Source organism: Nerophis ophidion, linkage group LG10 (genome assembly GCF_033978795.1).
Source record: "Nerophis ophidion isolate RoL-2023_Sa linkage group LG10, RoL_Noph_v1.0, whole genome shotgun sequence".
NCBI lineage: Eukaryota > Metazoa > Chordata > Actinopteri > Syngnathiformes > Syngnathidae > Nerophis > Nerophis ophidion.
In genome coordinates this window covers 40,528,564-40,672,742 of record NC_084620.1, presented here as the reverse complement: position 1 = coordinate 40,672,742, position 144,179 = coordinate 40,528,564, and the positions used below count along the sequence as shown (strand labels likewise).

The following is a 144,179-nucleotide window of genomic DNA, read 5'->3' as shown; positions in this document are numbered from 1 at the left end:
AATAATTCAATGTATATACTCTGATGATTAACATATGTGATGACAGTATTATGCTGATAGTATATATTTGTACCGTGAATTGATTTACGTGGACCCCGACTTAAACAAGTTGGAAAACTTTTTCGGGTGTTACCATTTAGTGGTCAATTGTACGGAATATGTACTGAACTGTGCAATCTACTAATAAAAGTTTCAATCAATCAATCAATTCTTGTCCCATCTCATTTTCCTCAGGGTTTGGTAGGGGAGAAGTATGGCAGCATCCGAGTGCCTGGTGAGGTGGAATCAGCTGAGTTTGAGATGATCTTGGATGCAGCGGTGGAGGCTGGGCTGGACACACACATCTTGGACGAGTGGTACTGCAGGGATGAAAACTCTGTGCCACCCGCATACTACCTCAAACCTAAAGCCCAAATGCTCAAGAATTACCAGAACTCTGTGAGTGTATCAATGAAAGAACTTGTAGTTTACCCCATATAGCGTTGGTCGACTTGCTTGCCTTTGCGATGTTTTGCTTCTCATTTCTTCGTCTTAAACTTTGTGTTATCTCAGAAAGCGCATAAAAAAGTTAACTTTGAAATTCGAAATTCTAATATTCTTTCAAGCAGTTTTGCATGCATCCCCTTTCTGCATTCATTTCTCAGTGTGATGCAAGTCTGCAGGGTAAATTCAATCTGTCCTTTCCCTGCCTGCCATCCAACTTAGATGGAGTCTAACGGGGCAGCCAAGACCAAGAATGACAAGGCCTGGAGGAAAGTGTCTGAGGAGATCAAGCGGATTTTCCGTACGGCAGTGCTGCAGCTTCAAGAGAAGGGGACAATGCAGGGCACTGAGGCTAAGAAATTCCTTTGCTCTGGTTAGTTTCAGGTCTGCATTTTCCATGTCAGAGCATGCATCTTTTTCTTATTAATTACAGTTTTCTGACAGTAGCTTGCCAAGTACAATGTTTTGTTGCAAAGGGATGAACCCCAGTTAATAATAAATAATAAAAACTTGAATCAGGGGATATTCTTTAATGTAATAAAAATGTAATACTCCTTAATTGAGCTCCTATAAGGACAAAGTTTTGCTTTCACACTTGTGTCTCTGGGATCAAATTAGCTGGCTTATGTGGGAACAAAACTACACAAGAGATGCTGGCAGACTCTTTGCGGGGAGCCTCTTTTACCTTTCAGTCACGCCGTTATCAACTTTGGCTCCAATTAAATGAAGCTCGGGGGAAATCAATGTAATCGCTGGCAAAAGGGTTACTAAAGCTTCTCAGATTATCGCCTGAAAGAAATCTACATCTGTTAGACTTGTATCTAAGGAAGATGTCGAGCATTATACTCAAGCTGCATCTTAATCAGCTTCCTATTGACAGCTTAGGAAAATAGTATCCATTTAGTTTAGGTTTTCACATGCAATTTCTCAGTGTGTACTAAAGTGACAAATAAGATGATGTTATTTTTTTGTTTCTCTCATTTTAGCGTTGGAGGATGAATTAGACTTTGCCCTTGGGAAACAAACTCCTGCCTTTCTCAGGAAATGTGTTTGCTACATACGCAAAATCTCAAACTTTGACCGTTTCGCCAAACTCCCGGAGATGTCCCGCTACATGGACATTGTGGTGAGCGGTGACCGCATCATGCGCAACCAGGAAGCCTACGAGCGCCTGTTGAAGGTGCGGGATGAGTTTATACCAACAGTGGTGGCGGCGTCCAACCTTCGTGTTTACTCCTCTGTCACACATTGCGACATGAAACTAGGCTACTCCCAGGAAGTGGAGAGTCATTATGTTGAGGGTCTGTGCAAACAGTTCTACGAGGACATGGTGGATATCATTCAGGCCACAGTCCAGCAGAACTTTGACACAGAGACTGACCCTCTGTACGATGAGATCCTGCAACATTTGTCCCTTTGCAAAGCCTACGCAGCATTGTATGAATATAAAACTGAGTTCTTAGATTACCTGCAGGAGTACATTTTACCATCTAAGGGGAGTAGGATGAGTCCGCTTGTGGTGCACGGAGGACCCTGCACAGGAAAAACTTTGCTGCTTTCGGAAGTTGCCAAACAGGTAAAATCACTGTCTAGTGTTCGTACCGATTCAACAAAATATGTAGTGTGATGGAACCTTAAACGTCTGTCCACATTGTTGTTTTTTCAGGCCTACATGTGGTTGCAGAAAGAGATGGGCCCTGAAACTGACCCAGTGGTCATTGTCCGTTTCATCGGCTCAAGTCAGCCCTCTACAGACTTGCGCACCCTCCTCCAGAGCATTTGTGAACAGATTGCAATAAATTATCGCTGCTTGATTCACTTTTTGCCTAACAAGATCCAAGAGATGAGGGAGCTCCTGATCAACCTTCTTGGGGAATCCTCCTTCCACAGGCCTTTGGTCATCGTACTGGATGCCTTGGAGCAGCTGTCAGATGCCGACGAAGCCCGGAAGCTCTGGTGGCTCCCCATACACCTCCCTCGGACAGTCCGCATTATCATCTCAACATTGCCCAATAAACATGGCATTCTGCAGAAGCTTCGACATAGCATCCATGATGAGGACTATTATGTAGAATTAACCCAGAGAGACCGCAAGGTTTGCAGCCAGACGTTAAAGCAACAGTTACTTGGTGTGAAGAGAAAGGTCACCTCAGGCCAGCAGATCTATGTCAACGAGGCTCTTGCCAAGTGTACGTTGCCAATGTTTGTCAATTTAATCTACAGAGAGGTTGTCCATTGGAAGTCCCACAAAGATGTTGATGAAAAGTCTCTGTGCTCCACTGTTCATGAAAGCATAGAACAGCTGTTCTATTCTGTAGAGAATAAGCTAGGCCAAAGATTTGTCTTTAGAGCATTAGGATATATCACCATGGCTAAAGCAGGTTTAACTGAAGTTGAGTTAGAGGATATATTATCCCTGGATAACATAGTTCTCGGTGATGTTATAGTTGCATCTTACCTCAAAAATCCCTTGAGGATCTCTTGTGACTTGGTAGCGAGGCTCAAAGAGGAGCTGGAAGGTTATCTAGTGGAACGTCAGGTACACAATGTCACCCTGATGGTCTGGGCTAACAGACATCTTCATCTCATTGCCCAGAAACTGTATCTAAGCAACGAGGAGGATGTCCATCAAATGCACAGCCTACTAGCGGAGTATTTTCTGGGGGCATGGTCAGGGGGTAGAAAGAAGATTTTTACATATGACAACAATCATTTCACTTCCCAAAATATATCACACCACAAAAACCCCCACCATCAACAATCCCATGAGAAAACATCATCTGACAAGTACTCTTATGACAGGCAAACACCTGAGCAACCTTGGGTCTTTCAGTGCAACCTACTGGAGCCTGACATTTTTTTTGTCAACCACAGGAAGATGACAGAGTTGGTGTTCCACCTCACCAGAAGTGGACGCACTGATGATCTCATGTTTGGCGTCATTATGAACTTTAGCTGGCTCTACACAATGATCAAGATTGGCCAATTTGATAAGGCCTTGAATGATATTGACTTGGCATATAGTTACACCCAAGAAAAAGAACTGAAGTTTCTGTCCACCACTCTCAGCAGCATCAAGGTAAAAGTCTTGAAAAACCCAGCATCCCTCTCGGCAGAACTGCAGCAAAGGCTTTTGCCAGTTGTCACCTCCTTGCCCAAACTTCGACACCTCCTTCTGGAGTGCGACAAGGATGGTCCCAAGTACTGCTCAATTGTGCCTCTGCACTCCTCGATGGATGTCACGTACAGTCCGGAAAGACTTCCTTTATGCTCAAGTTACATGCAGATAGTGGAGATCCTGCCCACCCTAGCGCCAAACATTGTTCTTGTAGCGCTTGAAGATGGGTCTGTCAGCACGTGGGATGTCGAGAGCAGACAACTGCTACGACAGATCGACACAGCCAAATCTGTTGTGCTGGGAATCAGACTAACCAGTGATGAAAAATATCTTGTTGTGGCTACCACTAAAAACACACTTCTAATCTATGATAATCATAAATCCTGCCTTTTATCAGAGGTTGAAATCAAGGGGTCTAAACACGGTGGCATCACTGGTGGAGTGGCCTTCATCAATGGCTTCACTTTGTCCACTCACCATGCTTTAGCTTGGCTTGAGGCCAGTAAAGACGTCAACGTCATCGACTTACTTTACGGCTGGCCTCTCTATCAGTTTCATTGCTGGTACGAGGTGACTTGTGTCCAGTGCTCTCCGGATGGAATGTATGCCTTCTGTGGTCAGTACCTCAACACTGCATCCATCTTTCATCTAGGAAATGGGGACAAGTTGGCCACTGTTACATCTGAGTTTTCTGGAGGTTTTGTCAAGTCAATCCTTGTTCTGGACACTCTCAACCAAATGGTGATGATTGACAATGAGGGTAGTCTCTCAGTATGGAACACTAAAGAAATCACCAACCCACGATTGATGGAGGATTATGACTGCAGAGGAGATGATAGTGAAGTGCTGAGCATTGAGCTGTCTGACGACCAGCGCTCAATTCTCTTATGCAAGGCCAGAAGTATTGAGGTTCTAGACACAAAAGTGTGGAAAATGGTGGAGAAGTTTAAAGCCAAACGTAGCGAACGCTTTGTCGCTGCAGTTCTCTCCAAAAACGGACAAAGCATTGTGGCCTCAATGGAGAACACCTCTTCCATCTTCGTGTGGAGAAGGGACAGCGGGCAATGCATGGCCAGTCTGATTGAGATATCAGGGGCCATTGTCAAACTCATCAAATCAGTTCACCACAATCTGCTCCTTTCTGTTGCAAGCAGTGGAGTGCTGTCGGTCTGGGACATTGATATCATCACAGCAATGTCTAATATTGACAAAACAGGAAAGAAGATCCAAACATTGCAGTTGTCTGGCAGAGAGGATTATGTATTTACAATGGATGGCTCAGAAGCAGTCCACAAGTGGAATTTTGGCACTGGATTTATAGAGACTGTCTTCAAGCATGAGGGCATAGTGGAGAATTGTGTGCTAACCTCCTCAGGTGATCTAATGGTAACTTCAGATGATAAGTGCAGTCAGTACATTTGGCAAACCAACTCTGGGGAGAACATTTTTCGTATCAACGGACAGAGAATATCCCAGTTGCTAATCACCCACAACGACCAGTTTGTTGTTTCCCTTTGTGAGCAAAATGCCTCAAGGGTTTGGAGACTTGCCACCGGACACAAGGTGTGCAACATCTTGGTCACCCTCCAGAACGCATTGATCACTACAGCCAACACATTTCTTGTTGGAACCTCCAAAAACAAGCTCCTTGCTGTCAGCTTGTGGTCAGGCAGCGTATCCAAAAAATTTGTTTGTGATGATGGCATCACTATCGTCAGTTTCAAACTTATCCCAGACTGCCCTGACTGCGTCGTGTTCATCACATCCACGGAGACCGTTTTCATCTGGAGCGTGGCGGACGAGGCCGTTTGCAGGCGTGTCCAGTTGCCGGCCAACTTTCTCAAAAATCTCGAGGATTTCCAGATCTCACCCAATGGTAAACAAGGTATTGTGTCCAAAGGTGACGAGAATATTAATGTGCTGGACCTGCACAGCGGGAAACTTAGGCTTGTTCATGCTGCCGGCATTATCTGGCGTCAGAAATTATCACGAGACGGCCGCTATCTCGTATATGTCTGCTTTCGCAACTGTGATGAGGACGACGAAGCCGGCGTTGTTTCCAATTTGATTGTGATGCGCCTTGCTGACGGTAAAAGCATTGGCACATGCTCTTTATATAAGACGCCCACTTTCCTTTCGCTCTCTCAAAGAGCTTTGAACATCATCATTGGCTTTGAGGATGGCAGCATTGGCACATACACTGTGGTGGACCGTGTCGATGCTGCGCTCAAGATCAAAATAGCCACCTCCAACAGCCGGCAGATAGTCAACAATGCTTCACAGAAAGTGCGGCCCAAATGTGGCAATCATTCCTTTAAGAGTGTCGCGGACTGCATTTGGAGGGAATCAACAGAAGTCTTCTCCAGGGACAGCCCAATCAATGTGTCTGACTCCGGTGAAGGTGAGTCTACTACACCAACGAAAAAGGCAGAGTTGCTGCAGTGAGCGGGTGGGAATTAAAAAAAAAAAAATGGAACGGCGGAGCGATGCCGGGAATTTCAGAATCTAGGAGAGGGGGATGCTATGGTGGACTCTTTGTTTACAGCCACGTGATTCAGCTGCAAATTTCAGGCGTTTGTCAAAACTATTTGAACGCTACACTCAACAGATATATTATCTAGCTGTCACGCTGTTTTGGTTGGTTTTACATTCAGATGGTTGGGGAAAATAACACATGAAGGAAAACAAATTCTACGTGATATGAGTTTGCCGTTAATGTGTCCTTTTTGCATTTGAAGAACTAACGTAACTTTCAAATGTATCAGTGACTGAACATTGTCCAAGCCATTCCAGTCACCTTTGCCACTTTCATTGTACAATATGTCAATTTACATCGTAGGCTATAGGGTTACATCATTTAGTATGTACAAAAAATACTGTATGTGCATAGCTCTTTTTGGCTGCTGCAATTTGTGCAACTCCTTAAAATGTTATTGTGCTTAATGCAATCAAAGTGAGTGCCTGGAATTTCTAAATGTCCTTTATGTGCAGACCACAAGATTTATGAAAAAGCAGGGAATTTGTAAACACAGATACATGCACACACACATACACACACACAGTCAAAAAACAAGGAGTGACAGGTTGCTCCTTGTGACAACAGTTGTTTTGCCTGCAGTTCCATCATCGTGTGAGCTGTATGTGTGAAAAGGGGGACACCACTAAGGAGCAAACAGTGTAGCAGAGCACCATGCACAGGCACGCCTTAATCAGTGTACTTGCTTTAGGTCTAGTGGAGTTAGTGTTCACAAGTCGATAAGACAACAGAACAATGTTGTAAGTCCATTTGGCCCTGTGAATATAAGGTATATTTAGAGGTTTAGACACTAGGTGGAAGCACTTTATTGGTGGTTTGTGAGCAATTACTCGATTTATTCCTGTACGGAGTATGATGTTAGTTGTTTTAGCTGATCTGGAGTTGTCTTAACACAGTTTTCAAACAGGATTTGCCTACGGTAACACAAGAGGACGTCCAGGTACTTTGTCCTGCCTTTATTATTAGAAAAGGATATGTTCACAAGATTTGTGGACAAATAATACATTTATTGTAAACTGTACTTTTAACTGTACCTTTGACAAAAATGCCTTTGTTATGCAGTTTGACATACAGTACATCTTGGTCAGGAGTGTCCAAAGTTATTTTTCGTTTTTTTATTGACCGTCGGCAAGTTAAATGAAATATATTAATAAAGATGACAGAAAGCTAATATATGCTAGCATTATCCTGCTCAGTGACTTTGTGGTTAAGCCCATAGACTGGAAGGTCGTGAGTTCAAAGTGAGTCATACCAAAGACTCTAAAAATGGGACCCATTGCCTCCCTGCTTGGCGCTCGGCATCAAGGGTTGGAATTGGGGGTTAAATCACCAAAATGATTCCCTAGCGCGGCCACCGCTGCTGCTCACAGCTCCCATCACCTCACAGGGGGTGGATATGGAGATGGGTCAAAGGCAGAAGATAATTTCACCACCCCTAGGGTGTGTTTGACTATCATCAGGACTTTAACTTTTATCAAATGGATTGATTTATTGGTTGTAGTGTCTTTAATGAACATGTATCAAAGTGGTCCTTGGTGGAAACATTTTGGAAACCCCTGATCTTGGCGGTTAAAGAGAGCCCACCTAACTCAACATTGTTAGGATCAGGTCCAGCTGGGATTAAGTACTGCAACGTCGACCTGAGACTAAGCCACACACACCTTCCTCTCAAAGGGCTAATCCACCTTCTATGTTGACTCAGTTTTTAAGATGATGGCCCTTGGTTCCTTTCAAACAAGGTAGCAGCATCAACTTTAAAATATTCCCTGGATTCTCTCAATAAAGTTTACGATATCATGTAATTGCCAAAGTCCCCATCTAAGTTGTGTTTATTTTGGTTAATGAGGCTTGTGGTGCAACGGTATCGTTACGAAATGGTTTCAATGTTGATCTGTATTTTTTGTTCATGATAGACAAAATGTGTTATTGTTTTAAAAAAAAAACAAGAGAAAAAAAAAGAAGAGTCCTCTGCTAATATATTGGAATGCCAATTTTTAAGCGTTATTTGAATGTGGCCACGTGGAAGCCAGTAAGCGGTATTATTTGTACGTTAAGGTAACCTGAATGACTTTTAACAACTTCTCTGTTTGCAACTCCTTGTTGACAATATGGTGATGAATGTTTATAATGGTATTCTTTGTACTGATTACCTGTTTAGAGATTTATATTTTCATAAATGTTGTACTTATACTTTGTTACAGAGTTGTTTTACTGGGACTCAAGCGGGAAAAGAAGCTTTCGTTTGAAGCAATATGAAACTAGTGTGTATGCATTGTTTGTATGGAACATTTTAATGTAATAAAATGGTTCACTTTTTTTTTTTTTTTGCCTCCACGCCGTCTTCATCTAATGACATCGTGATCGTGTGTCAAAATGTTGTCGGCACAATAACAAACAACGCACACACTTCCCTGTGTGTTACACAGCTGTAAGAGGATCTGATAGGCCAGTAATTGCTCCTCCACGCTTGACGACTAACGCCGGACAAGCGTGGTGAATATGTCTCCAAAGATGGCTGACATCATTGTCATTGTAATTAGGCAATGTATGCAGAGTGCACCTGAGCACACACACACACTGTGGTGCTGTTTTAATTTCCCAGTGGTGTGGGACTGAGTCAATATGTGAGTGTCCTGTCTCCACGGCAACATCAGGTCCACGGCGGTGACAAACTTGGCCACGCCCTTCGTTGTAACGATGGTGAGCTCATGTCTTATCGAACCGCCTGCCGTTTTTATGACAACCGACCACCCCGCACTCATTCTACCTGACGCACGGCAAATACGCTGCCTGTTTATCCGGCGCCATGTCGCCATATAGGTCACACTTTGTGTCCCCACGCCTCGTTATTTACCCTGTGCTAAAATAGCAACATCATTGTCAGTTGTGTTTGCTCAGTAAGCCGATGTCTTGGCGTCTTTTTTTGTTTTTTTTCCATCAGCAGCGACGGGGAAGCCTCTGATTCACCTAATTTCTCCCCTCGTCCCTTCCTCCCGCCTCCACGCTCTGACAGGGGGAGACGAGCCAACACCAAACACTTTAACCTTAGCAGAAGCGCAGATTGAAAGGATTTTGACGCCGACTAAAAACCTTTTTTTGCCAAGACTGCACAGACAATACCATTCATTTTTTTAAGGCTATTTAAAGGCCCACTGAAACCCACTACTACCCACCACGCAGTCTGATAGTTTATATATCAATGATGAAATATTAACATTGCAACACATGCCAATACGGCCTTTTTAGTTTACTAAATTGCAATTTTAAGTTTCCCGGGACTTTTTTCTTGAAAAGGTCGCGTAATGATGACGTGTACGCATGACGTCACGGGCTGTTATGATATGAGCGCTGCACACACACACAGCTAAAAGTCGTCTGCTTTAACGGCATAATTACACAGTATTTTGGACATCTGTGTTGCTGAATCTTTTGCAATTTGTTCAATTAATATTGGAGACGTAAAAGTAGAAAGACGCAGTTGGGAAGCTTTAGCCTTTAGCCACACAAACACATGGTGATTCCTTGTTTAAAATTCACGGAGGTGAAACTTCAGTATGGATCACAGCGAACATGGATCCCAACCGAATGTCAACCAGCAGGTTTCGGTGAAAAAATTGTGGTTAAAAAGTCGCCTCTTACCGAATATCAGCTGAGCTTGTGCGTCAATACAGCTGCCGTCGACTTCCCCGAGACACTGCGCGTCAACACCCGGACGTGGACGTACACTTCCGATTATCAGGTACTGTTAAACTCACTAAAATACTAGCAACACAATAGAAAGATAAGGGATTTCCCAGAATTATCCTAGTAAATGTCTCTAAAAACATATGAATCTGTCTCAGTCGTGTTTTGTTTTTTTTCTAGTCCGTCGCTATCAATATTTTCAAACACGAATCTTTCATCCTCGCTCAAATTAATGGGGAAATTGTCGTTTTCTCGGTCTGAATAGCTGTTTTTGTTGGAGGCTCCCATTAAGATAAAGGTGAATATATGAGGAACCCTCAACATGTGACGTCATCGTCTGCGACTTCTGGTAGAGGCAGGGCTTTTCTCCAGTTGCGAACTTTATCGTGGATGTTCTCTACTAAATCCGTTCAGCAAAAATATGGCAATATCGCGAAATCATCAAGTATGACACATAGAATGGACCTGCTATCCCCATTTAAATAGGAAAATCTAATTTCAGTAGGCCTTTAAAAGACAATGCCTTTGACAATCACTGCATGTTAGAAGATATCGGCCCACCAAAAAAGGGGGGTCACCAGGGGATGGGGTGGTATTGTTTTATGACGAGAAGGAAGTGAGGGGTTTTTATGACCCCCTCCCCAAGAAAGTAGGCATGGCATCCATGGTTCAAATAATCAAGGGGGGATAGCGGAGGATTGATTTATGACCCCTGGAAGTGGGGGTGGCTTAAACCGGAAACAGGAAGTATACGGCCATTTTAATTGTGTAGTTGTTGTTTTTTAAGCTGTACACCATCTTGGTTGTAGTTTCTAATGATTTATGACTCCTACAGACTGATAAGGGTATGACAGTTTGTGGTTTTGGCGTGTAGAAGCCATCGTGGAAGAAGATTTAGGCCCACTAAAAGAGGGGGGGGGGGGGGCCACCAGGGAATGTGGGCGGATTGTTTTATGACCAGAAGTGAGGGGGTTTTATGACTCCCTCCCCAAGAAAGTAGGTGTGTCCTCCATGGACCCACTAATCAAGGGGGGATAGCGGGGGATTGATTTATGAACCCAGGAAGTGGGCATGGCCTAAACCGGAAAGGAAGTATACATCATATCCGGTAGCCATTGTTAATTTTGTATTTTTTTTAAGCTGTCTACCATCTTGGTTGTAGTCCTTAATGATTTATGACTCCTACAGGCTGACAAGGGTATGACAGTTTGTGGTTTTGGTGTGTATTAGCCTTCTTGGAAGAAGATTTTGGACCACCAAAAAAAGGGGGGGCACCGGGGGATGGTCGGATTGTTTAATGACTGAAAGTGAGGGAAGTGGCTATGGGCTCCATGGACCCACTATTTAAGGGGGAATACCGGGTGATTGATTTATGACCCCCGGAAGTGGGCATAGCCTAAACCGGAAACTGGAAGTACACATCATATCCACCGCCATTTTTAATTTTGTAGTTTTTTTTAAGATGTTCACCATCTTGGTTGTAACCCTTAATTCTTTACGACTCCTACAGGCTGACAAGGGTATGACAGTTAGTGGTTTTGGCATGTAGTAGCCATCTTGGAAGAAGATTTAGGCCCACCAAAAAGGTGGGGGGGCCACTGGGGAATTGTGGGAGATTGTTTTATGTGTGTGTGTGTGTGTGTGTGTGTGTATTTCCTGAGGTGGGTGGGAATAGGAGTAGAAAATTAATGATGAAGAGCTTTGACCAATGACCTCTCCTGGGTACAATTAAAATAAGATAGGTTAATTGTATTTGGATTAAAAAAAAGTTATTTAAATAATTATTAATGCTAACATTACATTTGTTGTGACAGACTGATGCTTTGAGCCATAGTTTCATATATTACATTTCACCCTGACCGGAATTCAAGCCCACCAGTCTTCATTTCAAGTCAACAGTCTTAACCAGTGGGCCATCCTTGATCAATTCGATTTTATTCCATGCACAAATTTAATCAAGGATTCATGGTGCAGTAAAGTATGATGGGGATGGGACAAAACAATGCCAATTACAGTGGGAATTGATCAGAGCTCCTTCCAATCTGAGTCAACAGTCTTAACCATTGAGCTATCCTGGGTCTTGAGAGCTTTGGATTTTCTTCCATACATTAATGTAATCGAGGACTTGTGGCTCAGTAAAGTATGATGGAGGTCGAATAAAACACTGCCAACCACAGTGGGATTTGAACCAAGCACTCTTTAACCTGAGTCAACAGGCTTAACCACTGGGCTATTATGGGTCTTTGTGCTCCAAGGATTTTTTTACATACATACATGTAATCGAGGACTCTGTCTCAGTACAGTATGATTTTGGGGGAATAAAACGATATCGACCAGAGTGGGATTCGAAACCTAGCACCCTACTTTCCAGGTCAACAGTCTTAACCCCCGGGATATGCTGGATCTTGTGAAGCCCAGATTGTGTTCCATACTGTTGAAGTGAAGTATGATGGAGGTGGAATAAAATACTAAGAACCAGAGTGGGATTTGAAGCCAGCACCCTACACTTTTCAAGTCAACAGCATTCTTCCACCGTGCTATCCTGGGTCTTGTGAAGGCAAGATTTTGTTACATACTTAAAGGTCATCGAGGACTTCTGTCTCAGTAAAGTATGATGGTGGTGGAATAAAATGTTTTTGACCAGAACAGGATTGGAACCCATTTTGTTCAATACAACATAAATGTAATCGAGGACTCCCGTTTCAATAAGGTATGATGAAGATGGAATAAAATATACTGTCATCCAGAATGGGATTTGAAAACGGCACCCTACTTTCCAAGTCAACAGTCTCCACCACTGGGCTATCCTGGCTCTTGTGAAGAGCAGGATTTTGTTCCATACACAAATGTAAAAGAAGACTTCTGTCTCAGTAAAGTATGAATGAGGTGAAATAAAATACTGTCAACCAGAGTGAGATTCGAACCCAGTACCCTAGTTTTCAAGTGAACAGTCCTAACCACCATGCTATCCTGGATATTGTGAAGAACATTTTTTGTTCCAAACATAAATGCAATCAAATACATCTTGCTCAGTAAAGTATGATGGATGTGGAACAAAACATTGTCATCCAGAGTGGGATTCAAACACAGACCCCTTGATTCCAAGTCAACAGTCTTAACCACTGAGCTATCCTGCGTCTTGTGAAAGATTAGAGTGTTTCAGAGAGTGTGTGAGCTGAGCACTAACAGTAGTAGAAAGTTAATATTTGAGAGCGTTGACCACTGAGTTTTCCTGGGTTAACAAGTAAAATAAGTTAATTGTAATTGGATGATAAAAATGTTAGCTAATATATGCTACACCATCTGAACAAAACATCCCCATTTTAGCTGTGTGTAATAGCTGAAAAATCACTGTTTAATATAATCTAATAATATTTGTCATTATTAATGAGGCAACACGGGGGGGGACACTGGTTGGGATTTGTGTCTCACAGCGAGAAGGTCCTGGGTTTGAATATGTGTGGAGTTTGCGTGTTTCCCCTTTAACTTACCAAAGCTCCAGGGTTTTCTTTCACCCCACCAGCCCAATGTTAGTTAATATGCGAATATTAGCTTGCTAGCATGCTAACTTTTTTAGCTATTTTTGCAACCATTTACCCCAGAGCAATATAACTTGCTAACTGTTAGCATGCAAATGCTAGAATGCTGGCAAGCTTACTTTGGCATGTTAACTTTTTCAGCTAATTTTACACTTTTTTTCTCCACTTCCGCAGCCATACACCTTAGAGTCATATACATTAATTTGGTATGTGAAACATGCTAACTGTTAGCATGCCAACAATAGCTTACATGCTACAACTTGCTAACTGTTAGCATGCAAATATTAGCATGCTAGCAAGCCTACTTTGGCACGTTAATTTTTTCAGTAAATTTTACAATTTTTTTCTCCACTTCCGCAGCCATACACCTTAGAGTCATATACAGGTACTTGGTATGTGAAACATGCTAACTGTTAGCATGCCAACAATAGCTTACAAGCTACAACTTGCTAACTGTTAGCATGCAAATATTAGCATGCTAGCAAGCTTACATTGGCACGTAAATTTTTTCAGAAAATTTTACACTTTTTTCTCCACTTTCGCAGCCATACACCTTAGTCATTACCTTGGTATGTGAAACATGATAACTGTTAGCATGCCAACATTAGCTTACATGCTACAATTGCTAACTGTTAGCATGCAAATGTTAGCATGCTAGCAAGCTTACTTTGGCACGTTAACTTTTTCAGTAAATTTTACACTTTTTTTCTCTACTTCCGCAGCCATACACCTTAGAGTCATATAACTTGGTATGTGAAACATGATAACTGTTAGCATGCTAACATTAGCTTACATGCTACGATTGCTAACTGTTAGCATGCTAGCAAGCTTACTTTGGCATGTTAACTTTTTCAGCAAATTTTACCCCTTTTTCTCCACTTCCGCAGCCATACACCATAGAGTCATATAAATTCGTATGTGAAAGACGCTAACTGTTAGCATGCCAACATTAGCTTACATGCTACAACTTGCTAACTGTTAGCATGCTAGCAAAATTACTTTGGCATGTTAACTGTTTCAGCAAATTTTACACTTTTTTTCTCCACTTCCGCAGCCATACACCTTAGGGTCATACAACTTGGCATTTTAAAACATGGTAACTTAGCAGGCCAAAATTAGCTTACATGCTACGGGTTAGCATTTTAATGTTAGGATGCTAATATTTTAGGTTAGCTCTGTAGCTAATTTTGGAGGGTTATACCTAAGTCAATCGGCACCATCTTAAAAGTAAGAAGACTTCCGGCAACCCCCGGCCAGAGGTCCAGGGCACACAAAGCAGGCCCACATTTCTAGTGACTTATTCTAACTGCCCTTTTTTGCAACATGGTTAGCGAATGAAGAAGGGTTGTATGGTGTACTGGTATTGGTATAGTACAGCGATACTGATGAATCGTATTCGATACTATACCGTCTCTAAAAAGTACCAGGGCCCCACCCCCGACCTCCCCCGTCGTCGTACGTCGTGTCATAGTTGGTCTTACGAGCAGTCGATCACTCATCACAGGGCCAACACAGATAGACAGACAAAATTCACACTCACATTCACACACTAGGGCCAATTTAGTGTTGCCAATCAAACTATCCCCAGATGCATGTCTTTGGAGGTTGAAGGAAGTCGGAGTACCCGGAGGGAACCCACAGTAACGGGGAGAACATGCAAACTCCACACAGAACGACCCAGAGCCGGGGGGTGGAACCCACCACCGGGCTGCATATATATGTATATTAATCAATGTTTATTTCTATAATACTAAATCACAAGTTTCTCAAAGGGCTGCACAAGGCACAACGACATCCTCGGTTCAGAGCCCACATAAGGGCAAGGAAAAACTCACAATCCAGTGGGATGTCAATGTGAATGACTATGAGAAACTTTGGACAGGACCACAAATGTGGGTGACCCCCATCCCCTCTAAGGGAGACCGGATGCAATGGACGTCAAGTGGGTCTAACATCATATTGTGAAAATCCAGTCCATAGTGGAATTAACATAATAGTGAGACTCCAGTCCATGGTGGGGCCAACAGGAGACCCTCCCGAGCGGAGACAGGTCAGCAGCGCAGAGATGTCCATAACCGATGCACAGGCGAGTGGTTCACCCTGCATCCCAACTCTGGACAGCCAGCACTTCATCCATGGCCACCGCCCCCACTCACAAGAGAGAAGGGGGCAGAGGAGAAAAATAAAATAAACGGCAGATCAACTGGTCTAAAAAGGGCGTCTATTTCAAGGCTAGAGTATAAAAATGAGTTTTAAGATGAGACTTAAATGCTTCTCCGGAGGTAGCACCTCTAACTGTTACCGGGAGGGCATTCCAGAGTACTGGAGCCCGAATAGAAAACGCTCTATAGCCCGCAGACTTTTTTTGGGCTCTGGGAATCACTAATAAGCCGCAGTTCTTTTAACGCATATACATTATATACACATATATACATATGATATGTTACTGTCTATTAAGTTGTGCAGATGCTATCTTTCTTTGTCGGGAAATTGTTAATAGTTTATGGACTGATGTGTATCCCTTGTGGACGCTGTCTCTGCTCCACACAGTTAAATGCATTTCCGGGTGTTATATGACATCATTGTGTGAATACCTAATTCAATTAATCTATTTATTATTCTTCTGTAGCGTTTTTTTTTTTGTCCACCTCTAAATCCCAAATCATTCATCCGATTAATCTCATTCAAGTGGGCTCATTGAAACGTTCTCCAACATTACCGGGTATTAAGAGTAAGCGATGGCAGCCACCTTTGTTCTCGCCCGGAAAAGGGTGGAGTGCCATCTCCAGGTTGGGGAGGAGACCCTGCCCTAAGTGGAGGAGTTCAAGTACGTCGCAGTCTTGTTCACGAGTGGGGGAAGAGTGGATCGTGAGATCGACAGGCGGATTCGTGCGGCGTCTTCAGTAATGCGGACGCTGTATCAACCCGTTGTGGTGAAGAAGGAGCTGAGCCGGAAGGCAAAGCTCTCAATTTACCAGTCGATCTATGTTCCCATCCTCACCTATGGTCATGAGCTTTGGGTTAAGACCGAAAGGACAAGATCAGGGGTACAAAATTAGCCGAAATGAGCTTCCTCCGCCGGGTGGTGGGACTCTCCCTTAGAGATAGGGTGAGAAGTTCTGTCATCCGGGAGGAACTCAAAGTAAAGCCGCTGCTCCTCCACATCGAGAGTAGCCAGATGAGGTGGTTCGGGCATCTGGTCAGGGTGCCACCCGAACCCCTCCTTAGGGAGGTGTGTCGGGCACGTCTGACTAGGCTACGGGGAAGACCCAGGACACGTTGGGAGGACTATGTGTCCAAACTGGCCTGGGAACGCCTCGGGATCCCCCGGGAGGAGCTGGACCAAGTGGCTGGGGACAGGGAAGTATGAACTTCCCTGCTTAAGCTGCTGCCCCCGCGACGGCCTCAGATAAGCTGAAGAAGATGGATGGATGGCAATAATTCCTTCTTATATTGACAGTCTTATATACTTGCACTCAAGTGCAATTTCACTTTGGAATAGTCTTCTACTATCAGGAACTTACACATAACTCATTGACAATTCTTCTAACTCAAAAACCAGTTGCCTGCATTGATACTGTGACCTCAATATTTCCCCTATCAATGTAAATAACGGTTTCCAGGTTGTTTATTTTAAATGTTAGCTTGTATGTGAGTTAACATTTCATACAATCAGGTAACATATTTCATTGTGAAAAAAAATGTTGATATATCCCCCAAATTAGCAAAAACGTAGTACTGTGGCAGCAAAGAACTCTGGGTAATTAAATGTCCTTTTCACTGCTGCCTTTAAAATCCCCAGTTGGACATCACTTTTGACAGCTTGAAAGTTTGGCTGAGAGGATTACACACATTCCTTTAATCCCACTGACGTCGGTGCAGAGACCAAAAAATATATAGTTCTTTAAAAACATTTTGCATCGATGAGTCGTATAAATAAATAAGTAAAACATTTTATTGTAAAGAATAAAAGCAAGCTCAGAAGCCTGGCTGTTAAGTACGCTGGTTAGCAGGATCAACAGTCAAGCAGTACAACCCGGTTTAAATCCCCGAAAGCGTGTACCGACCCACGAGGGTTACTTTAGGAAGTTCATTCCGAGATGCATGCTTCCTTGGCTAGATTTGCTGTCAGCCTCGTAGTTTAATTCCAAATATTATAACATACATGTTTATCCTTTCTAAATTCATAGTATGTTGCAGTACAGTTACCTATCTTCAACATTCAAATTGTTCCTACAACCACAATATTTATATTCAAACTATAGATGTCCGATAATGGCTTTTTTTGCTGGTATCCGATATTCCGATACCGATATCAACCAATACCGATATATACAGTCGTGGAATTAACACATTATTATGCCTACCATATTTCTTTGAATTGCCGCCGGTGCGCTAATTAATTTAAAACCTCTTCTCACTCCTGCGCTTACCAAAGGCATGCGGTAAAAGTAAGCATGCGCTAATTATTTTAAAACCTCTTCTCATGTACCAAAGGTATGCAGTAGAAATTTGAGTGTGATGTAAGCTTGGACCTTAAATCCTACTGAATAGCTCTTAATCTTCTTCCCTTTATGCAATTTCAAATTACCGGTTTGAAATCAGCCTCCTCCATTTTGAAAATGATGACAGGGGAAGTGTCACTCGTGACGTCACGAGTTTGACCAGGCGGTAATACTATAACTAAGCATGCGCTAATTATTTTGGGAAACGTGTTTGACCCGGCAGTAATTCAAGTCAGGCGCATACTATATCAAGGAAATACGGTAATTTTGTTGTGATGCCCTGCTGGATGTATTAAACCATGGGTGTCAAACTCTGGCCCGCGGGCCAAATTTGGCCCGCCGTGTAATTTCATTTGGCCCTTGAGGTAATATCAAATTAAGATTAGAGCTGGCCCGCCGGTATTATACAGCGGTGATGCCTCTGTAACACTGCATTCACCGCTGATACTCATACTTGCAAACCCTCACGATTTTTCCGGGAGACTCCCAAAGTTCAGTGCCCCTCCCGAAAATCTCCCGGGGAAACCATTCTTCCGAATTTCTCCCGATTTCCACCCGGACAACAATATTGGGGGCGTGCCTTGAAGGCACTGCCTTTAGCGTCCTCTACAGCCTGTCGTCACGTCCGCTTTTCCGCCATACAAACAACGTGCCGGTCCAGTCACATAATACATGCTGCTTTAAAACACACAAGTGAATGCAAGGCATACTTGATCAACAGCCATAAGGGTCACGCTTAGGGTGGCCGTTTAAACAACTTTAACACTTATACAAATATGCGCCACACTGTGAAGCCACACCAAACCAGAATGACAAATACATTTTGGGAGAACATCCGCACTGTAGCACAACATAAACTCAGCAGAAGAAATACCAGAACCCCTTGCAGCACTAACTCTTCCAGGACGCTACAATATACACCCCCGCTACCACCAAACCCCGCTCCCCCAATTTTTATTTACATTTTATTTGATATGCCATTGATATTTTTTACTCATTATTATAATTTGAAACTCGATTTTGTATGTGACTATAAAGCTACATAAGCCTTGCTTGTTTAATCTTCAATGCAAAACTTGTTTGGGTCCCTATTAAAAGGTAATTTGTTCAACCTTGGCCCGCGGCTTTGTTCAGTTTTAAATTTTGGCCCACTCTGTATTTGAGTTTGACACTCCGGTATTAAACAATGAAACTTTACCTTGACTTGATTAACGTGGACCCCGACTTGAACTTATTCGGGTGTTACTATTTAGTGGTTAATTGTACGGAATATGTACTGTACTGTGCAATCTACTACTACAAGTTTCAAACAATCAAAAACAAAAGTTTTCCAAAATAAGAGAACAACTTCAAATCCAGTAATGGAAAAAAATGCTAACATGGCACTGCCACATTTATTATTGTAGTCACAAAGTGCATTTTTTTTTTTTTAAACATGCCTCAAAACAGCAGCATGGAATTTGGGACATGCTCTCCTTGAGATAATCCTGATACCCACTACAACTATGGGAAGTAATATACTTTGACTTTCACAAAGTACATTATTTAAAAAAAAATTTAAACATGTCTCATAACAACAGCTAGACAAACAATGAAGGCACACAGCTTCAGTCCAGAGTATAACACGGACATAGGGCCTACGTCCGTATTTTTTGACATCTCTAATTAAAACCATTTCACAGTTAAACCGTTTCCACCATTCGTCAATACTTAAACTACTTCTACTGTAAAAAGTCATACGTAGTAAAAAGTCATACGTAAAATTCATACATTTGTAGAATAATTTCAGTTTACGCATTTCAGTTTGGTTAAAGCTTATGTGTCAAAGTCAAGGCCTTATCTATGGCCCCCGGGATTATATTTAATTAGTATTAGGACCGGCCCGGTGCTGTTTTGCACGCACCAATACTCCATCAGTGTCGGCGCCAGGAATTTTCAAAACAGGGTCCTAGGGACCCCATCAAGTCATAAAAACGGGGTCCCACTGTATATTTTTGAGGTACCAATTTTTTGTAACAGTTTTGAAAACAAATGATTTGTCCGATATTCGATATTCCGATATTGTCCAACTCTTAAAGGCCTACTGAAATGAGATTTTCTTATTTAAACGGGGATAGCAGGTCCATTCTATATGTCATATTTGATCATTTCGCGATATTGCCATATTTTTGCTGAAAGGAGTTAGTAGAGAACATCCACGATAAAGTTCGCAACTTTTAGTCGCTAATAAAAAAGCCTTGCCTGTACTGGAAGTAGCAGGCGGTGTGCGTGTGACGTCACGGGTTTTCGGGCTCCTCACATCCTCACATTGTTTATAATCATAGCCACCAGCAGCGAGAGCGATTCGGACCGAGAAAGCGACAATTTCCCCATTAATTTGAGCAAGAATGAAAGATTATTGGATGAGGAAAGTTAGAGTGAAGCATTATGATTTAAAAAAAAAGGCAAAGGCAGTAGGAGCGATTCAGATGTTATTAGACACATTTACTAGGATAATTGTGGAAAATCCCTTATCTGCTTAGTGTGTTACTAGTGTTTTAGTGAGATTATAAAGTCATACCTGAAAGTCGGAAGGCTGCGGTGACCGCCAGTGTCTCTGAGAGAAGCCAATGGAGGAGCCAAGATCACAGCTGCCTTTTTGACGGCTGCTGCAGGATGACTCTAACTCCGCACAAGTCTCCAATAAGAGCCGACTTAATATCACAATTTTCTCATCCAAAAACTTGCTGGTTGACATGTGGTAGAGAAACATGTTCGCTAAAGCGTCACAACAAACAAACACCGGCTGTATTTCGGTCACTAAAGGCAGCTGCAATCCACCGCTTTCCACCAACAGTATTCTTCCTTATAGTCTCTGTTATTAATTGAACAAATTGCAAAAGATTCAGCAACACAGATGTCCAAAATACTGTATAATTATGCGATGAAGAGAGAGTACTTTTAGTCGTAAGTGGTGCTGGGCTAAAATGTCCGCTCAACCAATAACGTCACAAACACGCGTCATTATTCCGCGATGTTTTCAACAAGAAACTCCGCGGGAAATTTAAAATTTTAATTTTTGTTGACTAAACCGGCCGTATTGGCATGTGTTGCAATGTTAATATTTCATCATTGATATATAAACTATCAGACTGTGTGGTCGGTAATAGTGGGTTTCAGTAGGCCTTTAATTACCGATTCCGATATGAACCGATACCGATATATACAGTCGTGGAATTAACACATTATTATGCCTAATTTTGTTGTGATGCCCCGCTGGATGCATTAAACAATTTAACAAGGTTTTCCAAAATAAATCAACTCAAGTCATGGAAAAAAAATGCCAACATGGCACTGCCATATTTATTATTGAAGTCACAAAGTGCTTTTTTTTTAACATGCCTCAAAATAGCAGCTTGGAATTTGGGACATGCTCTCCCCGAGAGAGCATGAGGAGGTTGAAGGGGTGGGCTTTAGGTGGGGAGGGGGTTAGGGGTGTAAGAGTTAGTGCGGCAAGGGGTTCTGGGTATTTGTTCTGTTGTGTTTATGTTGTGTTACGATGCGGATGTTCTCCCGAAATCAGTTTGTCATTCTTGCATGGTGTGGGTTCACAGTGTGGCGCATTTTTGTAAGTGTTAAAGTTGTTTATACGGCCACCCCTCAGTGTGACCTGTATGGCTGATGACCAAGTATGCTTTCATTCACTTGATTATGTGAAAGGCTGTAGATATTATGCGATTGGGCCGGTACGCAAAGGCAGTGCCTTTGAGGTTTATTGACGCTCTGTACTTCTCCCAATGGATGTTTTAAAAAGTTATACATTTTACTTTTTAAAACTGATACCAATAATTTCCGATATTACATTTTAAAGCATTTATCAGCGGATAATATCGGGAGTTCGATATTATCAGACATCTCTAGATAAATGTATTATGTCCAAAAAATCCCTTTGACTTTTAAAAAACAGGGTTCAACTTTTACGAATCCTGACCAAAATGAAAGGTGTAAATCTGGCGCCAGGCCGAACCCGTATCCGCAGCAGGTCTCCGAGGCGAACGGCCTCTGGATCTTCGTACATGTTGACGTACAATTAAAAACATTTCCTCTTTTTTTGTAATCAAACCAAATAAGTGCAATTTTCATTAAAAGTATTACAAGGGGGGTTAAACAGTAAACTTCATATTCTGCCACCAGCTGAAATCGGGCCAAGGCATCTGCTTTGGCTTTATTATCTTGATCTTTTGACACTTAAAGCAGGTTTATTCCTTTTGGAGATATATCTCACATTCTATATTGTCTTTTGGAAAAACATGGCTGGGGAGAGGAAAGGCTGATGATCTTCTCTGCTTAGGCTGCTGCCCCAGCAACCCGATCTTGGATAAGTGGAAAAAGATGGATGGATGGTTGTATGGATGTATAGAGGGATGTTATAAAAATCAAAAATTCTATATTATGTATTCAAAAAATATTTTTTGTTAAAATAAAGGTAAATACTGTACTGAAATATCTGCTTGACTTATGATTTCAAAACAAATAATCAAATTGTAGACAATAAAATTAACAATATATTTTATGGTTAAATTCCGCTGACAAGAATTTTTTTTTTTACCATGTAATCAACTTTGGTACTGTGTTTTATCCATGTACAGTAAAACACTAAAACATTAAAAAACAAAACAAAAAACATTAAAACAAGATTTTAAGATAAAAAACAACAACTGACTTTAATTTTACCACAAAAAACAGTGGTATGGTTTTTCAAATCCATTCAATTATTTAAATTTTTGTACAGTATATACTGTAAAAAAAAAAAAAAAACACTGCTTTTACTGTAACATTCTTGGACAGAGATGCCAGTTTTTACAGTAAAATTTGTATACATTTTTTTGCAGCTTATGTCAAATATATAACATACAGTGGAGGCAAAAAAGTATTTAGTCAGCCACCGATTGTGCAAGTTCTCCCACTTAAAATAATGGCAGAGGTATGTAATTTTCATCATAGGTACACTTCAACTGTGAGAGACAGAATGTGAAGGAAAACGAAAATTTATATTTTGGTTTCATCTGACCACATGACATTCTTCCAATCCTCTGCTGTATCATCCATGTATCCATTTTGGTATAAACTCAACTCGTCGTGTTTGGAGGAAGAAGAATACTGAGTTGCATCCCAAGAACACCACACCTACTGTGAAGCATGGGGGTGGAAACATCATGCTTTGGGGCTGTTTTTTTTGCTAAGGGGACAGGACGATTGATCCGTGTTAAGGAATGAATAAATGGGGCCATGTATCGTGAGATTTTGAGCCAAAACCTCCTTCCATCAATGAAAGCTTTGAATGGTTGACCAAATACTTATTTTCCACCATATTTTACAAATAAATTATTTAAAATTCCTACAATGTGAATTCCTGGATTTTTTTTTCATATTCTGTCTCTCACAGTTGAAGTGTACCTATGTTGAAAATTACAGACCTCTGTCATCATTTTAAGAGGGAGAACTTGCACAATCGTTGGCTGACTAAATACTTTTTTGCCCAACTGTATATATTCACATCCATCCATCCATCCATTTACTACAGCTTTTTTGTCCCTTTTGGGGTCGTGGGGGGTGCTGGAACCTATCTCAGCTTGTATATTTAAATATTACTCATTGTTAAAAACGGCCCCCTGAGGGCAATCATAACTGCGATGTGGCCCTCAATGAAAATTAGTTTGACACCCCTGCTATACTTCACAAATGGCTAATCAGATAAAGGAAGTTAGCTAATAGATAAACATTGTTTGAACTCTTTATGATTTTTGCATTTGGAGCTGTTAGAAGTGGTGCTTTGGTGCCCTCCACTGCTGGACCTTAACACTTATTTTCAGTCATTTTCATTAAGTTCAAATCACATGCCTGTAAGATGCAGATGGACGTCAGGAAGCAGCGTGCAGGTAAGAAAGATGATTTAATCCAACAATCAAGCCAATGTACTGAAAGCCAAAGTACCGAAATACAAAGCGACTTAACAACAAAAAGGAGCAAAAAGAAAGTAAAATCAACGTAACTAAGTATCCCAGGCAGAGTGTAGCGCGAGGCAGGAATAAATCACTCTCTGATTAGTGACAGGGAGCAGGTGAGTGCCCCGATCTCTAACCAGAGGCAGGTGACAATAATCAGCACCCATGGCAACAAAGAAAACAAACGGGGTGCTGAAACAGAAATATCAAATCAAATTAAACATGATCCGGGCAAAGGAGCATGACAGTCTTTCGGCCGGAGGGAATATATCCAATCACAGGGACGGCGCGGTGCAGTGGGAGAGTGGCCGTGCGCAACCCGAGGGTCCCTGATTCAATCCCCACCTAGTACCAACCTTGTCACGTCTGTTGTGTCCTGAGCAAAACACTTCACCCTTGCTCCTGATGGGAGCTGGTTAGCGCCTTGCATGGCAGCTCCCTCCATCAGTGTGGGAATGGGTAAATGTGGAAGTAGTGTCAAAGCGCTTTGAGTACTTTGAAGGTAGAAAAGCGCTATACAAGTACAACCCATTTATCATTTATTATCATTTATTTATCACATGCAAGTGAGGGGCGGGTGGGATGGTAAAGCACGGCGGGGATCCAATAAGAACTACCAGTACCAAGACACGGTGTTTGGATTTTTTACCGGGAAACAAGACTGTGTTATATAGCTTTAACGATAAAGGTAATAATGATTATTCCAGACGGTTATTAATGCCCTTTGAAATTAAAATTACCTATGAAACTGAGCTTAATGACTGCACTATGATTAATCTGGAGCCGGCTCGCTGGCTTAAATGCTAAAATGAAAACAAGAGACATACGACTTTCACCGTTAAAAACAACATACCCCAATAAATATTCTGTTGTGTACATCGAACCTATAAACTGGTGCTCTCAGCACGGAAATAGGATGATCAATCTTTTTTCATGGTGTGTTCAAGTACCGCTGAACAGAGTAGGAACGGACACAACCCCTGCCAGAAGTGATACATAAATCAAATCAACTTTATTTATAAAGCACATTTAAAATTTACCACAGGGGTAGCCAAAGTGCTGTACAACGGACAGGTTAAAGGATAATACGAGAACCGAGCAAACAACAAAACACAAACAGAACAAGATAAAAAATAAATAAATAAAACATTAAAACATAAAAACAGGTTCACAGCAGGTGTATAATGGGGCGCCATTGCAGGGTGGATATCACTCAGTGTTAAAAGCCAAGGAATAAAAGTATGTTTTTAAGAGAGATTTAAAAACAGGAAGAGAGGAGGCTTGTCTAACACTCACATAATTAGAATAGATTTTATTTTCTATGCACTTTTAATTTAAATGAATCTTAAAGTGCAACGGTACAATCCAATATTTACAGTGGGGCAAAAAAGTATTTAGTCAGCCACCGATTGTGCAAGTTCTCCCACTTAAAATGATGACAGAGGTCTGTAATTTTCATCAGAGGTACACTTCAACTGTGAGAGACAGAATGTGAAAAAAAATCCAGGAATTCACATTGTAGGAATTTTAAATAATTTATTTGTAAATTATGGTGGAAAATAAGTATTTGGTCAACCATTCAAAGCTCTCACTGATGGAAGGAGGTTTTGGCTCAAAATCTCACGAGACATGGCCCCAATCATTCTTTCCTTAACACGGATCAATCGTCCTGTCCCCTTAGCAGAAAAACAGCCCCAATGCATGATGTTTCCACCCCCATGCTTCACAGTAGTTATGGTGTTCTTGGGATGCAACTCAGTATTCTTCTTCCTCCAAACACGACAAGTTGAGTTTATACCAAAAAGTTGTATTTTGTTTCATCTGACCACATGACATTCTCCCATGTGCGCTCTGGCAAACTTCAGACGGGCCTGGACATGCACTGGCTTAAGCATGGGGACACGTCTGGCACTGCAGAATTTGATTCCCTGTCGGCGTAGTGTGTTAATGATGGTAACCTTTGTTACTTTGGTCCCAGTTCTCTGCAGGTCATTCACCAGGTTCCCCTGTGTGGTTCTGGGATTTTTGCTCACTGTTCTCATGATCATTTTGACCCCACGGGATGAGATCTTGTGTGGAGCCCCAGATCGAGGGAGATTATCAGTGGTCTTGTATGTCTTCCATTTTCTGATAAGTGCTACCACAGTTGATTTTTTCACACCAAGCTGTTTGCCTATTGTAGATTCACTCTTCCCAGTCTGGTGCAGGTCTACAATTCTTTTCCCGGTGTCCTTCGACAGCTCTTTGGTCTTGACCATAGTGGAGTTTGGAGTCTGACTGTTTGAGGCTGTGGACAGGTGTCTTTTATACAGATAACAAGTTCAAACAGGTTCCATTAATACAGGTAACGAGTGGAGGACAGAAGAGCTTCTTAAAGAAAAAGTTACAGGTCTGTGAGAGCCAGAGATCTTCATTGTTTGAAGTGACCCAATACTTATTTTCCACCATAATTTACAAATAAATTATTTGAAATTCCAACAATGTGAATTCCTGGATTTTTTTTTTCACATTTTGTCTCTCACAGTTGAAGTGTACCTATGATGAAAATTACAGACCTCTGTCATCGTTTTAAGTGGGAGAACTTGCACAATCGGTGGCTGACTAAATACTTTTTTGCCCCACTGTACATATATACATAAATGTAACGATCTGTCACTTACTTTCTGATAGTTTTTCGTGTTTTGTACTTTGTTTCCTGTTCAGTGCTCTTATTTTGTCATACTTCCTGTTTACTCCGCTGAGCACTGTTTTTGTCACACTCGCCGTTGATTGGCAGCGGTCCTCAGCTGCGGTCAATCAACATAGGTCTATTTATGTTTCACTCGAGCACTCCTCAGTGCTCGAAGTTAAAACCATGTTGGGAACATCTCCATGCAAGACTGCTTTCTGTTTATATCTTTTACTTTGATGAAATTAAAAATCATCTTACCGGCTTTCTGCTCTCCTGGATTTTTGCATACTTGAGGTCACACAACTGCAGCCATGCGACATCCCAACAGTAACTTCGAGCCAGAAAATTGTGACCTCGCGAGAATCCCTGTCGGCAATCCTCAGCCGACGTTCTGGACCGCACAATTCCTGGAGGACTTGAAGGCCAGGTTTGTGCGGTCCCAGCCTACAGACGCGGACCCTCTCCCCGCGGCAACGCCACCGGCTTCGGCTCTCCGACCGGCGCGTCCCCCGCCGCCATCTTTCCTCTCGGCTCAACGGCTGGCTACGGCTCTCCGACCAGCACGTCCGCCACTTCCTGCATGCCTCGCGGCTCCCGCGGCAACGCTACCGGCTACGGCTCTCCGACCGGCGCGTCCTCCGCCGCCATCCTTCCTCTCGGCAACGCTGCCGGCTACGGCTCACCGACCGGCGCGCCCGCCTCCTCCTTCACGTCTCGCGGCTCCTGCGGCTCCGTCGCCGACTGCGGCTCTCCGACCGGCACGTCCGCCGCCGCCATCCTTCCCGTCGTCTGCTGAGCTGCTTCTCCCTGCTCCTACGCAGCTTCCAGCGGCTGCTCCCCGGCTGCTCTTTTTGCCAGCTCCCGCTCTCTTTTTTGGTTCGCCGAGAGCTCCAGTGGAGCCCACAGTGAGGTCGCTTTTGTCCTCCTGCTGGGACTTGGCACGGGACGTGTCTTCGTCCCTCCTCCTGGTCCCCTCCCGCCCGTCCCTGGTTTTCGCACCGGGGGACTCCGACGAGCAGGCACGTTTTCCCGCATGTGTGAACGGTGTCTGGCAGCCACCTAGTGGAGGGGGGCCCACTATACACTGCGGTGCAGCCAGGCACACACCGCTGTCATCCCCGCCAGCGTCTCCTTCCACGGAGACATCTACGTCCCTGGCGGGCTTTCGCCTAGCCCCAACGCCGGCTCCACGCCGAGCCCCAACGCCGGCTCCACGCCGAGCCCCAACGCCGGCTCCACGCCGAGCCCCAACGCCGGCTCCACGCCGAGCCCCAACGCCGGCTCCACGCCGAGCCCCAACGCCGCCAAGAGCAGCACCACGCCGGGCTTCGTCACCGCCGGCATCCGCTATTCCTCGGCCAGCATTTGCTGCTCCTCGCCCGGCGTCATCTGCCGCTTCCACGCCGCCGATGACGTCTGCCGCTTTCACGCCGCCGATGACGTCTGCCGCTTTCACGCCGCCGATGACGTCTGCCGCTTTCACGCCGCCGATGACGTCTGCCGCTTTCACGCCGCCGATGACGTCTGCCGCTTTCACGCCGCCGATGACGTCTGCCGCTTTCACGCCGCCGATGACGTCTGCCGCTTTCACGCCGCCGATGACGTCTGCCGCTTTCACGCCGCCGATGACGTCTGCCGCTTTCACGCCGCCGATGACGTCTGCCGCTTTCACGCCGCCGATGACGTCTGCCGCTTCCACGCCGCCGATGACGTCTGCCGCTTCCACGCCGCCGATGACGTCTGCCGCTTCCACGCCGCCGATGACGTCTGCCGCTTCCACGCCGCCGATGACGTCTGCCGCTTCCACGCCGCCGATGACGTCTGCCGCTTCCACGCCGCCGATGACGTCTGCCGCTTCCACGCCGTTGATGACGTCTGCCGTTTCCACGCCGGCACCAACATCGGCTCCTCAGCCGCCTCCTGCAGAGGTATCTGTTTTGGCTGCAGCCCCCGCCGCTTTGTCTGCTGTCTCCGGGCCTGCTTCAGCGCGCCCGCCTCCACGTCAGCCGCGGATGTGGCCGTGCCCTGGGCGTCCTCCTCGCGGGATGCACTCGTCTCTTTTTCGGCCAATGATGTGGCTGTTCCGTGGCCGCCCGCCCCGCCAGTTCCAGCGGCGCTCTACGCGCCGTCGCCACCTGACTTTCCCTCGCTGGCTGCGGGGACACGAGGTTTGGCGACCTTCCACCAAATCCTCCTTCCATCCTCCCTTACTTTGTGGACATTTTTTTCCATTTTTCTTTTCCAGGGAACATCTGGTATCTGTTCCTTGAGGGGGAGGTCCTGTAACGATCTGTCACTTACTTTCTGATAGTTTTTCGTGTTTTGTACTTTGTTTCCTGTTCAGTGCTCTTATTTTGTCATACTTCCTGTTTACTCCGCTGAGCACTGTTTTTGTCACACTCGCCGTTGATTGGCAGCGGTCCTCAGCTGCGGTCAATCAACATAGGTCTATTTATGTTTCACTCGAGCACTCCTCAGTGCTCGAAGTTAAAACCATGTTGGGAACATCTCCATGCAAGACTGCTTTCTGTTTATATCTTTTACTTTGATGAAATTAAAAATCATCTTACCGGCTTTCTGCTCTCCTGGATTTTTGCATACTTGAGGTCACACAACTGCAGCCATGCGACATCCCAACAATAAATATATATACATACAAACCACGTTTTCATATGAGTTGGGAAATTGTGTTAGATGTAAATATAACCGTAATACAATGATTTGCAAATCATTTTCAACCCATATTCAGTTGAATATGCTACAAAGACAACATATTTGATGTTCTAACTGATGATTATTAACATTAGAATTTGATGCCAGCAACACGTGACAAAGAAATTGGTAAAGGTGGCAATAAATACTGATAAAGTTGAGGAATGCTCATCAAACACTTATTTGGAACATCCCACAGGTGTGCAGGCTAATTGGGAACAGGTAGGTGCCATGATTGGGTATAAAAACAGCTTCCATGAAATCCTAAGTAATTCACAAACAAGGATGTGGCGAGGGTCGCCAATTTGTAAGCAATTTGTCGAACAGTTTTAAAACAACATTTCTCAAAGAGCTATTGCAAGGAATTTTGGTATTTTACCATTTACGGTCCGTAAAATCTTCAAAAGGTTCAGAGATCCTGGAGAAATCACTGCACGTAAGCCATGATATTACGGACCTTTGATTCCTCAGGCCTTACCGCATCAAAAACCGACATCAGTGTGTAAAGGATATCACCACAAGGGCTCAGGAACACTACATAAAACCACTGTCAGTAACTACAGTTGGTCGCTACATCTTTAAGTGCAAGTTAAAATTCTACTATGCAAAGCTTAATCAACAACACAAAGAAATGCCCCCGGCTTCGCTGGGCCCGAGCTCACCTAAGATGGACTGATGAAAAAGTGGAAAAGTGTTCTGTGGTCTGATGAGTCCACATTTCAAATTATATTTGGAAACAGAGGACGTGGTGTCCTCCAGAACAAAGAGGAAAATTACCATCCGGATTGTTATAGGCGCAAAGTTCAAAAGCCAGCATCTGTGATGGTATGGGGGTGTATTAGTGCTTAAGGCATGGGTAACTTACACATTTGTGAAGGCACCATTAATGCTGAAAGGTCAATACAGGTTTTGGAACAACATATGTTGTCATCCAAGCAACGTTATCATGGACGCCCCTGCTTATTTCAGCAAGACAATGCCAAGCCACGTTTTACAACAGTGTGGCTTTGTAGTAAAAGAGTACGGGTACTTTCCTGGCCCACCTGCAGTCCAGACCTGTCTCCCATCGAAAATGTGTGGCGCATTATGAAGCGTACAATACGACAACAACTGTTGAACAACTTAAACTGTACATCAAGCAAGAATGGGAAAGAATTCCACTTTCAAAGCTTCAACCAAATAGTTTCCTCATTTTCCAAATGTTTATTGAGTGTTGTTAAAAGAAAAGGTGATGTAACACAGTGGTGAACATGCCCTTTCCCAACTACTTTGGCACGTGTTGCAGCCATGAAATTCCAAGTTAATTATTATTTGCAAAAAAAAATAAAGTTTATGAGTTTGAACATCAAATGTCTTGTCTTTGTAGTGCATTCAACTGAATATGGGTTGAAAAGGATTTGCAAATCATTGTATTCCGTTTATATTTACATCCAACACAACATATGTGGTCTTCTCCAAGGTTCTCATAGTCATCCTTGCCCTTATGTGGGTTCTTCCAATGTTCTTCCGAGGATGTCGTAGTGGTTTGTGCAGCCCTTTGAGACACTTAGGGCCATATAAATAAACATTGATTGATTGATAGATTGATTGATTGGTATGTGTGTGTGTGTGTGTGTGTGTGTGTGTGTGTGTGTGTGTGTGTGTGTGTGTGTGTGTGTGTGTGTGTGTGTGTGTGTGTGTATCTGTATATATGATAGATCGATTGATTGATTGGCTTCACGGTGGCAGAGGGGTTAGTGCGTCTGCCTCACAATACGAAGGTCCTGCAGTCCTGGGTTCAAATCCAGGCTCGGGATCTTTCTGTGTGGAGTTTGCATGTTCTCCCCGTGAATGCGTGGGTTCCCTCCGGGTACTCCGGCTTCCTCCCACTTCCAAAAACATGCACCTGGGGATAGGTTGATTGGCAACACTAAATTGGCCCTAGTGTGTGAATGTGAGTGTGAGTGTTGTCTGTCTATCTGTGTTGGCCCTGCGATGAGGTGGCGACTTGTCCAGGGTGTACCCCGCCTTCCGCCCGATTGTAGCTGAGATAGGCGCCAGCGCCCCCCGCGACCCCGAAAGGGAATAAGCGGTAGAAAATGGATGGATGGATGGATGATTGATTGGTATGTGTGTGTGTATCTATATATATATATATATATGGTATGTGTGTGTGTGTGTGTGTGTGTGTGTATCTATATATATATATACATATAGATACACACATATATGTATGTATATATATATGTATATATATATACACATATATATATATACATGCATATATATATACATGCATATATATATATATATGTATATATATATATATATATGTATATATATATATATATATATATATATATATATATATATATATATATATATATATATATATATATATATATATGCTGTATATGTCAAAGTTAGTTGGTGACGAACCCCAAGATGCAGAGATGGAGGCAGGCATGGAGTGAGAAAACATGATTTAATAACAAAAAGCGTGCACGAGGCGGATAACAAACAAAGGGATCGTAGCATGGAAGCTAGCAAAAACAAAAGGCTTGGCATTGAAGCTATTACAAACAGAACAGGGAACAGAAGTCGTTACGTAACGTGTTGTACAAAAACCAACTTGGAAGCAGGGAACAAAAGACATTAAGCTACAAACCACTATCAAACAGCTTACCGCAACGCTGCATTGACACGATGTGATACGACACGACAGGTAGCAACGACAAGACAAAAATCCAGCACTGACTGTAGGAACAAAGCAGGTAAAATAGGAGCGGGCTGATTGACCCAAGGTGTGGCCAGGTGCCAATCAGACGCAGCTGAGGGGAAACAAAGCACTCAGGGAGACAAACAGGAAGCTGGACCAAAATAAGAGTGTTGACAGGAACTAAGGACAGGAAATACTAAACACTCAGAGGAAAAACTAAAACACAAACAGTCAGTGGCAAGCCTGACAGTAGCCCCCCCTCCCATAAAGGATACCAGACGTTTTACCATGGTGGCGTCTGTTGCAGACCAACTGGGACGCGAAGTAGCTTCGCCTCCCCATTTGCACAGCTACTGATATCCCCCCCCTCAAGGGACGGATCCAAGATGTCCCCAGATAGGCCCACAGACAACAGGGGTAGGTGGGAGAGGGCTTGAAACGCGGCCAAACTCTTCTTTAATTTAGCCATTAGCTCTAGCGCTACATTAAGCTTCTCTGCCATACACAACTCTGCGGGGTTCGAATTTGGCTGGATTATTCTGTCAAAGTTAGTAGTTGGTGACAAACCCCAAGATGCAGAGATGGAGGCAGGCATGGAGTGAGAAAACATGATTTAATTAAAACTAAACACGAACAAACAAAAGGGGTACAACAAAAAGCGCGCACGAGGCGGATAACAAACAAAACGATCTTAGCATGGAAGCTAGCAAAAACAAAAGGCTTAGCATGGAGGTTAGCATAAACAGAACAGGGAACAGAAGTCGTTTTGTGTTGTACAAAAAACAACTTGGAAGCAGGGAACAAAAGACAATAAGCTACAAACCACTATCAAACATAGCTTACCGCAACGCTGCATTGACACGATGTGATACGACACTGCAGGTAGCAACGACCAGCGCAACATTGACAAGACAAAAATCCAGCACTGACTGGAGGAACAAAGCAGGTAAAATAGGAGCGGGCTGATTGACACCAGGTGTGGCCAGGTGCCAATCAGCCGCAGCTGAAGGGAAACAAAGCACCCTGGGAGACAAACAGGAAGCTGAACCAAAATAAGAGTGCTGACAGGAACTAGGACAGGAAATACTAAACACTCAGAGGAAAATCTAAAACACAAACAAACTGTCAGTGGCAAGCCCGACAATATATAAAGGTGCCTGTTAATACATTTTGCATGTACTTGCCGTGTATATAAAACATATTACATATTATCATGAAGGTGTCTGTTACTACATTATATACATATATATACTTGCAGCGTGTATATGAATTCTTGATGGAGGGTTTTGAAGTTGTTTTAGAGGACTTTAAGGGCTACAACGGGGACTCTCGTTAGCAGCATCTTCCAAGCGTTATCTTTTTTTTGTCTTCAGAATCCTAAAAAAACGATGTATTTTCTAGTCTCTTATAAGGGTTGTAAACGATTGGCAACCCCCCCCCCCCCCAAAAATGTGCAGCACTCCTATAAACCCTCAACTGAGATTATATTGAAACTTTTCAAGGAAACACTAAACATACGGACTGAGATAAGATCTATGTTCACGAGGACAACCTCGAGTGCATCTGTAAACAATGAGAACAGGTTTGTCAGTGGCGTTTTCCTCAGGCAAGTCACAGTGGAGCTCTCATCAACTGCATGGTCAGGTAATGATCAAATCTTTTCATCATATCGTACCATTCTTACACTCTCCTGATATTGATATTAGCTACATTTATTAAGGATAAATGCTATTATTGTCTATTGTGAGCGAACTGTGGTGCTGAATTTCCGCCAGGGATCAATAAAATATTTTCTTTTCAATTCTATTCTAAAATGAGTGGAAACAAGTGCAGAAAACACTGAGAAAACACTCACTTTAAGAGTGAGGGGAAATCATATTGTCCTCTTACTAGAAATGGGACATTTTTCCAATTCCCACTGGTTTTTTGATTCTGCTAGACCGGGGGTCGGCAACCCATGGCTCTGGACCTGCATGCGGCTCTTTAGGGCCGCCTTAGTGGCTGTCTGGAGCTTTTTTAAAAATATATGAAAAATGAAAAAAGATGAGGGGAAAAAAACTTTTTTTTTAAAATATGGTTTCTGTAGGAGGACAGACATAACACAAACCTCCCTAATTGTTATAAAGCACACTGTTTATATTAAACATGCTTCACTGATTTGAGTATTTGGCGAGCGCCGTTTTGTCCCACTAATTTTGGCGGTCCTTGAACTCACCGTAGTTTGTTTACATCAGGGGTCACCAACCTTTTTGAAACCAAGAGCTGCTTCTTGGGTACTGATTAATGCGAAGGGCTACCAGTTTGATACACACTTAAATAAATTGCCAGAAATAGCCAATTTGCTCACTTTACCTTTGATAAATAAATCTTTCTCTCTCTCTCTCTCTCTCTCTCTCTCTCTCTCTCTCTCTATATATATATATATATATATATATATATATATAAAAAATGGGTATTTCTGTCTGTCATTCCATCGTACATTTTTTTTCCTTTTACGGAAGGTATTTTGTAGAGAAAAAATGTTGAAAAACACTTAATTGAACGATTTAAAAGAGGAGAAAACACGAAAAAAATAAATTAAATTTTGAAACATAGTTTATCTTCAATTTGGACTCTTTAAAATTCAAAATTCAACCGAAAAATATGAAGAGAAAAACGAGCTAATTCAATTCTTTTTGATAAAATTCCATCCATCCATCTTCTTCCGCTTATCCGAGGTCGGGTCGCGGGGGCAACAGCCTAAGCAGGGAAACCCAGACTTCCCTCTCCCCAGCCACTTCGTCCAGCTCTTCCCGGGGGACCCAGAGGCGTTCCCAGGCCAGCCGGGAGACATAGTCTTCCCAACGTGTCATGGGTCTTCCCCGTGGCCTCCTACCGGTTGGACGTGCCCTAAACACCTCCCTAGGGAGGCGTTCGGGTGGCATCCTGACCAGATGCCCGAACCACTTCATCTGGCTCCTTTCGATGTGGAGGAGCAGCGGCTTTACTTTGAGCTCCTCCGGGATGGCAGAGCTTCTCACCCTATCTTTAAGGGAGAGCCCCGCCACACGGCGGAGGAAACTCATTTCAGCCGCTTGTACCCGTGATCTTATCCTTTCGGTCATGACCCAAAGCTCATGACCATAGGTGAGGATGGGAATGCAGATCGACCGGTAAATTGAGAGCTTTGCCTTCCGGCTCAGCTCCTTCTTCACCACAACGGATCGGTACAACGTCTGCATTACTGAAGACGCCGCACCGATCCGCCTGTCGATCTCACGATCCACTCTTCCCCCACTCGTGAACAAGACTCCTAGGTACTTGAACTCCTCCACTTGGGGCAGGGTCTCCTCCCCAACCCGGAGACGGCATTCCACCCTTTTCCGGGGGAGAACCATGGACTCGGACTTTGAGGTGCTGATTCTCATTCCGGTCGCTTCACACTCGGCTGCAAACCGATCCAGTGAGAGCTGAAGATCCCGGTCAGATGAAGCCATCAGGACCACATCATCTGCAAAAAGCAGAGACCTAATTCCAAACCGGAACCCCTCAACGCCTTGACTGCGCCTAGAAATTCTGTCCATAAAAGTTATGAACAGAGTCGGTGACAAAGGACAGCCTTGGCGGAGTCCAACCCTCACTGGAAATGTGTTCGACATACTGCCCGGCAATGCGGACAAAGCTCTGGCACTGATCGTACAGGGAACGGACCGCCACAATAAGACAGTCCGATACTCCATACTCTCTGAGCACTCCCCACAGGACTTCCCGAGGGACACGGTCGAATGCGTTCTCCAAGTCCACAAAGCACATGTAGACTGGTTGGGCAAACTCCCATTCACCCTCAAGAACCCTGCCGAGAGTATAGAGCTGGTCCACAGTTCCACGACCAGGACGAAAACCGCACTGTTCCTCCTGAATCCGAGGTTCGACTATCCGGCGTAGCCTCCTCTCCAGTACACCTGAATACCTTACCGGGAAGGCTGAGGAGTGTGATCCCACGATAGTTGGAACACACCCTCCGGTCCCCCTTCTTAAAGAGAGGAACCACCACCCCGGTCTGCCAATCCAGAGGCACCACTCCCGATGTCCACGCGATGCTCCAGAGTCTTGTCAACCAAGACAGCCCCACAGCATCCAGAGCCTTAAGGAACTCCGGGCGGATCTCGTCCACTCCCGGGGCCTTCCCACCGAGGAGCTTTTTAACTACCTCACCGACCTCAAATTAAAAAAAGAATTTATGGAACATCATTAGTAATTTTTCCTGATTAAGATTATTTTAGAATTTTGATGACATGTTTTAAATAGGTTAAAATCTAATCTGCACTTTGTTAGAATATATAACACATTGGACCAAGCTATATGACCAACAAAGACAAATCATTATTTCTTCTAGATTTTCCAGAGTAAAAATTTGATTCTACAGATTTTCTAGATTTGACAGAATATCTTTTTTGAATTTTAGTCACAATAAGTTTGAAGAAATATTTCACAAACGCACCGCGTTGATGACCCCTGGTTTACATGAATACCTTTCTCCGACTTTCTAAGACGTGTTTTATGTCACTTCTTTTTCTGTCTCATTTTGTCCACCAAACTTTTAATGTTGTGCATGAATGCACAAAGGTGAGTTTTGTTGATGTTATTGACTTATCTGGAGTGTGCTAATCAGACATATTTGGTCACTGCATGACTGTATCCTAATCGATGCTAACATGCTATCCAGGCTAGCTGTAGTATGCATCATTATACCTCATTTGTTGCTATATTTCAATCAATCAATCAATGTTTATTTATATAGCCCTATATCACTAGTGTCTCAAAGGGCTGCACAAATTTGAGCTCATTTAGTTTCATTTTAAATCCTCATAATTCAATTGGTATCTCATGACAAAGTATCTGTATGTAATATGGCTTTTAATTTTTTGCGGCTCCAGACGGATTTGTTTTTGTATTTTTGGTCCAATATGGCTCTTTCAACATTTTGGGTTGCTGACCCCTGTGCTAGACAATTTTGTTCTTTATTGATCCTCTTAAAGACTTCCATTTGGAAAAAATCCGAAGAAACATGTCGATCAGCATCAGCTTAGTTGAGTTAGACTTAGACTTGGACAAACTTTAATGATCCACAAGGGAAATTATTCAACACAGTAGCTCAATTACAATGATGGAAAGTGTAAGGATGGAAAGGACAATGCAGGTATAAATAGGGTAAATATAACAATATAAAATAGAAACATATATGCCAATATATACAATATATACTTAATATGTGTACAGTATATTATATATACAAATATATTATGTCTATAACATACATACAATATATACCAATTACCATGTACAATATTACAGTATATGTGGATGTATTGTATGCAGGCGGGTTGAGAACTACCAAGACTGTACCAACTCTTAAGAGGCCCATTTTTCTCGTGTTACATTGTTGCATCACAGGGCAGAACAGATACTGTCAGTTAAAAACACAGACTTATAACTACTTAAGCTGGACTATAAAGGCAGCAGTCTTATTTGTCATGTGGTCCATCAAAAAAAAACCTGTCACGCTAGACCTAAAATCAAACCGGAAGTCGGTACGGTGTTTACAACAAGCTTTGAATAGAACAGGGATGTGTGTCCCCCACGGACATTGTTTCAACATCACTGGGTATACTCGACGCAGTATGAGCTAGTGGTAACCCTCGTCGTCGGCTTATTCGAGCAGAAATGGCGGATATTTTCCCATTTCATTGCCAGAACAGCTGAGCTAGCTTCCGGGGTTGGCCAACATTGTCTCACAAGATGTAGTTTCTCTTTAAATATCCCTCTTGAAAATGGCCTTGCAAATATATATCTGCCACCTAATCAACATTTTGTTTTCCTTCTCGGACTTATTGAAGGCCTACTGAAATGAGATGTTCTTATTTAAACGGGGATAGCAGGTCCATTCTATGTGTCATACTTGATCATTTCGCGATATTGCCATATTTTTGCTGAAAGGATTTAGTAGAGAACATCGACGATAAAGTTTGCAATTTTTGGTCGCTAATAAGAAAGCTTTGCCTGTACCGGAAGTAGTAGACGATGTGCGCGTAACGACATGGGTTGTAGGGCTCCTCACATTGTTTATAATCATAGCCACCAGCAGCAAGGTTCGGACCGAGAAAGCGAATTTTTCCCCATTCATTTGAGCGAGGATGAAAGATTCGTGGATGAGGAAAGCTAGAGTGAAGCACTAGAAAAGAAAATAAAAAAAGTGACGGCAGTGGGAGGGATTCAGATGTTATCAGACACACTTACTAGGATAATTCTGGAAAATCCCTTATCTACTTATTGTGTTAATAGTGTTTTATTGAGATTAGAAAGTCGTACCTGAAAGTCGGAGGGCTGCGGTGACCGCCAGTGTCTCTGAGAGAAGCCAATGGAGGAGCCAAGATCACAGCTGCCTTTTTGACAGCTTCTGCAGGAGGACGCTAACCCCGCACAAGTCTCCGGTAAGAGCCGACTTAATATCATAATTTTCTCATCCAAAAACTTGCTGGTTGACATGTGGGAGAGAAACACGTTTGCTTAAGCTTCACAACAAACAAAGAAAGACCGGCTGTGTTTCGGTTGCTTAAGGCAGCTGCAATCCACCGCTTTCCACCAACAGCTTTCTTCTTTATAGTCTCCATTATTAATTGAACAAATTGCAAAAGATTCAGCAACACAGAAGTCCAAAATACTGTGTAGCTATGCGATGAAAAGAGAAGACTTTTAGCCGTAAATGGTGCTGGGCTAAAATGTCCGCTAAACCAATAACGTCACAAACACGTGTCATCATACGGGTCATCATTCCGCGACGTTTTCAACAAGAAACTAAATTGCAATTTAGTAAACCAAAAAGGCCGTATTGGCATGTGTTGCAATGTTAATATTTCATCATTGATGTATAAACTATCAGACTGCATGGTCGGTAGTAGTGGGTTTCAGTAGGCCTTTAAACGCCTACTGAAATGAGATTTTCTTATTCAAACGGGGATAGCAGGTCCATTCTATGTGTCATACTTGATCATTTCGCGATATTGCCATATTTTTGCTGAAAGGATTTAGTAGAGAAAATCGACGATAAAGTTCGCCACTTTTGGTACTTCCTGAAAAAGCCTCGCCTTTACCGGAAGTCACAGACGATGACATCGCAAGTGTGGGGGTTCCTCACATATTCACATTGATTTTAATGGGAGCCTCCAACAAAAACAGTGATTCGGACCGAGAAAACGACAATTTCCCCCTTAATTTGAGCGAGGATGAAAAAATTGTGGGCTTCACGGTGGCAGAGGGGTTAGTGCGTCTGCCTCACAATACGAAGTTCCTGCACTCCTGGGTTCAAATCCAGGCTTGGGATCTTTCTGTGTGGAATTTGCATGTTCTTCCCGTGAATGCGTGGGTTCCCTCCGGGTACTCCGGCTTCCTCCCACTTCCAAAGACATGCACCTGGGGATAGGTTGATTGGCAACACTAAATTGGCCCTAGTGTGTGAATATGAGTGTGAATGTTGTCTGTCTATCTGTGTTGGCCCTGCAATGAGGTGGCGACTTGTCCAGGGTGTACCCCGCCTTCCGCCCGATTGTAGCTGAGATAGGCGCCAGCGCTCCCCGTGACCCCAAAATGGAATAAGCGGTAGAAAATGGATTGATGGATGGATGAAAGATTTGTGTTTGAGGATATTGATAGCGACGGACTAGAAAAAAAAAAAAAAAGGGTTAAAAAAAAATAAAACGCGATAGCATTGGGACGTATTCCGATGTTTTTAAACACATTTAGTAGGATAATTCTGGGAAATATCTTATCTTTCTATTGTGCTGCTAGTGTTTTAGTGAGTTAAATAGTACCTGATAGTCGGAGGTGTACGTCCACGGGTGTCGACGGCAGCTGTACGGACGACACAAACTCAGCTGATATCTAGTAAGTGGCGACTTTTTAACCACAATTTTCTCACCGAAACCTGCTAGTTGACATTCGGTAGGATCCATGTCTGCTTGACCGTGCTCTGATCCATAGTAAAGTTTCAGCTCCGGGAATTTTAAACAAGGAATCACAGTGTGTTTGTGTGGCTAAACGCTAAAGCTTCCCAACTCCATCTTTCTACTGTGACTTCTCCAACATTAATTGAACAAATTGCAAAAGATTCAGCAACACAGATCTCCAAAATACTGTGTAATTATGCAGTTAAAGCAGACAACTTTTACCTGTGTGTGTGCGTAGCGCTCATACTTTCTAAAAACCTGTGACGTCCTGCGTACACGTCGTCATTACACGACGTTTCCAAGACGAAACTCACGGGAAATTTAAAATTGCAATTTAGTAAACTAAAAAAAACGTATTGGCATGTGTTGCAATGTTAATATTTCATCATTGATATATAAACTATCAGACTGCGTGGTGGGTAGTAGTGGGTTTCAGTAGGCCTTTAACATCAGGCTACTTGGATAGGCTACTGTCAACAACTTGTGATCTGATTGGCTAACGCTACTGTCTATCAACCCTATGTGTTCTAATATTCATCCGCAAACAGTCCCAGTGATTATCCAATCACAGGACGCGTAAATGTCCTATTCAACGTGAGGCCATCTGGAATGCCTTACTGCCCCCTACTCTTCAGGACGCAGCCTCCGGTCTTCAGGATAGGGTCTTTTAAAGATCCCCAAAACTTGTTTTAATACCCATGGAAATCTGGCATTCCAGGCTATAGCTCCCAGACTCTGGAACAACTTGCACCAGTCCCTCCGTGATCTTGACTTTGTTGAAACTTTTAAGAAACATTTGAAAACTTAGTAAAGCTTTTAGTTAATGCACCTTTTAACTATTATTTTTAATCCACTTTATATTGTTTTTATGATGCTGCTCCTGTTGTTTTAATTGAATTGTTGTTTTACTTCACCTATGTTTTGTACAGCTTCACGGTGGCAGAGGGGTTAGTGCGTCTGCCTCACAATACGAAGGTCCTGCAGTCCTGGGTTCAAATCCAGGCTCGGGATCTTTCTGTGTGGAGTTTGCATGTTCTCCCCGTGAATGCGTGGGTTCCCTCCGGGTACTCCGGCTTCCTCCCACCTCCAAAGACATGCACCTGGGGATAGGTTGATTGGCAACACTAAATTGGCCCTAGTGTGTGAATGTGAGTGTGAATGTTGTCTGTCTGTGTTGGCCCTGCGATGAAGTGGCGACTTGTCCAGGGTGTACCCCGCCTTCCGCCCGATTGTAGCTGAGATAGGCGCCAGCGCCCCCCGCGACCCCAAAAGGGAATAAGCGGTAGAAAATGGATGGATGGATGGATGTTTTGTACAGCGCTTCGTGATTTGGTCTAAAAATGCTCTTTTTAAATAAAATGTATTTACTTACTTACTTACATCAACTGGTGATCTGATTGGCTATCGCAATTATCTATCAACTGTTTGTACCCGTTCACTTAAAGTGCACGGACGCCTGCATTGTTGATTCTGAAGGCCCCGGGCAGATTTGGTACAGCATGGCAACATAAACTAGCTGAATTCTGATTGGCTGCAAACTAAAACTAAAAACAACAGCACTGGAACAAGCATAATATGACATGAAGAGAATATGAATTATTTTATATATTGAGGGAAAGTAAATAAAAAAAATGTATCTTTAATTATGAAAATGACTTTTGGTTATGTTAGGCCAGCAGAGAAGGCTCACCATAGGAACCAAATAAAGGAGCTACAGAGGGGCAAAAAAGTATTTAGTCAGCCACCGATTCACTTAAAATGATGACAGAAGTCTGTAATTTTCATCATAGGTACACTTCAACTGTGAGAGACAGAATGTGAAACAAAATCCAGGAATTCACATTGTAGGAATTTTAAAGAATTTATTTGTAAATTATGGTGGAAAACAAGTCTTTGGTCAACCATTCAAAGCTCTCACTGATGGAAGGAGGTTTTGGCTCAAAATCTCACGATACATGGCCCCATTCATTCTTTCCTTAACACGGATCAATCGTCCTGTCCCCTTAGCAGAAAAACAGACCCAAAGCATGATGTTTCTACCCCCATGCTTCACAGTAGGTGTGGTGTTCATGGGATGCAACTCAGTATTCTTCTTCCTCCAAAAACGACGAGTTGAGTTTATACCAAAAAGTTCCATTTTGGTTTCATCCGACCACATGACATTCTCCCAATCCTCTGCTGTATCATCCATGTATCCATTTTGGTATAAACTCAACTCGTCGTGTTTGGAGGAAGAAGACTACTGAGTTGCATCCCAAGAACACCATACCTACTGTGAAGCATGGGGATGGAAACATCATGCTTTGGGGCTGTTTTTCTGCTAAGGGGACAGGACGATTGATCCATGTTAAGGAAAAAATGAATGGGGCCATGTATTGTGAGATTTTGAGCCAAAACCTCCGTCCATCAGTGAGAGCTTTGAATGGTTGACCAACTACATATTGTCCACCATAATTTACAAATAAATTCTTTAAAAATTCTACAATGTGAATTCCTGGATTTTTTTTTCACATTCTGTCTCTCACAGTTGAAGTGTACCTATGATGGAAATTACAGACCTATGTCATCATTTTAAGTGGGAGAACTTGCACAATCGGTGGCTGACTAAATACTTTTTTGCCCCACTGTATGCTATGGGAATGACAAAAATAAATAACTCAATAAAAAATGTGTTGACAATACTGTTGAAGAACATGTTTGTTTCATAATACTTTCAATATGAATTACTGCATTACATGTATTACTCAAGAACAATATAATAATAATATACATACAGTTAATATTTGATTGAAATATCATACTTTGACATTATATATCATTTCTTTGAGCAACTTATTTAAGTTCGCTTGGCTTCCTTTGCGCTTTTATTTTGTTAACAGGAAGTGGTTAGCGTGTCACTCTCCGTGACTTGATGGTGGTCCTCTTCGCCCTGCACACCCCCGGTCATCCCGCAACTAGACTTGTGTCCGGACGGCAGACATGGACTCGCCTCGGCCGCAGCGACGCGGACAACTTCAACCAAAGGAACGGAAGTAATTTCCCGGAAAGATGTCGGTCGTCGTTGTCATTCTTTTGTAGAAGAACCGAGATGGCAACTGTTGTTTTGTGACACCTCGGGCGAGGTGCCACACCTTCGCGTAGCGCAACAGGTAGGTCGAAACCGGTGGGTTACTTTTTTACACTTTAAAGTGCCTAAAACAATTTAAATCGACCATAAAAGTGTTGTTATGTAATAATAGTGCATGTGTATTGAACAGGCTGAAGTATATACGAGGTGAACGTTTATTCGTTAAAGGCCTACAGGACTCATAATGTACATAAAATGGCGCCAGTGTAAATATAGATTAGATAAATTAAATTGCAGCATATCGCAGGTGTTGATCATCCATGCATATTTTATTTTGTAAAATATAAATAAAAAAAAACCTGATCTGGGTCCACACCTGTTGCTAACATGACAAAAAGTCAACAGATACATAAGAAATGATGACAAAAGGCACATTAAAGGCCTACTGAAACCCACTACTACCCACCACGCAGTCTGATAGTTTATATATATCAATGATGAAATATTAACATTGCAACACGTGTCAATACGGCCTTTTTAGTTTACTAATAAGCGGTAGAAATGGATGGATGGATAAATTACAATTTTAAATTTTCCGGGAGTTTCGTCTTGGAAACGTCGTGTAATGGTGACGTGTACGCAAGACGTCACGGGTTTTTAGGTAGTATGAGTGCCGCACACACACACAGCTAAAAGTCGTCTGCTTTGACGGCATAATTATACAGTATTTTGGACATCTGTGTTGCTGAATCTTTTGCTAAGGTTCAATTAATGTTGGAGAAGTCACAGTAGAAAGATGGAGTTGGGAAGCTTTAGCCTTTAGCCATACAAACACACGGTGATTCCTTGTTTAAAATTCCTGGAGGTCACAAAGCACTGTACAAAACATAGGTGAAGTAAAACAACAATCCAATTTAAAACAACAGGGGCGACATCATAAAAGGGATACAAAGTGGATTAAAAATGATAAAAGTTTTACTAAAAAGAAAAGTTTTCAAATGTTTCATAAGTGTTTCAACACAGTCAAGATCACAGAGGGACTGGTGCAAATTGATCCAGAGTCTGGGAGCTATAGCCTGGAATGCCATATCTCCACTGGTTTTAAAAAGTTTTTGGGATCATTAGACTCTGGCCTGAAGAGTGCACCCTAAAGAGTAGGAGCGTAACAAGTCAGGGATGTACTGAAAAGTACAGTGACCCAAGTACTTTTTTTTTTTCAAAATAAAATATTAAAATATTATCAAAACAAGGTACAACCGACATCTCTTCAAGTTGAATTAACAGTAGGTGTACCTGTTGTTTTTTGACATATAAAAAATAAGTGCAACCAAATTTCCTCTGGTTAAATGAGCAGTGGTGTGATCTGCTACTACTCTTATTTTAATAAGCAGCTGCGGTAGCAGAAAAAAGCACAACAAATGTAAACGCCACTGCACAACAACTCTAAGCCAAAACATCAATAATATAATGACGGAATGGAAGTGACAGCGGACAAGTTTCGGCGACTCATCGGCTTCCTGGGGTGGAAAGTTGAAAACGGTGTAAGGAACCAAGTTGGAAAATTAAGAAAAGTGTGACCACTTTTGCAGCAATAAAATCTTTTTCAACAATACCGATATACTATGTTCATTACACAGTTGTTTTTTTTAACGGTTGAGGGTTGCAGGTACGATCCCCACTTCCGCCATCCTAGTCACTGCCGTTGTGTCCTTGGGCAAGACACTTTACCTACCTGCTCCCAGTGCCACCCACACTGGTTTAAATGTAACTTAGATATTGGGTTTCACTATGTAAAGCGCTTTGAGTCACTAGAGAAAAAGCGCTATATAAATATCATTCACTTCACTTAACCTTCTGCCTCAGGAAGATGGTCTGACGCGGTAACTTGCTCCCCCGTCAAGGTTTCACACACATTCATTTATTTGTGGCGGCAAGCCACGAAAGAATTACGGCCGCCACAAATAAAAAAAATTAATAAAACATTTTTTATTTTTTTTTCCGGCTTTTGACTCGCTCGACCGCTCATAATAGCAATGGGACTCTGTCTGTGAATGGAGCTTGTAGTTACATATTATATAAATATGTAAATATTATATAAATATGTATATAAATATGTACATAAAGTGTTGTAATTATATTCCAACTCCACGTTCTTCTTGGTCATCGCCGCCGCCACTGCTTACCCCCTCCCTCCTCCCCCCACGCCGCCCGACCACACCACCACAAATAGATGCCTGACCTGTGGGAAACATTGACCGTCACTTCCGGTTTGTCCGTCGCGTCCTTTGTGGCTTAAATGGGAACTGCACTTTTCCTTGGAATTTTGCCTATCGTTCACAATCATTATGAAAGACATGACGACGGATGTATTTTTTAATGCCTTCTAACTCGTAAATAAATGTAATTAAAAGTCTGCTTACAGGAGGTCCTTTATTCCGCCCATAAAACCCAGTAAAAGAAGCCTCCAAAAAGTGCCAACAATACTCAGTTTACATTTCGTGACTTGAATATTACACAATTATTAGTGATATTGTTATTATCAGCGCTAACACAAACTATTTATAGAGGCACCTTTATCGACGAGTGGTAAGGCATTTACTTGCTTTCTTTGCTTTTAAAATTTCAAATTGTGCCTCACCTGGATAGTAGAAGAATGAGTACATTTTCCGACAAGTTGGTACACTTTAACAACCAATTTAGAACCGGGATGGCGAGAACGACACGAAAATACACTTGGTTCCACCCCCCTTTTCTTCGTGAGGATTATGAGTTATTCTCCATCCAACACAGGAATATATGAACATCCGATTAGTCAGTGTCCAAATAGCAGCAGGCATTGTAGAGTAAGTGATGTTTTATTATGCTTGTTGGCTGTCATGAAGTCTGTAGTGAGTAATAATCAGTGAAAAAAAGCTAATATTGTGATGTGTCTTTGAACTTAATGAGCCACATATCCTTAAAATGATCGAAATACGTAAATGCGCCACATATGCTTAAAATAATCAGAATACGTAAATACTAAATGTTATTAGAAATGTTACTAAATTACATATATACTCACATCATGTATACAAAACCTTAATAGAGGTGTTTGGATGATGTTTTTAAAGGCCTTAATAGGCAGACTAAGGTGTCTCCCTTAGGCTCCATGGCAAGCAGACTTTTGATAATTAAAAACATACATCCGTCGTCATGTCTTGTGGCTTTTGCAATCGTGCTGAAGCTGAAAGTTGTTTTGTGACTTAATAAGAGTCTTGCAGCGTTTGATGTGACATTTCTCAGCCACCTTTTGATAACTGATGGCGATGAGACAGACAGACTTGAAGAATGTTTAACAACCTTAAAGGGAAACAGCACTTTCTTTTCGGAATTTTGCCTATCGTTCACAATCATTATGAATGACATGACAATGGATGGAAAAATGTAATAAATGCGATCAAAAGTCTGCTTACAATGGAGCCTATATGACCCGTTAAAATCTGCCTATAGAGCCCTGAAAAAAACATCCAAACACCTGCACTAGGTTGTAAGTATATACTGTATGTAATGTAGTAACAGGCACATTTATGATAATATTCAACATTTATGTATGTTGATAATTTTAAGCATATAAAATACATTAATTAAAAAAAATCAAACGCATCACAACATTTTATTTTTCTTCACCGCTGATTATTACTCACTGCAGACTCTATGAGAGCCAACAAACAAAATAAACATCACTTACTGTATAACGTCTGCTGTCATTAGGATGCCGACTGCTAGTATATTATTTTATTCCCTGGTCAAATGGTCCTTTATTTTACTTCCTTCACCATGTGCGCAATCACCAACGTAAGAGCTAATGGGCAAGCATACAATATAAAGGGTACATTAGAATACATTGTACTTAAGCATTGAACATGTGTACATTTAAAACAAATTCAAGCTAATGAGCAAGCGTACAAGCTAATGAGCAAGCGTACATGATAAATGGTATATTAGAATACATTGTACTTAAGCATTGAAAATGTGCACATTTAAAACAGTCAAACTGCAACAATTTACCTTGTTTCCCTTTCAACCTGCGCTAGAATGCTTTTAACTGTTAGTTTACTATTTCACCTTCACATATACTCTTTACCATAGCGTCGTCCTAACCGTGACATTGAGAAAGCATCAACTTCCTTTTCCGTTTTAATTTGTGTGTTCCTTAACACAATAAAAGCATATCCACTTGCACAACCTTCAAAATAACAGTCATATATATTACACAGTAAAACAGAATGAAATGAGAATGACTCATAATCCTCGCCGAGACGGGGTGGGGAGAAACAAGTGCTTTTCGTGTGGTTCTTGCCAGATCCAGATCCTAAATGGCTGTCAAAGTGTCCAAACTTGTCAGAATATTTCTTTAGCCATCTACTTTTCATGTGATATGCATGATTTTGATCTACAATAAACTTAAAGGGAGCAAAGAAACGAGGAAGCAGCTGACCAGTTGATGATGGAAACATAGACACACAGAAAGTGATCACGGCGCTGCTATAAATAGTTCATCTGCGTTAGCGCTTATAATAACAATATCACTAATGGTTGGTTAATATTTAAGTCACAAAATGTAAATGAATGGTTAAAATAGCCAATGATTGTCATACACACATGAGTTGTGGTGAGATTATCGTCTGCATTTGATCCATCACCCTCAACCCCTAGGAGGTGAGGAGAGCAGTGAGCAGCAGCGCCTTGGGAATAATTTTTGGTGATATAACCCCAGATTGCAACCCTTAATGCTGAGTGCCAAGCAGGGAGGTATTGTCTTTGGTTTGACTCGACCGGGATTTGAACTCACAACCTACCGATTTAAAGGCAGACACTTTAACCCACACCCGGGAAAATTAAGGCCCGGGGGCCACATGTGGCCCGTTGAGCTTTTCAATCTGGCCCGCCGGACATTCCCAAATAATTTTTTGGGATCTTTAAGATGGTAACTGTAGCTGCCATTATGATGTGCAGTGATGTTTTCTAATAACCGTAAGTCTTCAACTATACAAAGTATTTCAATGGTCGGAGTCTGCGTTTATGAATGATATACCAGTTACTATGGTAATCTAATTAGTTACTATGGTAATCTACGTACAAGCAGCTCAGACGAGGCACCAAGCAGTGTGGGTGGGAAGCATTTCCACAAACCCGAAAGGAGATTTTCACAACAAAATGTTCTAAAGTTTAGTGACATATAGAATAGAATAAAAAGTACTTTATTGATCCCAGGGGGAAATTCAATAAATATCAGATATATCAGATTGTAGGTGGGTTTATTTTGTTCCCTTCGCGTTCATATTTCACTGTTTATTGCATTTTTGTTGCGTTTCACTTGATTGTAGAATATGTCGATCGAAAGGGGTTGTGACATTCATATGTTGTCAATATTCAGTGTTTTATCGTTCATAGAAAAATGTTAAATTCCATTAAGTTTTTTTAAGGCGGTCTGTCATAATGTTTTTAGCATTCAATCAGACATTATTGTGAGGTTTTGTATTAGTGTTCCTAAAAATAGATATACCGGCCCCCAGAAACAGTTTTCTCTAAATGTGGCCCCAGAGTCAAATTAATTGCCCAGGCCTGCTTTAACCATTAGGCCACTGAGCAAGTAATTTATCGGATTTTATGATCAGAATAGTGGCGCTCCAATTGGCTCCACTGTACGTTTTATTTACAAGTTAGAATGCATTAAAAAAATCTATCCGTCATGTCTTTCATAATGATTGTGAACGATAGGCAAAAATCCAAACAAATGTACAGTTGCCCTTTAAAAGTGCTTTTATTTCATATAAAGTCTGCTGTTCTAAATCCAAAGTTTTCCTTTTTCTCGTATCGATAAAATCGATCAATTTCTTTTTAAAACGATGTTCCATCGATAACTATCTTCCGGAAGGCAAACTTGGCGAAAACAGGTGGCTGTTATTGAATATAGGGAATATAAATCGATATATTTATTAATCGTTACATCCCTGATGTACTGTTACACCCCGAGAAGTTGTTATTAATAGTTGGTGGGTCAACCATAAGTGTCGTACGTGACCTTGGGCTGTGTTTACACATGTAACACATGCACCCTCGCTCAGTCAACATTCCTCCTGCAACACCTTAACCAATCACGCATCCACCCCAACACAGCACGGGTGGATGCAAATTGTATTTGCTGTTGGCGGGTGAATGACAACACCTGCAATAGGATACAAACATGACAAATGTTCATGTGGGGTTAATGTGAGGACTTCTGCACTGTGTCGTATACAGGAGCTGTCTATCTGTAAGGAGGTGTGGAAAGCCATGGCAGTTTTTGGGCTAATCTCCCTTATCAAGTCTGAATACAGCTTGGTTGCTGTTGTAAACGTTTTAAGATCAGCCCGCTCATGTGTGTACTTTTACAGAACATTCAGAGCTTGCAGGGCAATGGGGAGGTGAGGGGGGTGGGGGGGTTCAATGTCTGTGGGAGAAAACACAGCAGCGCAAGCTTGCTATCGATAAATGCAGGCCGCTGGGTAATTGAGTGGAGACACGACTGGCTTTGTTTCATCATGCTGCAGCCTCAGGCCTATTTCTGAACTAGGATGTTTGCTCTCAGCACTGAGACATATCATTTCAAAAGTGACAATCATTGGTACTTTAACTATAACAACAGAAATTGTTCCAGATGATCCTTAGGACTGTTGGAATTCTTGTAAAATTGTACAGGAAATCATATGGAATTGCACCCACTGTGGATGCACGTTATTAAAAGTAATATGAAACAGCCTATTTAATTTTTTTTTTGCTTAATTGTATAATATTTTTTTCTAATAGGATACATTATTGACACGGCGGCGGTCTGATCAAAGGTGATGGTTGTCTTCCAAGGTTTGAGGAACGCCTGCAACAACATGAATTATTAACCGCAAAACTTCACAAGTCATGTACCTGACAACATAAGGACGCGAACGAGACAGCGAGTAAACTAGATGGATGTCAGACCAGTTAGCCCACTTTCCCATTGCCACACCCACAGGAACACATCCCCCCCAGGCTTGGAAGTGACATTTTACTATCTACATGTTTTCAAAGCAGTCCTGTCAATGAAATAGGGTTGTACGGTATACCAGTATTAGTTTAGTACCACGATACTAATGAGTTATATTCGGTACTATACTGCCTCTGAAGAGTACCGGTCCCCCAGTCGTGACATTGCTGGTTTACGAGCAGACGAGCATGTTCGACAGCGCACAATCACAGAGTACTTTTAAGCGGATAAAGTTTGTAGACAGACAAGGGAGAACGGACGCATTTTGGCTTAAAAACTAAAGATAAAAGTTAAATTATAATCCTGAAACACCCTCAGGAAGAGGCGCTTTAAAACATTGCTTGCTAGCTCACAGCCAATGTCCGTCGGCTGTGTTTTAGCTACTTCTAAATGACTAATTCTTGCCTTTATGGCGACAAAGTAAGTTTCTTACAAGTATCATCCCTGCAGGACGAGGAATAGCTAAACCTGTTTCACTACACACCGTAGCTCACCGGCGTCACCGCTAATGACACCGTTCCTGAATGTAAAGAAATGCCATGGGTGGATCTCCACCAGACATCCACTGTTATGATACCAAGTACAGGTGCGTATCTAGTTGATACTACTATAATTATATAGATATTTTTAAGCATCACAAAATCTTCTTTAGTTTTTTAAAATGTGTATTATGTTTATAAACTGAGGAAATATGTCCCTGGACACATGAGGCCTTTGATTATGACCAATATATGATCCTGTAACGACTTAGTATCGGATTAATACCCAAATTTTTGGTATCATCCACAACTAATGTAAAGTATCAGCAAGTATAAGGGATTATTACATCTTAACAGAAATGTGGATAGAACATGTTAGGAAAAACAGATATTAACACTAAATAAATAAGTGGATTAATAATCAATTTGTGCAGCTTGTCCCTCATAATGTTGACAAAATAATAGAATGAGAAAATGACACAATATGTTACTGCATATCTCAGCAGCTAAATTAGGACCCTTTGTTCGTTTACTTACTTATAAAAGACAAGTTGTCTCGTATATTCACTACTTTATTTAGGGACAAACATATGTTTAACGTACCGTAAGATTTTTTGTTAAAATGAAGCCAATAATGCAACTTTTTGTGGTCCCCTTTTATTTCGAAAAGTATCGAAATACATTTTGGTACCTCTTTCAAAATATTGGTATCGGGACAACACTACAATGAAATGATTGGACTTTGCGTCAATTATTCCATTGTCTTTGATTCAGAGGCTTGCTTGAAAACGAGGATAGACTGTAGTTGTGAAAATGTATGCAACTGGGTTAAGTGTTAATAATGCCTAATCAGTGTGATCTAGCGGTACACGAATGACACTTCTACCATTTGAAGGGCTCGGTCAGGTCTGGCAAACCCACGGCGCCCGGACCGCATGAGGCTCTTTGCCTGGTTTAATGCGGCTCTTACAAATCGACATTGAGGTTTAAATTAGTGACATAAATAACCGCTAGAGGCTGAAGCTTTTTTTCCCCCGACATCACCGACATTTGAGTGACAGAATTGTTGAGCTTCGCATTTGTTCGTCTCTCGCTTTAAACAGGTAGAAAGAAGTCTCACTCTGTGCATAGCTCTCAGCACCGGAGCATGTTTATTTAACAGTGGAATTAACTGAACACAGTGAGCCCTCTTTTTAGTCATTCTTTGGCGAGGTGGGCGTCACCTTTCAAGTACATTGAACCGCGGTTGCAGACACACTAAGCCGCGCCAACAGGGGTGACAACAACGGAAGTGAAGCTAGAGAGACCAATCGTAACACAGAAAATCATAAATAAAAAAAGATACTGCTGAAAATAAGTTAAGGTTACAGTTAGTTAGTTAGTTTGAGGTTTGGGTTTTGGTTGGATATATTCATTCGAAAAAGCAATACATTTACCATCCAAAATAATAACCATTATGTGTCATGATATGCAGCTAAACTGACTGTGATACATAATGTGACCAGCAGGTGGTGCTGGATAATGATGTTCAGGTCAAGGTAACAAAGAAGACACACTGGCTATGTATTGAGATGTTTGGAGGCATTACTGGAGGGAGGAATTAATGTTGGAGAGAGAAATAAATGCGGAAGCATAAGCTCGTTGTTCACAGTACAAAGTTAGGTTAGTTATAGATGAATAACACACTATTAGCCATAGTGGATCATGTTACAAATCAAGTGTAAAGTCAATGTGTTGTCACAATGTGTTTTATTGGATTTTTTTTTGTATTGAGCATACAAGCAATACATATTGAAAATGTACAGAAAATTTGAGGCGCTATAATGTATTGCAATATTCATCCATCTTCTTCCGCTTGTACGAAGTCGGGTGGTAGGGTCAGCATGAATTGAATTGATTAACGTGGACCCCGACTTAAACAAATTTAAAAACTTATTCGGGTGTTACTAATAAAAGTTTCAATCAATCAATCAAAGCCTTACCAGCGAAGCCCAGACTGCCCTCTCCCCAGCTATTTTATCCAGCTCTACCCGGGGATCCTGAGGCATTCCTAGGCCAGCTGGGAGACATAGTCTCTCCACTGTATCCTGGGTCTTCCCCGTGGTCACCTACCGGTATTACAATATTTCCAACAAAAAGGTTGAGTGGGTGACATATTAATATAAACAAAAAATCTACTGTTTATTCAGCAAGATAAAAAAACATTAAATAAGCCATATATATTACTTTAAGCATAGTACATCCCTCCAATTAAGGAATAATTCAAGGGTGTTTCTACTTTTAACCATTTTGTAAGATTTTATTGATAATTTAAAATTATGGGAAAATTTCGGTTTTACTTTCAAAAATCCACATTTATGTATAAACATTTAACATGATAACATGATATTAACACGCATTTATAGGTGACCATCTTTTATAAAAAACACCAAATTTAATCTCTTATCGTAAACGAGGACATCTGTGTCTTTTAGCCAATCTCTAATCTCTTCCCCAAAAAAATATACAGTGTCCCATTCCATAAATAAATAATTCACATCTCCTATATTATAGCACAATTGTCAACCATATTTAAATTTTTGTTTTAAAAAAATCAATAATACCGTATTTCCTTGAATAGCCGCTGGGGCGCTAATTAATTTAAAACCTCTTCTCACTCCTGCGCCTATTCAAGGCATGCGGTAATAGTAAGCAGGCGCTAATAACTTTGAAACCTCTTCTCACCCCTGCGCTTACCAATGGTATGCAATAAAAAATTGAGAGTGAAGTGAGGTTACCATCCCAGCTGCATACAGGCGGAAGGCGGCGTAGGGCTGGGCGATATGGCAAAATATTACACCTCATCGCAGTAGTGTGTAACATTTACAATAAATCTGGCTGAGCAAAGGTTGTGCGTGTGTGTGTGTGTGTGTGTGTGTGTGTGTGTGTGTGTGTGTGTGTGTGTGTGTGTGTGCGTGTGTGTATATGATGTGGCTCTTTGCGGTAACACAGTAAAAATGAAGCTCTTAGTCTCTGACTGGTTGGCCACCCCTGGGCTAGGTGTTAGTCACCAGATTGTCACATTGGTGTTTTGTTTATGAAAGTATTCATGACATACAAGGAATCCCGACATTTGTCCCATGTTGGAATGTGCTATGAATCAGAATCAGAAGTACTTTACAAGGCGAAATCAAGAGTTGTGAAATAATGAATTGGCTTCTGCTGATCTCAAATGGGTTTGGCTGAGCTTTTAGCCGTTATTCTGCCAGTTACATGGATGCTTAACGTGTAGGTTGCTACAAGCGTCTCCAAGAAGTTTCCATAGTAACACAAATCCAACTACTCTCCCCCTGTACTGGCTTTTGCATTGCAAATTGACAACGTCATTCTGATGCAAAACAGCTGGTTTTGATTCGATGGTTAATTCACCTACATGTACTTGTGAATACTGTAGGTGAAAGGAAAAAATGATATGTGGATATGATACTAACATATAATGTAAATGTGGCACCATGTTGAAAAACTAGTTCTCTTAATGTAGACTGTAAAGGACATTTGCGGCATCCCAAGTGCGTTGGGGTAAAAATGCTTTGGCATACCATAGGAATGTAACGATAAACAGTATTAATGATAAATTGCCGTAACACTCCCGAAGGTGAGTATTACTGTCTGAAATCAAAATAATTGTTAAAAACGTGATTTATAACCTCGCTTTGATAAACTCTTGATACTGCTTGTGTGCTAATTGCTAGCTATCTTAAATGCAAGACACATTACATATTACCCCATTACAAACAACATACCACAATCTAAACTTGTATAAGTTAATCTATCTGTGCAACTAGCTGTTCACATTAAAGCTGTGCTTTCTTGGGACACATGAAGATCCATACACAACCAAACCAACCCTGTTGGGAAATATTTTGGATTCCATTGACAAAAGGCTGATTTGCTTAGATGGCTGCCTCGCACTCGTCGAAGTGCTCCACAGTGAGTTTCAAGCCAACTGAAAGTCTCTAGACTTTGGAAAACGACAGGTCGTTTCTCTTGCCCCGGAGAACGCTGCTTTCCATGAGTTGGTGAAGTCACTTACTGACAGAGTTGCACAACTCACCAGGGAGACCAAGAACGCGAAGGAGACAATGGTAGACCTTCAGGCGAGAAGCCTGAAGGAAAATGTCGTCTTTGCGAGAACCCTGAAAAGGTACAAAAATACCCAGAGGAGTCTGTGAAGGCCTTCATCATATAACAGCACAAACTTCCAGCTGACACAGTCAGGAAGGTGATTTTTTATCATGTCCACCAGCTTGGAACCTAAAAGCCGGAGAGCAGAAGGCCAAGACCCATTATGGCGACGTTAGAGTAGCACAAGCAAAAGGAGTAGGGGAAAAGCCGGGGCCTAGAGCTGAAGGTAACCGACTTCGACGACCACTTGCCCAAGGAGATCCTCCACCGTTACCCTCATCTGTTTGGGTTCCATAAGAAAATAATCGCCAAAGGATGCAGAGCTGTCACCACAGTGGATAAATTTTTTCAACTCTACCGCGACCAGGAAGTTACACCATGACTGTATTAACATCTGAAGTACAGTAAATAAATCGATTTTATCAATGAATGTGAGTTTATTTTTTTACAAAACAGTTTAAATAACTTTAGAATTAAAAAATGTATATTTCTCCTATTGCTCCGGCATACTTTTCCCCATTAGCTTCCGTAGCCCTCACCCGCCTCCTCACTTCCTTAGCGGAGATTTAAAACACCGAAAGCTTAAATAGCAAGCCCTAGCTCGCTATTTAGCGTAGTTAGCATTATCTAGCATACTTACCTGTTGTTGGCTGCCGTTGCTCTCCGAGCCTCAACCATGCTTACATTCCAAACACTGTTAGTTCCGAACCACTTGCAGTTCTGCAGCATTTACTAGTAGCCAGCGAGAAGGTATATTTTTGACGAATGTAAATAGATGTCACAACACAGGAGGTATTTTGACCAAGGGTGCGTGGCTACAGGATAGAGTTGCTAAATGGGAAACTTTATTTTCATGCATGGTATAGAATTTTAGATGACATTTTCAATGATAATAATGTTAGTGAATGATCTACTAAAATAATTAACTTTCTACGGTACATTACATGGGACATGTAAGTAATGCTGGGCAATATAACAATATACTCGATGTATCGTGGGTTTGTCTCTGTGCGATATAGAAAATGACTGTATCGTGATATTTGAGTATATGTTCTCACACAGTTGCTTTTAGCTGCGGTCATTACACTACATGCGTTTCCCACTCTTTGTTGTCTCTTCTTCTCACAGCGACATAAACAAGCGCACCTTCTTACATACGTCACGTGTGCATCGTCACACGCCCTCCTCGAGCAGAGAGGTAGCTACATGGGTAACATTAGCTGTGATGCTAACGGTGCGTTGCGAGTGGTAATGCGAGAGAGAGAAGGTGCGAATCTGATAACAAATTGAGGAATAATTAATTCCCAAGAAAAACAGCACAGGGTCCATCGTCTGGCGGTGGTTTGACTTCAAGCGGGAAGATGTTGAACAATTATGCGGAAAAAGCGTTGCTACAAAAAATTTGTAGCATCATTTGAAAAGTCACCCGCTAGAGCAGTGATTTTCAACCAGTGTGCCGTGGCACACTAGTGTGCCGTGAGAGATCGTCAGGTGTGCTGTGAGAAATTATGTAATATCTCCTAATTAACCATTGTCGGATGCCTGCTCTAATAAAGTGCGACAGATAATGTAATTCTGTTCTATTTCAGTAGGTGGCAGCAGAGGGCGATAAATACCTGTAAAGACAATCGAGTTAGCGCTGCGTGACACGTGACAGTGACAGTGTGGGATCGCAGCAAGAGGAGGCGAGCAAGTGATAGTGATGGAAAAGTTTTTGAGAAGGGAAAATGTAAATGCTAGACAGGGTCCTGGACAAAACTCTGAACCAGATGAAGGCCCGAGAATGAGTGGTCGACAAAATAAAAAAGACAAAACGGTGAGCTCGAGGCAATACAGCGAAAGCTATCTTTCATTAGGATTTACTTTCACCGTGGATGCAACAGCACCGACTCTGCAGTGCTTGGTGTGTGGTGAGAAGTTATCCAATAGCGCAATGGTGCCAAGGAAGCTTAAACGCCATCTCCAAACGAAACACCCTTCCGTTCAAAACAAGCCGATGGATTATTTTGTACGCTTACGTACAAACAATGAGAAACAGGCAACTTTTCTGAGAAAAACCACAAAGGTAAACAAGAGAGCCCTCAAAGCTAGCTACCTTGTTGCTGAAATCGTAGCTAAATCAAAAAAGTCCCACACTGTGGCAGTAACATTAATACTGCCAGCTTGTAAAGCCATTGTAAATGAGATGCTCGGCCCTGACGCGGCCAAAGACATCGCTAAAGTGCCTGTCTCAGATAACACAATTGCCAGACGTATTGATGACATGCCTGCGGACATCAAAACTGTTGTTTTGGAAAAGATGCGCATCTGTAAGAAATTTGCCCTGCAAATTGATTAGTCGACGGATATTATCAGCTCTTGGCCAACGTGCGTTTTGTGGATGGAGAAGCCATTAAAGAAAACTTCCTATTTTGCAAGGCACTGCCAGAAAATCAACAGGAGAGGAAATATTTCGGGTCACGTCGGAATATTTTGAAAAAGCGGGCTTTTGTGGGAAAACTGCACAGGTGTCTGCATTGAAGGAGCCGCAGCCATGGTCAGGCGTGTCAAAAACTTCGTAAGTAAGGTCAAAGAAAGAAACCGGTTTGATCATATTACGCCTATACTGGCTCACCTGCACTGGCTTCCTGTGCACTTAAGATGTGACTTTAAGGTTTTACTACTTACGTATAAAATACTACACGGTTTAGCTCCATCCTATCTTGCCGATTGTATTGTACCATAGGTCTCGGCAAGAAATCTGCGTTCAAAGGACTCCGGCTTATTAGTGACTCCTAAAGCCCAAAAAATGTCTGCGGGCTATAGAGCGTTTTCTGTTCGGGCTCCAGTACTCTGGAATGCCCTCCCGGGAACAGTTCGAGATGCTACCTCAGTAGAAGCATTTAAGCCTCACCTTAAAACTCATTTGTATACTCTAACCTTAAAATAGACCTCCTTTTTAGACCAGTTCATCTGCCGCTTCTTTTCTTTTTCTCCTCTGTCCCTCCCCCCTCCTTTGTGGAGGGGGTCTGGTCCGATGACCATGGATGAAGTACTGGCTGTCCAGAGTCGGGACCTAGGATGGATTGCTCGTCGGGACCCAGGATGGACCGCTCGCCTGTGTATCGGTTGGGGACATCTCTACGATGCTGATCCGATTCCGCTTGGGATGGTTTCTTGTGGACGGGACTCTCGCTGCTGTCTTGGATCCGCTTTGAACTGAACTCTCGCGGCTGTGTTGGAGCCACTATGGATTGAACTTTCACAGTATCATGTTAGACCCGCTTGACATCCATTGCTTTCGGTCCCCCTAGAGGGGGGGGGGTTGCTCACATTTGAGGTCTTCTCCAAGGTTCTCATAGTCATCATTGTCACTGGCGTCCCACTGGGTGTGAGTTCTCCTTGCCCACTGGGTGTAAGTTTTCCTTGCCCTTATGTGGGTTCTTCCGAGGATGTCGTAGTCGTAGTGGTTTGTACAGTCCTTTGAGACATTTGTGATTTAGGGCTATATAACTAAACATTGATTGATTGATTGATTGTTACACACTGTTTTTTGCACCGTGAGGCACTCGTTGCAAAGACTTTACCAGCAGATCTAGCTCCTGTGTTGGATGATGTGCTCATAGTGAACTTTGTGAAGACGCGACCTTAGAAATGTCGCTTATGTGCGTCTTTGTGTGAGGAAATGGGAGCGGAACATAAAGTCTTATTGCTCCACACGGAGGTCCGGTGGCTGTTGGGCGGCAAAGTGCTTGCCCGTGTGTATGAGCTGCGAGAGGAACTTAAAGTATTTCTGACAAACGAGAGGTCCGATTACTCAAAGCTGCTTGCAAGTAATAAGTGGTGTGCAAAGCTGGCATACCTGGCTGATATATTTCATCATCTGAATGAACTGAACACACAGATGCAAGGCCGAAATGAAAATATTCTTACAAGCACTGATAAAATGAATGGATTCCGTTTAAAGGTGCCGCTCTGGCAACCTTGAGATGTTCCCATTCACCGAGTAACTGCATGATGGCAACACTGCTGCAATGTGCGAAGTGATTGGCACACATTTGAAAACTCTTGAGAAGAAGTTGTTATTTTACTTCTCTTCAGCCTTCACAGAATGCCTTGACTGGGTCAGGGACCCATACAGCTCAGCATCCATTGCTGGTAAGGACATGACTTTAAAGGAGCAAGAAAAATTCATTGAACTGAAACAAGATCGGGGTTTAAAGCTAAACTTTGCTGATCTTCCTTTGGACAGTTTTTGGTTATCTGTTGCCAAGGAGTTCCCCATTCTGGCCAACAAAGCCATTTTGACATTGCTCCCGTTTTCAACCACATATCTATGTGAGCTGAGCTTCTCAAGCTTGACTGAGATAAAAACTAAAAACAGAGAGAGACTGAGAGCTGTTGAGGAAGAGCTTCGTGTGTGTCTTTCTACCATTTCTGCCAGGATATCCATTTTGTGTACATCCAAACAGAACCAGGTTTCACACTAGGTGAATATAAAAACATTTAGAAACTATATTATTAACTATATGTATTATATACTGTGTTAGAGTGTAATTTTGGTTGGTGGTGTGCCGCAGGATTTTGTAAATGTAAAAAGTGTGCCGCGGCTCAAAAAAGGTTGAAAATCACTGCCCTAGAAAATGAGGAGTGCTTGAAACTGCATGTCAACATCTCCGTTTGGTGCCACACCCACAAAATGTCAAAGGAACAATTTCCATATAAACACTGTATGAAAAAAAAATCTAAGAACAGAAAGAGATAACGTCTGCAGGAACCTAACACCGAACGAAGGACATACACTATTTGATTTCCTATTATGCAGCTCATTTTTAGTTGACAGTTTTTGAAATATCTTGCGTGACATCATGCACAAAAGTACACTTTATTTGTTTTTAAAGGCCTACTGAAATGAGATTTTCTTTTTTAAAACCGGGATAGCAGGTCCATTCTATGTGTCATACTTGATCATTTTGCGATATTGCCATATTTTTGCTGAAATTATTAGTAGAGAACATCCATGATAAAGTTTGCAACTTTTGGTGCTGACAAAAAAGCCCTGCCTTTACCGGAAGTCACAGACGATGACGTCACAAGTGTGGGGGCTCCTCACATATTCACATTGTTTTTAATGGGAGCCTACAACAAAAAGTGCTATTCGGACCGAGAAAACGAAAATTTCTCCATTAATTTGAGCGAGGATGAAAGATTCGTGTTTGGGGGTATTGATAGCGACGGACTAGAAAAAAAATAAAAAACAAGCAAGCAAAAAAAAAAAAAAAACGCGATTGCATATTCTGTTTTTATACACATTTATTAGGATAATTCTGGGAAATCCCTTATCTTTCTATTGTGTTGCTAGTGTTTTAGTGAGTTTAACAGTACCTGATAGTCGGAGGTGTGTCTCCACGGGTGTCTTGACGCCAGTGTCTCAGGGGAGTCGACGGCAGCTATGGACGGCACAAGCTCAGCTGATCTCCGGTAAGAAGCGACTTTTTACCACAATTTTCTCACCGAAACCTGCTGGTTGACATTCCGTCGTGATTCATGTTCGCTTGACCGCACTCTGATCCATAGTAAAGTTTCACCTCCAGGAATTTTAAACAAGGAATCACCGTGTGTTTGTGTGGCTAAAGGCTAAAGCTTCCCAACTCCATCTTTCTACTGTGACTTCTCCAATATTAATTGAACACATTGCAAAAGATTCAGCAACACAGATCTCCAAAATACTGTGTAATTATGCGGTTAAAGCAGATGACTTTTAGCTGTGTGTGTGTGTGCAGCGCTCATATTTCCTAAAACCTGTGACGTCTTGCGTATACGTCATCATTACACGACGTTTTCAAGACGAAACTCCCGGGAAATTTAAAATTGCAATTTAGTAAACTAAAAAGGCCATACTGGCATGTGTTGCAATGTTAATATCAGGCTGCGTGGTGGGTAGTAGTGGGTTTCAGTAGGCCTTTGACTATTGTAGTGGCGTTCTGTACAAGAAGTGCACTAGTGTTGTTTTGATATGTTATCTTAGTGAAATCATGCATAGAAGTGCACTAATTGCTTGTTTTAAAATGTCTCTGAAAATCCTGCACTTTCTGTTTTGGAAATGACATGAGGTAATCCAGCTTCCTCCCACTTCCAAAGACATGCACCTGGGGATAGGTTGATTGGCAACACTAAATTGGCCCTAGTGTGTGAATGTGAGTGTGAATGTTGTCTGTCTATCTGTGTTGGCCCTGCGATGAGGTGGCGACTTGTCCAGGGTGTACCCCGCCTTCCGCCCGATTGTAGCTGAGATAGGCGCCAGCGCCCCCAGCCACCCCAAAAGGGAATAAGCGGTAGAAAATGGATGGATGGGAAGTGTTCATTCAATGCTGAGACAAAATATTGTTATATATATCGTGTATCGTGATATTGCCCAAAAATATTGAGATATTAATAAAAGGCCATATTGCCCAGCCCCACATGTGTCAAAAAGACAGCCTAAGGAGGTTGGTCGATGAGGAAAAAAATCTAAAAGGTAAAATATATAAATGTCAGTTTTCCTCTTTTTTTCCTCAAGGGGTGCTTACAAGCCTGAAATAGAATTGTTTTACAGCACTAGTAAAAAATAGAAGAAAAAGATAAAGATAGAAAAGATAGAGAAACCACAATATGCCCTTTTCCTAACATCACATGCACTTGACAAGAAGACTGTGTCATGACTCACGAGGCTTGTATGAGACTTGTGTAAATACCGTTGGCTTCATATGACTGCATTACATAAGCCTGGAATACAAAGATAGCCCTACATCGAAACGATCCAAAGGACAGCATTACGTAATGTAGCGGCTGACTTTTCTGAGTATGTGAAAATAAAGTTGTTTTTTTAAATTTTTTTTTTTATTCTACAGCTCCACCAAAAACCGGCCAAATGGGGTGCCATTGCTGCCGGATGATGAAAAGGTGAGTGCTGGCTTCTGAGAAGTTTGCATCTCTGATGTGTCCATTAATTGAAACAGCACACGTGCTAACCAGGTCACCCAGACCGATCCACTCTACTGTTGCTGAGTGGCAAGAGATGCGCTGAAATGAGAAATTAGAGCTCTCATGATACACAGGTGAGACAAGATGGAAGACTGGGGCCTAAGACGTCTCGAGTTGGCCGGAAAATAAAAATCACAGTCAGATGCAGCAAAGGTTGTATGTAAATGAAGGTTTCATTCTTCAAAGAAGAACTGGTTTCCCTTCACACCAGAGTCACAATCTGAAACAACTCTGCACTTTATTAAGAGGGTACTACACTTTTTTTTAGAATTTTACCCATCATTCACAATCATTATGAAAGACATGGCGACGGATGGATTGTTTTTTTAATGCATTGTAAATATTAAATAAACATAAATAAAGTCTGCTTACAGCCCCGCCAATGGGAGCTCCTCTATTCCGCTCATGAAATCCAATAAAAAAAACATCCAAAAAGCGCCAACAATCCTCCATTTACATTTCGTAACTTGAATATTAACCAAGTATTAGTGATATTGTTATTTATTATAAGCGCTAATGCAGACAAACTATTTATAGCGACGCCGTGCTCACTTCCTGTGTGCCAATGTTTACATCATGGAGTGGTCTGCTGTTCCCTCGCTTCCTTGTTCCCTGTAAATTTATTCTAGATCATAAATCATGCATCTCACCTGGGCAGAAGAAGTCTGAGTAGGTATTCCGACAAGTTGGTACACTTTGACAGCCATTTAGGATCTGAAACTGGCGAGGATGAGCGACACCATCGCCTTCTTCGCGGGATTATGAGTCATTCTTTATCTAAATGGGAATATATGAACATCCTGGTTGTCGGCATCCTAATCACAGCAGACATTGCACAATAAGTGATGTTTCAGTATATTTGTTGGCTCTCATGAAGTATGCTTATAATGATTAAGATTACGTAACTGTTAAATGTTATTATCAATGTGCCTGTTACTACATTACATATATACTTACATTTGGGAAAAAAACTCAAATGAAGTGTTTGGATGTTTTTTAAGGGCTTTTATAGACGTAATCGCACACCTCCCATAGGCTCCGTTGTAAGCAGAGTTTTGATCACATTTATTTAATATTTAGAATGCAAAAAAAAAAATTATAACGTCATGTCTTTCATAATGCTTGTGAACAATAGGCTAAATTCCCCCCCAAAAAAGTGCAGTTCCCTTTTAGAAGAACGACACGTTGGTGGGTAGCAAAATGCTAAATGTACTTCTGTAACCTTTTGGACAAATTTTACTACAGTACTGCCTCAACTTACACGTTTAATGGGTTCTGTGACAGAACTCTTAACTCAAAACAGTTGTATCTCAAGTCAATGTCGTAGGTTAAAATGAATTCAAATCATTTGATTTGGTGCTTGGCCCCCTCGGCCCCCAAAAAAATCCACCACAATTTTGAAAAGTAACATGCCTTTTGAAAATAAAAACTAACTTTGAGTTATATTGTATGAAAAACATTCTAAATTATTGTATTGCGGTCACATGACGTGAAACCCTGTGGTGGCCGTCAACCAAGCCAAGAACTATCTGTTCTGAAAGAAGCAGATGCAAGCAAAAAAATCCAACAATGCAATGGAAAAGATCCTTATACCTTTATCAACAAAAAGATTTGTCGAGTAATATCAAGGAGTATACGCTGTCGCGTTCTCAGACATGTTGAAGTATCTGATGCTCCAAACATCATTCTACACGACAAAACAGATGAAAACTTGGAGGTCTACAATTTAATTGTGTGTGACTGGGTCAAGGAAATTGGTATCAAGGGTGGGTTGCATTTCATGATTGAACTGCACGTCTACTGCCATGATTGTTGCTGTTACATGCGCTGTTTACAAGTATGTTTTTCCCACGTCTTCATCAAAATATAACTATAGATGTTAACATTGTGTATGTGCTGAAAGATTTATCTATGCTTGTTTTTCAAAATATAACTATAGATGTCAACATTTTGTATGCGCTGAAAGATTTATTTATGATTGTTTATTAAAATCTAACTATCGATGTCAACATAATGTATGGGCTGAAAGTTTAATTTATGATTGTTGTCTTTGGTAAAAACTTAACTCTCTGTGGTTTTGCTCACATTTGCTTTCGCCGAGTGGGTGGTTTACAAAAAACTTATAGGAAACATGTTTAAGAAATGAAAATAATATCAAGATAATACTTAAATGGGAAATAATAACTTTTAAAAGTACATCATACTTTAATGAAGTGATCACTGCGAACTCATGCAGTCTTCGACTCCGTTACCTTGGACTTGAGTGTGATCGGCATGCTTTTCTCGTCATCGTTTTGTAAAATCTTGCACTCGTCCGCCCTTTTTGATTGCCTCTCGATTAACTCTGAAGAAACTTTCATCCTTTTCTTTGATTTGAACAATTCATACAGGCAAAAACAACACAAGCATAGGGCATTTTTTTTCTTTAAAAAAGCCTAAATGGCGCCTAGTAGCCATTGAGAACAGAGCTAGTCTGACCACCACGCATGTTTAATGGACGGGACATGACATCAGTAAAATCCAAGCAATCAAATGTACGACAAACAACTACAGTGTAATAGTAGAGAAAATTTACCTTTACGTCAAACACACCATGAGCAGCTTCTCCATAATTGAATAGACACATGTCAGCCATTTTATCATTTAACATCCTTGGCATTAGCGCCTCAATTCTGCTTCAGTATGGTGCACACCAGCAGTGATACGCTCAAACAACCCCAAGCCGCCTCCACGGTCTGTCATGTGTTGGATATCGTCTACTTCTTCTCAGCAAGTTTCTTCACTCTCACTTTCTTCCTTCCCATGCTTAGAAAAACAAAACGTTATATCCATCTCTAACTATAAGCTTATGTAGCAAGTAGGGCTGGGCGATATGGCCTTTTTTTAATATCGCAATATTTTTAGGCCATATCGCGATATACGATATATATCTCGGTATTTTGCCTTAGCCTTGAATTAACACTTGATACATATAATCACAGCAAGATGAAGATTCTATGTGTTACAGTAAAACATTTGTGTTCATACTGGATTAATATATGATCATTTGAAACGTTCATGCAGAGAAGGAAATCACAACTAAGTCAATTTACCAAAACTGTATTTATTTAGGTTATTAGCAGGGGACTTTTCAAATGATGCTACATATTAGCAGTAATGCTATTTTTGGTAGCAACGCTTGTGCCCCACACATGACTAATAAAGTTGTCTATTCGACATATTCCCACTTGAAGCCATACCACCGCCAGACGATGGACCCCGTACTGTTTTTCCTGGGAATTAATTCTTCCTTCATTTGTTACCAGATTCGCACCTTCTTTCGCACCTTCGCAACACTCCACTAGCATCACGGCTAACGTTAGCCACGCTGCTACCTCTCTGCTGGGCGAGGGCGTATACGTATGTGACGTATGACGTGACAGTATGTACGAACCTGCGCTTACACGCTGTGAGAAAGAGACAGAAGGAGTGGGAAGAGCCTGTAGTGTAATGCCCGCAGCTAAAAACAACTGCGTGAGAACGTATACTCGAATATTACGATATAGTAATTTTCTATATCGCACAGAAACAAACCCGCGATATATCGCGTATATCGATATATCGCCCAGCCCTAGTAGCAAGTATAACCAACGTGTATTAAGGAGAGATGTCCGATATTATTGTCTGATAAATGCTTTAAAATGTCCATCCATCCATCCATCATCTTCCGCTTATCCGAGGTCGGGTCGCGGGGGCAACAGCCTAAGCAGGGAAACCCAGACTTCCCTCTCCCCAGCCACTTCGTCTAGCTCTTCCCGGGGGATCCCGAGGCGTTCCCAGGCCAGCCGGGAGACATAGTCTTCCCAACGTGTCATGGGTCTTCCCCGTGGCCTCCTACCGGTTGGACGTGCCCTAAACACCTCCCTAGGGAGGCGTTCGGGTGGCATCCTGACCAGATGCCCGAACCACCTCATCTGGCTCCTCTCGATGTGAAGGAGCAGCGGCTTTACTTTGAGTTCCTCCCGGATGGCAGAGCTTCTCACCCTATCTCTAAGGGAGAGCCCCGCCACACGGCGGAGGAAACTAATTTCGGCCGCTTGTACCCGTGATCTTATCCTTTCGGTCATGACCCAAAGCTCATGACCATAGGTGAGGATGGGAACGTAGATCGACCGGTAAATTGAGAGCGTTGCCTTCCGGCTCAGCTCCTTCTTCACCACAACGGATCGGTACAACGTCCGCATTACTGAAGACGCCGCTTTAAAATGTAATATTTGAAATTATCGGTATCCGTTTCAAAAAGTAAATTTTATGACTTTTTAAACCTTAAAGGCTCTGCCTTCGCGTGCCGGCCCAATCACACAATATCTACGGCTCTCACACACACAAGTGAATGCCAGCATACTTGGTCAACAGCCATACAGGTCACACACACCTGAGGGTGGCCGTATAAACAACTTGAACTTTAACTTTAAATATGCGCCACACTGTGAACCCACACCAAACAAAAATGACAAACCCATTTTGGGAGAACAGCCGCACCGTAACACAACATAAACACAACAGAACAAATACCCAGAAAGCCTTGTAGCACTAACTCTTCCGGGACGCTACAGTATACGCCCCCCGCTACCCTTTACCCCACCCCCACCTCAACCCCGCCCACCTCAACTTCCTCATGCTCTCTTAGGGAGAGCATGTCCCAAATATGCTTCCAGCAGGGCATCACAACAAAATTAGGCATAATAATGTGTTAATTCCACGAATATATATATTGGTATCGGTTGATATTGGAATCGGTAATTAAGAGTTGGACAATATCGGATATCGACAAAAAAAACATTATCGGACATTTCTAGTGTTAAGACTTGTGTGGATTTCCTACTGAAAAAATAATGTATGCACAAATCCAGAAAATGTCGTACGCACCAACAGTTTCAGGTTTATTTAAATGTGTGCATGCATTATTCCAAGCACATCTCTTTTTTACTTCCCAGTCAACGTGGGATTGAGCGCCAATGATGCAGAGCAGCTGGCCACGTCCTCATTTAAATACGCATGTTATGTTTAAATTAGCCATGCGCCAGAGATCCTACACTCCTTAAATTTAGAAAGCAAAAAGATCATGAGCAAGACGGCGAACACAAAAGGAATTCACTGACAATGAGTGAGATGTGCTTCTTACTGAAGTGAAGGTGAGCCAGAATATACTTTTTAGTACGGTGTCCTCTGGCGTTTCCAGCGAACGAAAGAGGACAGAGTAGGGAAAAGTGTGCGAGGTTGTCATATATGATACTACGTCAGGGAGAAGGTGAAGAAGAAGATGGTTGCGGCCAAAACAGGCGAGAGGACTGGAGATAAAGTAGTGCTCACCCCATTTCAAAAGATAGTACCTGCAATGATACATAAAACTTTAGAAAAAAGTGAGAGCAAAGGTGAGAGCACATGTGGTTGGCTATGATTACCCCAAATTTAAACAAAATTTGTTTAACGTACAACTAAATGTGTTCATACAGAGGCCTGCTCACAGCCAGATTAGTTTCATGTGAAAATGATGTCTTGCCCGACCGGCCAAGCTGTGCTGGAGTCACAGGACCACTTGGTGACAGCAATAGGTGGCCAAATGATCAATGTTTGCACACAAAGTAGGGGAAATATTTAATGAATATTTTAAAACGGAACTAAATAAATCACACATACGCACCAGTTACTTGGTACTCGGGGTGTCTTTACACTGAAAACTTACTAACTCAGGTAATTGTTTGACTGACTATTTTTACTTAGTTTAAAGTAATATGACTCAAGTAACAAAACATAATTTTTTTTGGATTGTTCACAATCGTGAGAGACGAGACAAAATATTTTAGTTTTTTGTGGTGGCTGGCAATGCAGCTAATGCGAGCAATCCATTCTACCTCTAAATCACTTTAAAATGGACTCAAAAACCGCCAACAATACTTCCTTTATGTGTGACAACCAAGCTGTAGCAACATTGTTATTGTAGGAGCGAACACGTGGGAACACTTTTTCTACCGTAGTAACACATTGGCGTAAAAGTTAACTACGGCAAGAGATAAACTAGCTTCAACGTCAGCACGAAACACGTTTGAGTTTGCAATGCACAACACCCTGCGATATAACACCAACCTGTACTGATTGAAAAACATGAACAATTATGTTACAGTATCATTAAAGTATTATTTCATGTTTTGTTTATACACAGCTAGCGCGAAAGGGTATACTGTAGTGTACGATCATGTGCTGCATGTATTATGAACTATGTTCTGGTGACTTACTCGGTGGACATTTTTTTTTTTAGTCAAGCTGGCCGGGGACGTTTCCAGTTGATTTTGGTAAGCATGCCATTAATTTGGCATTTGGCACAAAAGTTTCAGATTTGCAGCGTGACCATGACGCATAAACCTCACTCTCTGGGCTTCACTCTCTTCTTCGTGCTCGCTTTTATAAAGAGCAGTTCGTCCTCCATATATTCAGCTACAAAAAGATAAGATTGTGAATGCTCTTTTGTCCAAAAATAGTCATCTTCGTTGTCTGCTCCCAGATCTGCCATGATTACAAGTTTGCGGAAGTAGGAACACACATTTGTTGCCGGAAGTCAGAAGTACGATGCTATGGAAACGGAAATGAATACGCCAGAGAAGGAAGATATAAATGATCAAAATACGGTCAATATTGAACACATTACATATTGCTTTGAAGGTGTCTGTTACTACATTACATATAGACTTGCAGTCTGTATATAAAATGTTGATGGAGGGTTTTGAAATTGTTCTAGAGCAGGGGTCTCAGACACGCGGGCTGCAATTGAGACTTTATTTTGCGGCCCCCACCTTAATATGAAAGTTTAATGATAGTGCAGCCCGCACGTTTTATATGAATGGCGCTTGACAGCAATGTTATTTGGGTCCAAAATGGCTCTTTCAACGTCCTGGGTTGCCTACGCCTGCGTTAGTGGAAAAGCGGCAAATGAGTGAAAGCGACAGAGACGTTGCCATGGAGACGAGGGTTTTCTTACGTGTCTGGCTGGAGTCACACCGCGACTCCTGTCCGTCAGTAATAACAGTCCCCGATAACCTGGACAAATTCAAACCTTTATTTTTTTTTTTTATTGTTTAATTTGCATTGCCTCACACGATGAACACTAAATTTTTTTTAAGAAATCTTTTCTTGCGGCCCAGCCTCACCCAAGCTCTGCGTCCAGTGGCCCCCAGGTAAATTTAGTTTGAGACGCCTGTTCTAGAGGCTACAATAGTGGCTCCCATTAACCGCATCATAAAAGTGTTTATCATCTGTAAATCCCACCACCCCCCAAAAAAAGAGATGTGTGTTCTTGTCTCTCATTAATGATTGTGAACAACAGGCAAGATTTCAAAAAAGGAGCAGTCCCGCTTTAAGTACAATTTTTGGCTACTTGACCCACCTCTGCTGGTGAGGGCAACATTTTGATTGGAGATTAAGAAACCTCCGCGCTTTGATTCGCATTCCTGACTCTTAATTACAGATGTGAACGCTTGTGACACACACATACCTTCCTAATTGTCCGGAGTGTCACATTTCTGGGCTTAGTCCTGTTTGGCCAAGTTGTCCTGCAGGTTACTGGGTCAGAGGCACACGTACTTTCCAGGATGTCCACAAGTTGGAAACTTTTACTTTAAAACTCTTTTAACTATTATTGCGTGAATATAAGGACAAGCTGTAGAAAACGGATGAATGGATGGATTTTGAAGAGCATCAATACGTTGGTCTTTTTCAGAACATGGTGGCGAGTTTTGCCACATTTCAGGAAATTCCCACAGAAATATCGCCCTATGTAATTGAAGAGACGATTTGTAGAAGTTTCACATTTTAATTTTATAAATTTGAACATTAAAACATTTAGTTCATTCGGGTTATCTGCTCACATTGGGAAGAAATCCCATTATTCCCAAAATGACACATTTGCCAAACAAATAAAATCCTCCTTGATCTGAACAATGGTTACTTTCCCAATGTCATAACATTTTCAACACGCCCCCAAAAAAAATCCCGTTTTTCCCCCTCCAAGTTCGCATTTTCCAGCCATGAAACTCCCATTAAAAAGGAATTATTATTTATTTTTCTATTCAAACTGGGGCTGGGCGAGACATCGATATACTCGATACATCGCGGGTTTGTCTCTGCAGGCATTACACTACAGGCTATTCCCTCTCTTTGTTGTCTCTCCTTCTCACAAGCACACCTTCTTACATACGTCACATACGTATACGCCCTCGCGGAGCAGAGAGGTAGCAGCATGGGTAACATTAGCTGTGGTGCGAGTGGTAATACGAGAGAAAGAAGTTTCGAATCTGGTAACAAATGAAGGAAGAATTAATTCGTAGGAAAAACAGCAGGGGGTCCATCGTCTGGCGGTGGTTTGGCTTCAAGTGGGAATATGTCGAACAGACAACCGTAATCTGTCAAGTGTGGGGCAAAAGCGTTGCTACAAAAAGTAGCATTACTGCTAATATGTAGCACCATTTGAAAATTCACCTACTAGAGCAGGGGTAGGGAACCTATGGCTCGCGAGCCAGATGTGGCTCTTTTGATGACTGCATCTGGCTCTCGGATAAATCTGAGCTGACACTGCTTAACACAATAAGTAATGAATAATTCCACTTGTAATCAAAGTGTTAAAAATAACGTGCAAAATATAAAACATGCTCATGCATTTGAATCCATTCATCCTTTTTCTACCGCACTTGTTCAAGAAGTTGCATTAAGGGTAAGAAGTTATTTATTTATTATTGATTAGTTTAGGGTTTGCCCCCCCGGGGGTTCTTCAGACCACTAAGCACCGACATGAGAGCCTGTTTCAGGGTTGCAATATTTTTTATTTTTCAATAAGTCTCTCTGTTGCTTTCTAGAAAATTTATTTTTCTCTTTTGTTCTCCTTCGCACTCTGGCTCCAGCCCCAACCCCCGTCTCTTCTCCTGGCTGCTGCTTATAACAGAGCGACAGGTGATTAGATAACAAGGCCAGGTGGGCCATTTACGCACCTGTCGCTGATTTCGAGGCCGGTCCTGGCACACCCTGCTTCGCTGCAGGCCCGCAGGCCACGCCCCCTCGACAGTTAGCTTCAGAATAACAATGTTATTACAAATAATAAGAGAGCTATTATACTCTAGAAATGTTGGTCTTACTTAAAAATGCACACGTTTAGTTGTGTTCAGTGTTAAAAAAAATATTATATGGGTCTTACGGAAATACATTTTAAAATATTTGGATTCTTATCTCTCTCAGCCAAAAGGGTTCCCGACCCCTGTACTAGAGAATGAAGAGTACTTACTCCGTATATCAACATTTTCGTTCGGTGCCACACCAACAAAATGCTGAGGCAACCATTTCCACATCAACACCGTATGAAAAAAAATAGTGAACAACATAAGGAGATAACATCTGTAGTAACCTACCACATTGCGATTTGATTTCCTATTATGTAGCTCATTTTTATTTGACAGTTATCGAAATTGTGTGACATCATGCACAAAAGGGCACTAATAGCTTGTTTTAAACTGTCTCTGCCAATTTTGCACTTATTGTTTTGAAATGACATGAATGTTTGTGCCACTGCTTAATAACTGTTTAATGAATACAGTCTTGGTCAGTTGACTTAATTGTGATTTACCTCTTCGAAAGTTTAAAATGAGCATATATTAATGCAGTATGAACAAAAATGTTTTAATGTAGACACATAAAATCATCATACTGCTGCGATTATATGCATCAAGTTTTAATTCAAGGCTAAAGCAAAATATCGAGATATACATTGTGTATCGTGGTATGGCCTAAAAATATTGAGGTATTAAAAAAAGGCCATATATCGCCCAAACCTTATTCAAACCATTCAACTTTCCACATTGCAATCATTTTCCTCGCAGCATTTCACTTTAGCTCTTCCACAGAAATGTGCTTCTCTAGTATTTTCCACAGTATATTCTGTAAATGTATATCAATTTATATTTCAATCAGTCAATCAAAGTTTATTTATATAGCCCTTAATCACAAGTGTCTCAAAGGGCTGCACAAGCCACAATGACATCCTCGGCTCTTATTATGCAACACCAACTTTTCTTACCTATTGGTACCTGTTTTTGTGTATTTGGGATCATTAGTCCCGTAATTTAGAAATCAAACCTTGGCGGAGATATTTAGAAAACAATCTTGCCTTCCTTTGTACTTCCTCCGAACAAACTGTTTGGAATTTGCACAATTTGGGATGTTTTTCCCAAGTGTGACGTCAATAAACTCCTTTTTCCTCTATCCTCCTGCTGTGGGGCAGACTGGCTCGCACATGCACATGCATCCTCTGCCGTTGCCATTTCTAATACAAAGTAATGATGAATAGTTCTCATTTATTTCTATGGAAGCACTAAATACTACAACATGGCTAATATTCAAGTGGCCTAGTGTTTAGAGAGCGGTAGGAGTCATGCCAAAGACTATAAAAATGGGACCTATTACCTCCCTGCTTGACACTCAGCATTAAGGGTTGAAATTGGGGGTTAAATCACCAAAAATGATTCCCTGGCGCGGCCACCGCTGCTGCTCACTACTCCCCTCACCTCCCACGGGGTGATCAAGAGTGATGGGTCAAATGCAGAGAATAATTTTGCCACACCTAGTATGTGTGACAATCAGTAGTACTTAAACGTAAATAGGGGAGACAATGCTGTCAAAGTGGGGGCACGTAAATAAGAGCGCCCCCAAAAGATGGTCAGAAAGCAGCTTGAAGATGATCTGTAACACATAAACCTTGCAATTTTTTTGACCAAAGAACCACCATCATATGTCATGTAGACCACAAGGAAGTGTTTTAAATCTGGGGGGAAAAAATCATATTATGAACCCTTTAATACAAATGCACTAATTTTCTGTGATTTTCTTTCACTCAAAAGGGCTTCGTTGTTTTATTTTCCTAGACGACCCAGTATTTATAACATTTTTGGGTTGTTGTTTTTTTCCAACTTGGTTGCCGGTACAGGGATCGTGAGGAAAGAAAACATAATTTTTATCAGCTTTGCAAAGGAAAGCTTCAAGGGTGAGCGAGCAAGCGAGGGGGTGGGCGAGGGAGGCGCTGGGCTCCGAGGGTGAAAGAGCAAAGAACCATGTTATCGAAATAATGGCTTGTGGAAAAGTGCTTCGACGAGAACGCGCAAAGCAGCGATAGATTAGCGGAAAGAGCGAGGACACGTGGCAGACAACGGGCGAGGAGGCGGGAGAAAGACTCCTGCAGAGAGGTGCAAGATGGACAAGCTCTGCGGGGAAGGCAGAAAGACAACAAATAGAAGATGGGTGTGAAAAACACGAGGCTCCCTCAGGAGGAAATGTCTGCGCCGTGAGAAAATGAATATACTACAACAGGGGGGTCCACATTTTCCCACAGATGGCTCCATACAAAAACATGACAAGATGCCACTTAAAGGGAAATTGCACTATTTATTTGCCTGTCGTTTACAATAATTATGAAAGACATGATGACGGATGTATTATTTTTTTTTTAATGCATTCTGAATATTAAACAAACTATTAAAGGTCTATTAAAGGTCTGCTTACAGCGGAGCCAGTCGAAGCTCTACTATTCTTCCCATAAAATCCGATAACCATTGAAAAAGCGCCAACAATACACCATTTACATTTCGTGACGTGACTATTAACCAAGTATTAGTGATATTGTTATCATAAGCCTATGAAAGTATTTATAGTGGCGCCGTGATCACTTCCCGTGTGCTGATGTTTACATCATGGAGTGGTCTGCTGTTCCCTCGCTTCCCTGCAAATTTATTGTCGATCATAAATCATGCATCTCACATAAAAAGTAGCTGGCTGGTGACATAATATGACAAGCAGGGACACTTTTGAGAGCCATTTGACCTGAAACTGACAAAACTGCCCTTCCGCTCCCGTCTCTTGCGAGGATTGTGAGTCATTGGTCATCTAAATGAGAATATATGAACATCCTAGCAGTCGGCATCCGAACGACTGCAGACATTGTGCAGTAAGTGATGTTTTATTATGTTTATTGGCTCTCATGAAGTCTGCAGTGAGTAATAATCAGATGATGCGTTTTTGAAATGAAAGCTTGTTTGCACTGAATGCTTTCTTTAAAATTAATGTATGTTTAAAATGATCACAATATGTAAATATTAAATGCTAGTATAAATGTTTTCTTACATGACATATACGGGACGGCGTGGCAAAGTTGGTAGAGTGGCTGTGCCAGCAATCTGAGGGTTGCTGGTTCTGTCCCCACCATCTACCATCCTAGTCACGTCCGTTGTGTCCTTGGGCAAGACACTTCACCCTTGCTCCGGATGAGCATGGCAGCTCCCGTCATCAGTGTGTGAATGTGTGTGTGAATGGGCGAATGTGGAAATACTGTCATAGCGCTTTGGGCTCCTTAAAAAGGGGTAGAAAAGCGCTATACATGTACAACCCATTTACCATATATACTTGTATCATGTATATACAACTCTATTGCAGGTGTTTTTTCTAAGGGCTTTGTAGATAGAATTGAACAACTCATAGGCTCCATTGTAAGTGGTCCTTTGATTGCATCTATTTAATATTTAGAATACTTTTTTTTTTTTAATCCATGAGTCTTCATGTCTTTCACAATGATTGTGAAATTTCCCCCCAAATAGTGGAGTTCCCCTTCAAAATAACCTAGACCAGTGGTTCTCAAACAGTGGTACATGGGCTCCACGTGGTAGCTCGCCAAAGAATCCCTTTAGTGATTAGTGTTTTATTTTGCACTCTTCATTCTTGCTTTTTCAAATGATGCTACAAATTAGTAGTGCTGATACTTTTAGTAGCAATGCTTTTGCAGCATACTTGACATATTACGGTTGTCTGTTCAACATCTTCCCGCTTGAAGCCAGACGACACACCCTGAGCTGTTTTTCTCGGTAATGAATTCTTCTTCCTTCATTTGTTACCACATTGGCACTTTCTTTCTCTCGTATTACCACTCGCACCACAGCTAACGTTACCCAAGCCGCTACTCCTCTGCTCGGCGAGGGTATATAACTCTGCATGTCAATACCTCCGGTTGATGCCACTCCCACAAAATGCACCGACCCAATTGAGCCTGGCGTCTTCCATTTCCACATCAACAAAAAATAGTCAACAGAAGGAGATAATGTCCGCAGGAACCTACCACATAGCGAAGGACATACACTATTTGATTTCCTATTATGCAGCTCATTTTGGGGCGGTATAGCTCAGTTGGTAGAGTGGCTGTGCCAGCAATTTGAGCATTCCAGGTTCATTCTCCGCTTCTGCCACCCTAGTCCATGGCGTCATCCTTGGGCAAGACACTTCACCCAGCTGCTCCCAATGCCACCCACATTGGTTTAGATGTAACTTAGATATTGGGTTTCACTATGTAAAATGCTTTGAGTCACTAGAGAAAAGCGCTATATAAATATAATTTACTTCACTTATTTTCCTTTATTGAAACAGTGTTAGAGTTCAAACCGTTACTGTCAATGTTTAATAAGTGTGAAGTGAAGTGAATTATATTTATATAGCGCTTTTCTCAAGTGACTCAAAGCGCTTTACATAGTGACACCCAATATCTAAGTTACATTTAAACCAGTGTGGGTGGCACTGGGAGCAGGTGGGTAAAGTGTCTTGCCCAAGGACACAACGGCAGTAACTAGGATGGCACAAGCGGGAATCAAACCTGCAACCCTCAAGTTGCTGGCACGGCCACTTTACCAACCGAGCTATACCGCCCCACAAACATATACTGTGTTGTTGATGAATACCTAGGCCTACTACACTACTTTATTCCAATGTTGGTCATTATTGTTGGTTTTCTGGAGGTGAAAAACGTTTGATGTAGATTTTGTACTTTAAGAATGCTCAAAGCAATGTAGGTCAACATGTGCTGGTCCATCTGAACAAATCCTGGACATGTTAGCTGAAGTATGTAGTATTGTTTTTTTTTTCCAACATGCTGAGAGCCAATATACCAAATCCATAATTGTGCTCTTCCTGTCGTTCCCAGTTACATGTCCGACCCCTCTGTGGCGGCGGATGTGAGTAAGACGGACTCCCTCTACCGCACACACAGCCTCTCAGGCGGGGACATTGGCGGCCGCCGCTCGCAGATAGAAGACAAGGAGGGCTTCCACAACCTGGCCTACAGCATCTCCAGTGACAGCAGCCTCAGACTCGAGGTGGACAACAACCACGTCAACCACAGGCTGCATGCTGCGCCTCCGCCCGCGCTGGCCAGCGCCCCCCCTGCAGAGGGGGCCCTCTACATCATCCAGCCGGACGCTCTGGGGCCGCAATGGGTGATCCGGGACACGCGCCACAGTCAGGTACCGGTGTACAATCATAAGGTCTTTGGCGAATTGAGACATTGGGACAGCGTCAATGCGGGTGGAAGCCTGTCGGCGGACGAGGTGGACGAAGGTGTAGGGGGGACACCGGAGTACCCGTGCGACACGGGGGACGAGGGCAGCGTCTTGTCCGTGGACATCCAAACCAGCACCGCCAGCCTGTCGTCAGGCGACACCAAGTACGAGCGCAAATGCAAGGCGGCAGACGTGTCCACCGTGGAAAGCGGCATCTGCGTGACAAAGAGCGAGGACGAGGTGCAAAGTGTCATGGACTCGATGGTGGCCGAGGCCCTCGCCGCCCTCGAAGCCGCCACGGCCGGGGAGGACTGTGAGTAAGGGATGCCCGTGGGACTGCATTCAGAAGAAAACACGTTTACAAAGGACGAGTCCTGGTGTGCGAGGCAAGTGTGTCAACACTCCGGTCGTCCAGTGAAACCTTAGCGTTGAATCAGCGTTTTCTTTTGCGTAGTGGACAGAATCTTTAGGCCTTCGTTAGGATTTTCGAAGGGCATGACAAAGCACAATTTTCTCATTTTGCTTTCTACTGGTACGCAAAAGTTGCTTTGTAAGGAAGTTAACATTTAATGTGGACAACCTTCTTTCCTTGAAATGAACCCTTTGATCTGGGGGCCATTTTTAGTAATAAGGAGGACAGAGTGAACTGGGACTTGACTTCAACAACTGTATGATCCAAATCCAAGGGATGTGTTTCCTTCGCCAGCTCCCACAAATGTTTGTTGACTCCCCCCAGACTTCCCAAACGACTGGCATCACCGCCTAGGTGGCCGCTAATGAGCACCTCCGGGCTCTGGCGCCTCAACTCCCAGCAGACAGAAGCGGCACATTTTTAAGGCCGAATGCATTTTGTTGCGTAGTCGTGTTTATTTGTGGCGCCGCTCCGCTTCCTTACATTTGCATTCGGCATCCGGCCGTCAATGTTTCACCGCCGCAGACATTCTTAATCAGTGACCGCGGACAGCAGCAAATAGCCTGACATGTCTGTGTTGTCCCCAGCTTTTAGGGGAGCTTACAGTAATTGCGGAGCATTCTCTGAGGAAGAATGGTCAGAAAAGTACAAACTTCCGAATTTATTTCCCGGTTCATCTGATCCGAGCAAACCGAATCCCAGACCTGATACCTCATGAAATGTTCAACCTCTCCCTGCAAACAGACCCTGAGAGTTAAACATTACACCCATGTAAGCGGCGCCTGCATGTAGTGGTGTACTGCAGTTGATTGGTCCAGAAGGTCGCAGTGTTTCGGCGTTAAACATTGACCAGGCTTCCCTACTGCCACCCCCTCCAAATGTGCACCGGTGCCCAAACCTGCGTAATGGTGCACGATGAGATTAGATTTTGTCTAGATTTTTTTTTTTCTTTGGGAAGAGCTGAAGTAAACAGTCATGTGTGTGCAACAGGAGTCAATATTTGCAGCCACGCCCGCCCAGCCCTGACCTCCTGTGTTTGGCCAGAGGGAAGCTCAGCGCCGCGGGCGAGATGGCGTCTCCTTGTGCGCTTGAACCACATCGACACGGCGCTACATGTTCTTTGTCTGCTCTCTAACGCTTACTTCTGCTGAGGCCTTTTTTTACTCATTCGTATACAATAAAACATTATTGGTATGTGACATTTGCTAAATGGTAGTGCGTGGCCGCATTCAATTTCCACAACACCAGTGTTTTTCAAGCACTGTGCCATGAAATACAGTCTGGTGTGCTGTGAAAGATTATGTAATTTCACCTAATTGGGTTAAAAATATTTTATGCAAACCAGTAATTATAATCCGCAAATAATGTGCCATTGTTGAGTGTCTGTACTGTATAGAGCAGGGGTAAGGAACCTATGGCTCTAGAGCCAGTTGTGGCTCTTTTGATGACTGCATCTGGCTCTCAGATAAATCTTAGCTGACATTACTTAACAGGATAAGTAATTAATAATTCCGGTGTTAAAAATAATGTTCAAAATATCAGTTTTCTACCGCACCTGTTCAAGAAGTTGCAATGATGGTAAGACGTATTTTATTTATTTTTGGTTAGCTTCAGAATAACAACGTTATTAAAAAGAATCAGAGACTTATTATACTCTAAAAATGTTGGTCCTACTTAAAAATGCACGCATTTAGTTGTAGTCAGTGTTAAAAAAAATATTATATGGCTCTCACGGAAATACATTTTAAAGTATTTGGCTTTCATGGCTCTCTCAGCCAAAAAGGTTCCCGACCCCTGATCTAGAGCTCAGCACAGTTACCGTGTAATACTCTTCCATATCAGTAGGTGGCAGCAGGTAGCCAAATGCTTTGTAAATGTCGGTAACGATGACTAAGGTTTGCCGTGATCACAATATGCAGACAAAATAAATAAAAAAGGCGAGTGCCGCTAAGAAAAGGCATTGAAGCTTAGGGAAGGCTATGCAAAACGAAACTGAAACTGCATAGTAAACAAAAACAGAATGCTGGACGACAGCAAAGACTTACAGCTAAGAAAAGGCATTGAAGCATAGGGAAGGCTATGTAAAACGAAAAAAACTGAACTGTCTGCAAAGTAAACAAAAACAGAATGCTGGACGACAGCAAAGACTTACAGTGTGTGGAGTGGAGATCTCCCGTTCAAAGGCAAAACCTAGTAACTTACGTCTAGCTGATTTTGAGAAAACAAAGGAAAACCAATCTATCTTGATGCTGTCTTACAAAGATCTAAAAAGTCATCAAACGTATAGATGTTTTCTTGAGCTTTCATTTTCTTGGCAATTGAGCCATGGATTGAATCTGCTCTCATGAACGTGTGCCCTTTCTCCAGATATTTTATCACAATCTCGGGTGGGCCCCATTCTGCGTTTGCACATTGGGCAAGAGCCGTGTACAGCATCCAGTTTTTATTTTGACCTCCACAGTTATCTGCCCAAAAGAGTATGCAAGGGGAAGAATCAAGAACAATACATTTAATGAAGGTGCTTGCAACGTCCTGGGCCAATCTTCCAAATATCCCCTTGTGCCATAATATCACATAATCAGGTTGACCGTCGGCCCCCATTGGTGCAAATGTCTCATTAAAGACAATAAGGCGACTGACAAAGAAGCTCCGATTGGTCCCTTGAGATACTAGGTTTTTCTGTTGTATCTACGCGGTTATGTGGTAGTTGCTAGGTCCTGCCATGCGCGTAACAGCTTACTTACGGAACAAATTACAATATCGCATACTCTAATGTAAAGCATATCACCTAGGAACTCCAAAAATATTATCAGCTTAGTTTTGACCAAAATTGAGTTACTGGATTTTGCCTTTGGACGGGAGAGATGGCATCCACAAAATACATCCGTACATGAGAATACAGTCAACACTGTTCCCACAGAGAAGGATAGTGTCTGCACAACTTAGTCTTAATTGCTAAAGCAAAGCAGGTGCAGGGAATAGCGCTCAAAGGAAAGCATGGAACTGTTACAGGGAACTTCCAAGAAAACAGGAAAAGACACCAAAATAGGAGCGCCAAACACTACACAGGAAAACACCAAACCCTCCAAATAAGTCACGGTGTGATGTGACAGTACACCTACTTTGAGACAAGAGTCATAGTGAAGCATGGTTGGTTATGGTTTGAATTCATATCAAACAATTGCGAGAACGACTTTTTACTGTCAATATCGGCTGTTGAGTTTCATTTTTTTAATGTTTTCTGCTGGTGACGTGCCTTCGGATTTTTTCAATGTAAACAATGTGCCTTGGCTCAAATAAAGTTGAAAAACACTGCACTGCACGGAGATCCCAATATTCCCCAACAAACAGTTCTGTGAGCTCTGATATGTATACATCTTTATTTTTTTGTCATTAAATAAAAACACAGCAATCAATAAAACAAGTACAAATATATGCAATTAATCCAAAACAAAGGTGGCACAATGAAAAAGGTGAAATGACCCCGCAGGAAGGCGAGAAGAGGTAGACGGATGTCAACACTCTTGGCTTTGGTTTCCACGGAGCTCAGCCGCTCATTTTTTTTTCAACAGACAAAACCGAAGCCCCCCTCCCCCCAGCCCCCCGCCTGAAAAAGAAGTGCGAACAGAACTTGGCTGTTTCCAACACTCAAAAGGTTGCGTTCACACTTTTGGGTTCGGAATTGTACAGAGAGGGGGCTTAGTGCGCACTTCGGTGTACGCCGGTATTTTTGTCACGCAATTAAAGGCAAGGACATCAGTTTAAAGCTTGATTAAGTTGCTTTCCTGATGTCACTCAAATATTTTAAACAACAATGGGTTGATTTTGTTTTATATTTTGCTATATTCACCAGCTTAGATTTCACCAAGAGTTTTTAAAACATACTTTTTAAAGGAGCGCTGTGCAGGGTTGAGACACACACACACACACACACACACACACACTTGTATTTTGAGACCTGAGAAAAATGCCTACCTCTTTAGCACCACCCTTTCTAGATATATAAAGATTTATAATTACAACATTAATAATATGTACATACTATGCACAATTAAAAAAGGTAAGCTTTTAGTTAGTTTTTTTTATTTTTTTTTTTGTGTGAATCATGATAATAATAATAATATTGAAATGATAATATATCGTGGGGGGGTATAGCTAGGTTGGTAGAGTGCCCGTGTCAGCAACTTGAGGGTTCCAGGTTCGATCCCCGCTTCTGCCATCCTAGTCACTGCTGTTGTGTCGTTGGGCAAGACACTTTACCCACCTGCTCCCAGTGCCACCCACACTGGCTTAAATGTAACTTAGATATTGGGTTTCACTGTGTAAAGCGCTTTGAGTCACTAGAGAAAAGCGCTATATAAATAATTCACTTCACTAATATAGAAATAATAATAATGAAAATTAAAAACCAATTGATTTTAAATTTTCATTTACTTAGTTATTACAGTATGTCTCTATATACATATTTATTTATTACTTTTTTAATATCTTACACACATTTGTTTTTACTTATGTTGCCCATAGGAGGAGGACTTCACATTTTTACAGACACTTGTTATTTCATATGTTGACCAGGGGGGGAGCACTTTTAAACCCGACACAGTCAATTTGAAAAATCCCTCCTTTTTGGGACCACCCTCATTTTGATCGATTTTACCACAAATGGGGCGCAAAATGAGACATTCTCTATTAGATGCAATGGTTTTTCCATATTTGGACCATGATTTATGTCCTAACTTGTTCACCGGTCCTCATACGGAAGGTATTTTTTCTTGTTGATGCCTCAAGAAGGGTAGAAATACAACACACACACACACACACACACACACACACACATAAAGCAAAGCCTTCTGCAGTTGTTTCTTGTAACACAATATTTACCAGCTTATGTTTCACAAAAAGCTTTCAAAATACACCTTTAAAGTGCTTCTTTTTTTTTTTTTTACCATCATTCTGAATCATTTAAACTGCACCAGAGTCCCGGTCCGCTTGTTCGGATGAACGCTTTTGCGCTCCACCAAACGAACCGTACCAGCAGAGACAAAAAGCACCAGAGTTCTTTTGAAATGAACCAAACATGGCAAGTGTGAACGCACCCCATAATGTTGTCCCTTCACAGCATCATCATATTTTAATATTAGTAGGCCGAATAAAAACAAGTGCTTTCCTAACATGCTGTAGAAAAACCAAGTTGAACCAATAAAATGTAAGGTTTTTAAATGTCTCAGTGGCACAAAGAAGCCATTATACATTATGCACTAATTTATATATTCCTCCTAGCTGCTGCACAGGATGATGCTTTATTTCTTACAATTACACCTGCCAAGGCTCCACACAGCTTTCCTGGCCCCGTAGGTTGTTCCTACTTGGTTTGTTTGTTTTGGACACAGACTGGCTGTACCGGTTCAAGAAGTCCTATTTCATCCAGCTGCCACACGCTCCTCCCGGAAATATGTATGATGTCATGTCACACCGCCGGACCGAGCGATGCGAAACCCTCTGCACGTCTTTCGGGAGGAATGAAATAATTGAAGAACTTCTCCTACCTAGCCGGGTAATAAGTGACCCGTGTGGCTGCGTCAGTGTGGCCCCAAGTGAAAGTGGGGTTTCGAATCCCATCTGCCCGCCGTATTACTCCGCTTTTTAAAAACTATGCAGATGATTTTGTCTTTTTGAGGAATGGCGTACACCTGGACTTATCATTTCTCCACGTCCATGCTGTTCTCCTGAGGGAACACAAAAGAAGAGTCAGAGAACTGATTAAAAGGACACTTTTAGGCAGGCAGTTTAAAGGCCTACTGAAACCCACTACTACCCACCACGCAGTCTGATAGTTTATATATCAATGATGAAATATTAACATTGCAACACATGCAAATACGGCCTTTTTAGTTTACTAAATTGCAATTTTAAATTTCCCGGGAGTTTCTTGTTGAAAACGTTGCGTAATGATGACGTGTACGTGTGATGTCACAGGCTGCTATGAATATAAGCGCTGCACACACACACACAGCTAAAAGTCGTCTGCTTTAACCGCATAATTACACAGTATTTTGGAGATCTGTGTTGCTGAATCTTTTGAAATTTGTTCAATTAATATTGGAGAAGTCACAGTAGAAAGATGGAGTTGGGAAGCTTTAGCCTTTAGCCACACAAATACACGCTGATTCCTTGTTTGAAATTCCCTGAGGTGAAACTGTACTATGGATCACAGCGGACATGTATCCCGACCAATTGTCAACCAGCAGGTTTCGGTGAGAAAATTGTGGTAAAAAGTCGCTTCTTACCGGAGATCAGCTGAGCTTGCGCAATCCATAAAGCTGCCGTCGACTTCCCTGAGTCATTGGCGTCAAGAGACCCGTGGACACACACCTCCGACTATCAGGTACTGTTAAACTCACTAAAACACTAGCAACACAATAGAAAGGTAAGGGATTTCCCAGAATTATCCTAGTAAATGTGTCTAAAAACATCTGAATCCGTCCCAATGCAATCGCTTTTTTTTTTTCTAGTACGTCGCTATCAATATCCTCAAACACAAATCTTTCATCCTCGCTCAAATTAATGGGGAAATTGTCATTTTCTCGGTCCGAATAGCTTTTTGTTGGAGGCTCCCATTAAAAACAATGTGGATGTGAGGAGCCCTCAAACATGTGACGTCATCGTCTGCGACTTCCGGTAAAGGCAGGGCTTTTCTGTTAGCGACCAAAAGTTGCAAATTTATCGTGGATGTTCTCTGCTAAATCCTTTCAGCAAAAATATGGCAATATCGCGAAATGATCAAGTATGACACATAGAATGGACCTGCTATCCCCGTTTGAATAAGAAAATCACATTTCAGTAGGCCTTTAAGGATCGACGTGTTGGGACACACTTGACAATTCACCAATGGCCGAGAAGCTCCTGATTTATCCCAGAAAAAACGTTTCCCCGTTCTATTATAGAAGTCTTCATTTTCAATGTCACCTTAAAGTTCAAGTAGCACTGATAGTCTCACAGTGACTATCAGTAAAATTACCCTCTGCATTTGACCCATCCCCCTGATCCACCCCCTGGAAGGTGAGGGGAGCAGTGAGCAGCAGCGGTGGCCGCGCTCAGGAATCATTTAGATTGCATATCAAATAGATTGCAGTCCTGTGGGAAGCACTTTAATTTATTGCTGAACAGGAAAAATAGTTTGCAAGCTGCTACCAAGAGTTATTTGATGATGACTATAAGGCGCACTTAAAATCCTTTTTTTCCTCTCAAAACTCCACAGTGCACCTAATGTATGGAATAATTCTGGTTTTGCTTACCGACCTTGAAGCAATTTTATTTGGTCCATGGTGTGATAAGTGTGACCAGTAGATGGCAGTCAAACACATAAAAGATATGTGTAGACTGCACTACCCTCTGCATTTGACCCATCCCCTTGGAGGTGAGGGGAGCAGTGAGCAGCAGCGGTGGCCACGCTCGGGAATCATTTTGGTGTATTTATCCCCCAATTCCAACCCTTGATGCTGAGTGCCAAGCAGGGAGGTAATGGGACCCATTTTTATAGTCTTTGGTATGACTCGGCCCGGGTTTGAACTCGCGACCAACCGATCTCAGGGCGGGCACTCTAACTCAGGGGTGTCAAATGTAAGGCCCGTGAACAGGTTTAACTGGCGAGATGAGTTTGCCAGGTATAAAAATAAGTCAACATTTTGAATGAAAGAAACTGCTGTTCTAAATGTGTCCACTAGATGTCGCAATAGCAATTCTATGTACCTTTGTAGATGATGCTATATATGTAAACAAAAATTAAAATAAACCACGTTAGTGCACCAGTCAAGGAAAATGAGCCAACAATATACCGTATTTTTCGGAGTATAAGTCGATCGGGAGTATACGTCGCACCGGCCGAAAATGCATAATAAAGAAGGAAAAAAACATATAAGTCGCACGTGAGTATAAGTCGCATTTTTTGGAGAAATTTATTTGATAAAATCCAACACCAAGAATAGACATTTGAAAGGCAATTTAAAATAAATAAAGAATAGTGAACAACAGGCTGAATAAGTGTACGTTATATGAGGCATAAATAACCAACTGAGAAGGTGCCTGGTATGTTAACCTAACATTATGGTAAGAGTCATTCAAATACCTATAACATATAGAACATGCTATACGTTTACCAAACAATCTGTCACTTCTAATCGATAAATCCCATGAAATCTTCTTCCTCGATGTCGCTTCTAAACAACTCTGCCAACTCCAAAGGTATGCGCCGCTTCCTCTTGTCGTTTTCTGCTGTATATTTCACTACGTCCAGCTTGTAATCTGCAGTACATGATTTCCTTTTCGGTGCCATTTTTGTTCAGCCCTTCTCAGTTTTTATAAGTTACCGCCAACGATGAAATGATCCATTTTAATAGCTATGGCAGTAGCACGTAGCATATTGCAGTTAGCATTCCATGGCCCACAATGCACTTCTGCCATGACCCTCCCCCGCCGAATTCTTATTGGTTGATGTGTGTGTGACGATTGCTGACATTTTCTTCGTCTCTTCCGCAAATGAGATAAATAATATTTGATATTTTACGGGAATGTGTTAATAATTTCACACGTAAGTCGCTCCGGAGTATATGTCGCACCCCCGGCCAAACTATGAAAAAAACTGCGACTTATAGTGCGAAAAGTACGATAAATAACCTTTTGTAATATGATCTTTTTTTTTTAATCTTGATGGATTGAAAATGGCCAAACTTTGAAAAAACTGCGACTTGTAGTCTGTAAAATATGGTAAATAACATTCTGTAATTTGATCTTTTTTTTTTTTCAAAGCTTGATAGATTGAAAATGAACTCCAATGAGTTGACTGATGAACATTATCACATCATTTATTCAGAAAATATAAATAACGACAAATAAAGATAGAATACTAAGTGTAACAAAAAATATTATGATTTGAACATTTTCAGAACGTGCTTGTTTCATTTTTAAAAAAAGAAAACAATCTGAAGTTATCTTTATTTTTAAGTTATCGTGCAGGGATTTTACCAATCCGACCCACTTGGGAGTATATTTTCTCCATGTGGTCCCCGATCTAAAACTAGTTTGACACCCCTGCTCTAACCACAAGGCCACATCAGAACATGCCAACCTTTGTGATGTTCTGATGTGGTTGATGTTCATTTGAGAAGTAAAAAAAAAAAACATTTCCAGGACACCAACCTCCTGGCTCTCAGACACCGTCCGGCTGTTGGACGCCACCTCCTCCGAAGGCACGCTGCCATTAGAGTCCGCTATCAGCAGCGTCCGCCGTTCCCTGGCTGGTTTTTCGCACTTTGTCACACGGAACCTACACGGGACAAACAAGATCGAGACTTCCAAGGGTTTGTTGTTCTGGTGTGGAGTAATGGAAATCTGGATTTCCAGACACCTACCTGCCCACGGACAACACGGTGACTTCCCCCGAGTGTCTGCGCCGTTGCTCCGCCTTGCGGATGGCGGCGGCGGGCTTGCTCATGAGCGGCCACTTCTTCTGACTGCAGCGCGTGCAGATGTTCTTGTGGCCACCGACGCCGCCGATGGTGTGCAGGTGGTTGCAGGTGTGCTTGGCGGCCTCCGGCGGCGACACCGGCGACACTGGGGTCATGGGCGGCGAGGGCGAGTAGGGGGAGGTGGGGGTGACGGGTGCACTGCGGAAGGGAAAAAAAATCGGGATTTAGCCAGGATGTTTTGGGAGATGAGAAATGAGGTCAGCCTCCAAACATGAGGACTCCCCCTTCGTCTGCATGCTCTCAATAAAATCTGTGCCAATCCTGGGAGGCCCGAAAGAGCAGGGCCTGATTATGTCTCTTCTGACTTACAGGCAGTGTGGTACTGCCATCTGGTGGTCATACTCGCTCACGACAGGGTGAAAACAACACTTACCCATCAGAATCGATGCTGGTTTCGTGCACCATGGCTTTCAGAGCATCAGAGTTGGCTGAAACGACCAAAGAAAAAAAAAAAATTCAAACATTAAACACTTAAATTGATGACTTTCCCATTTTACTGCTAGGGTTTACGTTTGAAACAACACTTTTTCAAGAATTCTTGTCATCAGACCATATTTTCGGTATGTTAGATGGACTCTTTACCGGACATTTTTGGACTGTCATCTGCAGTCTTCTTCAGAAGGGTCACCTGACCACTGTGATGTGGTCCTTAGTAACTGTTTTTATAGGTGTGGCCTCCCTACCCTCGCTGCTTGAACAAAAAGCTCATAACCTTACCATACATTAGGGGTAGAGATGTCCGATAATGGCTTTTTTTGCTGATATTCTGATACTGTCCAACTCTTAATTACCGATATATACAGTCGTGGAATGAACACATTATTATGTCTAATTTTGTTGTGATCCATTAAACAATGAAACAAGGTTTTCCAAAATAAATCAATTCAAGTTATGGAAAAAAAAAATGCCAACATGGCACTGCCATATTTATTATTGAAGTCACTAAGTGCAATTTTTTTTTTTTTTAACATGCCTCAAAACAACAGCTTGGAATTTGGGACATGCTCTCCCTGAGAGCGCATGAGGTGGGTGGGGTAGCAGGGGGGTGTATATTGTAGTGTTCCGGAAGAGTTAGTGCTGCAAGGGATTCTGAGTATTTGTTTTGTTGTTTTTATGTTGTGTTACGGTGCGGATGTTCTCCCGAAATGTGTTTGTCATTCTTGTTTGGTATAGGTTCACAATGTGGCGCATATTTGTAACAGTGTTATAGTTTTTTATACGTCCACCCACAGTGTGACCTGTATGTCTGTTGACCAAGTATGTCTTGCATTCACTTGTTTATGTGAAAGGCCGTAGATATTATGTGATTGGGCTGGGACGCAAAGGCAGTACCTTTAAGGTTTATTGGCCCTCTGAACTTCTCCCTACGTCCATGTACCACTCCATACAGCGGCGTTTTAAAAAGTCATAAATTTTACTTTTTGAAACCGATACCGATAATTTCCGATATTACATTTTAAAGCATTTATCGGCCGATAATATTGGACATCTCTCCTTAATACACCTTGGTTATACATGCTACCAGGGCTGGGCGATATATCGCGGGTTTGTCTCTGTGCGATATAGAAAATGATTATATTGTAATATTCGAGTATACATTCTCACGCAGTTGTTTTTAGCTGTGGGCATTATACTACAGGCTCTTCCCACTCTTTCTTGTTTCTCCTTCTCACAGAGTGTAAGCGCAGGTTCTTACATACGTCACGTCTAATTAGGGGAATAACTGAACCATCATGAATCATGAAAAATCACAAAATAAACACAACAGTTAAACCTTACACAAAAACAAGACCGTTACTTGTACATCCAAAAGACAAAATAGAACAAGACGAGAAATGCAATGTCATTTACGAATGACATTGTAAATCATACCAAAAAAATCCTACATCGGAGAAACACTATGGACTGGACTCTCAGGGATGAGGATGTCGTTGTGGCTTGTGCAGCCCTTTGAGACACTTGCGATTTAGGGCTATACAAGTAAACATTGATTGATTAATTGATCCCACTGGATCATCATTGTCACCGACGTCCCACTGGGTGTGAGTTTTCCTTGCCCTTATGTGGGCCTACCGAGGATGTCGTTGTGGTTTGTGTAGCCCTTTGAGACACTAGTGATTTACGGCTATATAAGTAAATATTGATTGATTGATACAGGGAGGACATTCAACACAAGGAATAAAGAGCATCAGGAAGAACGTGAAAAAGAGAGAACTGGAAGGTTTACAAGAAGCCTAAAACAAGAATCCTAACAGGAAATCTTAAAATCAGCCATATCAGATCATCCATCCATCCATTTTCTAATGCTTGTCTCTTTTAGGGTCGCTGGAGCCTATCTCAGCTGCATTCACGCGGTAGGCGGGGTACACCCTGGACAAGTCGCCATCTCACCATAGCCATATCAGATCATTGCAAAATAAATGCCCACATAATGGACCAGGACAACGGCAAAATCATCGGCACACAAAGTTAACATTCAAACGATGGATTAAGGAGGCAATCCAACTAAGGAAGCGGCCTAAGGAAACCATCAATCAGGATGAGGGAGTATACCTGGGACTCCCTCCTCCATTAACCATCAAGGGCACCCGAGTAGCTTGACAGGTCTACCTGATTGGCCACGCCTATAAGAACAGCTGCTAGGCAACACTTCACAGTGGTCAGGTGACCCTTCTGAAGAAGACTGCAGATGACAGTTCAAACATGTTTGGGAAAATTCCCTCTAATATACCAAAAATATGGTCTGACTACAAGAACATTTGAAAAAGTATATGAATAAAAAGACATAATAAACATTTTTTGAGCAATGTTATAGAAGCAGTGATATTCAAGGTGCATCCATTTATTATTATTTTTGACATCATTATAAAAAATATAAACAAAAACAAGAGCAAAATGGAGAAAAAAATGGTAACTTGCCATTGCTTGCGCATTTACTTTTGCCAGCAATTTTAAAAACCTTAGTGATAAGGATTTTACAACCTCCTCCTACATGCAATATTTATTACTAATAATCTAGCAAAGGTGATGTACTAAACTCATTCTAAGCATTGCCTACAATGACAAAGTTTTCAAATGTTTTTTTCTGTGGCTGACATTCTTAAAATCCTATTAAATGAGTGTGATTTGTCACATCCAGGTTGATACTGCCAGGCTTTTATTTTGATGCATCGAACAAGAACTGTTTTTACACCAGAGCTACAGTATGTGGCTTTTGTCGGTAATACTGCAATACTACACTAAATACGCACTATAAACAGACCCATATTTCATCCAAAAAATGACTGCTTGGTGTCTTAAAATCTAAATTGACAAACTCAATTGACCATGTTTAACGTTGACTTAAGCGGACACTTTGTACTAACAACACAGTTTACTACGACTTGATAAGAGAGTCGACTTTAGGGGATTTCACACCAAGTCAGTGCCTCAACTTAGCCTCAATGCAAGTGGACTGCCACAGGCCCAAATTACCAGTACTGGATTTGCAGCAATAAGTGTTTAGAAGTACCGTACGCCAGATAAGCCAACGAGTAACAAAAACAACATCTCGCCTCGCACTTTTCAACAGGGTTGAAAAAATAATATTGTTAAATATTCTCTTCCTCCTATCCAGGAGCTCGCAAAAAGCCGCTACCTGACCAGGGCTCAGAAAATCTGCAGAGACTCCTCCCACTCCCACCAAGGACTGTTTTCACTGCTGGACTCTAGAAAGAGGTTCTGCAGCCTCCGTAGCAGAACCTCCAGGTTCTATAACAGCTTCTTCCCTCAATTATTTTGACTCGGGGGCCAAATTTAGAGAAAGAAATGTGTCTGGGGGGACCGGTATATCTTTTTAGGAACACTAATACAAAAACCTCACAATGTTTGATTGGGTGCTAAAAACGTTATAACAGACCGCCTTGGAATGGAATTTCAACTTTTTTTACTGAATGAGACACCCAGAATGTACGTGAAAATAAAGAATGTGGATGTTTACAATATTAACTATGACCGATAAAACACTGAATATTGACATATGAACGTCACACCCCCTCTCGATTGACATATTTTACAATCAAGCGAAATGCAACAAAAATACAACAAACACAAGAAAATATGAACGCGAAAGTTAAAAAAAAAAGAACTTTGTTGTAAAAATTTCCTTCTGCGTCTGTCCCTGACACCCGCATCTTAGGCTTGCCAGGTCTGGAAAGACTCTGTGGAAACGCTCCACATCCACACTGCTTGGTGCCTTGTCTGAGCTAATTAGATTACTATATTAACTAATTAAAATACCATAGTAACTAACTAGATTAACATACTAACTAGTATATTAAAGATTAACATAGTAACTAGTATATTAAAGTTAAAGTACCACTGATAGTCACACACACACTAGGTGTGGTGAAATTACCTTCTGCATTTGACCTACACCCTTGCACCACCCCCTGGGAAGTGAGGGGAGAAGTGAGCAGCAGCGGTGGCCGCATTCGGGAATCATTTTGGTGATTGGTGATTTGGTGGGATTATGCAAAAGAACCGATTCCAACCTTTGAAATACTTTGTATAGTTCAAGACTTACGGTCATTAGAAAACATCACTGCACATCATAATGGCAGCGACAGTTTCCATCATAAAGATCTAAAAGAAAAAATTCGGAAATGTCCAGCGGGCCAGATTGAAAAGCTTAATGGGCCGCATGTGGCCCCTGGGCCTTCATTTGTCATATAACATACATCCATAAACCTGGATGCATATGCAAAAGTGCAATATATTTATCTGTACAGTAATTTATTTATTTATATCTGCAGCTTATTGATTTTTTATCCTGCACTACAATGAGCTAATGCAACAAAATGTCATTCTTATCTGTACTGTAAAGTTCAAATTTGAATGACAATAAAAAGGAAGTCTAAGTCTAAAGTACCAGTAGAGTGGAAGTTGCCTCTATATTGAAACTCCATCCATCCAGCCATTTCCTACCACTTATTCCCTTGTGGGGTCGCTGGCGCCTATCTTAGCTACAACTATGATATAATATATTTGATAGGGCTGTTAGCGTTAACGCATGTGATTAATAACATTTAAATTATCACCTTATCCAATATAAATAAAGATTAATCACTTCCGGGTTAAGGCACACATTTGTTTCACGGAACTTTGGATAAAACTAAGGTTATTTGTTGGTATTGCTGCAACAAACTTTAATATCACCTCTTTTTTTGTAAACAGCTACTAGCGACATATCTAGGGACTTTTCCCGGGGATATTGGAGACTCTGAGGGGAACATGCTAGCAAAGTTTACTGATTCAATGTCAACAAAAGTAGCAGTCATCGTATGTTCCCGTAAAATCCTTTCATTTTCTTAAAACTCCACAGTGCGCCTTATCACCGGGTGCACCTAATGTACGGAATCAGTTTGGTTGTGCTTACCGACATTCAAGCTATTTTATTTGGTACATGATGTAATGATAAGTGTGAGCAGCAGATGGCTGTCACACATAAAAGATACATGTAAACTGCAATATGACTCAAGTAAAGAACACCAACATTTTAAAATATTCCATTGAAAATATAGCACATTGCACACGGCACTCAAAAATCCATCAAAATGTTTCAGCACAACTTTGGTAAGCTATGAAGCCGCACTGCTTGATGGATTGTACTGTGCTTCAACACACGAGTATTATTATAGGTTTTATTTTTATTTATTTTTTGTTTTATTCAGTCATTGGTGGAGCATAATATTGTTTTTAACATGGCTGTACAGCACTTTGGAAACGTTATTGATGTTTAAATGTGCTATATAAATAAAGTGGATTGGATTGTGTATAATGTAAGACATATTTGGCATTTTGTTTCGCAATACTATGCAAAAGCAACTTTTCTTACCTTCTGGTACCTGCTGATCTGTATTTGGGATCTGCACAAATCCTGAAAATTTTCGATAAGCTTTTTATTATTGTCTATCTTCTTGTTATGGGACATTCATCCTCCATTGTTGCCATTTCTAATATAAAGTAGTTCTTACTCATATCTGTCAGTAAACTCGCCATGAAAGCGCTAAAACATACCGTTGTAGTGAGTTTACATTAACCACCCAAAGAGCTTTAGTTATTAGAGGGTTCCAGTCGGACGTATTTTCACAGTACACATTTCCGGCGTTGTATTTTGCACTGGTGAGCCACGGATGAGGAGATGCTGCTCCGTTATTGATTCAAGTAAAGTGTCATTAAAAAAGTTAGCTCCATCTTTTGACACTTCTTCCACTCCCGTCATTGCACGCTACACCTCTACAACAAAGATGACGGGGAGAAGACGCTGCCGAAGGTGAGCCACGTAAATAAGACCGCCCTGAAGAGACGGTCAGAAAGCGGCTTGAAGATGATCTGTAAAACATAATCTATGCAATATTTTGACCAAAGACCCACCATTACGTTATGTAGACAACAAGGAAGTGTTTTACATTTAGAAAAAAAAAAATAATATGACTCCTTTAATGCGCCCTATAATCCAGTGCGCCTATGAAAATATACCTGACTGGACTCGCTCATCAGCAGTTCGCCCTATGGTCCGGAAAATACGTTAAGTTAAACATATGCCTTTGCTAAACAGACATCTAACACCCGTGAAGACAAAGTCCTGCGAGAAGATGACATTCATTTCACCACAGCTGATCTGTCCTACAGTAACTTGGAGAGGCACAGTCACAGCAAGGATGAACCAACTCTACTACACAAACAAGAGCATCAACTTGCATCTACAGACTGAATGTGAATTTATTTTGCTTCCTGGAGAACGTTGGACATCTGTAAGTCATCACAACGAGCGGGGGTCGCATTGTACCAAAAAAAAAGATCAGCTTTGTCGTCTGAAAAAGGTAAACAAACTAGTTTCAACAGCTGTTTGAACTAAAGAAGAGTAAACGGTGCACTATGTTTATGAGTGTTTACTACATTATCCATTAGTAAATGTAGATGGTTTGCAATGTTATTGTAAACTGCAAAGACTTTCAAAATGTGCAATTAATATTTACTCTACTTATTTTCACCAAGATTTGCACAAATCAATGACTTGCGGTTCAGTAAAACATTTAAAACATGTTCCTGTATGACATTCTGACTACCAAATTGTATTTGTACCCAAATATTGGGAGTATTTTCTTCAGCAAATTTTAATAATGAAAGCAAATAATAACCCGTGAAAATCACAGGTTTAGAGTGGGATTAATCGGATTTTAAAAAGATAATCAATAGACAGCCGTAATATCTGATTTATGACACCTAGAGACTTCCAAGGTTTGCAAATAAATAGATATGATTAAATTAAATTAATTAAAGTACCAATATGTCACACCCACATTAGTTGTGGCGAAAATATTCTCTGCATTTGTCCCATCACACTTGATCACCCAGGTGAGGGGAGGTGTGAGCAGCAGCGGTGGCCGCGCCCGGGAATCATTTTTGGTGATTTAACCCCCAATTCCAACCCTTGATGCTGAGTGCCAAGCAGGTAGGTAATGGGTCCCATTTTTATAGTCTTTGGTATGACTCGGCCGGGATTTAAACTCAAAACCTACTGATCTCAGGACGGACACACTAACTACTAGGCCACTGAGCAGTAAAAATAGTATCAATCTCACAAATATTCCTGAGCCATTTTGAGCAACAATGAGGAAGCCGGTCGGAGATCTCTTCGCCATCAACATCAATGCCAATCAAGCAAACTTGGTGGTGAGAGCCAACTATGGTTACTTTTGGAAAAAAGTATGATCCAGGACCTTATAAAGTTAAAGTACCAATGATTGTCACACACACACTAGGTGTGGCGAAATTATTCTCTGCATTTGACCCATTACCTTTGATCACCTACGTGAGCGGAGCAGTGAGCAGCAGCGGTGGCCGTGCCCGGGAATCATTTTTGGTGATTTAACCCCCAATTCCAACCCTTGATGCTGAGTGCCAAGCAGGGAGGTAATGGGTCCCATTTTTTATAGTCTATGGTATGACTCAGCCGGGGTTTGAACTCACGTCCTACCGATCTCAGGGCGGACACCCTAACCACTAGGCCACTGAGTAAGTGTTATATTTTGATCCCGAACACAAACAGTATGAGCACAAAATTTTACAAGCCGACTGCTACCCTGCTAGCTTTATTGACACACTAGCATAGGCAACCTTGCTAAGTGCTAATCCTACAAACTAACAATAACAAAGCAGAATAAAACAAACACTCTAATATTTCATCTCTCGCTGGGACGTCGACCAACGGGACGCTCACATAATTTCGTTTAGATGAAGACTTAATCGCAATCCTCACAAAGGGTTAAAAATAGTTCATGCAGGAAGCGTCTTTTGCAGTCTATTTCGGCATCTCGGGGGATGTGAAAGTGGACCAGCCTGTCTATTAGCAGGTGACACATGCATAGGGATGATGTTTGAAATCAGTTCTCCTGGTTGTTCGATAAGAAAAGAACCGATTCCATGGACTCAAATCCCTTTTTGAGAACCGGTTCCCTTTATCGAGGCCACTATAATAAAGAAAAAGAGTTGGTTCTTTATTCGAATCCCTGGGAACGAATCCCTTCCCACCTACAGGAAATGCCCTGTGGGACCTGCAATGTATGCCCATTTAATTGTAGACTCTTACTGACACCTTGTGGCAATATATGAAAATACTACGCGTCATTAGTTTAGGCACTTCCGAGTTGAGACAATTGAGATGTAGACAAGTTGTGTTAGCTCTACAAGCCTTGGGAAAAGATAAGTCTGTAAGTAAACTGTTTAAATTGTTTATGTAACTCAATATTAAGGTGGAAATTGGTTAAGTTTGATAGTAAGATGTTTATTGAAAAAAGATTTTCTTGCACTGTTTCAATGGATGTTTTGAGGACTTAAAAATGGCTGCCAGTCGTATATTTCCACCATCGAAATAGTTTCAACACTCAGAAGTATTTGTTTGATGATAGTACTGTATATTTGTGTGAAGCAAAGATTTACATATTGTGTATTACAATTCAGTATGTTAATTGAATCATATAGCTTATACATTTGTTATTGTGTGTATTTCAGTTAAAAAAATAATAATAATAACAGTCCAGTGTAAGACAAAAGTAAAGATAGGAAAAGATAAAGCAAGATCAACAACAATAAAGAGCTTAAATGGATTAATTTGCTTTGGATTGTTTGTTAGCTGTCTGCCAAGCTGCATAACCTCAACACGTATCGTGAGTGCAGAACAGGCAATATGCAATTATTGCCAGGCTTCGCTCTCATGTAAGGGGGGAAGAATTGTTGATTGATGACTGGGGTGTTCTTAGTGTCATTGTGTGTAGTTAGTATGTTCAAATAGCAGCAGAAGTACACTTTTTGGAGAGCTGTATTATTTTCAGTTTTGTGCCAAAGGGACTGATATTATTTAACACTATATTATTATTTATACCCCTATAGTGATCACAGAGAAAGGTTGTTTTTGTTTTACTGTATATATTTGTTTTTATGAAAAATCCCACTTAAAGGCCTACTGAAATTAGATTTTGTTATCTAAACGGGAATAGCAGATCCATTCTACGTGTCATACTTGATCATTTCGCGATATTACCATATTTTTGCTGAAAGGATTTAGTAGAGAACATCGACAATAAAGTTCGCAACTTTTGGTCGCTAATAAGAAAGCCCTGCCTTTTCCGGAAGTATGTGGGCGTGACGTCACGAGTTGCAGGGCTCCACACATATTCAAATTGTTTATAATGGGAGCCACCAGCAGTAAGAGCAATTCGGACCGAGAAAGCGACAATTTCCCCATTAATTTGAGCGAGGATGAAAGATTCGTGAATTAGGATATTGATAGTGAAGGAGAGAAAAAAAAAAAAAAAAGACGGCTCCGTGTGGCGGCAGTGTGAGCATTTCAGATGTAATTAGACACATTTAGTAGGATAATTCTGGAAGATCCCTTATCTGCTTATTGATTTAATAGTGTTTTAGTGAGATTGTAAAGACATACCTCGAGGTCGGATGGCTGCGGTGAACACGCAGTGTCTCAGAGAGAAGCAGAGGAGCCAAGCTCACAGCTGCCTTGTTTGACAGCTGCTGCAGGACGACGAATAATCCAATGTCAGGTAAGATATATATCACAATTTTTTCCATCCAAAAACATGCTGGTTGACGTACAGAAAACATGTTTGCTTGACCGCTCGGTTTTACAACAAACAAAGAAACACCGGCTGTGTCTCGGTGCTAAGGACAGCTGCAAATTCACCGCTTTCCACCAACAGCATTGTTCTTTGTAGTCTCCATTATTAAATGAACAAATTGCAAAAGATTCAGCAACACAGATATCCAGAATACTGTGTTATTATGCGATTAAAGCAGACGACTTTTAGCCGCTAGTGGTGCAGCGCTAATATTTCCCGACAGTTCGTGACGTCACGCGCATGTGTCATCATTCTGCGACGTTTTCAACAAAAAACTCGCGGGAAATTTAAAATTGCAATTTAGTTAACTAAAAAGGCCGTATTGGCATGTGTTGCAATGTTAATATTTCATCATTGATATATAAACTATCAGACTGCGTGGTCGGTAGTAGTGGGTTTCAGTAGGCCTTTAAAATACTTTGGGTAACAACAGTCATATATTTTAATAATATTTTAATTTTTTTATTAGAAAATAAAAGTGAGCTTTTGTTAAACCAAATGTTGTGTTTGTTTTCATATACAACAACCTATCTGGATTCGATAAGAGAATCGATAAGGAATCGGTTCGATAAGAGGTTTCGATAATGGGCTCGAACTCGATAATTTCTTATCAAACGTCATCCCTACACATGCATGACTTATAATCTAGAATTTACTTTTAACAACTTTGACACCAGGGCAACACAGTGGAAGAGGGGTTAGTGCGTCTGCCTCACAATACGAAGGTCCTGAGTAGTCCTGGGTTCAATCCCGGGCTTGGGATCTTTCTGTGTGGAGTTTGCATGTTCTCCCCGTGACTGCGTGGGTTCCCTCCGGGTACTCCGGCTTCTTCCCACTTCCAAAGACATGCACCTGGGGATAGGTTGATTGGCAACACTAAATTGGCCCTAGTGTGTGAATGTGAGTGTGAATGTTGTCTGTCTATCTGTGCTGGCCCTGCGATGAGGTGGCGACTTGTCCAGGGTGTACCCCGCCTTCTGCCCTATTGTAGCTGAGATAGGCACCAGCGCCCCCCGCAACCACAAAGAGGAATAAGCGGTAGAAAAATGGATGGAAGTTAGAGAACAAGTAGAAGCAGCAACCGGTTTAGTGTGTCACCATAGCAGCTTAAGGTAGCATTAGCTCGCTGCTATCAAATAGTCCATCAGCGTTTGTGCTTATTATAATAACAAAACTCATATTTGGTTCATTTTCAGGTCGCCACATTTAAATGTAGTATTGTTGGAGCTTTCTGGATGTTTACAGAGGGAGTATAATAAGCGCAGCAGGGGACCCTCGTTTTGTTGACTCAATTGTTTACTAAACAACAATTGATGATTTTGAATGCTGCAAAAAAAGCCAAGCAGGCGTGTTCTTGTCTTACAGAAGCATTGTGACTGATAAACAGCACATATCTTTCCTCTTTCTGCGTATCTCCAGCCTGACTGATCTGATAATACTGTATGGTCAGAGTGCAGACTCTACAGAAATAGCCGTATGGAGCGGAATATTCAACATGGTTGACTGAATTTGTGGCATTTTGTGACATTTTAGAGAGTGTTTTCACATCCTTTGGGGATTGTAAATACAACTGGATATGGTTTAATAGATACCAACCCCAAAAGCAGTGAAGATGGCATGTTGTGTAAATGGTAAATAAAAACAGAATACAATCATTTGCAAATCCTTTACAACCTATATTCAATTGAATAGACTGCAAAGAGAAGATACCTATAGTTTGAACTCGAAAACACATTTTTTTGCAAAATATTAGCTCATTTGGAATTGTATGTTTCAAAAAAGCTGGCACAGGTGGTACAAAACACTAAGAAAGTTGAGGAATGCTCATCAAACACTTATTTGGAACATCCCACAGGTGAACAGGCTAATTGGGAACAGTTGGGTGCCATGATTGGTTATAAAGTAGCTTCCATGAAATGCTCAGTCATTCACAAACAAGGACGGGGCGAGGGTCACCACTTTGTGAACAAATGCGTGAGCAAATTGTTGAACAGTTTAAGAACAACATTTCTCAACAAGCTATTGCAAGGAATTTAGGGATTTCACCATCTACGGTCCGTAATATCATCAAAAGGTTCAGAGAATCTGGAAAAATTACTGCACGTAACATTGAATGCCCCTGACCTTCTATCCCTCAGGTGGTACTGCATCAAAAACTGACAGTGTGTAAAGGATATCACCACATGGGCTCAGGAACAATTCAGAAAACCACTGTCAGTAACTTCAGTTTGTCGCTACATCTGTAAGTGCAAGTTAAAACTCTATGCAAAGAGAAAGCCATTCATCAACAACACCCAGAAATTAACCATCCGGATTGTTATAGGCACAAAGATCAAAATCTTCACTGGGCCCGAGTTCATCAAATATGGACTGATGCAAAGTGTAAAAGTGTCAGTTGGTATGACGAGTCCACATTTGAAATTGTTTTTGGAAACTGTGGACATTGTGTCTTCAAGAACAAAGAGGAAAAGAACCATCCGGATTGTTATAGACGCAATGTTGAAAAGCCAGCATCTGTGATGGTATGGGGGTGTATTAGTGCCCAAGGCATGGGTAACTTACACACCTGTGAAGGCACCATTAATGCTAAAAGGTACATACAAGTTTAGGAGCAACATGTTGCCATCCAAGCAACATTACCATGGATGCCCCTGCTTATTTCAGTAAGACAATGCCAAGCCACGTGTTTCAACAGCGTGTCTTCATAGTAAAAGAGTGCGGGTACTTTCCTGGCCTGCCTGCAGTCCAGACCTGTCTCCCATTGAAAATGTGTGGTGCATTAAGAAGCATAAAATACGACAGCGGAGACCTCGGACTGTTGAACAACTTAAGCTGTACATCAAGCAAGAATGGGAAATAATTTCACCTGAATAGCTTAAAAAAATTGGTCTCCTCAGATCTCAAACGTTTACTGAGTGTTGTTAAACGTTAAGGCCATGTAACACAGTGGTAAAAATGCCCCTATGCCAATTTATTTGCAACATGTTGCTGCCATTAAATTCTAAGTTAATGATTTTTTGCAAAAAAAAAATACGTTTTTCAGTTCGAACATAAATGTCTTGTTTTTGCAGTCTGTTCAATTGAATATAAGTTCAAAAGGATTTGCAAATCATTGTATTCTGTTTTTTTTTTTGTTTTTTTTACAATTTTACACAACGTGCCACCTTCCCTGGTTTTAGGTTTTGTACAACGAAACACAATAAAGCACATAAAGTCAACTTGTTTTTCCACTCTACTGGTTATTTAATCTATAGCACATAGCATAAGAAGCTGTTTTTTATCAAATATATTAGCATATCTACATTGTAGTAGTCCTTTTAGGAAATAACAAAATAAGAAATTGGTTCACATATTCTTAGAAATTTCAGTGTGCGCCTTTTGGTGGGAAAAGTGAACAGCCCTGGTTGAAACAGCCGGCTGGACGTCCTAAAGAGACGCCGGACTCTGGCACATTGCTGCAACATGGAAGCTCCACAACTCACACTCACTCACAAGATGGTCCTTATCATCCAGCAGCATCCTCTTATCATGCGCCACATGGCGCCCACTGACGATTACTTTGCTATCCAGGATGGCGCCCTTTTACCACCGCCGTGCTTTTCTATCCGCCGCAAAAATCTAATTATAGGCTTTTGAGTCCCACAACCAAACAATAAAAGGGATCCAAGATGGCAAGATATTTACTGTCAGCGGTTTACTTCTTTCTGCAGATGCATACCTTCATTATTCATGATGTAGTGGACAATCTGTCCCACGGTGTCGTTGTTTTCACTCAGAGTGTCGTTGAGCTCTGCAAGCATGTAGAAAAAGAAGCCATATTAGAGCACGCACGTTTACCTGCGCAATGCTGCAAATAACTCATTGGATGGCTCCTCTCAATTAGTCCCAGCTGCCACCTCCAACCAAACAATCAGAGGGACTCCAAATAAGATGAATAATCCCTGCAATTGCAGCAAAAGAGCAGAATAAGAGTGATGGGACGAGCCAACTCGTATTAAAGTGTGGCCCTGGGGCAAATAATTGAAGTCCAGGCACAAACAAAGACGAGCACTTCAAGATGCTCAGGTGTCAGCCTGCTCCTGTGTTCATCAATGATAAGTGCTAAAAAGCCTCTCACTCTCAAGCGTCATTAAAATATTTTACAACTTTACCACCACGCTTGACTTTATTGTGGCATGTTTTGCACTCCAACTCTTCATCTTTTTTGTTTTGTAAGGTAAAATAATCCCACACATCTGACATTTTTACCGTAACTTTTAATTCACACGGCCGTCTTAACGGTTAGAACACAGACCTGTGGATGTGTTGAAGGTGTGCTGGAAAATGCGGAACAGAGCGTAGGGAGCAGCAGAAGAGTGGAATGTATTATTTAAATTGGTGCGTGGAAAAACACGGACCGAATTTTTTTTTTAAACTGGATCTGGTTCGGCATTTTCCCCCGTCTTAGCCATACGCATTTTTGGGCAAATATTGGCGGCCGATCCGATAGACAACCCTACTGTACATATACATTCACTGTACAACCATACATATACACATACTGTACATATACAAGTAGATGCACTCATGCATTTAATCACCTTTCATCAAACATATATATTAACGTTGTTCCCCTACGGGAAACTGGGTAAAACAAAACAGCACACTGACAAAGCTTAACCTTTTGTAACCATGACAATCCACAAGGTTAATACAGTTGGCTTCTCTTTCTTCCCCTCCATTTATCTGCTTTCTTTCATTACTCAAGTTTTCATTACATATATGTGTTGTTGCATTTGAAACAATTGTATTGTTGATAGTAGAGGTAATTATTGTTATCATTCATTATCAATTGTGTTATTTCTATTGGTATTTGTATTGCTGCATTTGTAGTGTAATTATGGTCTTTGTCATTTCTGTGTTATTAATATTTACTTCACTAAATGCTTCTTTGCTATCACTTTTCGAGTCCTATTTGCTGATGCTGTTCTGTTGTTGTTGTGTTTGTTCTTGTCTCAGTCTTGTCCCCGCAATTTCCCCCTCAGTCTTCCTTTTTTTCTATATCTATCTTCTCCTGGTACGGTCCGCCTGCTGCAAACAATAATATAATTCCATTTAATAAAATTAAATACAAATAAGGCAACAAGAGAAGTATCCCAGGCTTCTTTTTTGTAAAGTAAATCTGTACAGCAGATATGATCATCTACATCAACAATGTGACAAAAAAAGTTTAAAAAAGAATAAAAATAGCTCTTAACCAAAATAGCATTTGTGTTGTTAAAATATGATTACCGTTAATTCACTGTTTTATAGAACAAAATAAAAAAAGTATACTTTGTACTAGAGCTGTGAATCTATTCAGAATCTATTCTCGATTCAAAATAATCAATATTTTAATAACATCGGATGCCAGTTTTATAATATAAATAAACAGCTCTAATAAATGTCTTTATTACTTAAAAGAAAACTGGTTTTGTTGAATACAATTCGGTCCAAACATTTTAATAAAAGGTAAATAAATACAAAGAAGGCAACAAAAGAAGTATTACACATTTCTGTATTCTAAAGTAAATATTTACAGCAGATATTGATTATCTACCTCAACAATATGATTTGCCTGAGTGGCTGGACAGGACAGATTGCAAAAAAAAAAACTTTTAATATATTTAACTTTTTTTTCTTTTTTGAATCAGATTTGATACAAATGAAAATCGTGATTCATTTGAATACTGATTATTGTTTGACGTTCCTAATATGTAGTGTTTCTCTTACAGTAATTTTTTTTGTGGCATCTTGCTACAAACATGTTTTATTTATATAAAAAAAGGGGGACAGTACTTATTAATGGACATATACAAAACGTGTAAATATGTCCGATTCCAGCTAAAAAAAATACATTTCCATCCGTTATCCCTTGGCAGGTTTGGACCACCACAAATAGATTTGGTTCTACTAGTGAGATGGTGATATGCATGGTAAATCTGCTCTTCCTTCCTGTGCATTAACAGGTAAAGACAGGAAATGTTTCTTACGTCATGCATTTACTTGGTGATCAAATACTGTAATAAAATGCTACTTGTGAAAGCGTTAAACCAGTGATGTCCAATGTGTGGCCCTGGGAGTCACTTGCAGAACAACTTTTTTTTGTTTGTTTTGTTTTTTTAAATATGCCCTTGGGACATTGTAGAGATTAAAACAAAAAACAAAAAACAAAAACAGCAGAAAGGTAAAAAATAGAGCTAAAAAAAATATGAAAATAATTGAAATGTTGACAAAAGGGACTAATAATGACACATAAATGTGTCTTTAAATACATTTGTGAATGGCATTTTTTCCGCTTTGCTAAACAAATAGCCTGCATATCAGTCATGGCCAATTATGCTAATTACACTATGACATCCACAAATCCCCACCAACACCAAAAATAGATTGCAGTCCTGTGGGAAGCACTAAAGTACTTTAATTTATTGCTGAACAGGAAAAATGGTTTGCAAGCTGCTACCAAGAGTTTTTTGAAGATGAAGTACCATATTTTCTGGACTAAAGGGCACACCTAAAATCCTTTTTTTTCTTAAAACTTGACAGTGCGCCTTATAACCCGGTGTGCCTTACGTACGGTATAATTCTTGTTTTGCTTACTGACCTCGAATCAAATTTATTTGGTACATGGTGTAATGAGTGTGACCAGTAGATGGCAGTCAAACATAAGAGATACGTGTAGACTGCGATATGATTGCAATATGACTCAAGTAAATGACACCAACATTTTACATGTTCCATTGAAAATATAGAACAGACACGGCACTCAAAAATCTATCAAAATGTTTTAGAATGACTTTGGTAAGCCATGAAGCCGCACCACTTGGATTGTACTGTGCTTCAACATACGAGTATTACTATGGGGTGTGTATAAGGTGAGACATATCTGCCGTTTTGTTTTGCAATATTATGCAAAAAGGAACTTTTCTTACCTTCTGGTACCTGCTGATCTGTATTTGGAATCTGCATAAGTCCGTGCCAACGCCGTAGTCGATAAGCTTCTTCTTTTTCTCTATCTTCTTGTTATGGGACATTCATCCTCTGCTGTTGCCATTTCTAATATAAAGTAGTGTAAAGTTCTTACTTATATCTGTCAGTAAACTCGCCATGAAAGCTCTAAAACATACCGGTGTAGTGAGTTTACATTATTCACCCAAGGAACTTTAGTTTTTAGGGAATTCTGGTCAGACAGTTTTTCACGGGACACATTTCTGGCGTTGTTGTTTCCGGCGGATTAGGAGATTCTGCTCCGTTATTGATTGAAGTAAAGTCTGAATGTCATTAAAACAGTTAGCTCCATCTTTCGACACTTCTTCCACTCCCATCCTTGCACGCTACACCGCTACAACAAAGATGATGGGGAGAAGACGCTGCCGAAGGTGAGCCATGTAAATAAGACTGCTCTCAAAACGGCGCATCCGAAAGCGACTGTCAGAAAGCGGCTTAAAGATGATCTGTAATACATAATTTACGCAAAATTTTGACCCAAAAAACCCCATTACATGTTATGTAGACCCTAAGGAAGTGATTTCAATTCAGAAAAAAATATAATAATAATATGGCTCCTTTAAAGGCATACTGAAACCCACTACTACCGACCACGCAGTCTGATAGTTTATGTATCAATGTTGAAATATTAACATTGCAACACATGCCAATATGGCCGGTTTACTTTGCCAAATTGCAATTTTAAATTTCCCGCGGTGTTTCTTGTTGAAAACGTCGCAGAATGATGACGCGTGCGCGTGACATCACGGACTGTCAGGAAATATTAGCGCAGCACCACTTACGGCTAAAAGTCGTCTCTTTTCATCGCACAATTACACAGTATTCTGGACATCTGCGTTGCTGAATCTTTTGCAATTTGTTCATTTAATAATGGAGAAGTCAAAGTAGAAAGATGGAGTTTGGAAGCTTTAGCCTTTACCCACACAAACACGGTGATTCCTTGTTTAAAATTCCTCGAGGTGAAGCTTTACTATGGATCAGAGCGGTCAAGCGAACATGGTTCCTGACCACTTGTCAACCGGTAGGTTTCTGTGAGAAAATTGTGTTAAAAAGTCGCCTCTTACCGGAGATCTGTGGAGTTTGCGCCGTCCTTGTATCTGCCGTGACTTCCCTCAGACAATGGCCTCAAGACACCCGTGGACACACCCCTCCGACTATCAGGTACTATTTAATCTCACTAAAACACTAGCAACACAATAGAAAGATAAGGGATTTCCCAGAATTATCCTAGTAAATGTGTCTAAAAACATCTGAATCCGTCCCAAAGCAAACGCCTTTTTTTTTTTCTAGTCCTTCGCTATCAATATCATCATCCACGAATCTTTCATCCTCGCTCAAATTAATGGGGAAATTGTCGTTTTCTCGGATTGAATAGCTCTTGCTGCTGGAGGCTCCTATTATAAACAATGTGAGGACTTGAGGAGCCCTCATCCTTGTGACGTCATCGTCTGCTACTTCCAGTAAAGGCAAGGCTTTTTTATCAGCACCAAAAGTTGCAAACTTTATCGTCGATGTTCTCTACTAAATCCTTTCAGCAAAAATATGGCAATATCGCGAAATGATCAAGTATGACACATAGAATGGACCTGCTATCACCGTTTCAATAAGAAAATCTCATTTCAGTAGGCCTTTAATGCGCCTTATAATCCGGTGCACCTTATGTATGAAAAAAGATCGAAAATAGACCATTCATCGGCAATGCGCCTTAAAATCTGGTGCGTCCTATGGTCCGGAAAACACAGTAAAATAAAAACGACTTTGTCTGTTATTTGCCTAATAAACAAGAAATATTTAAATAGTTTTGAAATATTTTTAACATATTTGTTTTCTCCATTTTAATAGTGGCGGTCAAAAAGATCCTTTGAAGCGTCTGTTCAATGAACAACAGATGAATAAGATCAATATGGTCCCAGCATTCTTATTGTCTTCTGTATGCCGTGGAAAAATTGTGGACATTCCAGCCCTTTGCACCTTGCTTCCTGAAAGTCTAACAGACATTCTCACTCTTTCTGCGGCGCAACAGTGGTACTAAGCCCAGACGTCTAACGCAGACTTGTGATATGCTGACTTTCCCACGCAGCGGAGGCGGTGTAAATCAAAGTGGGAACACCGCCAGATGTGTGGAATGAGATCTACGAGTGCTTTGAGAGGCCTGCTATTGACGCTTATAATGAAGGAGAGTCATTTTTTGTTTGTTTGTTTTGTCCGTGTAAAATGGGGGCAGCGGTGGACATTCCAGGAAGTGAGAAAGGCACAATGTAAACAGTTCTCCCTCGTGAAGAGTCATATCCAACTCAACTTTGGGAAAGGTTACAGGCGGAAGAAATGTCAACCAAGGTTTACTGGCTTGCATGCCGGGCCTCAACGTCGCCATGGCGACAGCAGCACACATTATCTGCAGCTGTCACAGCGCGAGCAATAACAAACTACCGGGAAGTCTCTCAGTAATGAGAATTCCATCATCGGGAATGCACTTCCTGGTTAAGAGTCATGTGCATGGGAGTGTGAGCTTCCTTTACGTCACCATCCCACGCCGTGACATTCCAATGTGAAATAGTGAATTATATTTTTAATAGGGGGATTTTCAAATTTCAGTAGTCAAATTAAAATAAAAAAAAGATGTTTGATGCGCTTTTTGTTGTTGTTGCTCAAGTGTTCAGACTGGTATGTTTGTCATGGGACCAAACCCTGTGCAGTAAAGTGGATTGGGCAGCTTTATTAGTGACTCACGTGACACAACTCAAATATTACAAACCTAAAATTCCGTCCGCTGTACTGTACACGAGACAAGAAAACGAAGGTGTCTTTAACCTACTATAAGAACAGTGATCACGGCACTACTTAAAGCAGTTTGTCTGCGTGAGCGCTTTTATAACATCAAAATTGCAAATACTTGGTTAACATTCAGGTCACCAGACATAAATGGCGGGTTTTGGATGTTTTCAGAGGGCTTTATGGAATAGATAAGAGCATTCCTATTAGCTGCATTGTAAGCCACCTCATATTGTCTATCTTTTACAAATTAAATTGCCATAAAAAAAGCAAATCATGTGCTCTTGACTTACATAGGGATTGTGTATATTAGGCTAGATTAGTAGATCCCCTTTCAAGGAGACCTCCCTCCATCCATCCATTTATTTTCTTCCGCTTATCCAAGCAGAGAAACCCAGACTTCCCTCTCCCCAGCCTCTTCGTCCAGCTGCTCCCGGGGGATCCCGAGGCGTTCCCAGGCCAGCGGGGAGACAGTCTACCAAATGTGTCCTGGGTCTTCCCCGTGGCCTCCTACCGGTTGAACGTGTCCTTAACACCTTCCTACGCAGGCGTTCAGGTGGCATCCTGTCCAGATGCCCGAACCACCTCATCTGACTCCTCTCGATGTGAAGGAGCAGCGGCTTTACTTTAAGCTCCCCCCGGATGGCAGAGCTTCTCACCCTATCTCTAAGGAAGAGCCCCGCCACCCGGCGGAAGAAACTCATTTCGGCCACTTGTACCCGTGATCTTCTTCTCCTTTCAGTCATAACACAAAGCTCCTGACCATAGGTGAGGATGGGAACGTACATCGACTGGTAAATTGAGAGCTTTGCCTTCTGGCTCAGCTCCTTCTTCACCACAACGAATCGATACAGTGTCCGCATTACTGAAGACGTCACACCAATCTCCCAATCCACTCTTCTCTCACTCGTGAACAAGACTTTGAGGTTCTTGAACTCCTCCACTTGGGGAAAGATCTCTTCCCCAACCCTGAGATGGCGCTCCACCCTTTTCCGGGCGAGAACCATGGACTCGGACTTTGAGGTGCTGATTCTTATCACAGTCACTTCACACTCGGCTTTGAACCGATTCAGTGAGAGCTAAAAATCCCGGTCAGATGAAGCCATCAGGAACACATCATCTGCAAAAAGCAGAGACCTAATCCTGCCCCCACCAAACCGGATCCCCTCAACGCCTTGACTGTGCCTAGAAATTCTGTCAATAAAAGTTATGAACAGAATTGTTGACAAAGGGCAGCCTCTCACTAGAAACGTGTCCGACTTACTGCCGGCGATGCTGACCAAGCTGTGACACTGATCATACAGGGAGCGGACTGCCGCAATAAGACAGTCCGATACCTAATACTCTCTGATCACTCCCCCGAGGACTTCCCGAGGGACACGGTCAAATGCCTTCTCCAAGACCACAAAGCACATGTAGACTGGTTGGGCACGCTCCCATGCACCCTCAAGGACCCTGCCGAGAGGATAGAGCTGATTCACAGCTCCACGACCAGGACTAAAACCACACTGTTCCTCCTGAATCCAAGGTTCGACTATCCGGCGTAGCCTCCTCTCCAGTATGCCTGAATAGACATAACCGGGAAGGCTGAGGAGTGTGATCCCACGATAGTTGGAATACACCCTCTGGTTCCCCTTCTTAAAGAGAGGAACCACTACCCTGGTCTAACATGCCAAAAGGTACCGCCACGCGAAAGTACTGTACATAAGACCGCCCACAAAACGGCGCATCCTGAAGCCACGGTCAGAAAGCGGCTAGAAAATTATCTGTAAAAGCAAATCCATGCAACATTTTGACTAAAAAAACACCATTACATGTTATGTAGACCACAAGGAAGTGTTTTACATTTAGAAAAAAAAAATATAATATGACTCCTTTAATGCGCCCTATAATCCGGTGCGCCGGATAGATGAAAAAAGATCGAACATAGACCATTCATGGGCAGAGCCTCTTATAATCCGGTGCACCCTATGGTCCAGAAAATACGATAATACTCCGATTATTTGCATTGATAGCCATCCAGAATGAGACAATCATTACAAATTAGAATGCAAAAATATATATACATATGTGTTTGATTAATTGATTGAGACGTTTTCCTATCTATAGGGACGGCGTGGCCGTGCGCAACCCGTGGGTCCCTGGTTCAATCCCCACCTAGTACCAACCTCGTCACGTCCGTTGTGTCCTGAGCAAGACACATCACCCTTGCTCCTGATGGGTGCTGGTTAGCGCCTAGCATGGCGGCTCCCTCCATCAGTGTGTGAATGTGTGTGTGAATGGGTAAATATGGAAGTAGTGTCAAAGCGCTTTGAGTACCTTGAAGGTAAAAAAGCGCTATAAAAGTATAACCCATTTATCATTTATTTATCATTTATCTTGCATATTGTACCATATGTCCCGGCAAAAAATCTGCATTCAAAGAACTCCGGCTTATTAGTGATTCTCATAGCCCAAAAAAAGTCTGCGGGCTATAGAGCGTTTTCTATTCGGGCTCCAGTACTCTGGAATGCCCTCCCGGTAACAGTTAAAAATGCTCCCTCAGTATAGAAGCATTTAAGTCCCATCTTAAAACTAATTTGTATACTCTAGTCTTTAAATAGACCCCCCTTTTAGACCAGTTGATCTGCCGTTTTTTTTCTGCTTTGCCCCCCTCTCCTTCGGCACATATTCGTTGACCACAAAGTCCAGGTCCCCTTTAACATTGGTGTGTGTCTCTGGTCTTTGTGCAGCGTCTTATTTGAACCCAAGTGGACCAAATTGCACAAAAGTTCACTTGCATACACTTGTTTGGTGCACCCCAGTGTTCGGAATATAACGTTTCCACTTGACCCGTACCAGCGTTCCTTTAACTGGAACAAAAACGGGTCAAGCGTGAATGTACCTCATAAGTGTTAAAAGTGGAATTCCCTACCTCCTCCCAGCTCAAGATCCTTGTCCACTTCTTCGCACGCCTCCTCCTCATCCTGCGCCTCAGTGGTACACCGGTAGCCCTTCCTCTTCAGCACATGGCAGATGACCACCCCCAGCAAGCCCAGGAGGAAGAAGACAGGCACCAGCACAAAGGCCGTGTAGTCCGGGTTGACCGCTCCGCCACCTGCCCCTCCTTTGCCGGCGACAGTCGTCTGACCCGCTAGAGGACGGACAAAGAGAGCGGAAGTAGTTCAGAGAGAGAACGACCACACAGCAGGGGAATGCCACTGCAACGTCCTTGAACGGTAACCAGGTAGTTACAGTGGAGACAATCCGGTTGAAAGGTGAAAGGTCACAGTGAATTATGGGAGTCAAGCACACTATATAAGACAGAATGTAACAAACGATATTAATGATAAACCTCGGTAAAACTCTGAACGGTTATGATTACCTTTTCATAAGAATTATTGGAAAACAGTGATTGATGACTGCACCTAGGGTTGGGCGATATGGCCTTTTTTAATATCTCAATATTTTTAGGCCATATCGCGATACACAAAAATATATCCCGATATATATATATATTTTTTTTTTTTGTCCTGTCCAGCTTCTCAGGCAAATCCTATAGTTGATGTAGATGCCCATATCGGCTGTTCAGATTTACTTAACAAAAGAGAAAGGTAGGATACTTCTCTTGTTGCCTTATTTCAATTTGACTTTATTAAATGTATTTATATTATCATTTGGTGCAGCCGGGCCGGAGCAGGAGGGGAAAAAAAGAAAAAAAAAAGGAAGACAGAGGGGGGAATTGTGGGGATAAAGGGGGATTAGACAGAGAGACAAAAACAACAACGGCAAACACAACAATAACTACAAAAACAACAACAATAGAACAACACCAGCACATACGATATGTACAAAGATGATCGTAAAAGTGATAGCAAAGAAGCAGTTAGCGAAATAAATAATAATATAGAAATGACAATAAGCATTTTTACACTACATCTGGAGCAATACAAATACCAATAGAAAACAAGCTATTGATCATGAGCAATACCAATAGTTTACCTCTATTATCAACAATACAGTTGTTCAAATGCAACAATACATATACATAATGATAACTAGAGATAAAAAAAAACAAAAAAACAAGGAATACCGAAAAATAGAGGGGAAGAGAGAGAGGCAACCTATATTAAGCTTGTAGATTGTTATTTTAACAATGGGTTAAGCTTTGTCAGTGTGCCATGTGTTACCAAGTTTCCCCTAGGGTAGGGATGGGCATTAAGTGATCGAAAAAATAAATAAATAAATAAAATAAAAAAATTATAAAAAACTGCGACCTGCAACCAAACGCCAACAGGATCATGGAGACTAGCCCGCGCCAGCCCACCAGTCAGCCCAAACGCCAACATGCAAACAAGAGACAACACCTCCCGGATCCGAACCCAAACCCGCACAAACACACCACCACCCAAACAACCGAGACACAGCATCCAGACCAGACAAAGGTGCCTCGCTGCCACTGCATCAAGTCACCAACACCGACTCCACAGCGCAAGGTCGGGCTGCACGGGCACGGACGCCACTCAACAGGAAGCGAGACCCGCGCCACGCCCCACACAAAAAATTAATACGGTATATATATATATTTTTTTTTTAAATAAAATAAAAAATAATAATACAAATAAAATTATATATATATATATATATATATATATATATATACACACACACATATAAAAAAAAAATAAAATAATAATAATAATAGAATAAAATCCTCACACCTTCAGCAGGCCACAAGACCGCAGTCCCCGCAACCCGCAATGGGGGGTGCGCAGTACTCCCAAACCCCAACCCCCTCATGCATGTGTACAGGGCTCCCAGTGTCTACTGTGTAGTTAAAATTAGGAGGCCAGCCGTTACAGCCGACCTCCCGTCCCTATTGATGTGTGATATTTTGCCTTAGCCTTGAATGAAAACTTGATGCATATAATCACAGCAGTATGATGATTCTATGTGTCTACATTAAAACATTCTTGTTCATATTGCATTAATATATGCTCATTTTAAACTTTCATGCGGAGAGGGAACTCACAACTCAGTCAATTGACCAAAACTGTATTTATTAAACAGTTATTAAGCAATGGCACAAACATTCATGTCATTTCCAAAACAGAAAGTGCAAGATTGTCAGAGACATTTTAAGTGTCAAATAAAAATGAGCTGCATAATAGGACATCAAATAGTGTGGTAGGTTACTACAGACTATTCAATTCTGTTGTTGACTTTTTTTTCATATGGTGTTGATCAGGAAATGTTTGCCTCGGCATTTTGATGGTGTGGGCGTGTGGCACCGAACGGAGATGTTGACATGCAGAGTAAGCACTCTTCATTCTCTAGCAGGTGACTTTTTCAAATGATGCTGCATATTAGCAGTAATGCTACTTTTTTTAGCAACAATTTTGCCCAACACTTGACAAATTACGGTTGTCTGGTCGATATATTCCCACTTGCCGCCAAACCACCTGCTGTTTTTCTTGGGAATTAATTTTTTCTTCATTCGCACCTTCTTTCTCTCGTATTACCACTCGCACGGCTCCACTAGCATCACGGCTAACGTTACCCCCTGCCGCTACCTCTCTGCTCCGCGAGGGTGTATACGTATGTGACGTATGACGTGACAGTATGTGACTTGTGTAAATTTGTGCGCTTGCGGTCTGTGAGAAGGAGACACAAGAAGGAGTGGGGAGAGAACACTTTTCCACTTTGCATACTGAATATGAAAGGTACATACAGGTTTTGTAACAACATATGCTGCCATCTAAGCGCCGTCTTTTTAATGGACGCCCCTGCTTATTTCAGCAAGACATTGCCAAGCCACATTCAGCATGTGTTACAACAGCGTGGCTTCGTAAAAAAAGAGTGCGGGTACTTTCCTGGCCCGCCTGCAGTCCAGACATGTCTCCCATCGAAAATGTGTGGCGCATTTTGAAGCGTAAAATAGTGTGAAGCCCGCAAAAGCACGGTATAGTCATTTTCTATATCGCACAGAGACAAATACGCAATATATCGTGTATATCGATACATCGCCCAGCCCTAACTGCACTTTAAAAAACCTCTACTCATAAGTGTTACTTATGATACGGATCATTTTACTTCAGAAGCACGTCTTTCCCCATTAAAAAACGACTTTACCCAATCTAAACTTGTAATAAAAAATGCTGTCTGAGCAACTAAACCATTCAATTTTGCACAATGCTCGCTTACAAGAGGTTGCTCACTCTATAATCGGAGGAATATGACACGGAGGTGTCTATAACAGGAAGTGAACACGTGTGACGTCACATAAACCCGACCTGCAACACTCGTTTTGCCCTTTATCGTTCAAAAAACAAGTGTAATATGTGTCTAATTTATTTAATGTTTTAAATAAGACTTCAGTTTGTGTAAAAGTACTTTATGAACAAATTCAACAATACCGAGAAGATAATGAGTACTGTGATCATTATGGTAAATTTAACCTTGGCGAAAAATCCAACTTTCAAATCTAATTGGCTCCTAACACACTCCCGCTCGCCTTGTGATTGAAAAAGCAATGATTGGATAGTTTCCATGTGTCCCACCAACTTTCAATACAAAATTATACAAACCCTGTTTCCATATGAGTTGGGAAATTGTGTTAGATGTAAATATAAACAGAATACAATGACTTGCAAATCGTATTCAAGTTCAACCCATATTCAGTATGCAAAGTGGAAAAGTGTTCTGTGGTCTGACGAGTCCACATTTCAAATTGTTTTTGGAAATATTCGACATGGTTTCATCCGGACCAAAGGGTAAGCAAACCATCTAGACTGTTTTCGACGCAAAGTTCAAAAGCCAGCATATGTGATGGCATGGGGGTGCATTAGTGCCCAAGGCATAGGTAACTTACACATCTGTGAAGGCACCATTAATGCTGAAAGGTACATACAGGTTTTGGAACAACATATCCTGCCATCTAAGCGCCGTCTTTTTCAAGGACGCCCCTGCTTATTACACAAGACAATGCCAAGCCACATATAGCATGTGTTACAACAGCGTGGCTTCGTAAAAAAAAAGAGTGCGGTTACTTTCCTGGCCCGCCTGCAGTCCAGACCTGTCTCCCATTGAAAATGTGTGGCGCATTATGAAGCGTAAAATACGACAGCGGAGACCGAACGACTGAAGCTCTACATAAAACAAGAATGGGAAAGAATTCCACTTTCAAAGCCTCAACAATTAGTTCCCTCAGTTCCCAAACGTTTGAGTGTTGTTAAAAGAAAAAGTGATGTAACACAGTGGTGAAGATGCCCTTTCCCAACTACTTTGGCACGTGTTGCAGCCATAAAATTCCAAGTTAATTATTATTTGCAAAAAAAAAAATAAAGTTTATGAGTTTGAACATCAAAAATGTTGTCTTTGTAGTGCATTCAACTGAATATGGGTTAAAAATAATTTGCAAATTATTGTATTCCGTTCATATTTACATCTAACACAATTTCCCAACTCATATAGAAACGGGGTTTGTATAAGAATTATTGTGAAACTGTGATTGATGACTGCACTTTGATAAACTCTACTCATAAGTGTTACTTATGATACTGATCATTTTAGTTCAGAAGCACGTCTTTCACCATAAAGAAACAACATACCCCAATCTAAACTTGTAATAAAAAAATGCTGTCTGAGCAACTAAAGCTGAAAATTTTAATTCTCCTGAAGTAATAAATAAAGTAATATCTATCTCTATCTATCTATCTATCTAAACTAGGGGTGCAACAACTAATCGATTATATTGATTAAAATTGATTATAAAAATAGTTGGCGATTAATTTAGTCATTGATTCGTTGGATGTATGCAATGCGCTGAGGCTCTCTTTTTTTTCTTTTCCCCCTAAACCTTTATTTATAAACTGCAACATTTACAAACAGCTGAAAAACAATAATCAAAATAAGTACAAAAACAGTACAAAACAGCGCCAGGGCGGCGCCAAAGCTACGTCTCATGAGGTGGCAGTAAGCCAGCCAATGATGTGTCATGTGCAGCTCACTTGACCACGCTGTCTCCTTTGAAAACATTCGAAAAACGGCGGAGGGAAACAGTACGGATAGTTCCGCAGAGAAACATCTCGAGGTTGTTGCTTCAATGGAGAAAAGTGTACGACTTAAGTCGTCAAAAGTGTCGGAACACTTTAAAGACATTTCCTGCAAAACGTGCAGCATGGACCTCGCGTGGCACGGAAGGACAACGTCGCTTTGGAAGCACCTGAAGAGGAAACATGGATGAAGGGAAGAACTCCATCCATCCATCCATCCATCCATCCATCCGTCCGTCCGTCCGTCCGTCCGTCCGTCCGTCCATCTTCTTCCACTTATCCGGGGTTGGGTCACGGGGGCAGCAGCCTAAGCAGGGAAGCCCAGACTTCCCTCTCCCCAGCCACTTAGTCTAGCTCTTCCCAGGGGATCCCGAGGCGTTCCCAGGCCAGCCGGGAGCCATAGTCTTCCCAATGTGTCCTGGGTCTTCCCCGTGGCCTCCTACCGGTTGGACGTGCCCGAAACACCTCCTTAGGGAGGCGTTCGGGTGGCATCCTGACCAGATGCCCGAACCACCTCATCTGGCTCCTCTCGATGTGGAGGAGCAGCGGCTTTACTTTGAGTTCCTCCCAGAAGAACTCACGGTACATAACTTTTTTAAGTCCGTAGTCCAAGTATATTGATCCGTTGTGTCCGTCTTTGTGTGTTTTTAGTCTTTTGATAACGAGGAGATTTTTTTTTAAGGAAGTGCAGCAGCAACTGTTTTGTATTAACTTTCAGATTTTTAGGGAACCTTTTGGATAGTGCGGTGACTTCATTTTCTGTGTTGTTTTGAGTCGCAACAGGCATTCATTCATAAGTTCAGCTTTTTTTTTAGTAACGTTAACGTTATGTCTTTGTTGCAACGCAGGCCTGATAATGTGTCTCCGACACATTTGACTCCGTTTTGAGAGAAAAAGCGCACGCATAAATGTAACGGACAGAAATATCTCAGGTTGGTTTCATAATCGATTTAGATTTGAGTGACGCTTTAGTACTACTTATTATGAAGGTGCTGGAATAATTCATGTTATTATTCAGAGGTAGCCTAAAGTGAATCCTTTATTATTCACAACAGAAACGTGTACTACGTCTGATCCAGTTCTGATCTGATTAATTACATTGCTGTGTTGTTATTGGTGTATTCCAATGTCCATTTATTTAATTTAGCAGTTTTTTTTTTAATGTGGTGGCGTACTTGTCTTTTACGTCAGAAAATATTAATTAAATCAACTGGGTATGTATTGAGTCACATGTAAATGATGCTACTAAGTATGTTCATAATATTGTTTCTCTCATTTCAGAAAGAAACAAGCCAGCATTAGCGACTTGGTACAAAGGAAGGTGTGCACACCACGGCAAGCGGCTGCACTGACTGATGCTATCCTGAATATGTTGCTAACTGACATAAGGCCACTATCAATGGTGGAGGATGAAGGTTTTAGACAAATTATTCACGTCTCAACCCTGGTAAGACTCTTCTCTCGAGTACCCATTTTACCAAACTGATGGAGAAGAAGTACGAGCGGACATTCCATGCTGTGTAGACTGACATAAAAGCCACCCAGAGCAAAATTGCTCTCACTACTGATGTGTGGACAAGTGTAGCCACCTTGGCAATACATGCCACTACATTGGAGACGAATAGAACATGAAGTCAATCTGCCTTACGACCATGTCACTAGAGCAGGGGTCAGCAACCTGCGGCTCTTTGATCGCTCTGGTGTGGCTCAGCTGTTAACTTGCTGACCTTCCCGAAATTACCGGGAGGTTTCTGACCTCAATGCCTTTCCCTAAAATTGTCTGAGGTATGCATACTGCGATTTTCACTCGGACAGCAACACTGAGGGCGGGCCGTGATTGCAATACACATAACATATTCTAATACATGTAGTTGTGCCCGCTGTTACACAACACTAAGTGCGTGCCGGCCGGTCACAAATTGTGTGAAATCTCTTATACAATCTTCAAGCGATTGCAAGGCATACTTGTTCAACAGCCATACAGGTTACACTGAGGGTTGTGATATAAAGAACTTTAACTCTCTTACTAATATGCGCCACACTGTGAACCCACACCAAACAAGAATGACACACATTTCGGGAAAACATTCGCACTGTAACCCCGCCCCCCTCCCAACCCTGCCGTATAATGTAGCCTGGAAGAGTAAGGGTTGCATGGGATTCTGGGTATTTATTATGTTGTGTTTATGTTGTGTTACAGTGCGGATGTTTTCCCGAAATGTGTTTGCCATTCTTGTTTGGTGTGGGTTCACAGTGTGGCGCATATTTGTAACAGTGTTAAAGTTGTTTAAACTGGCACCCTCAGTGTGACCTGTATGGCTGTTGAACAAGAATGCGTTGCAATTGTTTGCGTGTGACTGCAGAAGCCACATACAACATGTGACCTGACTGGTAAGCTGTTTGTACAAATTGTGGAGGGTGCTAAAGACAGTGCCATCGTAGCACGCCCTTATTTTTGTTCATTGGGTATTACTCAGCAGACGTCCGAGGGAATAGTCACTCTGTAAACCGCGAGTCTCCTGGACAAATCGGGAGGAATTGCATGCGTGATGCTAATAAAGGGCATTCATATAAAACTCAGTTGCCGCACTAACATCAAATCTTCATATTTAATTGCGGGCCACGTGTCTGAGACCCCTGGTTTATACATAGCACAAAGCAAAAAAACTCTGTATACTGTTTTATTTCATTATAAATTTCAAGAGTCTTGTGGCTCCCATCATTTTCTTTATTTTGCGAAACGGGTCAAAATGGCTCTTTGAGTGGTAAAGGTTGCCGACCCCTGCACTACAGGAAAGACATTCAGCATCAGACATTGCAGAATGGTTGGAATAGGTAATAACCAGATTTGAAATTCCCCTAAGCAAAATTATTGCTATTGTGCATGACAATGGTGCACTTTGTTAAAAAAATAAAAATTTTGTAACACTTGCCTTTTTTTATTTGGCAAGTCGAAAGGACATGGTGCCAGTATGCTGTTTTTATTAAATAAAGTATTGGAAATGATAGAAATGTAGTTTGTCTCTTTTATCCGATTATTAATCGATTAATCGAAGTAATAATTGACAGATTAATCTATTATCAAATTAATCGTTAGTTGAGCCCTAATCTAAACCATTCAATTTTGCACAATGCTCTCTGACAACAGGGCGCTCACTCTATACTCAGCGTAATATCAATCAATCAATGTTTACTTATATAGCCCTAAATCACTAGTGTCTCAAAGGGCTGCACAAACCACTACGACATCCTCGGTAGGCCCACATAAGGGCAAGGAAAACTCACACCCAGTGGGACATCGGTGACAATAATGACCCAGTGGGTCGTCGGTGACAATGATGACTATGAGAACCTTGGAGAGGAGGAAAGCAATGGATGTCGAGCGGGTCTAACATGATACTGTGAAAGTTCGATCCATAATGGATCCAACACAGTCGCGAGAGTCCAGTCCAAAGCGGATCCAACACAGCAGCGAGAGTCCCGTTCACAGCGGAGCCAGCAGGAAACCATCGCAAGCGGAGGCGGATCAGCAGCGCAGAGATGTCCCCAGCCGATACACAGGCAAGCAGTACATGGCCACCGGATCGGACCGGACCCCCTCCACAAAGGAGAGTGGGACATAGAAGAAAAAGAAAAGAAACGGCAGATCAACTGGTCTAAAAAGGGAGTTTATTTAAAGGCTAGAGTATACAAAAGAGTTTTAAGGTGAGACTTAAATGCTTCTAATGAGGTGGCATCTCGAACTGTTACCGGGAGGGCATTCCAGAGTACTGGAGCCCGAAATGAAAAAGCTCTATAGCCCGCAGATTTTTTTTGGGCTTTGGGAATCACTAATAAGCCGGAGTCCTTTGAACGCAGATTTCTTGCCGGGACATATGGTACAATACAATCGGCAAGATAGGATGGAGCTAGACCGTGTAGTATTTTATACGTAAGTAGTAAAACCTTAAAGTCACATCTTAAGTGCACAGGAAGCCAGTGCAGGTGAGCCAGTACAGGCGTAATGTGATCAAACTTTCTTGTTCTTGTCAAAAGTCTAGCAGCCGCATTTTGTACCAACTGTAATCTTTTAATGCTAGACATGGGGAGACCCGAAAATAATACGTTACAGTAGTCGAGGCGAGACGTAACAAACGCATGGATAATGATCTCGGCGTCTTTAGTGGACAAAATGGAGCGAATTTTAGCGATATTACGGAGATGAAAGAAGGCCGTTTTAGTAAAGCTTTTAATGTGTGCCTCAAAGGAGAGAGTTGGGTCAAAGATAACACCCAGATTCTTTACCGTGTCGCCTTGTTTAATTGTTTGGGTGTCAAATGTTAGAGTTGTATCATTAAATATAGGTCGGTGTCTAGCAGGACCGATAATCAGCATTTCCGTTTTATTGGCGTTGAGTTGCAAAAAGTTAGCGGACATCCATTATTTAATTTCATTAAGACACGCCTCCAGCTGACTACAATCCGGCGTGTTGGTCAGCTTTAGGGGCATGTAGAGTTGGGTGTCATCAGCATAACAGTGAAAGCTAACACCGTATTTGCGTATGATGTCACCTAGCGGCAGCATGTAGATGCTGAAGAGTGCAGGGCCAAGGACCGAACCCTGGGGAACTCCACACGTTACCTTAGCGTAGTCCGAGGTCACATTGTTATGGGAGACACACTGCATCCTATCAGTAAGATAAGAGTTAAACCAAGACAGGGCTAAGTCTGACATATGATATGGAGGTGTCTGTAACAGGAAGTGAACACGTGTGACGTCACATAAACCTGACCTGCAACACTCGTATTGCACTTTATCATTCAAAAAACAGGTGTATTATGTGTCTAATTTATTTAATGTTTTAAGTAAAACTTCAGTGTGTGTAAAGGTACTTTATGAACAAATTCAACAATACAGAGAAGCTGATGAGTACTGTGATCATTATGGTAAAATTAACCTTGGTGAAAAATCCAATTTTTAAATCTAATTGGTTCCTAATCACACTACCGCCTGCCTTGTGATTCAAAGAGCTGTTATTGGATAGTTGCAACACCTGTCAATACACCTTTCAATACAAAATTCTAATTGGATTTTGTTTCTGTCAACATTTTTGTCTCGTTTTTAAATCACTGATTAAACTTTTCTGTTTTTGTCCTGTCAATTTCATTTCTGTTTGTTTCCTTGTTTTGTATTCACTTCCTGGCCCTGCGATGAGGTGGCGACTTGTCCAGGGTGTACCTCGCCTTCTGCCCAATTGTAGCTGAGATAGGTTCCAGCGCACCCCGCAAATCCAAAAGGAATAAGCGGTAGAAAATGGATGGTTGTATGAAATATAAATATCGTTACATTCCTACACATAAAAACTCCACCAGCTGAAAAATGTGTGCCATTCCATGAAGTCAAATTAGATTTGCACGTTTGCTGAGTAACCCTCCCATGACCGCTGTGATATCGACAAGTGTGCGGAGCTGTCCCACTTCCTTTTCTGATCCAATAAGAAGCCGTTTGACCGTGCTTGAGCCCCCCCAGTGGGCGAATAGTGTCAAAGTGCAGCGAGTTCACAGAGATGACGTAAAGCTATCTGATCATTTTCTTATCACCAAGAAACACTCTCCGAGCACAAGGATCTTGCGTTGGCTTGAGGGACGGGTCTCGCTTTTGGTCCACTTGCTGGTGAACTCTGGAGTGAGTGAGTTCACGTCATTTGAAATGTTAATGCTAAAAAGACCATTGACACAGACAAGTGTTAGAATAACAGCAAAAAGGACACAGAAATTACTCAATCGGAAGGAAAATCTTGAGAAATCCTGTCTCTGCTATGCTTTGTCCTTTCTCCCTCTATGTCGGACTACCGTATTTTCCGGACCATACCGGCGCATTGGATTATAAGGCACACTGCTGGTCAATGGTCTACGTTTTAATCTTTTTTAATATATAAGGCGCACCGAATTATAGGGCACATTTTAGTAGTAATATTATTATTATTTTTTTCTAAATTGAAAACACGTCGTAGTGGTCTACATAACATGTAATGGTGGTTCTTTGGTCAAAATGTTGCATTGATTATGTTTTACAGATCATCTTCAAGCCGCTTTCTGACAGTCGCTTCCGGGTGTGTCGTTTTGTGGGCGGTCTTATTTACGTGGCTCACTTTCGGCAGCGTCTTCTCCCCGTCATCTGTGTTGTAGCTGTGTAGCGTGCAAGGACGGGAGTGGAAGAAGTGTCAAAGATGGAGATAACTATTTTACTGACGTTCAGACTTTATTTAAAACAATAACAGAGCAGCATTTCTTCATTCGGAAACAACAACACTGGAAATGTGTCCCGTGAAAAAAGGTCCGACCGTAATTCTAATAAATAAAGTTCCTTCGGTGAATAATGTAAACTCACGACACCGGTATGTTTTAGCGTTTTCATGGCAAATTTACTGACAGATATAAATAAAAACTTAAAATTACCGTATTTTTTGGACTATAAGTCACAGTTTTTTTTCATAGTTTGGCCGGGGGTGCGACATACACTCTGGAGCGACTTATTTGTGAAATTATTAACACATTACCGTAAAATAAATAATATTATTTAGCTCAATCGCGGAACAGACAAAGAAAATGTCAGCAATCGTCACACACACGTCAACAATCGTCACATACACGTCAACCAATAAGAATTCGGCGGGGGAAGGGTCATGGCTGAAGTGCATTGTGGGTCATGAAATGCTATCTGCTATTTGCTTTATGCTATTGCCGTTGCTATTAAAATGGATCATTTCATTGTTGGCGGTAACTTATAAAAACTGGGAAGGGTTGAACAAAAATGGCACAAATCATGTACTGCAGATTACAAGCTGGACGTAGTGAAATATGCAGCAGAAAACGACAAGAGGAAGCGGCGCATATCTTTGGAGTTGGCAGAGTTGTTGAGAAGCGACATCGAGGAAGAAGATTTCATGGGATTTATCGATTAGGAGTGAAAGATTGTTTGGTAAACGTATAGCATGTTCTATATGTTATAGTTATTTGAATGACTCTTACCATAATATGTTAGGTTAACATACCAGGCACCTTCTCAGTTGGTTATTTATGCGTCATAAAACGTACACTTATTCAGCCTGTTGTTCACTATTCTTTATTTATTTTAAATTGCCTTTCAAATGTCTATTCTTGGTGTTGGATTTTATCAAATAAATTTCTCCCTAAAGTGTGACTTATACTCCAGTGCGACGTATATATTAGGGCTGCGAATTTTTGGGTGTCCCACGATTCGATTCAATATCGATTCTTGGGGTCACAATTCGATTCAAAATCGATTATTTTTTTTCAATTCAACACGATTCTCGATTCAAAAACGATTTTTTTCCAGATTTAAAAGGATTCTCTATTCATTCAATACATAGGATTTCAACAGGATCTACCACAGTCTGCTGACATGCTAGCAGAGTAGTAGATTTTTGTAAAAAGCTTTTACAATTGGAAAGGACATTGTTTTATCAACTGATTGCCATAATGTAAATTTGTTTTAACTATTAAACGAACCATAAATATGACTTATTTTATCTTAGTGAAACATTGGACACAGTGTGTTGTCAAGCTTATGAGATGCGATGCAAGAGTAAGCCACTGTGACTATTGTTCTTTGTTTTTATTTTTATAAATGTCTAATGATAATGTCAATGAGGGATTTTTAATCACTGCTATGCTGAAATTATACCTTATATTGATACTGTTGTTGATAATATTAATTTTTGTTTCATTACTTTTGGTTTGTTCTGTGTCGTGTTTGTGTCTCCTCTCAATTGCTCTGTTTATAGCAGTTCTGAGTGTTGCTGGGTCAGGTTTGGTTTTGGAATTGGATTGCATTGTTATGGTATTGCTGTGTATTGTTTTGTTGGATAGATTAAAAAATGTATATGTTGTTTTTTTTTTAATAATAAAAAAATCAATTTTTGGAAAATGAGAATCAATTCTGAATCGCACAACGTGAGAATCGCGATTCAAATTGAAATCGCTTTTTTCCCACACCCCTAGTATATATGTTTTGTTCCTTCTTTATTATGCATTTTCGGCCAGTGCGACATATACTCCAGGGCAATTTATAATCCGAAAAATACGGTACTTTACATTAGAAATAGGAACAGCGGAGGATGAATGTCCCATAACAAGAAGATAGAGAAAAAGAAGAAGCTTATAGACTACGGTGTCGCCACGGACTGCAAAGGCGGACATGCGCAATTTTTCAGGACTCATGCAGATCGCAAATACAGATCAGCAGGTACCAGAAGGTAAGAAAAGTTGCTTTTGCATAACATTGCAAAACAAAACGCCAGATAATATGTCTTACCTTATACACACACCATTATAATACTCATATGTTGAAGCACATCAAACACGCAATCAGCCTACACATATCTCTTATGTTTGACTGTCATCTCATCTACTGGTCACACTTATTACACCATGTACCAAATAAAACTGCTTCGAGGTGTAAGCTCAATTAAACTGATTCCTTACATTAGGCGCACCGGGTTTTAAGGCGCACTGTCGAGTTTTGAGGGGGAAAAAAAAGATTTTAAGTGCGTTTTATATTCCGGAAATTACGTTACTCTTTAAAAGTATGTTTTGAAAAGTTTTTGGTGAAAACTAAGTTGGCAAAAATTGCAGTTGAAAACAACTTAGGTATTAAATCGCACAGAAGGCACTATTTAAAAGTATATTTTAGAAGCTTTTTGTGAAATCTAAGCAAGTAAATATAGTAGAATATGACCCAAAAAATGGGTATTCAACATTGACAACAATTTCTTTAGGAATATTTCAAGTTATGCCACAAGATATGTCACGAAAGCTGTTCAATAACATTTGTTAATTTACAAAGGACTTAAAAGGTGCTACATGTAATAATTGCATGTCAAGTCATCATTAATGATACGTCAAAAGGCATTAATAAATCACGTTCTTTTCGAATACCTCAATAACTGATAAAGGTGGTTCAGCCGGGATATGCTCATTTCAAAATTTGATTTACAGCCCCGAAATCTTTTTATTGTTTTTATTTCAATGCCCGGCCTTCCACCGCTTGACCGATTAGAAAGTCTGTGAGTGTGTCACATTCAGGTTGCCCGTTACGCACTGCCACCTTCATCGAACTACTGCCACTGGTAAAGTTACTTATCATGTCAAACCTTAGTACATCTAAAAGATGTCGTTACGATTGTCCACTTATTCATGATAAAGCCAGGAACAAAACAAGGATTTTTATCGGGGATGCCTTTGAAAGCTGGAAACGATTGAAGGCGGAGATTTTTTCATCTAACGCTAAACTTGCTAATTTCCTCCTTGATAGGTTAGTAAGGCTTTTAAGTTTTTTCTTGTTACTTGTAATAAACGAAAATGGACATTTTGTTCTATACAGTCTATGATCTTGTTTAACAAAAGGTAGTATGTTCATGCAACAAATGCATAGCATGCTGGCCCGGTCAATGGCACATCAACATACAGGCTAACGGGGGAAATATATGCCTTTTAGCCTGTATGTCGACATGTCCTCCAACTGACAGGGCATCATATATTTTACGACAACTAAAGCCTATGTGGATATCGGTAGTATCAGTGCCTATTTTGTTCTCAATATGCCGATACGCACACTGAGGAAATGTGTTCCAACATCAGCAAGGCTAATTTGGGTTTCTGGTACTGTATGTGCATCAGGCACATATGTGGTGGTATTTGCTTGGCACAAAATAATGCATTACATGCAATGATTTCCTTCTTTGTGTATTAACATCGTAGTTGGCTGTATGATTTATGCGTAACGTGGTTTTTGCCTAACGTGGATTGGCTCATAGAATTGCACTCTGGACTGAAAGATGGTGGTGTGTTTACATGGAAGAGAATGTAGTGCAGGGGTCACCAACATTTTTGAAACCAAGAGCTACTTCTTGGGTACTGATTAATGCGAAGGGCTACCATTTTGATATACACTTAAATAAATTGCCAGAAATAGCCAATTTGCTCAATTTACCTTTGACTCTGTTATTATTAATAATTAATAATGATATTTATTTTTGTGGAAACACTGATCAACTTAATGATTTCTCAAAATAAATATATATAGAAACAGATAAATATCAACAACAAAAAAATTGGTATTTCTGTCTGTCATTCCGTCGTATATATTTTTTTCCTTCTACGGAAGGTTTTTTGTACAGAATAAATGATGGGAAAAAACACTTAATTGAACGGTTTAAAAGAGGACAAAACACGAAAAAAATGAAAATTTAATTTTGAAACTTAGTTTATTTTCAATTTCAACTCTTTAAAATTCAAAATTCCACCGAAAAAAGGAGAGAAAAACTAGCTAATTCTAATCTTTTTGAAAAAATTTAAAAAAAGAATTTATGGAACATCATTAGTAATTTTTCCTGATTAAGATTAATTTTAGAATTTTGATGAAATGTTTGAAATAGGTTAAAATCCAATCCGCACTTTGTTGGAATATATAACAAATTGGACAAAGCTATATTTCTAACAAAGACAAATCATTATTTCTTCTAGATTTTCCAGAACAATAATTTTAAAATAAATTTAAAAGACTTTGAAATAAGATTTAAATTTGATTCTACAGATTTTTTAGTTTTGCCAGAATATTTTTTATTTATTTTAATCATAAGTTTGAAGAAATATTTCACAAATATTCTTCGTCGAAAAAACTGAAGCTAAAATGAAGAATTAAATTGAAATGTATTTATTATTCTTTACAATAATAAAAAAAAAAAATTACTTGAACATTGATTTAAATTGTCAGGAAAGAAGAGGAAGGAATTTAAAAGGTAAAAAGGTATATGTGTTTAAAAATCCTAAAATAATTTTTAAGGTTGTATTTTTCTCTAAAATTGTCTTTCTGAAAGTTATAAGAAGCAAAGTAAAAAAAAAAATGAATGTATTTAAACAAGTGAAGACCAAGTCTTTAAAATATTTTCTTGGATTTTCAAATTCTATTTTAGTTTTGTCTCTCTTAGAATTAAAAAAGTCGAGTTATGCGAGACCAGCTTGCTAGTAAATAAATAAGATTTGAAAAATAGAGGCAGCTCACTGATAAGTGCTGCCATTTGAGCTATTTTTAGAACAGGCCAGCAGGCGGTTCATCTTTTTCTTACGGGCAACCTGGTGCCCGCGGGCACCGCGTTGGTGACCCCTGATGTAGTGTATCAGGTTGGATGCAACATGGAGTTATGCTGAACGAAATGTGGCTGTAATTTTAGTGTTGGCCTTGGCTTGCCATCAAAGTAGACCTACGCGATATATAATATATTATTAAAATAATTATTTCAATGGTGGTCCGTGCGGTCAAACCGGATATTTTAGCAGGGTAATGCCAACAATCTGTCCGGACTCCCGATGAAAATACAAATATATGTATTTACAAATACATTTGGCTAATCAACATTTGTAAAATGTGGCATAATTACTTGGTAAACAGTCTTGCAAGAAGCATAAACAAAATAAACCTACAACGTAGCACCTGTCGATTGCCATTTGAAGTTCCTTGGACTAAAATTAGGATTCGGCTGCGTATCTGGCAACCTCAGTGATGGATAGTGGGTAAGGGACTACATAATTTTGACCATGATTGCAGTACCATTTCTGGCCACAATACTACATATGGCACCTTTAAAAGTTAACACTATTATAGGAGAGAACACACAGAAACTAATAAAAATTAAACAAATGAACAAATTAAAGAGGTGGTTTGACACAAAGACTACCTTGGACTCTCATTGAAACTAAAATAACACTTTTTGGTAACAGTACAAGAGAAAGTTACATGCAAATACGCACAGACAACGTAGAAATTGACAGGGTAAAATACATCCAATTTCTCAGTGTAATAATTGATGAAATGAACTGGAAATCTCATAAAAAATATGCAACCCAAGGTGGCACGAAATACATCAATTATTAATAAAGCTAAATATATAAACCTGCTCAGTGGGCTTGTGGTTAGAGAGTCTGCCCTGAAATCGGTAGGTCATGAGTTCAAACCCCGGCAGAGTCATACCAATGAGACCCATTGCCTCCCTGCTTGGCACACTGAATCAAGGGTTGGAATGTGGGGATAAAATCACCAAAAAAATGACTCCCGGGCGCTGCCACTACTGCTGCTCACTGCTCCCCTCACCTCCCAGGGGGGGGAACAAGGGGATGGGTCAAATGCAGAGGGTAATTTCACCACACCTGGTGTGTGTGTGACTATCAGTGGTAATTTAACTTTATGTATTGGAAATGCATTAGAAATTGTTAAAGGAAAATGGGTCGCTTTAGATAAAACTCTGCTTCTTACTACTTTTCGGATATGTAATGAAGTGAATTATATTTATATAGCGCTTTTCTCTAGTGACTCAAAGCGCTTTACATAGTGAAACCCAATATCTGAGGTAGATTTAAACCAGCGTGGGTGGCACTGGGAGCAGGCGGCTAAAGTGTCTTGCCCAAGGACACAACGGCAGTGACTAGGATGGCGGAGGCGGGACTCGAACCCGGAAACCTCAAGTTGCTGGCACGGCCACTCTACCAACCGAGCTATGAGAAATGGTAACTATGCAACGTGCCAAATTGCCCTTTACCATGACCATACTATTTGGTTCGTGGTTTATGCACATGGATTTACTACTACAGATACTGTACTTGAATGTATAGTAAACTGTATTTATATTATTTACATGTGAATAATGCTGTATAATAGACTGTATTTATATTATTCACATGTGAATAATGCTTTATAATAGACTATATTATTCACAGGTGAATAATGCTGTATAAGTGACTATTTATATAATTCACATGTGAATAATTCTGTATAATAGAATATATTTATATTATTCACATGAGAATAATGCTGTACAAGATACTGTATTTATATTATTCACATGTGAATAATGCTGTATAATATACTGTATTTATATTATTCACATGTGAATAATGCTGTATAATAGACTATTTATATTATTCACATGTGAATAATGCCATAAAACACACTGTATTTATATTATTCACATGTGAATAATGCTGTATAATAGACTATATTATTCACATGTGAATAAATGATAAATGGGTTGTAGTTGTATAGCGCTTTTCTACATTCAAGGCACTCAAAGCGCTTTGACACTACTTACACATTTACCCATTCACACACTGATGGAGGGAGCTGCCATGCAAAGCCTAACCAGCACCCATCAGGAGCAAGGGTGAAGTGTCTTGCTCAGAACACAACGACGTGATGAGGTTGGTACTAGGTGGGGATTGAACCAGGTACCCTCGGGTTGCGCACGGCCACTCTTCCACTGCGCCACGCCGTTCCTAATGCTGTATAGTGCTGTATAGTAGACTAATTATATCATTCACATGTGAATAATGATGTATAATACACTATTTGTATTATTCACATGTGAATAATGGTGTATAATAGACTATATTATTCACATGTGAATAAGGCTGTATAATAGACTATATTATTCACATGTGAATAATGCTGTATAATAGACTGTATTTATATTATTCACATGTGAATAATGCCCTATAATAGACTATTTATATTATACACATGTGAATAATTTTGTATAACAGACTATTTATACTATTCACATGTGAATAATGCTGTATAATATACTATATTTATATTATTCACACGTGAATAATGCTGTATAATATACTGTATTTATATTATTCACATGTGAATAATGCTGTATAATAGACTATATTATTCACATGTGAATAATGCTGTATAGTAGACTATTTATATTATTCACATGTGAATAATGCTGTTTAATAGACTGTACTAATATTATTCACATGTGAATAATGCTTCACAATAGACTATTATTCACATGTGAATAATGTTCACATGTGAATAATACTTCATAATAGACTATTTATATTATTCACATGTGAATAATGCTGTATAACAGACTGTATTCATATTATTCACATGTGAATAATGCTGTATAATAGACTGTACTTATATTATTCGCACGTAAATAATGCTGTATAAAAGACTATTTATATTATTCACATGTGAATAATGCTGTATAATAGATTTATATTATTCATATGTGAATAACGCTGTATAATATACTGTACTTACATTATTCACATGTGAATAATGCTGTATAATGGACTGTATTTATATTATTCACTTGTGAATAATGCTGTGTAATATATTGTACTTACATTATTCACATGTGAATAATGCTGTATAATGGACTGTATTCATATTATACATATGTAAAAAAATATACACAGTGGTACAGGGTTTAGTGCGTGTGCCTCACAATACAAAGTTCCTGAGTTCAATCCTGGGCTATTTCTGTGTGGAGTTTGCATGTTCCCCCCGTGACTGCATGGGTTCCCTCCGGGTACCCCGGCTTCCTCCCACCTCCAAAGACATGCACCGGGGATAGGTTGATTGGCAACACTAAATTGGCCCTCCAGTGTATGAATGTGAGTCTGTATGTTGTCTGTCTATCTGTGATGAGGTGGTGACTTGCCCAGGGTGTACCCCGCCTTCCACCCGAATGCTGCTGAAATAGTCTGCAGCACCCCCTCGCGACCCCGAATGGGACAAGCAGTAAAATATGGATGGATGGACATGTAAAAAAATGCTTAAGTTAGGCCTGGGAGGTATATCAATATACACGATATATCGCAGGTTTGTCTCTGTGCGATATAGAAAATTACTATATCGTGATATTCGAGTATACGTTTTCACGCAGTTGCTTTTAGCTGCGGGCATTACACTACAGGCTCTTCCCACTCCTTCTTGTGTCGCCTTCGACATCCATTGCTTTCCTCCTCTCCAAGGTTCTCATAGTAATCATTGTCACCGACGTCCCACTGGGTCATTATTGTCACCGATGTCCCACTGGGTGTGAGTTTTCCTTGCCCTTATGTGGGCCTACCGAGGATGTCGTAGTGGTTTGTGCAGCCCTTTGAGACACTAGTGATTTAGGGCTATATAAGTAAACATTGATTGATTGATACGTCACATACTGTCACGTCGTACGTCACATACGTATACGCCCTCGCGGAGCAGACAGGTGGCATCAATCAATCAATCAATCATGGGTAACGTTAGCTGTGATGCTAGCGAAGCTGTGCGAGTGGTAATCCGAGAGAAAGAAGGTGCGGATCTGGTAACAAACGAAGGAAGGATTAATTCCCAAGAAAAACAGCAGAGGGTCCGTCGTCTAGTCGTGGTTCGGCTTCGAGCGGGAAGATGTCGAATACACAACTTTAGTTTGTCAAGTGTGGGGCACAAGCATTGCTACCAAAAGTAGCATTACTGCTAATATGTAGCATCATTTGAAAAGTCACCTGCTAATAACTGTTTAATAAATACAGTTTTGGTCAATTGACTTAGTTGTGATTTCCTTCTCTGCATGAAAGTTTAAGATGAGCATACATCAATGCAGTATGAGCAAAAATGTTTTAATGTAGACACATAGAATCATCATACTGCTGTGATTATATGAATCAAGGTCATCACTAGCTTTTAAGGACAAGGGGGGGCTTAGCCCCCAGGAGATGCACAGGATGGGAGCACAAAACTTCACAAACGGCTAACAAATATATGAAATACGTATATTATATATATATATATATATATATATATATATATATATATATATATATATATATATACACACACACACACATACATATATATACACACATATATATACATGCCTATATATATACACATATATATATATGTATAATGGACTGTATTCATATTATACATATGGGGCGGCATAGCTCGGTTGGTAGAGTGGCCGTGCCAGCAACTTGAGGGTTGCAGGTTCGATTCCCGCTCCCGCCATTCTAGTCACTGCCGTTGTGTGCTTGTGCAAGGCACTTTACCCACCTGCTCCCAGTGCCACCCACACTGGTTTAAATGTAACTTAGATATTGGGTTTCACTATGTAAAGCGCTTTGAGTCATTAGAGAAAAGCGCTATATAAATATAATTCACTTCACATATACACATATATACATATATATATATATATATATATATATATATATATATATATATATATATATATATATATATATATATATATATATACATATACATACATACACACATATACACATATACACATATATATATATATATATATATATATATATATATATATATATATATTAGGGCTGCAAATCTTTGGGTGTCCCACGATTCGATTCAATATCGATTCTTGGGTTCTCGGTTCGATTATATATCGATTTTTTCGATTCAAAAACGATATTTTTCGATTCCAAAACGATTCTGTATTCATTCAATACATAGGAATTATAATTTATAAAGGACAATGTTTTATCAACTGATTGCAATAATGTAAATTTGTTTTAACTATTAAACAAACCAAAAATATGACTTATTTTATCTTTGTGAAAACATTGGACACAGTGTGTTGTCAAGCTTATGAGATGTGATGCAAGTGTAAGCCACTGTGACACGATTACACGATTGTTCTTTTTTTTATTTTTAGAAATGTCTAATGATAATGTCAATGAGGGATTTTTAATCACTGCAATGCTTAAATTATAACTAATATTGATACTGTTGTTGATAATATTCATTTTTGTTTCATTACTTTTGGTTTGTTCTGTGCCGTGTTTGTGTCTCCTTTCAATTGCTCTGTTTATTGCAGTTCCGAGTGTTGCTTGGTCAGGTTTGGTTTTGGAATTGGATTGCATTGTTATGGTATTGCTGTGTAGTGGTTTGTTGGATTGATAAAAAAATTTAAAAAATTTAATTAAAAAATTAAAATAATAAAAAAATCTATTTTTTTTAAAAATGAGATTCGATTCTGAATCGCACAACGTGAGAATCGCGATTCGTATTCGAATACATTTTTTCCCAGACCCTCTAATATATATATCCATCCATCCATCCATTTTCTACCGCTTATTCCCTTTCGGGGTCGCGGGGGGCGCTGGCGCCTATCTCAGCTACAATCGGGCGGAAGGCAGGGTACACCCTGGACAAGTCGCCACCTCATCGCAGGGCCAACACAGATAGACAGACAACATTCACACTCACATTCACACACTAGGGCCAATTTAGTGTTGCCAATCAACCTATCCCCAGGTGCATGTCTTTGGAAGTGGGAGGAAGCCGGAGTACCCGGAGGGAACCCACGCATTCATGGGGAGAACATGCAAACTCCACACAGAAAGATCCCGAGCCTGGATTTGAACCCAGGACTGCAGGAACTTCGTATTGTGAGGCAGACGCACTAACCCCTCTGCCACCGTGAAGCCTAATATATATATATATATATATATATATATCCATCCATCCAATATATATATATATATATCCATCCATCCATCCAATATATATATATATATATATATATATATATATATATATATATATATATATATATATATATATATATATATCCATCCATCCATTTTCTACCGCTTATTCCCTTTCGGGGTCGCGGAGGGCGCTGGCGCCTATCTCAGCTACAATCGGACGGAAGGCAGGGTACACCCTGGACAAGTCGCCACCTCATCGCAGGGCCAACACAGATAGACAGACAACATTCACACTCACATTCACACATGAGGGCCAATTTAGTGTTGCCAATCAACCTATCCCCAGGTGCATGTCTTTGGAAGTGGGAAGAAGCCGGAGTACCCGGAGGGAACCCACGCATTCACGGGGAGAACATGCAAACTCCACACAGAAAGATGTGGATTTGAACCCAGGACTGAAGGAACTTCGTATTGTGAGGCAGACGCACTAACCCCTCTTCCACCGTGAAGCCTACATACATATATACATACATACACGCATATATATATATATATATATATATATATATATATATATATATATATATATATATATATATATATATATATACATACACATATACATATATATATACATATATATATATATATATATATATATATATATATATATATATATATACACACACACATACAGTATATATATACTTATTCTTGGGTAGCAGGTTATAGTTTGCTTTGTGTAAAATTTTAGGTATTTGCAATTCCACAATGTCGTGGAATTTCAGTATCTTTGATTCAATAAATAAAGGGTTTGTATGTTCTCTATATAAAACATTATGTATTATTCTAACTGATCTTTTTTGTAACACTTTTAGTGGATGATGTGTACTTTTGTAATTATTTCTCCATATTTCTACACAGTAACTCAGATATGTAACACTAGTGAGCAGTAGAGAATATAAAGTGATTTTTGGTCTCGAACATATTTAACGTTATTCATTATTGACGTGTTTCTTGCTACTTTATGTTGTAAATTTTTTACATGAGATTTCCAGTTCAATTCATCATCAATCATTATACCTAGAAATTTGGTTTCATTTACTCTTTCAATTTCTATTCCGTCTATTTGTATTTGTCTTTCTCTTCTACTGTTACCAAATAGCATTATTTTAGTTTTACTGAGATTCAATGATAGTCTGTTTTTGTCAAACCATTTTTTTAATTTGTTAATTTCTTCTGTTATGTATTATCTTCTGTGTTCTCTCCTGAACAAAACGCTGTTGTATCATCCGCACATAATACCAACTTTAAATCTCTTTTAACTTTACAAATGTCATTTATATAGAGATTGAATAGTTTATGTCCTAGTATTGATCCCTGAGGTACACCACAGGATATATTTAGCGTTGTAGAAGTGTTCACCTAGCTTCACGTATTGTTTCCTGTTCGTTAGATAACTTCTAATCCAGGTTTAAGACTAACCCTCTAATGTCATATCGTTCTAGTTTTTTGATTAAAATATTGTGATTAAATTTGTCAAATGCTTTAGTTGAATCCATAAACACTGCTGCCGCAATTTTTTTACTATCTATTGCATTGGTAATTTCTTCTGAAATTTCAATTATAGCCATTGAAGTTGAAACATTAGCTGTACCCATATTAGTTCTCTACGAGTATTCTATTTTTATTTATGAAACTCTCTAATTTGTTATCGAACACTTTTTCAATGATTTTAGAAAATTGTGGAAGTAAAAAAACAGGTCTATAATTTGTAAATAGATGTTTGTCTCCAGTCTTATAAAATTGCTGCAACTTTTGCTATTTTCATTTTGTTTAGAAATGTACCTGTTTAAAATGATAGGTTACTAATATGCATTAATGGCCCTAAGATCTCATCAATAACCTTTTTTATCTTTTCCATATCAATTCCGTTACAATCAGTGGAAGTCTATTTCCTACTGTGTTACATTACTGAGGAACATGGAGTTGGGATTTCGCTCTATGGTATATAGTCCTCAATTGAAACTGGGTCTGGAATCCTTTCTTACAATTTTGGTCCAATATTTACAAAGTAATTATTAAAGATCTCAACTAGAATTTGTTATCACATTTAAATGTTGCTATTATATTGCTCATCTGTATAATAAAAGCAATTATTTGGGTCTTTCCCCCACGGCTGCCACGGCCATCTGAATCGCTCCCACTGCCCTCTTTTTTGTTTTTTGTTTTTTTCGCCTAATCCTTCACACTCACTTTCCTCATCAACAAATCTTTCATCCATCAGTCAAATTAATGAGGAAATCGTCGCTTTCTCGGTCCGAATCGCTCTCGCTGCTGGTGGCCATAATTGTAAACAAAGTTCAGATGTGAGGAGCTCCACAACCTGTGACATCACGCGCACATCGTCTGCTACTTCCGGTACAGGCAAGGTTTTTTTATCAGCACCAAAAGTTGTGAACTTTATCGTCGATGTTCTCTACTAAATCCTTTCAGCAAAAAATATGGCAATATCGTGAAATGATCAAGTATGACATATAACATGGACCTGCTATCCCTGTTTGAATAAGAAAATCGCATTTCAGTAGGCGTGACGTCACCGGTGGTAGCGGACTTGTCCTCCCAGCACCGATCATGGCTAATAGTAGTCCGTTTTTATCGCATAATTACACAGTATTCTGGACATCTGTGTTGCTGAATCTTTTGCAATTTGTTCAATTAATAATGGGGACTACAAAAAAGAAAGCTGATGGTGGAAAGCGGTGTATATCTGCCGGCTGTAGCAACACAAACACAGCGGGTGTGTTTTTTGGGGTTTTTTTTTTTACATTCCCTAAAGATGACGGTGAAGCTTTAATATGGAACACAGCGGTTAAGCGAACATGGTTCTCCACCAAATGTCAACCGGCAGATTTCGGTGAGAAAATTGTGGTAATAAGTCGGCTCTTACCGTAAACATGAGCGGAGCTTGTATCCTCCTGCAGCTGTCAAAGAGGCAGCTGTGACTTTCTTGGCTCTACATGGCTTCCCTCAGAGACACTGACGGTCACCACACCCCTCCGACTTTCAGGTATGACTATATAATCTCACTAAAACACTAGTAACACGATAAGCAGATAAGGGATTTTCCAGATTTATCCTAGTAAATGTGTCTAATAATATTGATTGATTGATTGATACTTTTATTAGTAGATTGCACAGTTAAGTACATATTCCCTACAATTGACCACTAAATGGTAACACCCGAATAAGTTTTTCAACTTGTTTAAGTTGGGGTCCATGTTAATCAATTCATGGTAATCTGAATCGCTCCCACTGCCCTCATCTTTTTTTTTTCTTCTAGTCCTTCACTCTCACTTTCCTCATCCACGAATCGCTCATCCTCGCTCAAATTAATAGGGAAATTGTCGCTTTCTCGGTCCGAATCGCTCTAGCTGCTGGTGGCCATGATTGTAAACAATGTGAGGATCTCTACAACCCATGACATCACGCGCACATCGTTTGTTACTTCCTGTACAGGCAGGGCTTTTTTATTAGCGACCAAAAGTTGCAAACTTTATCGTCAATGTTCTCAACTAAATCCTTTCAGCAAAAATATGGCAATATCGCGAAATGATCAAGTATGACACATAACATGGACCTGCTTTCCCCGTTTAAATAAGAAAATCGCATTTCAGTAGGCGTGACGTCACCGGTGGTAGCGGACATGTCCTCCCAGCACCGATCACGGCTAAAAGTAGTCTGTTTTTATCGCATAATTACACAGTATTCTGGACTTCTGTGTTGCTGAATCTTTTGCAATTTGTTCAATTATTAATGGAGACTACAAAAAAGAAAGCTGTTGGTGGAAAGCGGTGTATATCTGCCGGCTGTAGCAACACAAACACAGCCGGTGTTTTGTTTTTTTACATTCCCTTAAGATGACGGTGAAGCTTTAATATGGAACACAGCGGTCAAGCGAACATGATTCTCTACCAAATGTCAACCGGCAGGTTTCGGTGAAAAAATTGTGGTAATAAGTCGCCTCTTACCATAAACATGAGCGGAGCTTTTGTCCTCCTGCAGCTGTCAAAGAGGCAGCTGCGACTTTCTTGGCTGCTCCATGGCGTCCCTCAGAGACACTGGCGGTCACCACACCCCTCCGACTTTCAGGTATGACTATATAATCTCACTAAAACACTGGTAACACGATAAGCAGATAAGGGGTTTTCCAGAATTATCCTAGTAAATGTGTCTAATAACATTGATTGATTGATTGATACTTTTATTAGTAGATTGCACAGTTCAGTGCATATTCCGTACAATTGACCACTAAATGGTAACACGCAAATAAGTGTTTCAACTTGTTTAAGTTGGGGTTCATGTTAATCAATTCATGGTAATCTGAATCGCTCCCACTGCCCTCGTCTTTTTTTTCCCTTCTAGTCCTTTACTCACACTATCCTCATCCACAAATCTTTCATTCTAGCTCAAATTAATGGGGAAATTGTCACTTTTTCGGTCCGAATCACTCTAGCTGCTGGTGGCCATGATTGTAAACAATGTGAGGATGTGAGGAGCTCTACAACCAGTGATGTCACGCGCACATTGTCTGCTACTTCCGGTACAGGCAGGGCCTTTTTATTAGCAACCAAAAGTTGCGAACTTTATCGTCGATGTTCTCTACTAAATCCTTTCAGCAATTATATTGCAATATCGCGAAGTAATCAAGTATGACACATAACATGGACCTGCTATCCCCGTTTAATTAAGAAAATCGCATTTCAGTAGGCCTTTAAAAAAAAGGCCATATCGCCCAGCCCTATGCTAAGTGTTTATTGTTCATTGTGAACAAACTATAGCTGAAATTTCCCCCCAGGGATCAATAATGTCTATTCCATTCTACTCTATACCACAGTGCGTACCAAATACATGCAGACGTATCTTATGTTTTGCTTAATGCTGCAAAAGCCCCCAGAGATCGTGATAAAGACCTTCTGACCTAACCCTGAAAGTTTAACAACATCAGCAACACATTTTAAGAAAAACCATCCTCCTTTTTTTTTTTTTAACTCAACCTCTGTAAAGGCCTTAAATTAACTACCTCCCTTTTTTTCCCCAATGCCGAAATAGTTCTCAGTTGCCACGAAAACGCGAGGCGACCGAGCGTAAATGTTGCACGTCACGGGTATTCTAGTTCCTAGAAAGGCCGCCAGCGAACCTGACAAACCTGCTAAAACTAACTTTGCAAAAGGAACTTCATCTCAGTCAGGACGTTCAGGCTCGCCTGCGCCACAATGCCCACCAGCCACAGGGCAGAGGAGAGGCAGCGGGCAGGTGGCCATCGCTCCGGCCCCACAGGCTCCCCGCTTAAGTCACCTTACCCGTAACCACCGCTGGGTCGTCCATGAGTGGATGCGGCGACAGCTGGCCGGGGAAGCTGGCGATGATTCTAGCAGCCGAGAGAAGGAGCGCCGCGGTCATACGCACATTCGAGCTCGAAGGAGGGGCTTCTCCGCCCTAACCTCAACCTACTTCCTGAGTCTCCAGCAAACGGACACGCCTTGCTCTTAAAGGGACAGGCACCTCTTAGCTGACACAGTCCCCTTTTAAAGGCCTACTGAAATGAGATTTTCTTATTTAAACGGGGATAGCAGGTCCATTCTATGTGTCATATTTGATCATTTCGCAATATTGCCATATTTTTGCTGAAAGGATTTAGTAGAGAACATCCACGATAAAGTTTGCAACTTTCGGTCGCTAACAGAAAAGCCTTCCCTTTACCGGAAGTCGCAGACGATGATGTCACATGTTTGATGGCTCCTCACATCCTCACATTGTTTTTAATGGGGGTGTCATGCCAAATTTCTTCTCCCTACAAACCCCCCCCCCCCCCCCCCCATTTACTTCCGGGGTCATGATTAATACAGACGTTTTGTTAACGCTATATTATAAAAATACAGACGTTTTGTTAATGCTATATTATAAAAAAAATTAAAAAACAATTTACAAACACAAGCTATGGGATGACATAAGAGGAAACGTGACCCTGGAAGTAAATGCGTCATTCCATAGCTTGTGTTTGTAAATTGTTTTTTAATTTTTTCTTATAATATAGCGTTAACAAAACGTATGTATTTTTATAATATAGCGTTATATTTTTATAATATAGCGTTATATTTTTATAATATAGCGTTAACAAAACGTCTGTATTAATCATGACCCCGGAAATAAATGGGGGGGGGAAGGTTTTTGTAGGGGGGAAGAAATTTGGCGTGACAGGAGCCTCCAACAAAAAGAGCTATTCGGACCGAGGAAAACGACAATTTCCCCATTAATTTGAGCGAGGATGAAAGATTTGTGTTTGAGGATATTGACAGCGACGGACTAGAAAAAAAAATAAGAAAAAAAAATCAAGTTAAGAAAAAAAACTCGATTGCATTGAGACGGACTCAGATGTATTTAGACACATTTACTAGGATAATTCTGGCAAATCCCTTATCTTTCTATTGTTTTGCTAGTGTTTTAGTGAGTTTAACAGTACCTGATAGTCGGAGGTGTGTGTCCACGGGTGTCTTGACGCCAGTGTCTCAGGGAAGTCGACGGCAGTTTTATGGGCGGCACAAGCTCAGCTGATCTCCGGTAAGAAGCGACTTTTTACCACAATGTTCTCACAAAAACCTGCTGGTTGACATTCGTTTGGGATCCATGTTCGCTGTGATCCATACTAAAGTTTCACCTCCGTGGATTTTAAACAAGGAATCACCGTGTGTTTGTGTGACTAAAGGCTAAAGCTTCCCAACTCCATCTTTCTACTTTGACTTCTCCATTATTATTTTGAACAAATTGCAAAAGATTCAGCAACATACATCTCCAAAATACTGTGTAATTATGCGGTTAAAGCAGACGACTTTTAGCTGTGTGTGTGCGCAGCGTTCATATTTCCTAACAGTCCGTGACGTCACGCGTACACGTCATCATTCCGCGACGTTTTGAACAAGAAACTCCCAGGAAATTTAAAATTACAATTTGGTAAACTAAAAAGGCCGTATTGGCATGTGTTGCAATGTTAATATTTCATCAGTGATGTATAAACTATCAGACTGCGTGGTCGGTAGTAGTGGGTTTCAGTAGGCCTATAATACGTGTAAGTGTTCAGGGCAGGCCTGGGCTATTATTTTGACTCGAGGGCCAAAATTCGAGGCTTCACGATGGCAGAGGGGTTAGTGTGTCTGCCTCACAATACGAAGGTCCTGAGTAGTTTAGGGTTCAATCCAGGGCTCGGGATATTTCTGTGTGGAGTTTGCATGTCCTCCTCGTGAATGCGTGGGTTCCCTCCGGGTACTCCGGCTTCTTCCCACTTCCAAAGACATGCACCTGGGGATAGGTTGATTGGCAACACTAAATGGTCCCTAGTGTGTGAATGTGAGTGTGAAAGTTGTCTATCTGTGTTGGCCCTGTGATGAGATGGCGACTTGTCTAGGGTGTACATCGCCTTCCTCCCGATTGTTGCTGAGATAGGCACCGGCGCCCCCGGCGACCCCAAAGGGAATAAGCGGTAGAAAATGGATGGATGGGCCAAAATTCAAGAAAAAAAAATGTATATCTGATTTTTAGGAACAGTAATACAAAACCTCACAATAATGTCTGATTGAATGCTAAAAAAACGCTATGACAGACCGCATTGAAAAACTAATGGCATTGTATTTATTTATTTTTTTTTACTGAATGAGCAACCTAGAACAGTGGTTCTCAAATGGGGGTACGCATACCCCTGGGGGTACTTGAAGGTATGCCAAGGGGTGTGTGAGATTTTTTTTAAATATTCTAAAAATAGCAACAATTCAAAAATCCTTTATAAATATATTTATTGAATAATACTTCAACAAAATATGAATGTAAGTTCATAAACTGCGAAAAGAAATGCAACAATGCAATATTCAGTGTTGACAACTAGATTTTTTTGTGTTCATGTTCCAAAAATATTGATGTTAAAGATTTATTTTTTTTGTGAAGAAATGTTTACAATTAAGTTCATGAATCCAGATGGATCTCTATTACAATCCCCAGGGAGAAAACTTTAAGTTGATGATTACTTCTATGTGTAGAAATCTTTTTTTATAATTGAGTCACTTGTTTACTTTTCAACAAGTTTTTAGTTATTTTTATATCTTTTTTTCCAAATAGTTCAAGAAAGACCACTACAAATGAGCAATATTTTGCATTGTTATATAATTGAATGAACCAGAAACTGATGACATAGTGCTGTATTTTACTTCTTTATCTCTTTTTTTCAACTAAAAACTATTTGCTCTGATTAGGGGGTACTTGAATTAAAAAAATGTTCACAGGGGGTACATCACTGAAAAAAGGTTGAGAACCACTGCTCTAGAGCAGGGTTAGAGAACCTATGGCTCTCGGGCCATATGTGGCTCTTCTGATGACTGAATATGGCTCTCAGATAAATCTTAGCTGACATTGCTTAACACGATAAGTAATAAATAATTCCGCTGGTAATCACAGTGTTAAAAAAACAGTTTCAAAATATAAAACATTTTCATGTATTTTAATCCATCCATCTGTTTCCTACCGCACCTTTTCAATTAGTCGCATTAATGGTATTTATTTAATATTTGTCAGCTTCAGAATAACAATACTATTAAAAAAATAAGAGACTTATTATACTATAAAAAGGTTGGTCTTACTTAAAGATGCACGCATTTAGTTATATTCAGTCTTAAAAAATATGTTATATGGCTCTCATGAAAATACTTTTTAAAATATTTGGCTTGTATGGCTCTCTCAGCCAAAAAAGGTTCCTGACTGCTGGTTTAGGGTAGCCTGGGCAGTTATTTTGACTTGAGGGCCAAAATTTGAGAAAAACAATGTGTCCGGGGGCCGGTATATCTGATTTTTAGGAACACTAATTCAAAAGCTAAAACAATAATGTCTGATGGAATGCTAAAAACGTAATGACGGACCGCCTTTAAAAACTAATGGCATTTTATCTTTATTTTTTTACTGAATGAGCAACGTACAATGTACAGAATGTGGCATTTACAATATTAACTATGAAGGATAAAACACTGAATGTTGACAACATATGAACGTCATACCCCCTCTGCATCCACATATTTTACAATCAAGCGAAATGCAACAAAAATGCATCAAGCACCGTGAAATATAAACACGAAGGGTCTTCACTGGATTCCAGTTAAATTCCGCATTGAGTTTAAAATTTTAGTCCTGACATTCCGTGCGTTGCATGGTGGGGGCCCTCAGTACATCACTAACTTGTTATGCCCCTACTCTTCAGGGCACGGACTCCAGTCTTCAGGCCAGGGTCTTCTAGAGATCCCGAAAACTTGTTTTAAAAGCCGTGGAGACCTGGAATTCCAGGCTATAGCGCCCAGACTCTGGAACAACTCATACCAGTCCCTTCGTGGTCTTGACTGTGTTGAAACTTTCATTTGAAAACTGCTCTTTTTAGTAAAGCTTTAAGTTAATGCACATTTTATTTATCAATTTTAATCCACATCATATCGTTTTTATGATGTTGCCCCTGTTTTAATTGAATTGTTGTTTTACTTCACCTATGTTTTGTACAGCCCTTTGTGATTTTATCTGTGAAAAGCGCTTTATAAATAACGTTTACCTACCTACCTACTACTTACTAACTTACTAAAAAAATCCCTGCTTTGACATAGATGACCATAATAACTAATCAGATTACCATAGTAACTAGTATACTGTATAATGCAAAAGCGCAGATTCCAAGTATTGAAATACTTAGTATAGTTGAAGACTTACAGTCATTAGAAAACATGACTGCACATCATAATGACAGCTACACTTTCCATCTTAAAGATGTAAAAGAATAATTTGGTAATGTCCGGCGGGCCGGATTGATTTGCTCTGGTCTGGTTTTGGGCGGGGCTTCACGGTGGAAGAGGGGTTAGTGCGTCTGCCTCACAATACGAAGGTCCTGCAGTCCTGGGTTCAATCCCAGGCTTGGGATCTTTCTGTGTGAAGTTTGCATGTTCTCCCCGTGAATGCGTGGGTTCGCTCCGGGTACTCCGGCTTCCTCCCACTTCCAAAGACATGCACCTGGGGAAAGGGTTGATTGGCAACACTAAATGGTCCCTAGTGTGTGAATGTGAGTGTGAATGTTGTCTGTCTATCTGTGTTGGCCCTGCGATGAGGCGGCGACTTGTCCAGTTGTACGCCGCCTTCGGCCCGATTGTAGCTAAGATAGGCGCCAGCGCCCCCCGCTATCCTAAAAGGGAATAAGCGGTAGAAAATGGATGGAAAATGGATGGTTTAGGGCGATTGTACATACTGTATGTGTGTTTATGTGTGTGTCCACATGAAAAATACAACAAATACATGAACATAACAATGAACTGAGTTGTACTTTGTCAGGGTCCTATGCAAAATGTACACATATTCTTAATATAGTGTACATTTTAACTGACTTTTATTTGACTGTTTGTCTTTTTGTAAGTGGCTAAAATACGCGGTGCTGCTGACCGCCGTCTAACGCTACGGTACTGTGTGTGATACATTGACTAACGTAAAGTTATGTGTAGGTACCCCATGCAACCCTGCTTAAAAAAAAAATCCCTTTACAAAAAGTATGAATAAGGTAGCGAACTGTATTGGACACAACAGATTGCCGTGTTTGCAATGACATTATAACCATAGACTGTTATGATCCGCTGCCCGGATCATATTATGATTAGATTTTTAAGTCTTTTTGTGTTTTCTGTTGGTCTTGGACTCCTTCGGTTCCTGTTTGTGCACCTCTCAGTCTGTTTCCATAGTTACTCATTATTTTCACCTGCCGCTTGTTCCGGACGTGCACCTTTTTTGTGATTACTGTCATTATTTAAGCTTGCCTTTTCCAGTCGGTCAGTCTGGCTACCTAGTTTGTGTTCAAACAACAAGTAACGACTTCTGTTTTCCTGCTCGCTACCTGCTAGCTTCCACGCTGGGCTATTTGTTTTCTAGTTCCCATGCTAGCTCTTTTAGTTGTTTGCCTATGAGCACGTTTTTCTTTGTTCTACCTGATTTATTTCTTAATAAATAATTTTTCCTACCTGCACGCTGTGTCCGTAGCCCGTCTGCATCCCTGGGAGAAGGAATCCCGCATCACCATGCGACCAGGTCGTTACAATAGACATCTTATAAGTAGACGCAGCATCGGCTGCTGTGACGTGAGTAATTTGGCCGCCATCTTGTAGTGGTGACGAGGAGCGAGCGAGCAGCCTATACTGACAGTTGACATTTTCCTGCTCAAATGAGCGGACTGTTAAAAATAGGAATCGGGTGATTACTTTTCACAAGAAAGATATAACATTAATGTACTATTGGTTGTATTTTGTGAAATGAATATTACTACAGAGTTGAGAAGGAGCAAGCATCTTCAATATTTGTATGCGAACATCACAAATAAATCTTCTGGGGCAGGATGACCCAGAATCCATTAAAACATATTGGTAGTTTTGGCTGATAAAAAGACTTTCAGGGGTTTATATACAAAGTTTGTATGTTTATGTTTAAGTATTTGGTAGACGCTTTAATCCAAAGCGACATATATAAAAAATACATATTAAACAATCACCCTTTCCTTGTAGTTTGCTGAGCTCCAACACAAGGATCTGGGACTTCTCAATAGGAGATGTATTTCAGAAGGCGAGTCCTTGTAAAAAAAAAAAGAAAATTGTATGTGATTGGATAAACCACTTGTCCTTTATCGTGTCCGTTGTAATTTATTTGGGATACCTACAACTCATTTACCTTCACATTCCTGTACAATGGTTAACATCCATCCATCCATCCATCTTCTTCCTCTTATCCGAGGTCGGGTCGCGGGGTCAGCAGCCTAAGCAGGAAAGCCCAGACTTTCCTCTCCCCAGCCACTTGGTCCAGCTCTTCCCGAGGAATCCCGAGGCGTTCCTAGGCCAGCTGGGAGACATAGTCCACCCAACGTGCCCTGGGTCTTCCCTGTGGCCTCCTGCCGGTCGGACGTGTCCTAATCACCTTCTTAGGGAGGCGTTCGGGTGGCATCCTGACCAGATGCCCGAACAACCTCATTTGTCTCCTCTCAATGTGGAAGAGCAGCGGTTTTACTCTGAGTTCGTCCCGGATGACAAAGCTTCTCACCCAATCTCTAAGGGAGAGCCCCGGCACACGGCAGAGTAAACTTATTTCAGCCGCTTGTACCCGTGATCTTATCCTTTTGGTCATAACCCAAAGCTCATGACCATAGGTGAGGATGGGAACGTAGATCGACCAGTAAATTGAGAAATTTGCCTTCCGGCTCAGCTTGAATCGATACAGCGTCCACATTACTGAAGAAGCCGCACCGATCCGCCTGTCAATTTCATTATTCACTCTTCCCTCACTCGTCAACAAGACTCCGAGATAATTGAACTCCTCCAGTTGAGGCAGGGTCTCCTCCCCAACCCGGAGATGGCACTCCACCCTTTTCCGGGCGAGAACCATGGATTTGGAGGTGCTGATTCTCATCCCGGTCGCTTCACACTCGGCTGCGAACCGATCCGGTGAGAGCTGAAGATCCCGGCCAGATGAAGCCGTCAGGACCACATCATATGCAAAAAGCAGAGACCTAATCCTGCAGCCATCAAACCAGATACCCTCAACGACTTGACTGCGCCTAGAAATTCTGTCCATAAAAGTAATGAACAGAATCGTTGACAAAGGGCAGCCTTGGCAGAGTCCCACCCTCACTGGAAACGTGTACGTCTTACTGCCGGAAATGCGGACCAAGCTCTGACACTGATAGTACAGGGAGCTGACCGCCACAAACAGACAGTCCGATACCCCATACTCACTGAGCACTCCCCACAGGACTTCCCGAGGGACACAGTCGAATGCCTTCTCTA

General features: G+C 41.0%; 3 protein-coding genes across 8 annotated transcripts in view; 2 read left to right on the top strand and 1 right to left on the bottom strand.

Moving 5' to 3' along the window:
• LOC133560799 (NACHT and WD repeat domain-containing protein 2) overlaps positions 1 to 8,459 on the top strand; it is an 80,245-nt gene extending 71,786 nt beyond the window's left edge. For all 5 annotated transcript variants that reach the window (XM_061913733.1, XM_061913736.1, XM_061913734.1 and 2 more), the window contains 4 exons: positions 235 to 438; positions 706 to 856; positions 1,470 to 2,059; positions 2,150 to 8,459. In XM_061913733.1, coding sequence (XP_061769717.1) covers positions 235 to 438; positions 706 to 856; positions 1,470 to 2,059; positions 2,150 to 6,046 — 4,842 coding nt within the window. In that variant the 3' untranslated portion in view covers positions 6,047 to 8,459. The remainder of the gene's footprint in view (positions 1 to 234; positions 439 to 705; positions 857 to 1,469; positions 2,060 to 2,149) is intronic.
• A 25,061-nt stretch (positions 8,460 to 33,520) lies between these two features.
• Positions 33,521 to 79,896, top strand: zgc:194930 (uncharacterized protein LOC557813 homolog). Of its 2 annotated transcripts, none has more exons than XM_061913759.1 (4): positions 33,521 to 33,574; positions 42,792 to 43,061; positions 61,534 to 61,585; positions 75,699 to 79,896. In XM_061913759.1, exons 3-4 carry the CDS (start codon positions 61,554 to 61,556, stop codon positions 76,372 to 76,374), a joined length of 708 nt encoding a protein of 235 aa, XP_061769743.1. In that variant the 5' UTR covers positions 33,521 to 33,574; positions 42,792 to 43,061; positions 61,534 to 61,553; the 3' UTR covers positions 76,375 to 79,896. The 2 variants fall into 2 exon arrangements, with proteins under 2 accessions (XP_061769743.1, XP_061769744.1); XM_061913760.1 differs by having other exon boundaries at positions 42,792 to 43,075.
• LOC133560810 (RELT-like protein 1) lies at positions 79,827 to 136,831 on the bottom strand. Its single transcript, XM_061913756.1, has 7 exons — positions 136,656 to 136,831; positions 108,877 to 109,095; positions 99,883 to 99,954; positions 86,363 to 86,417; positions 85,873 to 86,127; positions 85,661 to 85,787; positions 79,827 to 82,191 (listed from the first exon to the last, which is right to left on the bottom strand). The coding sequence occupies exons 1-7, from the start codon at positions 136,753 to 136,755 to the stop codon at positions 82,165 to 82,167; spliced, it is 855 nt and encodes a 284-aa protein (XP_061769740.1). The 5' UTR covers positions 136,756 to 136,831; the 3' UTR covers positions 79,827 to 82,164.
• Positions 136,832 to 144,179: the final 7,348 nt, after the last annotated feature.

Bases quoted from the DNA above. Each gene is read 5' to 3' on its own strand.
- zgc:194930 (XM_061913759.1), top strand. From the start codon at position 61,554: ATGGGGTGCCATTGCTGCCGGATGATGAAAAG. The intron at 61,586-75,698 runs GTGAGTGCTGGC...TGTCGTTCCCAG, and splicing joins TGCTGCCGGATGATGAAAAG to TTACATGTCCGACCCCTCTG.
- LOC133560810 (XM_061913756.1), bottom strand. From the start codon at position 136,755: ATGACCGCGGCGCTCCTTCTCTCGGCTGCTAGAATCATCGCCAGCTTC. The intron at 109,096-136,655 runs GTAAGGTGACTT...TCCGTCCTCTAG, and splicing joins CGACCCAGCGGTGGTTACGG to CGGGTCAGACGACTGTCGCC. The intron at 86,418-99,882 runs GTATGCATCTGC...TGGTCGTTTCAG, and splicing joins CTACATCATGAATAATGAAG to CCAACTCTGATGCTCTGAAA.